At 36.3% G+C, this 117,402-nt stretch overlaps 3 protein-coding genes, 2 long non-coding RNA genes and 7 pseudogenes across 6 annotated transcripts; 3 read left to right on the plus strand and 9 right to left on the minus strand.

Annotated features, from left to right (window-relative positions):
• Nucleotides 1–674: 674 nt before the first annotated feature.
• Nucleotides 675–1,187, minus strand: LOC149387516 (limonoid 21-O-acetyltransferse-like). Its single transcript, XM_089622171.1, has one exon. The coding sequence runs from the start codon at nucleotides 1,185–1,187 to the stop codon at nucleotides 675–677; it is 513 nt and encodes a 170-aa protein (XP_089478297.1).
• Nucleotides 1,188–2,341: 1,154 nt separating this feature from the next.
• On the minus strand, nucleotides 2,342–3,015 carry LOC149387517 (limonoid 21-O-acetyltransferse-like; annotated as a pseudogene).
• Nucleotides 3,016–5,124: 2,109 nt separating this feature from the next.
• On the minus strand, nucleotides 5,125–13,683 carry LOC149387518 (uncharacterized). Its single transcript, XM_089622172.1, has 4 exons — nucleotides 13,085–13,683; nucleotides 12,718–12,989; nucleotides 11,902–12,128; nucleotides 5,125–5,178 (listed from the first exon to the last, which is right to left on the minus strand). The coding sequence occupies exons 1-4, from the start codon at nucleotides 13,681–13,683 to the stop codon at nucleotides 5,125–5,127; spliced, it is 1,152 nt and encodes a 383-aa protein (XP_089478298.1).
• A 9,919-nt stretch (nucleotides 13,684–23,602) lies between these two features.
• LOC149387519 (cytochrome c biogenesis protein CCS1, chloroplastic-like) lies at nucleotides 23,603–26,915 on the minus strand (annotated as a pseudogene). Its single transcript, XR_016300963.1, has 9 exons — nucleotides 26,393–26,915; nucleotides 25,644–25,863; nucleotides 25,453–25,564; nucleotides 25,092–25,362; nucleotides 24,508–24,775; nucleotides 24,261–24,417; nucleotides 24,070–24,153; nucleotides 23,842–23,978; nucleotides 23,603–23,704 (listed from the first exon to the last, which is right to left on the minus strand). The product of XR_016300963.1 is annotated as a cytochrome c biogenesis protein CCS1, chloroplastic-like (transcript).
• Nucleotides 26,916–28,311: 1,396 nt separating this feature from the next.
• LOC149387520 (uncharacterized) lies at nucleotides 28,312–29,993 on the plus strand (annotated as a pseudogene).
• Nucleotides 29,994–40,457: 10,464 nt separating this feature from the next.
• On the plus strand, nucleotides 40,458–41,478 carry LOC149387521 (uncharacterized). Its single transcript, XR_016300787.1, has 2 exons — nucleotides 40,458–40,835; nucleotides 41,074–41,478. It is a non-coding gene; the product is annotated as an uncharacterized LOC149387521 (long non-coding RNA).
• An 18,220-nt stretch (nucleotides 41,479–59,698) lies between these two features.
• LOC149387522 (pentatricopeptide repeat-containing protein At5g50390, chloroplastic pseudogene) lies at nucleotides 59,699–61,196 on the minus strand (annotated as a pseudogene).
• Nucleotides 61,197–65,413: 4,217 nt separating this feature from the next.
• On the plus strand, nucleotides 65,414–95,034 carry LOC149387523 (uncharacterized). Its single transcript, XM_089622174.1, has 8 exons — nucleotides 65,414–65,636; nucleotides 67,622–67,710; nucleotides 68,422–68,514; nucleotides 69,017–69,317; nucleotides 69,524–69,575; nucleotides 70,321–70,490; nucleotides 94,506–94,630; nucleotides 94,903–95,034. Exons 1-8 carry the CDS (start codon nucleotides 65,414–65,416, stop codon nucleotides 95,032–95,034), a joined length of 1,185 nt encoding a protein of 394 aa, XP_089478300.1.
• LOC149387524 (pentatricopeptide repeat-containing protein At5g50390, chloroplastic pseudogene) lies at nucleotides 70,942–73,295 on the minus strand (annotated as a pseudogene).
• A 29-nt stretch (nucleotides 95,035–95,063) lies between the features above and the next one.
• On the minus strand, nucleotides 95,064–97,457 carry LOC149387525 (pentatricopeptide repeat-containing protein At5g50390, chloroplastic pseudogene; annotated as a pseudogene).
• Nucleotides 97,458–105,130: 7,673 nt separating this feature from the next.
• LOC149387526 (uncharacterized) lies at nucleotides 105,131–106,026 on the minus strand. The gene is made up of 3 exons (XR_016300671.1): nucleotides 105,966–106,026; nucleotides 105,704–105,771; nucleotides 105,131–105,547 (listed from the first exon to the last, which is right to left on the minus strand). It is a non-coding gene; the product is annotated as an uncharacterized LOC149387526 (long non-coding RNA).
• A 7,609-nt stretch (nucleotides 106,027–113,635) lies between these two features.
• LOC149387527 (3-ketoacyl-CoA synthase 4 pseudogene) lies at nucleotides 113,636–115,800 on the minus strand (annotated as a pseudogene).
• Between the last annotated feature and the right edge of the window lie 1,602 nt (nucleotides 115,801–117,402).

A 117,402-nucleotide genomic window follows, 5' to 3' on the forward strand; every position in this document is an offset into this window, starting at 1 on the left:
TTTCCTCTTGAAGGGGCTCGGGTGCTTCACCTTCGGGGTATCGGTAGCTTGCTCCGAGTCTTCAATCTCTGGTCCTAACGGGTACTCCGGTGCTTCTTGCTCGTCGAGACGTCTCGATGAGAATGCCTTGTCATGCGAGTCTCGATGAGTGCGGGGAGAGCTTCCTCTCGGATGGCGTCGTTCTCTTGGACTTGACGGCTCGGGCCCGAGCTTTGAATGCGACGTTTTCTGCCGAAGGAAATGAGAATTGTTTTGGACGAAAGGGGCAACGGTGCAGTAAAACGAGAGTTTATAGTTAATTTTGTGGAAAAGTAAAGTTTGAGATGGTTTGTGACTCGAACTAGACTTCAGGGGATTCATGTACTTAATCTTTTAACTAATTAATCACAAAATATCATTAAAAAAATATTTTTAATAACATTTGTTATCATAGTCTTGGATAAAATAACTCGTATTAGATAATACAAAAACATTAACAAATCATTACACGTTTGAAATAATCTGATAAAGAACTAAGAAGTTATAAGAAAAGAAGTCAAAGAGATCCAAATAACGACAAATCATCAACGAAATAAAGAAGAACTCACACAACAAACTTATAATAAAACGGCATTAATCATGAAATACGAGATAGAAGGAAAAAACCATGCGTAAGTTGCATGTTTTTCAAATTTTCAAATAAAATCCTTGGTCTCGTGACAAAAATTTGCATATTTAAGAAACTCCACGTCAGCTTCGAGCCTTGCCATAATCTCGGGTTTCAAGCTCACGTAGGCCTCAATTCCACCGCCGCGTTTGGAGTCAAAAAAGCTAATTTCGTTGTCGTAATTCAACGCCGCCGCGCTGACCCACGCAGGCTCGCCCCACCCAAAGTCGGCGTCGTAAAGAGGAAATCTGCAGAGACTGTTGAAGCTAAACTCGAGAAACTCGCCTCCTTCCATCTCTACCCTCCTCATTTCTTCCACCACACGCTTCAGATTCGGGTCCTCCCCGGATTCCCTCATCTTTTCGAGAAACTCCTTGTCCACTTTCCTTATCTCCTCCCTTATCCTCTTCGCGACTTCTCCGCCGTCGGCGACGACGCTGCCGCGGATGATCGTGAACGCATCGCGGTGGATGTTTCCAAAGGAGCTCATCGTGAGCGGCGGGTCGAGCTTCTGTCGGATATTCACCGGGTGGGCCAACATGATTGTTAGCAATATTACAAATAATATTGATGTAAATAAAAGACAAATTGCATGCAAGGAAATTACACGTAAAGTTATTACAAAATAACCCGGTTAAACCTTTGAACTTTGAACCGGAGAAAACACAAATCGGAAAAAGCCGAGGCCCGTTTGACGGTCTCCTTGAAGCTTTTTATCGCCCTCCCACGGATGCTGGAACACGTGAGCGAAAGCCTCCCAGGATACAACGACTTGCAGAGACAAGTTTAGCACCAATCCACTTGACTCTTTCGGCGAACTAGAACCTGTGTGAACACTATCACCACGACAACCAAAGAAAAGAATTTCTGGGGAAGGGAGAGCTCGGGAACAGTGGGGAAACAAAGAAATTCTTCTGTGTGTTTCTGTATCTCCTGAATGAGAGCTGAAGCCTCTTTATATAGGCCAAGGCTAGGCAAGGTCGGTTTGAAGTTCACAACGTTCAGCCATAAAGGCATTTAATACAGGTTATAACAACCATTTAACACAATGTTATGAATTCAATCATGCGAACAGTCCAACGTTTTTTCCCAGCCTTAATGGCATTAATACACAGCCATAATGCGCATTTAAAGCTCAGAAACCCTTGAGTTAAAGCCCACAAACCGTTGACTTTACTTCTCAAACGTACAGTTTTTCACCTCGTCTGGTCGAGCTCGTCCAGTCGAGCTCGTCCAGTCGAGCTCAAATGACTTCGTCACTTCTAGTACGTTGGCCTCGCCTTGTCGAGCTGGAATGACTTCGCCAGTTCGTTCAGCTCGACCTCGCCTAGTCGAGCTGAATGACTTCGTCGGTTCGTTCAGCTCGACCTCGCCTAGTCGAGCTGAATGACTTCGTTAGTTTGTTCAGCTCGACCTCGCCCAGTCGAGCTGAATGACTTCGTCAGTTCGTTCAGCTCGACCTCGCCCAGTCGAGCTGAATGACTTTGTCAATTCGTTCAGCTCGACCTCGCCTAGTCGAGCTAAATGACTTCGTCAGTTCGTTCAGCTCGACCTCGCCCAGTCGAGCTGAATGACTTCGTCACCAGCTCGACCCAGCTCATCAATTTCTCATTCAACTTAGGTCCGATTTTGACAAACAAAATCAGCCATCCTTTTGTTAATAAATAATATTTATTAACTTTATTCCAACAATGATCACCCTCTCTCTCTCTTCCTCGACCCCGTCCTCGCTCGCCGAGAGAAGGCGAGAGAGTATGAAAACCGACAATGCTCGTCCCGAGGAGGGAATAGCTCCGCCGACGCGAAAACTGGCTTCTCGATGGCGGTTGATGAGCCGCCCCGGGATAAGGCGGCCAAGGACTTGATGAAGCTGATGAGAGAGAGACCATCGCCGAGCTGATGGGAGACGCAGATTCCGACCGCCACGCCTCCGCCAGAGAACATGTTGAGCTGGATTCCGGCGACGAACTCGTTCATCTTGTTGACTTCGAACGGAAGGAACTTCGAGAGCTCGCTAGGGTTAGGGTTTTTTACTACCTCGGAGAGCTCGTGAGGGCTCACGACTCGGGCCTCGGAGAAGAAGATTCCCTCTCATTGCAGTCAACGAACCGGTCTTTTCTGACACGGCTGGCGAGCGGGTAATACAAGGCTAGGGCGTCAGAGAGAGCCTTCTTTATTCGGTTCGATATCTCGCCGATCCGAGGCTCATTGGCACGGTCGTTTTTCAACTCGTAGAAAAATATTAGAGGACTGTACATTTTGGGAGATATTTGGTCGAGATAAGAGAGTGTGTAGCGATGAAGATGGTCAGGTGTTTCCGACGACGGTTTGATGATCTCTTCCGAGGTTACTTCCACTTCAATCTTCATTTCTATCGAAACTCTAATTTTTGTATTCCGTAACTTCGAGGTGGTATGTATATCTTCTGATGTACTTTACGAGGTGGTATGTATATCTTCTGATGTACTTAGGTTTTTCTATAAATATTACGCTACCATGCCCACATATAGATTTGATTGAAGACGGATATTATAGTAAGGGAAAATAACACATTTATACCCTGTGTTTTAGTGAAATGTCGAGTTTAACCCTCGATTTTCAAAAATGTCGAGTTCATACCCTCTGTTTAACTAAAATGACGAAATTATACCCTCTGTTTAACTAAAATGACGAAATTATACCCTGAAATGAATAACAGCGTCACAAATCTCCCTTTCATTGATATTAACTCTTATATAAGAAAAACCAAATCAAATCTAAATCAGTGCCCTAACTTCCAAATTCTCAATTTTGAAATAAAAATAGCCTTAAATTGAAATTAAATAATAAAATTCATACCTCCTAAGAAATGACTTCATTCCGTGTTCGAATTGTAACCCTAAATCCTGGATTCTCTGTTCGAATATGTGATTTTGATGACTATCAACTATCGATGTTTACCCCTTTGCCTCTTTCTGTATTCTTCACGATTAAGAGACTGTTGTTTATTTTTTAGTTTTTAAATAAATTACATATATGGCGCGAATGAATAAAGATAATTAATGTTTATATATACATATTATAGTCAACGTCAATGAAAAGTCAATAAAAAGAATATTCGTGACACTGTTGTCTATTTCAGGGTATAATTTCGTCATTTTAGTTAAACAGATGATATAATTTCGTCATTTTAGTTAAACAGAGGGTATGAACTCGACATTTTTGAAAACCGAGGGTTAAACTCGACATTTCACTAAAACACAGGGTATAAATGTGTTATTTTCTCTTATAATGAATCTTTGAAGTTTTCTAAAAGGAATTATTTAGCAACTTTGTAGAGCAACTCTTTTCTTTTTTTTGTTTTTTTGTTTTTTACGTCTTAAAGTTTGAAATAAGTATTTGTCATCGTTTATCTGATTAAAATATCCAACTTTCACGTGGTATTTATTTCTTGGTGTCAATAGAAATTGTCTATTAATTACTAAATATATGTGTGGGCGGGGTGGGTTTTTTTGGAAAGATTTGTAGGTATGTGGATAGGATTGATTAATACTCTGTGAGTGTGCTCATATGACTGTAAGCAAGCTATCAATTTGAGATAAGGTATCGATTGCCAATATCATCTTTACCCCTCGTCTTCGTCGGTTCCTTTAATTAATATTGGATTTTGGGTTTAATTTGGTCTTTTAGCTTATTATTAATAGTAAATACTGACTGATACATTATTTTCTCAACAAAATATGGATTTCGTATAATAAAATTGGTATTTCAATCTATAAATAAAAAAGGATTATTAAGATAAATAGCCACACGGATATAGTGGATTGAGATATAGCTCACCTTTGGTTAATTTCTTGTAAATAGCCAAGTAATTAAACTTATTATCATATTGATAAAAGATTTATTTAACACAGCCAAACATATATTTTAGATAGTTAATAGGCTGCCACGTATGCAAGTTGGCTATTTACAAAGTATTTACCAAATGTTGGCTAATTTACAATTCATATAGTTTAATGGCTTACGTAGCCAATTTTTTGAATAAAAAACGTAGATTTGCTCATCCATATATCTACATTCTCTACTTAACGGAATACTAAAAAGCTATAAAAATAAAATATGTAAGTTAAGGTATTTACTAATTAGAAATGCTAAACATTAGCGTATAAGTCTATAATGCCAAAAAAATAGATATGTTTCCTCGAGTCCAGGTCGGGCCCACCTGCAAGGAAACTAAAGCAAAAGCTTTAAACCCACTTTCTAAAGAGTGTGCACTTTGAAATGTTTATTCGGTACAAGCTATACTTTAAATGCAGCAGAGAAAAAAGAAAATTAAAACAATCTTCTAAAAATAGGAATTCTCTTTATATGTGTTAAGAAAATGCCTTTTTTTGCACTTTTTCTTTAGGCTTTGAGGTATGTTAAGCCGGTGTTGCTCGAGTCCTTAAAACATATATAATAAATTTTGAAGAAAATGAAGATTAACCAAATAGTGGAGATCAGTAGAGTAATTGATACACGCATGCATATTCTTTCTTTTTCCCCATGTAATCCTATAAATAAAAAAAGAATATTATGATTAATTTATATGCACTACAAGAAAAGTGACTTTTCCCCACACAAAATTGATGACATTTATAATTAAATGTCGCTAATTCATGTGTACAATGACATTTTTATTAAAAATGTCGCCAAATGTAGTTACAATAGAAAATTTGGCGAAGTTTAACAGTAAAATGTCATTGTTTGTAAGTTTGCCGACAATAATTTAATGTCATTAACGCTTGGAAATAATGACATTATAAACATGTTGTTATACTTTTTAGTGACATTTTTTTCCATGTTGTCGTACGTAATTCAATGTCGTTAAATCTTCAGTATAGTGACATTTAAAAATGTCATGAAAAATACTTTTAGTGACACATTTATATTCATGTCGTTGTATGAATATATAGATAAATTCATGTCAGATTTAATTAATAAAAAATAAAATTGAACTATGATACAAACATTTCTTTTGAGGACTAGCTAGTAAAGGTAGTCAACTAATTTATGCATTTTGTGATTTCTTAAAATAATAAGAAAATTATTTGTTCTATAGATATGATTACATTTACGTATATGTACAATATAATATAATACATGTGATTATAATTGCATTGTGAAATAAAACCAAATATAAAATACATCATTCATACGAGAAGAAAACCTAAGCAATATCAATAAGAATAATAAAACATGATATTTGAAATAACAATATGCTCAAATCCAATCATCAATTACAAGAAAATAAATAGAGAATATATTTTTAAAACTGAACATTTTTAACCAAAAATTAGAAATAATAAAAATACTAAACTGCTTTACTTCGTACTAAACAAAAGTACCTGTCACGACCCGCAGGACACCCGTCGCCCTCGGATCGCGACCTTTCTCGTAACATTTTCATAACCATTTATATTTTCAAATGAAATGAACATAAAACATTTTCAAACGTCATTTACAAAACGTTTATTAAATAAACAGCGGAAATAAAATTAATTTACATATAAGGAATAACAAAGGTTTCTAGAGCTAGTCCGCTAAAAACTGGTAAAATTTTTCGCTTTTAAAAGGGTTACAAAAATGCGGACTACCCTAGCTTGCTATCCATAAGCACATGCCCATAATTGTGCTAACCGAGTTTCAAAACGTAAAAAGAGGTTCGGGCCGATTATCTAAACGTTATGATATAATAAAAGTTCTTTCAAAGCTATATAAAACTTTCACGAGCATATAAGCTCGGTTTTCAAAAACCTGATACCCATTTCCCAAAAAGACATTTCCTATGCCACAGGTCGTCATGAGATCTACCTTGACTAGCACTCCTGCTTCGCTTGAGCTTTTCCTTTATCTACAAGGAGAGGGATTTAAGGGGTGAGTCACACCGACTCAGTAAGCAGGATATCTAACCTAGCACTACATGAGATGCATGGTTGCAGATGATAAAATGCAGATGACAGCAGGTGATAGATTCAGAAGAATAAAGAAGTTCCATCATACAATCAGGATAACAAAAATCTCATTCAATCAACATAGACATATTCAGTTTTAGAACCCCGTTCTAAAACAATCAAACACATAATCATATAGGAATCCGGCTAACAACCGTCTTCCTAGAAACTCATCCATCTCGCTCATACCGGCGCCTTACATCAGTGGACTGGCCAATCAACACTTCAGTCCGCAGCCGTTCATGAGAGATGAGTAAACCATTCTGAGAACTTGAGCCTAGTCCTCAAGAGGCCGAAGTTTTAACGTCTGGGATCCACTAGCACATGTAGGAGGGCCTTAGCGCGCGTTTGGTAGAGGGAATCAAACCCTCACCAATCCCTGATCGATCCAGGGTTCATATTTCCTTCAGGACAGGTAAGCCACCCATCGACTTACCTGAAGCCACCCATCGACTTCCCATTATGTTGTCAATGGTGCCCACAAGAAGAGTTGTAGTCTTTATTTTGAACATTTGATGTAATAAAGTCTCATGAAGACTCTTGCTTGTAATTGCCTATTCATTCATTAATAAAGTTGAAACGTTCATTCAATCTTCCTTGTCTGAAGCTTTATGATAAAACCATAGTCTTTTAGTCCATAAACAAACTTAACAACTTACGAAGAGACAAATGTAGATTTGCATGAACAAACTCTTCGTAGTTTGCTTAAAACGATATATTCGCAATCTTAGGGTCAAAGGACTATTGACCTCAGTATGATTGTTAGAAAAATCTATGATGTCTGGTTATGAGGCATTGAGAGTTTGGGACTCTATAGTTCTCCTAGGTATCTTCCGAATATACTGAATTGACCAGTGCACTTCTAGAGACAATATAAGAACAAACCATTTAACCTCTTATGTCTCGAAGTCACTATGTATGAATTGCATCATGCTTACCTTAATCCTGAAATGAGACATGCCATTTCACACCTTAGTATTCTCATTTGAGAAAGTCAAAGTTCGGACTCACTATGTGATTCCGAACAAGGCCTATTGGTGAAGTACTAAGTTGTGAGTCTGTCATGAGTAACTTTGTGAAGTTCTCATAGATATGGAATTCATGTACAAGATTGCTGAAATGCAATGTATGTCACCTCATGCTTTGTTCCTTGGAGTGTGAATAAATGAACTGGCCAGTGTCCAAATTGAGTCCTGACTCTTTTGGATGAAACAATGTGACTTGTTAGCTCCTCGTCAATACATTGTTTCTAACTTATTCACAAGCGACAAAGGAGTTGAGGAAATAACAGCTAGAAGGGTAAAATGGTAATTTAGTAAATCCCGACTAGCTGATGACATTCATGAAGGGTAAACATAGATAATATTCAGTGGATCCGCTCATCATAATTAGGTCGAATTCTTGAGTAGAAAATAAATTCATTTGAACCGAGAGATTTTCAGTGTCAGCTCTTTAGTGGAGTCAGTTGGCATTAAGCTAAACTTGGAAAAGGTTTGTGAACTTTTGAGTCCAAGTGTTTAGCTAAAGCTTTGTTCATTTGGGTCCATGAGGTCACTGTCACGAATCACATCGATAGGAATAGTTAAACTGGAAGCTAAGTCAAAACAAGAACGAAAATAGTGAAAAGGGTATTTTTGTCTTTTGAGACAAACGATGAAATGAATGTCAATAAATTTTTGACAAGGTCATTTTATGACATGTTTCACTCGGCCATGACTTGATCATTGGGCCTTGTGAATTAATTTCATTTCATAAGAATTTTATTGAAAATTCTTATTGGGCCTTTTTCATGTTGTCATGAACAAATGGAAAAGCTTCTAGAAGCCTTTTCTAGAAGGCCTTGGGCGCCCAACATACCCAACCAAGAGAGAATATTTTGTGCATAAATGTATCAAGATACTTGCCAAAAGAAAAAGAGGAAACAAATTTGCATAAGGATGTTATATGGAATTCGGCCAAGAGAGAGACAAGGCAAGACATGGAACAAAATAGGAAACTATTCCAAGACTTAATGAAGTCTATTTTGGCCGAGCTTCTCAAGGAAAAGAAAGAGGAAATTGGCTCATTTTATAGAAGAGGAAACTACCTTATTGAAGGTGAGACCTCTCCTATAAATAGGAGCATCATTCTTCTCATTTCATTCATCCAAGTTTAAGAGATTGAGAGATTCTCTCTCTAGACTTGGCCGCCCCTTCCTCTCTCTCTCTCTAGTTTATATTTTCGTTTTTTCTTGTCTTGGCACCTAGGTCCTCACTCGACCTAGTGTTTAGCTCCGCGACTTCGAGACTCGTTCTTAAGTCGTAGTGTTTAAAAGTGTCCACTCACTGATTCCTTCTTTTCGAGTGATTTAGTGATAGAAACTTTCGTGGTTGCTCGAGGTGCCGAGGAAAGAAAGAGAGACGTGCTGCGAGGGGAGACGAGCGTTGCAAACTTTCCACAAGCTTCTTCAAAGTTCAAGCTTCAAGAAAGGTTAGTAAACTTCTAGCTCATATTGGTTTTTAATTACATGTACTTGCACTTGTCTAGGTTAGTAAAAACTGTTTTACTTGTAAAAGAAAATTTTTAAAATTCCGCCGCTTACCGAAGCGTTAATTATTTTCTCAAACCCTAGATCGATTCCAACACATTAAAGGGCCTTCGGGAATGCCACTCGCTACATTGCCGACAAGAGTTCGTTATGTTTTACAGGAGCTGTCTACAGCCTACCTGTCTATCTTATTACAGGAGGAGATCTTATCGGGATAAAGCCCGTCATTAACATTATTAATTTCACTGTATGGCTCTTTAAGTATTTTAGAAGGAGTTGTCGACAGCTGTGAGGCTGGACCTTCTCCTAGAACAGTTCCTCTCGGGATTGAATCCGGAGGACACCGTCTTTCCTCCTCCTGTTGTCCTCTCATCAGGACGAAGGGGTAAAACCTATAACAGAAGCTCAACATAGTTTTAAAGGCTTCAAGGTTCTTAGCCCGCTAACCGTTTAACCCTATCATTTTATTATCTTATTAGTTAGTGGCCGAAGCCTTATTCGGTCATCTTGTCTAACTGAGGGTTTCTCTTTGTTTTAGGATTAAACGAATAAACATAAACAATTATTCTACTAGGCACCATTCCCCTTTTTGGCGCCTCAAACTTAAATCCCACTTACCCGGAATAGTTCGTCGGAGAACTCAATGAATTCCGGAGGACACTTTGCTTTACACGCTTCCCGAGACCTTTAGCACGTCCTGGAGCGTCGAGAGAACTAGAATCCGAAGTTGAAACTTCATTAGTTATCGAACTACTTGAAAAGATAATGGTCGTTGTCGGGATTAGATTCGAGTCGGTTCGGAATTCGAGAATTTAATTCATTATTCTCCGGTTTTTTCGGAAGTCAAACTTATTCAAGACTCGCGTATTTTCGTATCGAGAACAATACGAAATAAAATCCAATAACATGCTTATGAGTCTCAAATAAATTGATCCGAATAAAAAGTAACCGAGAATTCCAAAGCGAATCAAATCAAACTCTTAAACGTTATTAAATAAATAAACATAAATTATTTATTTAAATACGCGAAATACATCACATAATCAAATCCAAGAGTATTTAAACGCGAGACGCGATTAAAAGACTCACGAGTTAATCGAGCTTTAACTACGATAACTCTTTTCTTGAAAATTCCAAATTCCGGCTTCGTTGCCTTCGACTCTGCCGGTTCCCGCTCGTCCTTCTGAATCTGCGAGCAAGTCATCGAATCCGATAACGAGTCAATTTCACAATTTCAAACTCGTATCAATACCAAACTCCAAATCCCGACCTTAACCCAAAACCCGAATCCGAGTAACTAAACGCTAACACACAAAACATTCACACACAACCAAAACCAAGCACTTGGACAAGAAAAGACTTTCGGCCAAAAACAATTCCACACGGCTATGTTCACATAATCACCAAAATTCGTCCAAAAATTATTTCAATTCCAACAGCGATTCTCAAACAATTCCTGGACACCAAACTGGGTAAAAAACGTCTTAGAATCATTAAACAATACACAGGAACGAGAAGCCCCAAAAAAAAGATCTTCAAACCCTCGTTCATCAAGATTTTCGGCCAAATGAATCCAAAACAAGAAATTCGAAATCAATCCTCAATCTCAAGCTATAATCATCAATAATGAAGCTCAATAAACACTTTAAACCAATCAATTTCTCAGAGTTCCACTCGGAAACCAAAACCCCCAATTTTGGAGTCATGAACCCTAGATTTCGAATTCAAGTTGAGGAAGAGATTATCACCTTATTACCGTGAAATTCAACCTCCTTAGTGTGCTCTCAAACCTTCCCCGGCGTTCCCTCCTGGTCCGGCGTCCCCGTCGCTCGTGGTGTCTTCTTTTTCCTCGGCCAAAGCGCGCACGATGGAGGGGGTTACGGCTGACAGCGCGCGAGGGAGAAGAAAGGAAAAAGAAGGGAGAAAGGAGATGGCGGTCATGGTGGGGCTCGGTGAGCTTGAAGGAGATGACCGAGAGTTTTTTTTTTCTCTGTGTTGCAGGTGGGTCTCGCGCGGGTCAGGGGAAGCAGAGGAAGAAGAAGAAAAGAAAGAAAGAAGGGGAGAGAGAGAGAACGTGAGGTGGCTGTGTAAGAAAGAGGATTAGTGGAATACATAAACCACGTGGCGACTCCTCACTAAGCCACACGTGTACAGGTGGCCCACCCGATTTGTGACACGTCTCTCTTAAAATAACCCCTCTTTACTCTTTTCTTTCAATCTCGTCCTTCATTTTGTTGCACATAAGCCCTTTCAAAATAAAATTTCACAACCTCGTCCTTGATTAATTGAAAATATTCTTGAGGAATAACCGAGAGAATTCTCATTACCTTGAATATATTTAAGGGATTTCGGAATTTATTTTTCACTCTTGAGATTTTTAAATCTCCGAGTACATTTCGAGTAATTTTTATTCGGAAAATAATATTGAGTTTACTCGAATATCCTTATTCTGAAATTTCGTCACCCTCAAATATTATTTCCTTCGTTCTCAAGCACTTAAATTTATTCCAACATTCAAGTGCTTTCAAAAATCCTTTTCCTTATATTCGAATTATCAAAACTCACCATTTCCTTATTGTGAATTCTTATAATTCATTCCACACGGAGAGAGAAGAAAATTTCCTTTATTTATTGATAAGAGGAAATTTTTATAGAAGCTGACGTGTACAAAAGTCGGGTCTCACAGTACCTTCACAATCTTCCCTAACATATGACTCTTCATCATCATCCATGTTGTCTGTGACAAGTTTACTTACATCATTCGGTATAAAACTAGTATAAACATTCTCATCAAAGGCATCTAGCTCGTGAAATCCTCTTGGTGGAGCTCTCATCACGACGTACCAGTTCGAAGACTCGTTTTCTCTAGAATAGAATACTTGTCTTGCTTGAGTAGCTAGAATGAATGTATCTCTATGAAATTGATTCAGCCCATCATGAAGATTCACAACTGTAAAACCTTCATCTTCTTTGACACCTGACACTGTATCAGCCCAATCACATCGAAATACGGGTAATCTAAACGTGTGAAAATCGAGCAAAATTATCTCTCTTATGATGCCAAAATACGAGACATTAGCACGAACATGAGCTGTGTCTCGTGAACTTGATCTACAAATGGTCTCTGCATCCACGGAAACCCCGTAGCCTTGTGTAGTCCTTTCCATGTCAAAAGTATGATAACGTTTACCGTTAATTATGTAACCTTTATGTGACATGTAAACTCGTCGAGGACCATGTACAAACCACTGTAGTGTATCAGATGTTGGTATCGCACCAGGATTACGAGTATTGTTACTAATCTCCAACGTTAAAAAAACATATTTTATGCCGAAACAAAAATATATACAACATTTAATGAGCTGTAGAAACTAACCTTTTCTAATAACCATGAAGGAAATGTATCATAATGTAACTTCTGCAACATGTTACTATCTCGCAACAATCGCTTATTGTTATGTTTCAACTCATCAAGGTGCATTCTACATTGTTGTTAATAAAGAAAATTAATATGTATATTATTGAAATTGAATGAAGCGTACTATGAATAAATTCAAATTTTTTTTACTTACGTTGCAAAGGACTCAGCTTCAGCAATATTAAATAAGACATGTCTGTGAACAGTCTTAAGCATTTGTCTGAGAATTCCTTCGCCTTCCCTTTAAAAAGTGGACGACCTCCAACAACTGTATCATCTTCATTGCAAGATTCTGTATTAAAGGTTGTGTCACAATCTGTGTAAATACGAAAGAATCGCATTGACTCATCAATCAAGTACTTTTCTGCTATGCATCCTTCTGGTCGTGCATAATTTCTTACGTAACCTTTCAAAATCTTCATATACCTGTCCAAGAGACATTAATAGAAGAAAACAAATTAAGATTCTAATTGATATCATATCAAATAACTCAAAATAAATATTTTTTAACAACATATTACCTCTCAAATGGATACATCCACCTATAGTGAACAGGGCCACAAATTCGTACTTCTCGTCCAAGATGCATCATAAGATGAATCATAACATCAAAAAAACTAGGAGGAAAATACATCTCTAGTGTGCACAACGTTTCTACAATCTCGCTTTCTAACTTTTCAATTTTGTTTTTATCAACCACTCGTTGACAAATTTCATTAAAAAATGAACACAATCGAAAGATAGCGAATCGTACTTTTTTCGGCAAAAGTCCTCTCAAGGCAGTAGGGAGCAATTGTTGCATCATCATATGATAGTCATGAGATTTGAAACCAACTATTTTGCATTCTTTGATATGGATACACTTTCGAATATTTGATCCGTAACCATGTGGTAGCTTCAAATTGTGCAATCTCTCACAAAATAATTTTCTCTCACGCTTCGATAACAAATATGGCGCAGGCGGAAGATAAGTACGATTACCTTTCTCTTCAGGATGTAATGTTTTCCTTATGTTCATGTCCTGTAAATCCTTGCGAGATTCAACCCCATCTTTTGACTTTCTTTTAATATTCAATAATGTAGCTATTATGCTCTCACAAACGTTCCTCTCAATATGCATGACATCCAAATTGTGCCGAAGATCTAATACCTATAATGAAACACACAAATAACACATTATAATAAATATAATTAAAAAAAATCAAGTTCGTTAGATCTATAATATTTTTGTAAAACTCACCTCCCAATATGGCAACTCAAAAAATATGGATTTCTTCTTCCACATTTTCATTAATCCTTTGGGTTTTTCAACTTTAATCTTTCTTTTTTTTCACATTTTTCTCCTTTGCAGCTTCCATCGAGATTCTCTCCCGCTCATTAGCTACACTTTGCAGGGTCTCTAGTATCTCAGTACCACTTGACGGTATCGGAGGCCTTCGATCTTCTTTGGTTCCATCAAAAGATGTAGCGTTATTACGCCATTTGTGATTTCGGGGAAGGAATCGTCTATGACCCATGTATGCTGTTTTTCTGCTATGATTTAACCAAACTGAAGATGTATCAATTGCACATACAGGACACGCAAATTCACCTTTTGTAGTACACCCACATACATTTCCATAAGCTGGAAAGTCATGTATTGTCCAGATAAGAACTGCTTTTAAGTTAAACTCTTTATTTGTTTCTGCATCGAACACATCAACACCTGTCACCCAGAGCTCCTTCAAGTCATCAATTAGTGGCTGTAAATAGATATCTATGTTATTTCCAGGTTGATTTGGCCCCCGTATGAGCAATGACAACATCAAGTTTTCGTACGACATGCAAACCTCTGGTGGAAGATTGTATATGCATAATATCACTGGCCAACAACTATAAGTAGTATTAAGACCTTTGAAAGGATTAAATCCATCAGTTGCGAGACCAAACCTTAGATTTCTTGGCTCATAAGCAAACTCGGGCCATTTTTTGTCAATAGTGTTCCAAGCAAGCGAATCAGCTAGATGTCTCATCTTCCCATCGTCGCTCCTGTGAGAGTAATGCCATCTTAATTGCCTTGATGTTTCAGCCAAACTAAACATCCTTCGCAACCTCGGTATAATTGGAAAGTAGCGAAACAAAAAAACTAAAACAAAAGTTTTAAAAAATTATTACCTGTAATGAAATATACGAAGAGATGAAAATATTTACGGCCGCAAGAATGGTGCGTAATGAAATATCAGATGTGCTAAAGAGGTCTAGTTTGATTGTTCAAAACTGCCTGGGTAAAGTGGTCGGATTTGCCAAGCTTGAACGGCTGTGTTGAAACAATTTATTTGCGTTGCTTTTTTTTTCGGATCTGCGGTGCTGTGGTTGTTATATCGTTCTTACTAATGTTGTGTTGTATTTGGGCTTTCAATTTCTTTATGGGCTTTCCGAATTGTATCAATAATGGTCCTCGTTGTGTTCTCTTTTGATCATATTTTGAAATCAGTTTTTATTTATAATTTAATGCCCTAGTTGACATAGAAATATATATGAAATATTCATGAATTGATTATTACCTACACCACTTTTGATAAATATTCAAGGATACATTTTATGGCAATCAAAACTTCTAAAGATTTATGCTCAAGCGGCAAACTGTATATTACATAAATTACAATCCTTCAAAAAAAAATACATAAATATTTGGCAAGAAGATTATCATAAGGAATAAGAGGTCATAAATAAATATTTGAGAGGTTATTGAGAATGAGTATGAATTACACACAATATAAATTTCAAACAATAAATGTACTTCGTTTCACATCATCAAGACTAAGATATAACAAATTTGTGTGGCCACGCAATCGTACTTCCTTTCGCATCATCAAGACTAGTAAATTCATTTGAATGTCGATACAACGGAACATTTGGTACTAGTATACTTGTAACCCATACTTTATAGCAATCAGGTCCAAGGGGCACATGGTGTACCATGATCTTTGGATTGGTAGACGCAATTTCAGCTTCGACAACACATTCGCCAGTTCCTATCCAATGCAACAGTCTACAAGTAGATTTGTTTCTTGGAATCTCCTGACCATTTTCTTGAATTGTCTATATAATACACGCGTGTATATATCAACATAACCAAAATATTATAATTAAAAAAACTTAAATGCACGTTTCAAATTACAGTACCTTTGTAGATGGAGAGTCTTTACTTGCATGATCTTTAGTATCATCTTGATTCTGCTATATAAAAAAATGAGATGTCAACTCACTCTTTAAACATGTAAATAAAATAGATTGAGCTTACTGTTTTAGAGAGTCGGCCAGATGACAGTAGACTTTCAATATCTTTTTTCCATGCTTTAAGGTCCCTCAACTCGTCGTACACTGATTTCTTTAGGCTTTTGATATGACCTTCCACTTCTAGTTTCTTCAATGTGGCTCCAAATCCACGGCCTCTCACATATCCAGGAGGCTCACGACCTAAAACTCTTCCCAAGGCATCATCCTCGAGATGGACGGCATCGGTATCGTCTGACTTTGAATCCTCATCAATTTCTCTCTACTCATAAAGATGTTGAATTATAACAAAAAATATAGTTTTTGATGTTAATTTATAAATTTTTCAGTACTTATACATATATAATGACATACCATTTTTTCTTCCACGGCCTCATTGATTGCTTTTCCATTCTTTCGTTTATGCCCCTCTAACCAAATTTCAACTCTAGGAATGTGGTCTTTGTTTTGTTCTTTTCGCTGCAATATTATAACATCAACTCTCATGTACAATTAAAACATGTAACTATATAAAAATATCAATAGAAAAATTTATGGCAAACGCGTAACCCTTTCTTCCATTTCGAGCTGAAAAATTAAGTCGTCCTATAAACTGCAGCGTAGTTGTAAAACTTACTAATTCCATTTCGAGCCTTGCATAACCTTTTCTTCCAGTTGTGTGAGGATGCTTCTGTTTTGATCTAACTTTACTCATGTTTGCACTTTTCTCCTAATAGCAATCAACACATAAGTTTTCAATCAGGAGAAAAAAATCACTTCAAACATTTGGGCATCTAGTAAAAAATAATGGGTTTAACGAATATGCATAAAAAAATTCTATGCGATTCTCCATTTCCAAATTAATAGAAGATGATCAACTAATAAAAAACCTAGCTAGCTAGCATGATTCATAATGAGTACAATTTATCAAGATAGTATGTGAGATAAATACTTTGAATTCTCGAGATCGCCGCATCCGAATAAATTCATTCCACTCTTCGGAACTAACATCATTCGGCTTCAACAATGTTAGTTCATGCTCTATGTTAGGACAATTAGCAAGGTTTCTTATTTGTATAGAGAGCTCGCTTTTGTATCCACGCCATAACCTTCCCAAAAGCCGTATAATATAGGTCTTGTGTATTTGGTCAATTATGAACTTTTGCTACATAATCATAAGAAAAACTCAAAGGTCAGTTTTGCAACAATTTAATAAATGTTAAAATAAGCTCTTATAAACACATGGTTGCAAGATAGAGCTGATTATAAGGGAAAAAAAATGTGAAATTATACATATAATATAAATCGTACCAGAATTAAACTCCACAAGCGTTCCTTTAATTCCTTATCAACCTTTTTCCAGTTGTTGATGGTTATTGGAAGGTATTGCCTTGCGATTACTCCAAGCGTAGAGCTGAGTGTGATTGAAGACTTGCCAATTGGTTGTCCTAATCTATTCCACCTGACGTTTTTACGTCTTTGCTCGCTCACAGGAAGAATATCAAGCCGTGTTGGACCCCTGACTTTTTTCTTTTCTTTTACTTCACTAAATTCAGCTTCCTCGTGTGATTTTGATGAACCGGAACTTGACTCACATAACTCTACATCTCTATTAATCTTAGACTTCTCAGGTTTATTATTTATTTTTGAATGATTTATTGATTCCTCTTTCCCAAAAGCTCTTTCTTTTGTTCTTTCAGGGAAAAGATCATCAATATCGTCTTCAAACTCTGATTCACTTGAGCTTAAGCTTGCAATTTTTTTAGCTCTCTTGTCACCACCTACTAAATCTTTTTCTTTCCCGTTGGATTTATTACGCATTTCAGCTTTTGAATGATTTTTGTTTCTCATACCTCTATCAATTGAGTTTTCCACCTCATGTACCTCTTGCGCAATATTTGAGGCCTCAATTATTCTCAGCGTTCTGTTCTTGTGTGTTGTGGATACTAAAGCAGCTTGAACTTGTTTCTTCAACCTTTTTTTGGCCTTTTTAGATGACTGAAAGACATATATTTTAAATAGTATTTGTTAACCAATTCAAGCCATAAAAATTAGAATATAAAATGGATATAAAGTACCTCAGCCATAGTCCACAGCAGAGAGAGAGAAAGAGACGACGGTGGATAATCTAATTTCGAGGTAACGAGATATAATGGTGATGTATATTTTAGTATACCATATATATATTAATGGGAACGTGTAAATAAGAACGGTTAACAAATTAATAAAAATATTGATTTATTCTAATTTACCACACAAATAACCACGCCAAAAAAAATAAAAAATAAATAAATAACTGATCCCCGTATTTCTAGTGATCGTGGAATAAATCAGAGAAAGATATTTTGTTTCCATTACTCTTTCACAAAACAAAACATCAGAACGTGGCTACTAACCGCTCAAGAATCATCGACCAGCCCGAATCAACAGCGTCGTGTAGGATTCCACCACCGCATGATTTATTTTTCCACAACAATGGCAACTCTGATATGGGTACTGTCTGCGGCACCGACGAACACCCCAACGGAACCATCTCGTGAAAGGCAAACAGCCAATTCTCAATGTCGAGGAGGGCTTTGGGGAAAAGGGAGTCAACAGAGGTGGCGCTATCTCGAGAGGGAAAGAGAGCTTGGCAAGTGGGTTAGAGGAAGACGATTACGATTACGGCTGCGTACTAAGAAAACAAAAGAGAAATTGGGACCTGACCTATGCTGATAGAGGTGAGGTTTTTTAATGGGAACTTCCCATTTAGTCCCTGGTAAAATTTTCTTATAAGCTTTATTTATATTGATATTAAAGTAAATTGTTTACTCTCTTTTACTAGTGCGTTTTCTTTAATAGATTTGATACACCACCACTTATGAATTAAATTAGTCTGTTATTCCAATTTTTTGTAGGCGAATTTTTTTTTTTAACTATATACAGGTATATATAATTCTTTACTACAACTAATTCTGAATTTCTTATTGAATATAATGATTACAGGAGAAGTTTCAATGCATGTGGTGAAGCCCAAGGATCATCAAGAGTAGAGTGGGACAAAATATTAGATAAATTGATATGAGATCATCCAAGTTATCTCATTGTTTACATGTATTGTGTTAACTATGTGTAACGTGCTTTTGATATTGTACTATACGTTTTTTTGTGCAATGTTCAGAATAGTTTTCTTTCAATCGATGTACATCCAAAATATTTAATGAATAAGTGTACAAGTAAATTTTCCACAGCCTTTCTTACATAAAATAATTTTGAAAAGGAAAAGCTACATGTTTCTCACGTCAACGATATTCATAACAACAACAATTTATACATGTAGGCAATAAATCCAATCTTATAAATCACCACACTTATATAAATGTCATTAAAAGAGTTTTCACAACAATAATTATAACATCTTAAAATTGTCACAAATTAATTTACAACAATAACTGCGACATGTATAAAATGTCATAAAAATAATTTAGAACACCGATTACGACATTAAAAAAAAGTCTTTAAAAATATCCGCAACAAAAACTATGACAATATAAAAATGTCATTAAATTTATTTACAACATTAATTATGACTCTTATAAAATGTCATTAAAAGTAAAATACTTTCCCCAGCACCCCCATTTAACGACAAGTGAAAAAATGTCGGGATATCTCTACCACGACATTATACACATGTCGTTGAAAACCTTTTTTCTTGTAGTGATGGTACCATTAAATTATGGTGCAATTTTTTTTTAATGAAAATCTTATTTGACATTTCTACATACTAAACAATAGAAAATAGGATATAACGTTCATGAATATGACTAGCGATCTAGTTGACGTGGACTTTCTTGCACGTTAATCTTGAGACGTGATGTATTCCTTAATGTATGTAGGAAAAGTAGTCGTTTCACCTTATATCCATGTGGAATTTGCTGTTGAAGTCACAACAACATCACATTATTTTATTTGTATCACAGATGAGTTTAAATTGCATTCGTGTTTTTTTTCTTCATATTATCACTTATATAATGTCTTAATTATCTTTATATTTTATATTCAACAAGAATTCATATCCACACTCAAACCCTAATCTCTCATCAAATTCCCTCCCAAACCTTAATCTCTCTAGCTTAAGTTACGATCACCGCGCCGATCGCCACTCCGACGAGGCCACCGCCGCCGTAACCCTCGCCGAAGCTCTCGCCGGAATCACAGATTCGACCTTCTAGTCTACTTTTGTTTTGTAGATATTTAATTGTGGTTCTACTTTCTTCTTCTAGTCTACTTTTGTTTTGTAAATATTTAACTTTTGTTCTACTTTCTTCTTCTAGTCTACTTTTGTTTTATAAATATTTAACTCTGGTTCTACTTTAAGGGTATTTTGGTCTAATAATAAATAAGAGCGACTTACTTGCAACACGTTTTTTTGTGGTGACATAGATGCAATTTTGTTCATAAGAAGTGACTTTAGTGCAAATCTCTCTATATCCATTAGTTTTCTAGCTCGTAGATTTTTTTTTTTTTTGGCAAAAATAGAAGATAAAAATTAGAAAGGAATAAAACCTGAAAAATTACAAAGTGTAGTCTACGAATGTGTAATGTGTTTGAAGGAGAGAGAAATTAACAAAATTAAGGGATACAAACACACTGATAGCAGGTGCGACTCATTTGTTATGGTGGAGCCTACGATAAATTTCATATAAATTACGTGATTTGATATATCATATATGTAGTAAATCATTAAAACATTTTCTTGAAAAACTAACTCTGAGCGAATTACAGTGACGACCTTGTGGCACATCGTTAGAGAAATCGTTGACTTCTTGTCACATATTATCCAATAAAGCTGGGTAGACTCTAAAATTAGAAAGTGCAGTTTCTTCGAGAAAAAAAAAATGCAATTTCTAAGATTTTAGTGGAATATCTAAAGAATTTAATCAAACAAAAAAAGGAAAATTAAATGTTCGTTTTATTTTTTATTTTTTTATTTTTTTTATTCGTCTCTCTTTTAGTTTGAGTTATTAGGTTCATAGTCACTGAGTATGATTAGAGAGAGATTTTTTAGTAAAAGATCAGGTGCTTTAAAATATGTAAATTATTAGCAAGTCAAAATGAGAATAATTTGTATGCACTATTACAATTTTGGGCCAGTTTAAAGTTGTCATGTAAGCCTTACACAACAATTATTTTGTGTCGTGTAAGCACATGTCGTGCAAGGTTGTACGACATTTTTCAAAACTGTCGTACAATCTGTTTACTCGACAGTTTAAACATGTCGTTCAAGCAGTGTTAGGTTTTTGAACGATAGTTTTGAAATTGTCGTGCAAAGCTCTTGAAAACCATATAAAAATTAATATTAATCATTCTTTATGATTATTCTGCTATAAAAATAATAAAATCATAAAAAATATGAAATTCATTTGAAACCCAATATCATCAAACTAATACACAAACTAAAGAATATTGACCAACATCGAATGTTCATAACCTGTAAGATAATGACCAACATATCAAACAACGTATGTATATGCATGGCTCTGATAAGATTTTGAAGATACTATAACTAGATGAGATCATACAATGTTTCAATTTCAACGTTTCAATTTCGAAAAATGAATTTTGACAAAAATATTTATTAATGATTGAATAGCAATCACTTAAATTAAAAAGGGCTTGAGAGCGCACTTATGATCCCATTTACGAAAAGTAAAAATGAAAACATATCAATTTCGAGTGAATGGATATTCTGAAATAGAACGAAAAAATGTAATTTGATTAATTCAACCTCAAAAACTTTGGAACAATTAAAAAATTATAAGAATGAATGGCGTTTACCATTGGGTCTGATGATGGACGTCAAAAGATAGTGTAATAAGATTTAAATTCGTGTTGTATTTAAATTTTGGTGGGTAAGATATTTTAAAATAGTAATATCTACAAGTTTTATTCAATAAATATATCTTTTATTTAAATACAAAATAGATAGAAGAATGTATTATAATAATCAATATATTTAGATCTGAATTAGTTGGTCTTAAATTAATATACCGTTGTTATTCTGTTTGATTCTATATCTATATTTTGTTACAAATTTTGGATATTTGACTTTAAAGACACATGTTTAAAAAAAAAAAAAATTAACTATATCTATAGGTAGCTAACTAACAATCATATCATTCTCCATCTCTCTCTAAAGACCAATGGGTTTTTAAATAATGGTACGTTCTAGGGCTGTATAAAACCGAACCGAAAATCGGATAAAGCCGATATTCAAACCGTATCGAAACCGAAATTTGGAGCCACGTCAGATAACCGAAATTCGGATTCGGATAACCGATCCGGTTTCAAAAACTGGACCGGATATCGGATTTGATTTTAGACAAATTTGGATATCGGTTATATAACCGAATTTTTTTTATTTAAAAAATTAAATTAAAAATAATTAAACATAGGTCTTTCACAACCACCTAGACCATGATTTTGAAAAAAAAAAAAAAAAACCTTCACTACATTTTTTACCTAACTTTTATTTTTTAGACTATGGATTATTGTTTTAGAGCTTTATATGACTCGTTTTGTCCTCGTATTTAAATCATTGTAATAATTTTAGAACTACATATGTATTTTAAAAATGGATAGCCGGTTTGTTTAAACCGGATATAAAACTGGATTCAAAATTTAAAGAATCGGATAACCAAATTTTGAAAAACGGATATTGGACCGGATATTGGATTTAAGAAACCGGATAACCGAATATTTGGATAACCGAATTTCGGTTTTAGACTAAACTGGACCGGATATTGGACCGAATTTTTAAAAACCGACTATTCGGATTCGGATATAAAAAATGTAAGAAACCGAACCGAACCTATCCAGTTTCAGCCCTAGTACGTTCTACATGAAGCGTTGAAGTTTAGGAAATTCCACATCGATGGTGTATCCTTTGTATTTTTTTTTTTTAAATCATTCATTTTTCACATTATCAACTAGTTTTGTGTTGAAACTCATAACACTATTAACATAAAAACTTTGGTGCCGTTATCATGATATTTTTTATGTAGCGTAACAGTAAGGCTAAAAAGTTAGTGCGTTACATATTGGCGTTATCTTTGATTGATTTTTTTATGTTCATATTATCTCTATATATATAATGTAGACAATTTTTAATGTTCATTCTACAGTAACCGAACGAATAAACCCTTTCAATGTTTTGTAATTACATGTATGCCACTCTAAATGAATACGAAATAACACTGAAAGCTTAATAAATTACAAAAGAACCGTAAACATTAATAAAATTATATTTAAAGCCATTTGCTGTGTGGAATTCTCTAAATGTCTGCTGAAATCATCAGATATTTTAGGAAAGTTTTTTCTCTTTCGAGTCTAGACTCCAGACTGTCTATATATTTTATGCACCACCAAAGAAATCAGCCCCACCTTACCTTCTGCTCTTCGTCTCCAAACTGCGATCAAAATTAGGACCAACATGTAATTACATGACCACACCTTTTTTATTCTATTTTGCTGTGTTGAATTTTGTCTACTTTTGAACATCCACGCATAAGATTATTTATGACGTACTACTACATAAACAACTTAATATCAATAAGTTCAAGTTCAGCTCATCAGATTATTTTCAAGTTATTACTATGTAAGTACTAACTTGCACAATATAAAAAATTTCAAGTTAGCAACAAATTTCGTGTACCAACCCATACGATAGTTCAAAAAAGGATCAGTATCTTAGAAAAATAAAATAAAACAAGGCTCTGGAAAATCGGAAAAATAATTTATGATACCTGATGTTGCTGTTTACATCATTTTCGCCTCCATGATCTATTTCCTATGACTTAAGCCTTAGCCTTAGCGCTTCAAATATTCTTTATTCCTTTCTATACATCCTGAGAAGAAGCATATGGCAAATCTGGATTATATACCAAACTCAAACTGTCCATTGTCGTTAGCAATATTATCTCTTAATAAATTATAAAATAAAATAAAAAGCTATGATATCCGCTGATCAGAATCGAACCTCTACCGAGTCACTTGGGAAGGCGTATCAACCAACTCAGGCAACATATCAAGCAAGCGATCCATCTCATTTGGAAATTCGCCTTTCGCTCGATTAGTCTTTCCTCCTATAACCACCGATGTTCCATCTTGTAAAGCCCATAACTTTTTTTTTGTTCACCCAAAAAGAAAAGAAAAAAAAGTCAGTGAAACCACTATTTCTCCCCAAAAGCTCATACAGAGACAGAAAATTCACCTGTGAGTGAGACAAATAGCTGGTGCAAGTGGTAAGCATCAGAGCACCAAAGCCGGCATATACAACCGGGACACCCGGGTCAGTCTAAAAAACAGAAGAAAGAAAGAAAACCATGTTTAAGTTTCAAGTGAACACAATAAGTCATGTAACATCACATTAATAATAACGAGTTTTTTATTTATTTTTTTTACCTTTAAGTAGAGGCCGGTACTCCCTATAGCATCTTCGATAACAATCTTACTTCCATTAATCTCGATGGGAAGATTGGAATTTGGTCAACGAATCCCGACGAAATTTCTGTCCTGGTCGTACAACACTACTGATTGTAGATCGCGTAAAAGCATTGATCTGAGTGGCACAAAACAAGTACGATTACTTAAAAAAACTTGGTATTTTTCTTAACTTTTTTCTAGCAGCGAGAGAAACATGTAAACGTACATTCCCTTAACATCAGGAGCGTTGAGATCACCGATGGGCAAAATGGTCCCATAGAGCTTCTTGTCTCCGTTTATCTTGAGCGGTGCTACGGCCAAGTTGAACGGTCCTTGATCATCCTTAACTATCTGTAGCGCCGAAATACTCCAATCGGTCTGGTATATGGTGATCCCAGCGTACCTTAGAGGGTTGTTCACGCTGATCGTTTTCCTTAGTACCTCCTTACCGTTGAGATCAAACAGAGAAAGGTCGGTGTAAAACTGCGAAACCTGGTACATGAATGAAAAAGAAAAAGGGTACACAGATCAAAGTCAAATTATTTATTTAGTTATTGACAAAGAGAATCTATGATTAAGTTGTTGGATGATAGCAGTAATTAGCTTAGGATTCAAGTTATCTTATGTGCACTGATGTTATAAATAGCGTACACAAGAATAAGTCTCGCGTTAAATTGTTTATCTTCTTCTTTCTAACTCTCTCTTGGACTAAGTTCGATCCGTGTTTCTTTGCTTGGTTACCAAGAAATCTCTTGTTTCTTAACCCTATTGAAGCAATTTTCGTATACAACATAAATCTATTACCAATCTCTCCAGTGGGGAAGTAATCCATGTAGAATCTGTTGACGTGGACTTCGGTGTTGAAAGCGTCGTTAGGACTGGAGAGAAATCCGGTCGGGCCCAACACGTCTCCCATGACGAAATTGAGTCCCTGAGGCACGTTCACCGAGCCTTTGAAGCTCCCAGAGGCGCTCAGAGTACCACCCGCCATTATGAGCAACATCGCTAAGTGCACTCCGATCGGAGCAAGCCGACCCGAAAGTCCTTTGAACGCGTACAAACACGGCCCCTTCACAAATACCTGTATAGTTTTATAGACTTTCTATTTTATCATCCAGGTCGATTAATGGGATTGGTAAATAAAAAAGGCGAGAATCTATTTGAATAAAACCTCGTATCCGGATCCCATGAGAATGACGCCTAAATCTCGTAAGGAGGCTCTCGGCAAAGTCTCGGAAAATTCCTGCTTACGGATAACCTCGGAAGAATGCTGAAAGTTCCATCTGATTTTATATGAAGGACCGTCGATTATATATCTACCGTTATGGATTGCTAGTTCAAAGGAGAGAGAGAGAGAGAGACCTTCGAGCGACTTTGACGAGGGGTGTTTGGGTGGTGTAAGTGCAGGCCATGAGAGAAGCGCCGAGGAGGACGAGAGTGGCGAGGAAAATGGGGGACGAGAACATGTGGTCGAACCCGAACGGGAGAATCCATCTCCACGTGAAGAATCCGAAAGCCGGATTGTCTTCCGAGTACTTTTTGAAGTAGAAATTCGGCGCCTCTCCTTGTTCAACACCAGTTCCTGTTTCAAGATAAAGTTTTGATTTGAGCCCACATTCTCTGATAAGATTTAATGAAAAAAAAAAAAAAAAAAAAACCCCGAAAGGTTAAGCTTTTAAATGAGCAATAAAAGAAGTAAATTGGTAATTTTTCTCAGCTCAAGTCCTTCAAATTCCCAAATTGAAGAAGAGAATTAGTACATTCTCTCGCCTCAAATTCTTGAATTTCCCCATCTGAAGAAGAGAATCAGTACAATTTCTCAGCTCAAATTCTTGAATTTCCCATATTGAAGAAGAGAATTGGTACATTTTCTCAGCAGACCAAATCCTTAAAATTCCGAAATTGAAGCGTTCAAACGAGCTCCAAAAGAAGAGCATTATAAAATTTCCCAATAATGTTTTATCTAATTTGAACAGATTAAGAAATAAAAGAAAAAGCTCGAAAAATCAGTACCAAGCAAGAAATACGCACGTGCTCTTTCTTAACCTAATCTTAGCTAAGAACTTCCAAAACCTAAATTGAAATGTTGAGTGAGAGGATAAACGACAAACCGAGAGCCATGAGAGCAGCGCCGAAGAACAACTCTCCCATTGCCAGAGGAAGATTAGAAAGAAGAGATAAAATCTTCCTTGGAAGTCTCTTCGCAGCACTCAAAACTCCGTCTTTGTTCGCGCTCTTCTTTCCCTCGCCCGGAGCTTCCCCGTCTCCGTCCAATCCCTCCTCCGACAATGGCGGCGGAGATTCCTCGGACAGCAAGATCTTGTTCCTGTTCGTCGCGCTCGTAATTTGGCTGCTTCTTCGAGAGCTCTTAAGCCCGCAGATGGTGGTGATGGTCGTCGTCGTCTTTCTGATGCGATGAATATTGAACGGCGTGGCTCCGGCGGGGCTGCATAGAGAGACGGCGGTTTTGGGGAACATAAATTTGTGGAGCGGTGGTTTGAGAGTCGCTGAGTGGATTACTGACTCCATTGATGGTGGATTTTTTTTCCCCCCGAAGCTAATGAACTGATGATTATTTCAGACTTTCATGGGGTGTGTAAAGAAAGATGATGTAACGACTTAACGACCATATACGTGTCCATTTAGTTGAGAAATTTCATTTTCTAGACCTCGAAGTTATGAAAATATCTCAGTTAGACTCACTAGTTCATAAATATATAAAATTAGACTTTTGTACTAATTTCGGACAAAAATACCTTTTCAAGGTAATATAACCATCTTCACTTCATTCTATACTTCTTTTCATCTCTCATATCCTCTCTCATTTCCTCTCGTTTCATCATTTTTTAGTATCCACTTCAATCAATCCCGTCGAAATGGGTTAGTATGCTCATTCATTCATTTTTTATAGTTATGTTGATATAGTTTGTGTAGAAAAAAAGAAGTTAGTAGATTTAGGTCAAATATCCGGGAATTTAACGTTATTTTCGATGAAATCCGATAATTTAGGATGAAATTTAAGTACGATTTCCGATGAAATTTAAGCTAAAATTCGGACAGGATCCGACCGAATCTGGCAAGATCCGACCAGATCTGGCATGGTCAGGATCCGACCGGATCTGGCAGGATCCGACCGGATCTGGCAAGCTGCCAGAATCCGACCGGATCTGGCAGGATCTGACCGGATCCGACCGGATCTGGCCGGATCCAATAGTGTATGTAGAAAAAATAAAAAAAGCTTTGTTTTTTTTTATTTAATGTATTTTATGTTATATTTGTTGCAGTTTTGTTGATGGTTAACGGCACATGGGAGAGAAATGGACACTTATACGTGTTCAAAAATGCAAGAACATTTCCGCTTGAAGTTTCGAAAGAGACGACATACACGGGGTTAGTCGACAAGGTGTACAATAGAGTCGATATAGACAGATCAAAGTATGACTTAAAGTAAGAAGTTCCATATGAAGCGGGTAATATGCCGATTGAGCCTGCTTTGTTGAAGGACGATATTGATGTTAAGTATTACACGAAGTGCAAAAGTCGTAGAAAATATGCACTTTGTGTAACTTTGATATCGAAAGAAATCACAGCGTTCAGTGCAAATAAAGTAGATAAAGGAAAAAATGTTATCAATGAAGAGTTGCCTCGTGTTGAACTCAACAAGAGACGAAAGAATTTGATAATCACCGATCGAGATGATGAAGTATACGTGCATGATAGAGATAATTATCACAACAACGAGGAAGAAGATGATGAAGAACAAAATAACAAAGTTGACGAAGATAAAAGTGACAAGGGAGAAGATGGACTCAACAGTGACAAAGAAACAGAATTCGAAGAGTTTGTAAATCATGAAGAATATAAAGATTTTGTTAAACATTTTGCAGTACCATCAGGACACGGTGAACAATCAAAACAAGGTGAACCGTCACGTGACCCTCGTAAAGATGTTTCACAAACGGATTTCGTGCGTTATTCATGGGAAGCCCCTGACTTCACAGCGACTGATGTTGTCAAAGAAGAACGTAATGAAGGTCCAACTCTATTGTCACATTCTTCCACAGGTAATAAAGACAATGATATCTACTTATATATGGAAAATGTTATGTTATATATTTTATAACCATTGATTACATGCAATAGGTAGCACAGAAGATATATACCTTGGGAAAGAGTTTGAGTCAAAGAAACAGATGAAGCAACAGATTCATGTTTTTGCTCTAAAAAATAATTTTGAGTTTAGAGTGAAATCGTCTTCGAAAAAGAGATGGTATGTCATATGCAAAAATGAGATGTGCACTTGGAAGCTGAGGGGTGTTGTGCAGTGGTCTGACATGTGGCAGATAACGTCGTATGAGAGTAGACATTCTTGCGCGCGTGTGGTTCGAACAGAAGGTCATAGAGGAGCTGCACCTTGGGTTATTGGGCACGTCTTCAAAGATAAGTACAACATTAGCTCTATGGCTGAATATTCAGCGCATAACGTAAGAGAGGAAGTCAAGACAAGATGGGGTGTTGGCATATCGTACTTGAAAGCGTGGAGAACAAGGGAGAAAGCAATTTCTTACGTAAGGGGTACGCCAGAAGAATCTTATCAGAAGTTACCATCTTGGTTATACATGTTGGAGCAGAAGAATCCAGGGACTCTTACGGCGTTTGTGAAAGATGGCGATAGATTCAAATACGCGTTCTTTTCTATTGGGGCGTGTCGTAGAGGGTTCAAGTCTTGTCGACCCGTCATATCATTAGACGGTGCATTTTTTAAGACAAAATACGGTGGACAGTTGCTATGCGCAATTGCGATGGATGCTAATTCTCAGTTGTATCCACTTGCATTCGGGGTAGTAGATAGCGAGTGTCACACTTCGTGGATTTGGTTTTTGAGAAAGTTGAGAGAAGCTATCGGTGAAGACGTTGAAGAGTTGGTGTTCATATCCGATCGACATGTTAGCATCATACATGGCGTCGAAGTGGTGTTTCCCGGTATCCCTCATGGAGCATGCTTCCATCATCTCAAACTAAATGTCCAACACAAATTCAAGACTGATCATTGTGGAATTGAACTGTATGATGCCGCTTATGCCTTCAATAAGCGGGCTTTCGAAGCTCATTTTCAGCAGTTGAGGAGAAAAGATGTCGAGATGGCTAAGTATCTCGAGTAAGTCGGTTTTGATCGGTGGGCAAGAGCATTTTTTCCTGGAAAACGGTAAGACTAAAACTTTTCCCTTTATCATTACAAGTGTTTTAACCAGAACGTCGCTAATATGTAACTGTTTCTATAGGTATGATATAATGACAAGCAATAATGCAGAAAGCTTCAACAATAAGACGAGGAATGCTAGAACGTTTCCCATCACCACTTTGCTTGAGTTCATTAGATTCACACTTCAAACATGGTTTTTTAATCGAGAAGAAATTGCTAGAAAATGTGATACAAGACTGTCCCCGAAGTTTCAAGATAATCTCGAACATCTGAACGGCAAAGCACAATACGTGAATACCTACAGACTCGGGATGTTTGAATGTAATGTTAGAGACGAGAGAGGTGACTTTGATGTGCATTTGATGAATAACACATGCACTTGTGGACTACCACAACTACTTGGAATCCCGTGCGAGCATGCCATCGCATCCGCACAACACAGGAGTGTGGATATTTATTCGTTGTGCAGTCCTTTCTATTCGAAAGAGATATGGATTGAGATCCACTGACATAAAAAACATGAAGGTGTTGGCACCAGTTGAAAGAAAACAAGCCGGTCGGCCGAAGAAAAGTAAACAAGGAAGGCGAAGAGTCAATCGATACCCATCTCAAGGAGAAAAAGTTGTTATCCATCGGAAATGTGGTAAATGTGGTGGTATGGGACATAATAGGAAGACATGCACATGGAGAGAGTGAAAACTTGTTTATTTTCATTAAGTTGATCATTATCTTTTTTTTTTTTAAACTTATTTTGTTGAACAATTGACGTTTAAGTTTGAGTTGAACATGTTTGTAGTTTATCTTCTCGAACATGTCAAGCTGTAAGTTGATGACACAAAATACTGAATAAGAAACTAATTTTTTTTTATAGAAATGACTAATTTATTTAAAAAATAAAAAAAACTAACCTGAGATCGCCTCATTCTCTCTAGCCTCCGACCGTTTGTACTTAGAGCCCTCAAGACGGTTGCCTGAGATCGTACCAACTGACTCTGAGATTTTCGAAGTTCATTATGAGATTTTAGAAGTTGATTCTGAGTCTCGATCATATTATTCCACATATCCTCCGTCAAAGACCACATAGGGAGATGATCGGGACGAGCCGGATGATCGGGACGACCGGGAAGATCGGGACGAGCGGGATGATCGGGACGACTGAGAGGTGCGCGAAGTGTGGGCTGAAATGATTGAAACTAATAACTACTTCACATGATTGAAACTAATAACTACTCTAAAACTAGTAATTACTAAATAAAATTTACCTGACGAGGTTCTCGCGGTGTATCTGAAACATGATCATCATCATCGTCTTCATCACTCCACAAGTTCTCCTCTTCGTCCTTTTCCGCTTCTCTGAGTCCGTCGGCTTCTTTCGCGATTGATTGTACTAAATCAATCTCTTCCTCGATATTACGTGGCTCAACCACGTTTTCGCCTTCAATCGGATAGAGCGATTGACTGAGTTGCGTTTCTAGTTGCTGAAAGAACTCGCGCTCACCGGTCCTTGGTCTCAACATCTGAAGAACACCGAGCTACAAGAGGAAAAAAAAATATAAATACTTAACATCTAGATAAGTGTATAAATTATGTATAAAAGATATGAATTATAAATTACCGTTTTTTTAAGGAAAACCTTCTCGACGTCCTTGCGTGTCACCACTCGAACGCTTGACCACGAAAGCATCCTCGGTACTCGAACACCGATATTATTCCCGAACTGCTGACCAATCTCCGGAATAGCCTCGAACGCCCAATATTGCACGGCGTGCAAATTCCCCGGTAAGGAATACTTTGCCTCCTTCTGAAGAATGTTCTCGTTGGCGGATTTGTCCTTTTGTTTTAGACAGTAGCGTTTCATGTCCACAGAGAGGGCGGAGAACGTCTCTGTCCACGTGATGTTCCCCCACGGCAGAGAATAGAAGAATGGCAAGTCCTCAACCATGTAGAGATACTTGTCGTTAATGACTCGGTTGTGTTCTACTCCGAGGAGATACCCAATGACAAACACGCACAATCCGAGCTTGTACGCGTCCTCCGGATCTTGACATGTCTTGAATGCGTTCGTCAAGACTTCGAACTTGGCGTTTCGCACGCCGTTTAAGTGATCGGTCACGAGCCTATTACTTCTTCGCTCGTTCTGCTCCTCTGCCGTCGGACCGTCTTCCATACTGAATCCGGTGATCAACGCGTATTCGAGTTTACCGAATCTCACGCGTTTATTTCTGATACCGAAGTGAATCTCACCCCTTTTCGTGGACTCCACCTTTCGAAGAAGCAGAGAGTGTAAGAGTACTGAAGAGAAATTTAACGTCGTCGCCTCGAAGAATTGAGCGAACGGAGTCTCTGCTATCATTTGAAGTAGATCCAGAGCTGTGAATTTTTCTTTCACAAGCTTCAACATTCCCGAACCACTATACGTGATTCGACCCGGAAAATTACTCTCACATAGCAACGTCAAATTCTCCTAAAACACGAGTTATAACAAGTTTAATCACTAATATATTATAAAAACAAAACAAATATCATTCAAAACACAACAAAAATTAAATATCATTCAAAACATAACTAAAATTAAATATGATTCAAAACACAACTAAAAACACAATTAAATATCATTCAAAACACAACTAATACAACTAAATATCATTCAAAACAATCCAACAAAAAACATAACTAAAATCTGAAAATAAATATCATTCAAAACACAACAAAAATTAAATATTATTCAAAACACAACTAAAATTAAATATGATTCAAAACACAACAAAAAACATAATTAAAATCTGAAAAAAATAAAAACAAACACAAATAAATTTAACTAGATTCTCTAAAGATTTAAAAAAAAAAAAAAAAAACATTTCAAACCGACGGGACCCAATCCCATCGGAGACGGTCGGATCCCGTCGGATCCCATCGGAATTCGGTCGGATCCCGACCGAATCCGATGGGATCCGACGGGATCCATCAAAATTTAAAAAAAAAAAAAAAAATTCCAGCTACCCGATTCGAGAGACCTCCATAGCTTCATTTTCATCGGATCCCGTCGGATCCCATCGGATTCGGTCGGATCCCGACCGATTCCGATGGGATCCATCAAGATTTAAAAAAAAAAAAAAATTTCCAGCATCCCGATTCTCGAGACCTCCCAACCTTCATTTTCATCGGATCCCGACTGATTCCGATGGGATCCGACGGGATTAAAAAAAATAAAAAAAATAACAGCGATTTTACACAAAAAAAACCATTAAAAACCATGAAAAAACACTTCTCTAATCTTATTTATTATCTATGCTACACTAAACAACCATGAAAAAACCATTAAAAACATACCTTTTTTGTCATTTTGGAGAGATATGGAGGTTGTAGGAGGTCGGGGTCGGCGTGGTGGGCGTCGGAGGTGGTGAGGTCGGCGTCGGAGGTGGTGAGGTCGGCGTCGGAAGTGGTGAGGTGGGCGTCGGAGGTGAGAGAAGTGAGAGAACGTGAGAGAAAGTGAGTGAAGTGAGAGAAAGTGGTGAGTGAAGTGAGAAGAGAAAGGAGAGAGATATGAGGTTTATTTTGAATGTGAGAGAAAATGAGAGAAGTGAGAAGATGAAGGAGAAAAAGTGAGAATATGAGGTTTATTTTGAATTGAGGGCATTTTTGTCCAAAATTGGTACAAAAGTCCAATTTTGGATATTTTTTAATTAACGAGTCTAATGAAGATATTTCCATCACTTTTAGGTCTAGAAAATGAAATTTCTCTTTTAGTTTATCCTAAATTCCGGGTTTTTATTTGTTTTTTTATTTTTTATTTTAAGGTTTTGATCTTTATTAAAAAAAAATAAAAAATTTATACGGACGTCGATGTTTCAAGATTTCAATTTAGCTAGTTACATATTAGTATTTATTAATATCGATTAGATATCGAACGAAAATATTGTTGTTGAATATGTTAAATATATATACACAATACATGTATTTTTAAATTTTTAAATTTAAGATTTATACTAATAAATGAAACGTTTTTAGTATAGAATAGCAATGTTTGAAATGCTGGTTGCCGATGGTCCAAAAAAAAACGAAAACTGATGTGGCCGATGAAAATTGCGACGAAAATAATGTGGAAATTTGAAAAAATATGTTGACGTAAATTGCGGTAAAACACGAAAATTACGACGGAAATAATACAATTTCAAATATAAAAAATAAGTTTCATGCACATATAAGAAGTTCTAAACATACATTATAAGTTTCAATTACAAATACACATAATACACAATCATAATAAGTTCAAACTTCAAAGTCAAATACATATAATAAACACACATAATAAGTTTTAAAAAAATATCAAAATCAAGCAGAATATAGAAAACACACATGATAAGTTTAAGCATATCATATATATATATGTGTGTGTGTGTGTGTGTGTGTATAACTACGATTTCCTAACAATTAATTTCCAATTAACATCAATTTAAAATTTGTAACTTCTCAAAAAATATTAAAACAATAATATGTTCACCATGAAACAAGTACAAACAACATCTAATAAAAAAAATTAAAAACATTAAAATTATAAAATATATATATATATATATATATATATATATATATATGCTTAAAAACACAAATAAACACAATTTTAATGCAGTTTGCACACAATTTTCCGAAATATTGTTGAATTTGCACTAGCCTGATTGGATTTTGGGCAACGGGATCGAAATTGCGGAGTGGAATGTGACGGAAATGACACAATTTTTTGTGTTTTATACCATAGGTTAAACGACATTAATGGATCCAATGACATGAAAATTTCGACGCAATATCTTTGACACAAATGGAAAAACGCACAAGTGGTCGTAAACTGTGAAATCCCAATTTTTTTAGCTTAATTAAAAAGCTAAAATTTTTGTGTTCGAGTTACGTTAGTTTTTTTTTTTAATAAAGTAGTAGTGAATAATTTATTTATGTGGTAGTTTTTAAAAGGTTTATTTTTTATGTGTTCTTTAGAGTGTTTTTGAATTTAATATACTCTTTAGATTACAAAATATGGATATAATATTTATAAGTTATATATTATAAATAAGTTATTATACATACTTTTTATATATATATATATATATATATATATATTATAGGAAATTAAAGTTAACGTAATAGTGTATATATATATATATATATATTACTTTATATTATATAACATAATATATATATATATTAGTTTCTTACGTTTATATATATATATATATATATATATATATTTATATAAATTTTACTTATTTATATGTGACCAGCGTGCCTCTTATAATAATAAAAATAATAATAATAATAATAATTAATATATTAATATTAGAAGTATGATTAGGGTTTGGGCTTTTAGGGTTTAATTAAGTCATATTTAAACATCCCCTCATCTTCTTTTAACGCTTCTTCTCTGCTCTCTCTCCCCCATCCCTCTCTTGTTTTGAAAATTCGTAACTCTAATTAGGTATGCTTTCTTTTCTCTCTGGTTCGGATTCCTTGAAAACGGTTTCTTAAAACGCTTGTTCTGGTTTCAAAAACATTATTTTTGCGTTGATTCTTTTTGGAAAAGTTAGTTTTAAGTGTCTTCTATCTAAATCTGCAATCGAAAAATATTTTTATGAAATACATAATATTTTCCGATTATTTTCAAATCAGCGCACAGACCTGAGACCTATTCCCGATTTTCAGACTTTAAACGCTTACTGTGACTCAACAAATTTGGTTTTGCGTTGATTCTTTTTGGAAAATTTAGGTTAAATGTCTTCTATCTAACCCTTTAATCGAAAAATATTTTTATCAAATACAGAATATTTTCTGATTATTTTCAACACAGTGCGCAGAAAGTTTTTGACAAAAATTTAAAGTTAGATTTTAGCACTTCTTTTATTTTTAATAAATAGTTAAAAAAATTATTCTGGCCGTGATGCCTTTACAAAAAGTGATCCAAATTATGTTTTATACCTACTGAAATTTTTACAGAAGTTTTCTCAGAGTTTTAATTTCTCACCGAAACCCTAATAGCCAAGGGTATTTTGGTAATTTCACTTTGAAAGTCGTTTTTGAAAATTTCCAGAACCTGAGTTGTCTTTAGAACTTCTTCAACAGTAGCTTAATAATTTTTTTCCCATCGATTAGGTTTCGAGCCGCGTAGCTTTTCCGACCCGTTTAGTTTTCCCGAGCCGTCTTCGACCAACGGTCGTGATTTCCGAAGCGAAGGTGAGAATAATCTCACTACAACACGGATTAGTTCGAAAATAAAAATTTGTGGCTATGCAATCTGTTTTAGTTGTGTTATGTGATTTTATATGTTGTTTTTGTTGATATGTGTGATATGTTGATATGTTATGTTTCATGTGTTTATTGTGTGTTATGATTCAATTACGCATGTTATCTAAAATATGTTCTTATTCTAAGCATGTTATCAAGTATGTCAATAAATTATGTTGTTCTTGCATTTGACGTAATCGAGTAATAAGTTTAACAAGTAAATAAGAGGGTCGTACCACCTCGATCCAAGGAGGTAACAAGAGGATCTTCTCGAGCCGAATCAAGGGCTCACCAAGAGAAGTTCCTCACAAGTTTATCAGATAGATGAGACGTTCTATGGAAGGTCCCTATAGTTTGTTACCAAAGTGTACACTGAAATTTGTACGACTACTCTAGGGGACCCGGAATTAAAATATGTCAGACTTTACTTTTTGATATCATGTGTCTCTATTTAGCAAGTGAAATACTAATAACTGGCTATGCATATTTATTGCTCTTGTTTTGTGAATATAGTTATTCTCGCTGAGCGTTAGCTCACCTATGTATATCCGTCCGTGTTGTAGGTAAACAACCTATGAGCAAGTGAGGAGGGTAGATCAGCGGCGGCGATAGCGAGAGGGTTGGGTTATGGTTGCCGTTTTCGAAAATAAAAGACTTCCGATTTGCTTTCAGTTTTTCAATAATCCAAACCCAAGGTTTTATTTTTAATGGATTAAGTTATGTTTTTCAATTCCGTTAAAGGCTACGACTTTATTTATGGTATTTATTTCACAATGGTATTTTTTTTTTTTGGGTTTTAATTTCCAATTATGCAACTTGACTTTTTGGTTATTTTCGTTCATCAAGTTTTAAATGAAAATTTATTTTTCGGTGATGAGCTTTCAAACTTTATATTTTAAGTTATGTTTTCTAAAAAAAAAATTACCTCAAATTTTCTCAAGTTTTAAAAAGTAAAATAAGTAAGATGGTCCGAAATGTCAGGTCGTCACAGTTGGTATCAGAGCAACGAACCTACGACCCCCTTCACTATCGATCGCACGGCTGCCCCCTACTCAAGTAAGTTAGTTTTGTTTTATTTTTGTACCTTTAGTTTTTTTTTTACCCCTCTTATTAGATGGATGATAAAGTAATAAAGCACGTGATCGCAGAAACCCGAAGCCGCAATGACGATAGCAACCTCCTGATCAAATTCTTAGAGACGAAACCTCCAGTTCTTAGTAGCGAGGTGACAGATATCATTGGCACGCGGGATTGGTGTAACAACATGGATATTCGTTTTAAAGTGTTGCAAGTTTGAGAACCTCTACAGTTATCTTTTGCGCAACTACAAGTACAAGGGAGAGTATTGGCGTACTAGAAAAGGAAGGTTGAGGATCACCCCCAAATCGTTTGGGAATACATGAAGGATGGGGTCATACGAAACTTCACCGCTCAAGGATGGAAGAAAAAATTGGAGAGAAAAATTTACCAGCAAATCTTGAGTTCATGGAAGATGAAGGACGGGGAGACGGCAAGGGAGTACTACAACCGTTCCTCCGACATGTTCCATTGTTGTCCTTTTCATCTCGATGATGATGAGGCTATTAGTGTTTACTGGAACGGGCTCTCCGAGTTTGAAAAGCAACGAGGGAAGTATCGCACCTACGAACCTGCGCCTGGATTAACCTACGAAGATTTCTTGAGGCACATGAAGCACTACATGGAGTTGGCCGACGATGACGACTTGCCACTAGGGAACGATACTAGTATGGACCCTGTCGAGTTTGAATCAGAAGAAGATCCTAGTGAAGACGATCCAGAAGAAGACTAAGTCTTTGTATTGATTTAAACCATCACTCTTCTTTCCTCTTCTCTTCCCCGAAGTCTAAAGCACTCGTTATTTATTTATTTATTTTTATGAGATTTTGGTTTTGTTTTGTTTTTTTTGTTTTGAGTATCACTTTCGGATTTGGATTATATGTTTAAGTTACTTAATATGGAAAGCACTATTATCTTAATAGTTTCATAAAGTTCCTTGTATGAGGGTGTTTTGCATGTTAAGTCTTTTCTATAATCGATCCTAATAGTCAAAGTAGGCAAAAACCCTAATCGCGAAAATGTCTTCGAAATCTTAGATGGAAAACGTTCAAGCTGCTCGTGGGTAAGGCAGAGGTAGGCCACGAGGCCGAGGTAGGGGAAGAGGCAGAGTTGCCGCTAATGTCCCAATGCAAGATGCTCATCATGCCGCTCCGTTTCCCGCACAACAAGGAGCAGCAGTGAATCCCGACGGTCCAGCCCCCGCACCTCAGTCAGCGGCCCAGCCAGATCTTGCGGTACTCGTTACTGCATTGCTGCAACGTATCGAAACCCAAGAAGTAGAGATACAAGAGTTGAGGAATCATCTTCTCCAAGTCAATGGAAATGTGGAAGAGGATCAACAAGCACCACCAGCACCTCCCCATAATGTACCTCAGATGGGCCAAGTTGTTGTGACTGATGATCTTTTCGAAAGGTTCAGGAGGATGAGAGCTCCAGATTTTGAAGGTTCCACTGATCCTTTAGTGGCTGACGAGTGGATGTCAGAGATGAAGAAGATCTTCAACTTCATGAATATATCAGAAATTGAGAAGGTCATATGCGCGTCTTTTGTTCTGAAGAAGGATGCACGATACTGGTGGGAGACAGTTGCAGCTAGAAGAGACACACGCGCTATGTCTTGGGAAGACTTCATCGAGGAGTTCAACAGTAAGTATTTCAACATGCGAGCGATGAATACTCAGCAGAAGGAATTTACGGAGCTGAAGCAAGGGACGATGATTGTGACTATAGTTGTTAGTAAGTTCAATAAATTAGCTAGACTGTGCCCTCATTTGGTTCCGACAGAGACAGAAAGAGTTCGACGGATGATGGGAATGTTCCGACCGGAATTAGCCTTAGCCATTGATAGTGGAAGTCAGCCACCTACCACAGTCGCAGACTGCCTCGAACGTGCCATGCGAGCCGAGTATCACTTGATCCAAGTAAAGGAGGAACGAGCCCAGTTTTACAAGGCTCGAAAAGAGGAGAAAGGCCAAAACCGAGGACCTGACAACAGGAAACCAAACCAATCAGGAAATCCCCAGCCTAATTACAGTAGCCAAGGCTCCAAGGCACGACCCCAATGGAATGGGAATGGAAAGAAGAGAAGCCATCCTGGAAATGGTGGTAACGCCAACACCAAGGTCAAGACAGAGGTAGCGACATTTCCTATATGCAACATTTGTGGAAAGAGGCATCCTGGAGAGTGCCGGAGGGGAAACATGACCTGCTTCAAGTGTGGTTAGCTGGTCACTATATTAAAGACTGTCCAAAACTGAATTTCGCTCCAAATGCACAGTATCAGCAACACAGTCAGAATGGACGACTCAACTCCATGCAAGCTGCCATTGAAGGGCCACAAATTTTCCAGGATCGACTTGAGGCACCACCCATAACTCAGACGCCACCGCCGACCCAAGGTCGTATTTACGCCTACACCAACGCCGATGCTCTAGCCAGCTCTTCGAATGTTGTAGCAGGTCAGCTTCCTATAGCTCACTTTGATGCTCTAGTTTTGTTTGACTCTGGTGTTACGCATTGCTTTATTTCATTAGAACTGGCTAGAAAATTAGGCGATAGTGTAGTGAAAACTATGAAGGTTTTCAAGACGGCATTACCGTCTGGTGATGTGCTATTATCAGAGTACTGTTTAAAAAGAGTACCGGTAATAATTGGTGGTCAAGAATTAAAGAGTGATTTCATTGTCTTAGAAATGAAAGACTTTGATGCTATCTTGGGTATGGACTTCTTACACGAGAATAATGCAATGATCGATTGTCATCGTAAAAGAGTAATCTTTAAACCGGTAACGGGAAGAGGGTTCACCTTTGAAGGAAGGCCACTCAAGAAATCAAAGATGTTGGTGTCAGCATTACAAGCTAGAAGATTGATGAGTAAATGGTGTTATGGATTCTTAGCGTCGGTAGTGGACAAGACTAAGGATGTAGAAGCGACTCCAAACGAGATGCCAACGGTGAGAGATTTTGTTGATGTTTTCCCCGAAGATTTACCAGGCCTAGCTCCAGAGCGTGAGATTTCTTTTGGGATTGAATTACTACCTGGTACGGGACCGATTTCTAAGTCACCCTATCGAATGGCGCCAGCTGAACTCAAGGAGCTGCAATCACAACTTCAAGAGTTACTGGATAAAGGGTTCGTTCGGCCAAGTCATTCACTGTAAGGACAAGTTTCTGCGTCACTCGTATTTGGAGATTTGAAAATAATAAACGAGTTTCCGCTGTTACAACTGAATTCTCGAGTAAATTATACTTCAATGGATTTATCGAATTAATTTTAAATATGTTAAGGTAATGATAAATCTCGGAATGAATAAAGGAATTATCGAGTTTAACTCGATTAATAAATTAATTCCGAGGAAACATTCTGGAAATTAATTTAAGAAATAAATTCTCAAGGATGAGAATTAATTTCGAGAAACCTTAAATATATTTAAATTAATCGAGAACGAACGAGAAAATTCTCGGTTCAAATCATATAATTATAATCCGTTTGGTTATGGATTTAATTAAATAATTATATGAAGAGGACTTGGTTGTAATGATTTTTAAGGGACCCATTTGAAAGAAAACAAAGAAAATAGGTTGGTTTGTAATTAATGGGATAAGGATGAGCATTGTCATGTCATCAATCAAAGATTTGGATAATATCAAGTGATGTTTATCACGTAGCCGAATAAAATCAAACCCACCAGCCCAAGGAAGAGAAAAGACACGGGAAAAAAAAAAAGAAGAAGGAGAAGAGAACCCGAGCGAGAGAGAGAACCGAGAGAAGGGAGAGCGAGAGAGAGAGAGAGAGCGGTCGAGCGAGCGAGAGAGAGAAAGAGATCGAGGGAGAGCGAGCGACTGGGGAAGGAGAACGCTCGGCCGAGAGCCATCGAGCCCGCGCGCGCATCCCAGCCGAGCAGAGCGCCGACGCCGCGAGTCACCAAGGACCGTCGCCGAGGAAAATCACGCCGGGAAAGAGAGAGAGAACCCCGGAGACTCCAAATCCATGAAAGAATTTGGGTAAGAAATCAAACCCGTTGATTGGTGATTTCTAGGGTTTAAGATTGGGGGTTTTTCATGGTTTGAGGTTTGGAACGAGATTGATGATGATTATTTGTTTTGGGGTGATTTTGGATGAGTTGGATTTGAAATTGTTCCAGCCGTGTGTTTGTTTGTGATATTGTTGCTGACTGTGTACGTGTAAGGTTGTTTTGAAGTTTTGTTATAGAGTTGTTAAGTCGTTTTCTTTTGTTGCGAGTTGTGTCGAGTGTTAGACTCGGTCTAGGTGGGCGGCACAGGTCTCGGGGCAGCGGTTCGGGACGGCAAGGACGCTGTCCAAGAGTGTCGGAGCTGCTGCGCGAGTGACGACGGAGCGGGGCTGGTCAGCGAGGTTCATCGGCTCGGTTGGGACGAGCTGTTGGGCCGGGGACGGCAGCGACGCTGTGGCGGCTCTCGGGGGGGCTGTTTATGGCAGTCTCTGCCCGGTGTTAGCGAGTCGAAATTTCCCGAGTCCCGACTCGAGTCTAAGACGTAGTGAAGTAGTTTTTTTTTAGTTAGTTGCGAAGCTTTGATGGATTGTATGAGTGCTCGGAGTTAGTGCGTTATTATATTTTATGTATAGTGTTGTTATGTTTTATTGTTTGACAATGGTTTTATTTTCCAAGTTAGTTTCGTTTGAACCGTTAAAATTAGTACGTTATTATTATCAAGAATTAATACGTTATAATTAGTATGTTTTATAATCAAGCTCGTTTTATGTAAGTCGTTAAGAAAAAATAAATTAATATGTATTGTTACTAAACTCGTTGATTATTCAATTAATTATTTAATATACTTATCTTAATTATGTATTAAAAATCGAGTTCGACTATAAGCTCGACTCTTTTAATTTGGAAAACGAATATCAACGAGAAATGTTTTATTTACGTTCTCAAACGTTATAACTTGTCAATAAAAAGAGACAAGTCAAAAATATTTCCTAGAACATATTTGAAAAGTATCGTTTTGAGTTATTTTCATATAACTTACGTATTCTATAGATTGTTAGTAAGAGTTTCTTTATACGTTCTTTTCTTTTAGTTTCGACCTTCGGGAACCTATCCTAAGCAATGGGCTTTGTCCCGTCAAAAGAATAGGTGGTCGAATAGTGGGACGTTTCTTAGTTTAGACCAGAGAAGTTATGTCAGGGTCTTGTTTTTAGGCGTCGATTCTTTCCTGTCTCTGTTCTGTCATGTATTCTCTAATGCTCGTTTTTTTAGACGCTTTGAGTAGCGTGACTAGGAGGACGTTTTGAATACGTTCCTTATGAGCTTTCTTTTAGTAGAAGTGTGTACGTTAGTAGATCAATGGACGAGATACTGAGGACGTTTTGAATACGTTCCTTATGAGCTTTCTTTTAGTAGAAGTGTGTACGTTAGTAGATCAATGGACGAGATACTGAGTATACTCGATGTTCGATCTTTCTCTTCCATAGATAAGTCCAGATTGCTATCAGGATTAGCAGGAGAAGCTTACGAGGACTGGGTTATACGTGAAGTTAAGAAGAACCCTTTTATCTGGAAGAGAAGATCTCAGGATTCGAAAGAATCATATCCGGGTAAGTGGATTATAGGCACCTACAATATCAAGAAATATTATATATATCTTTATATATATACATATATTGTACGTGCATTTTCTATATGCTTTCTAGTAAGCAAGAGTAAGATAAGCCAAAAGATAAATCACTATCAAGATTAAGGGCTTTAAGCCACTAACGAATTGAGAAACGGAATTAGTCCGGCTGACAAAAATGGCTAGAGGTAACTAGGAACCCGAGCCTTTGCTATGTGTTTAGTTAGCCACCCTCCAGAGATCCAGTCCTAGTAAACTGGATTATGAGAGACTGAAGTTAAAGCTCGTAATCAAAAGCGAGAATATTATGATAGGATCTTTGGGAGTCGCATCTCAAGATCTTATAAGTCACGAGTTAATAAGCGAAAAGAATATATGTTAAGATCGGGATTAAACCCGAACTAAGCAGTCTCTCATGTTAAGTTAATTAAAGAGAAAACATAGAATGATACCGCCTCCGACATATACCCCTTGTTAGCAGGTACCTATTATGCTTCGTGCTGGTACCACATAGGGATTAGGCAGGAGACTGTGCACCCTCCTGTCTGGCGCCAATAAGACATGTGTCGTGCGGATATCATTAAGGGATCCCGAGCAGGAAATGTATTGTATGATGGGAATTGCCGGGACCTAAGCTGGCATATTCTCAAGAAAGAGGAGTTACCGGGACCTAAGCTGGTAATTCCATATATTATGATTAAAGCAAGTATGTTATGATGTGAATCACCGGGACCTAAGCTGGTGAATTCTTAAGTAAGAGGAATCTCTCGGGACCTAAGCTGAGTGATTCCTAAGCAAGATGAATCTATCGGGACCTAAGCCGATTGATTCTCAAGTAAGGTGGATTTATCGGGACCTAAGCCGATACTTCCGCAAGTTATGAAAAGATATGATCTCATGTTATGTATTGTTTATGTGTTGTGCATTGTGCATTAGATATGTAGATATCCGCTTACTGAGTCTTTCGACTCACAGTTTTTATCTTGATACTGTAGATAAAGGAAAGGCAAAAGAAGACTGAGCAGAGCATCAGCGAAACCGGTAAGTAAGTAGGCGTGTGTATGTACGGCTGCCGACCTGTGGCTAAGTCAAGGGCGAATGAGTCTGTTTTGTTTTTAAAAAAAGACGAGTCTTTTTGTTTGTAAAGTTTTAAATAGTATGTTGTAGGAAAAACGAAGAATTCGCCCATAGTTTTGAGACGTTTATGTAAATATTTTAAAAGTTTTTCTAGAAAATGTTTTCAGGAAGCGCTTCCACCAAAGTTTTTATGAATTTGATTTATGTTAAGTAAGATACGAAGATCTCTGCCGCGGCTCGTGGGCGAGCTAAGGCTCGCGGGTCGTGACATTCACCATGGGAGCACCGGTTTTATTCGTGAAGAAGAAGGATGGATCTTTCCGTATGTGCATCGACTACAGAGAGCTTAACAAGGTCACCGTCAAGAACATGTATCCGCTTCCTATGATTGATGACTTGTTTGACCAACTCAAGGAGCCAAAGTATTTTCGAAGATAGACTTGCGATCTGGGTATCATCAATTGCGAGTCAAGGAAGACGACATTCCAAAGACGGCATTCCGTACCCGCTACGGTCATTACGAGTTCACAGTCATGCCGTTTGGACTTACTAATGCACCTGCGGCATTCATGGACATGATGAATAGGATCTTTAACAACGTCTTGGATAAATTTGTAATTGTCTTCATTGATGACATTCTGATTTACTCTAAGAGTGCCGAAGATCACGAAGAGCACCTGCGAGTTGCACTACAGACGTTGAGACAACATCAGCTATATGCCAAGTTCTCGAAGTGTGAATTTTGGCTAGATAAGGTGCATTTTCTTGGTCATGTGGTTTCCAAGGATGGGATCTCCGTTGATCCTTCCAAGATAGAATATGTGAATGATTGGAAACCCCCGAGAAGCGTGACGGAAATAAGGAGTTTTCTCGGTTTAGCAAGCTTCTACAGAAGATTTGTTGAAGGGTTTTCTACATTAGCCGCTCCACTCACAGCCCTCACGAAGAAAGATAAGAAGTATGAGTGGACCGAGAGATGCGAAGAGAGTTTTCGCGAGTTAAAGAGAAGACTCACCACCGCGCCAATACTTATAGTCCCTAAAAGTTGAGAACCCTTGTCTATTTACAGCGATGCGTCAAAGACAGGTCTTGGTGCTGTGTTAATGCAAAACGGCAAAATAGTGGCTTATGCGTCACGACAACTCAAAAATCACGAGAGGAATTATCCTACTCATGATTTAGAGTTAGCCGCAGTGGTTTTTGCCCTTAAGATTTGGAGACACTACCTGTATGGTGTTCGATGTGAGATATTTACCGATCATAAGAGCTTAAAGTATATTTTCACTCAAAAGGAGTTGAACATGAGGCAAAGAAGGTGGCTAGAATTGGTTAATGATTATGACTGTGGTATCCATTACCACCCCGGGAAGGCAAACGTGGTAGCAGATGCCTTAAGTAGGAAGGATGAGGCTAGGCTATCGATGATGCGAGCATTATCTCCTCAACTCACTGATGAAATCAACAAGTTGGGAGTTGAAATTGTCACACAAGGATTAGCCAATATGACCTTACAGTCAAATATTTTTTAAAGGATCAAGGAAGCGTAAATGCAGGATCCGGAGATGTCAAAGTTGAAAGACGACGCATTGGAAAGCCAAGAGTCAAAATTTTCCATTTCAGAGAATGATGTGCTCTTTTTCGATGGAAGGATTTGTGTACCCAACGAAGATGAGTTACGAAGGAAAATTCTTACTGAAGCACATGAGACACCGTATTCAGTCCACCCAGGTTCCACGAAGATGTATCAAGACCTCCGAGAACACTTTTGGTGGAACGAAATGAAGAGTGACGTTGCAAAGTTTGTCAGTAAATGTCTTACCTGCCAGAAAGTGAAAGCCAAACATCAACGACCAGCTGGAGAATTACAGCCAATCGAAGTTCCTGAATAGAAGTGGGAACAAATCACAATGGATCTTGTGGTTGGATTACCTAAGACGGTTGAGGGTTATGATGCTATCTGGGTAGTGGTGGACCGTTTGACCAAGTCTGCTAGGTTCATCCCGATGAAGGTCACGTACTCCGTGGAGAAGTTGGCTGAGTTATACGTGAATAACGTGGTGAGACTACATGGCGTTCCTCTATCCATCATCTCAGATCGCGATGGTCGTTTCACTTCTAACTTCTGGAGGTGCGTGCAAAAGTCGCTGGGATCGCAACTGAAGTTTAGCACCGCTTTTCACCCCCAAACGGATGGCCAATCCGAGAGGACGATTCAGACCCTAGAGGATATGCTTGTGAAACTCCGAAATTTAGCTTATAAAAAAAAACTTTAGATATTTCATAATAATATATGAAATTTAAAGCTATGTTAGTATAGTATCTGTGATTTTTGTTTGGGTTAATTATTAGTTTTGGTAAATTATTGCGTGCCTTATTAGTGTGCCAACAATTATGTTATGAATTTTAGATATTATATGTGTACGTGTATGCTTATTCCATGTGTGCGTGAATGAATTAAAATGCACATATATATTAGATTTTTTTTTTTTTTTTCATATTCTTATGTATCTGAAGAGATATATATATATATATATATATATATATATATATATATATATATATATATATGAAATCCATATAAAATATATTGGATTTGCATGTACGTGTACTTTTGTGTGTGGTTTATTTACTTAAAAGATATATGAATATTTACATAGATACTATGTTAGTTTGTTATTATAGTAAATTATATATATTTCTATGTATCGGTAAGTTTATAACATAGTTACAAGCTGTTAAAGAAAAAAAAAAAAAAAAAAAAAGGGAGGGAGAAGTTATCACGCGTGAAAAGTTGCGTGTTTAAAAGGAAACAATATTTTCGGTGTGCACAAATCCTATTTTTTTTGTACGCAAGTTCTTTAAAAAAAAAAAAAAAATAGGGCTTTGTTTCAGTTAGGGTTTTATTTTTTGGGATATAAATAGCTTTCAGCCTCCGTTCTTTTTTTTTAATAGTCTGCCCTCTCTCCCTCTTCTTCTCTCTACTGCTCTCTCTATCTCTATCCCTCCTTTTCCAAAATAAAAATAAAAACCCTAATCACCAAATAGCCACCTTAATCTCTAGGTTTTGATTCAAGAAGTGTTAGTGAGTTTTTCAAATCTCTTGTAAGGTATTTTTTTCTTCGTGCTCAGTTCATACTATCCCTTTATATTTTTTTATGCTTTTATTTCGTTTTTCATAAGAAAAATTAGGTTTAATAATTCCTGTTTAGAAATCTGTTTTTATGCAGTGTCAAAATCGCACGTTTTAAAATAGCTAAAAACGGTTTTTGAATCTAATTTTTTTACAGATTATACTTTCACATGTTATTTAATCGTGGTTTAAATTTTAGAATTTTTCGAGTTATCATTATTATTTTATGAATTAATTACGATCAGTGCGCAGACTAGTTTTTAGCCTGATCTTTTTACAACAAAACGTCTTGTTTATATATCTACAAAATTCTTTTTGAACTAATTTTTATACACGGCCTAGTTCTATATGTTTATGATATCTACTCCAAATTTTAGAATTTTTGGATGCCCACAGAATATATTTGGGATAAAATCCAAACGGTGCGCAGAATCGTTCCAAAGCAGTTTTTTGTTTTTAAAAAGACTAAATATTGCTTTCTTATACCTTTTATTTTTTTTTAAATAATCTGAGCATATTTTGTACATACCTCTGAAGTATGAAGTGTTCCAAATATTATTTCGCTCTCAAAGTAATTTTTATAGATTTATTTTTCAAAAAAAATATTTTATCGACCCCAAGGGTATTTTCGTAATTTACACCTTCAGCCGAAATTTTGAAATCTCCAGAAACTAAGTCATGTATTAAATCCTCTTCTTACCTGATAAGTAATAGTCAACCTTTTCCGTTTAGGTTCCGAGTCATTAAGAGCATCATTTTCCTTCGACGGTCTTCGATCGTAATTCCGATATCCAGGTGAGAATAATCTCACTGCAACACGGATTAGTTAAAAAAAAATATATATATATAATACGTATTATGTGATATGAAGTTATGTATCGTGTGAATTTTGGTGTGTGCGTGTTTGTTCGGAATGTGCTTGTTATGATATGATATGACGATATGTGAGTTTATGTTATTATCTTATGTTGTGTTAGAATATCTATAACACGTCTTATGTTTCTAGCTATGTTATCATGTATGCTTTTATCTTATGTCGCTCATGCTTTTAACGTAATAAACACGATTAATAAGTTAAGTAAGCAAGAGAGTCGTACCGCCTCGAATTACGGAGGTACCTAGAGGAATTTCTCGAGCCGAACTACGGGCTCACATAGAGAGTTCCTCATATGTTTATGTATGTGACGGGGCGTACTATGGGAGGTCGCAGCCCCATGGTTCGTTACCAAAGTGTACACTGAAATCGGTACGGCTACTCTAGGGGACCCCCGAACTAAAATACGATAGACTTTTAATAGGGTATCTCATGTCACGGTTAAAATTTAAAGTACTAATAACCGGTTCATGCATTTTTGTTTGATTGCTTATGTTTTGTGAGTTATAGTTATTCTCGCTGAGCGTTAGCTCACTCTATGTATATACGTCCGTGTTGTAGGTAAACAACATATGAACAAGTGAGGAGGGTGGATCAGCGGCGGCGATAGCGAGAGGGTTGGGTTATGGTTGCCGTTTTCGAAAATAAAAGACTTCCGCTTTGGTTTCAGTTTTTCAATAATCCAAACCCAAGGTTTATTTGTTCATGGTTTAAGTTATGTTTTTCAATTTCGTTAAAGGTTACGACTTTATTTATGGTATTTATTTTACGATGGTATTGTGTTGGTTTTATATTTTCTTTATGCAACTTCGACTTTTTGGTTGTTTTCGTTCATCAAGTTTTAAATGAAAATTTATTTGTTTTTGTTATGAGTTTTCAAACTTGATATTTTAAGTATGTTTTAAAAAAAAATTTACCCCAAATTTTCTTAAGTTTTAAAAAGTAAGATAAGTAAGACGGTCCGAAAAGTCGGGTCGTCACAATGCTAATGGCATGTGTCATGGATTTTGGTGGGAGTTGGAGTAAGAGGATGCCACTTATTGAATTCTCATATAACAACATCTACCAAGCCTCAATCGACGTTGCACCGTATGAAGCTCTCTATGGGAGAAAGTGCCGATCTCCAATTCACTGGTTTGAAGCGGGAGAAAATAATCTCGAGAAAACAGATTTTATCCGAGACACAACGAAGGCTATCAAGAAAATTCGTGATCGAATGAGAACTTCCCAAAGCCGACAGAAAAGTTACGCCGATAAGAGAAGGCGGCCACTGGAATTTCAAGTAGGAGATTTGGTGTTCTTGAAGGTAGCACCTCTCAAGGGTGTGATGCGGTTCGGCAAGAAGGGAAAGTTGAGCCCGAGGTACATTGGTCCTTTCGAGATCATAGAAAGAATCGGAAAGGTAGCCTACCGTCTAGCCGTGAATCCCGAGTTAGCATTGGTGCACAATGTGTTTCATGTCTCGATGCTCAAGAAGTACCTACCTGACCCAACGCACGACTTAATCCAAGAGCCCATCGAAGTTCACGAAGACTTGACATATGAAGAGAAACCTGTCCAGATTCTCGATCGCGAAGAGAAAGTTTTGAGGAACAAGGTGATTCCTTTGGTAAAGGTGATATGGCGGGATCACAAGATAGAAGAAGCTACTTGGGAACGGGAAGAAGACATGAAAACACGATATCCCGATCTTTTTAAAGGATTTTAGTATGTCCAAGTAAGAATTCTTATGTTTTTCTCGACTTTTGTTAATTTTCGGGACGAAAATTCTAATAAGTAGGGGAGATTGTGAAATCCCAATTTTTTTAGCTTAAATTAAAAAGCTAAATTTTTTGTGTTCGAGCTACGTTAGTTTTTTTTTTAATAAAGTAGTAGTGAATGATTTATTTATGTGGTAGTTTTTAAAGTTTTATTTTTTTTTATGTGTTCTTTAGAGTGTTTTTGAATTTAATATATTCTTTAGATTACAAAATATGGATATAATATTTATAAGTTATATATTATAAATAAGTTATTATACATACTTTATATATATATATATATATATATATATATATATATATTATAGAAAATTACAGTTAACGTAATAGCATATATATATATATATATTACTTTATATTATATAACATAATATATATTAGTTTCTTACGTTTATATATATAAATATATATATATATATTTATATATATTTTACTTATTTATATGTGACCAGCGTGCCTCTTATAATAATAATAATAATTAATATATTAATATTAGAAGTAGGATTAGGGTTTAGGTTTTTTTAGGGTTTGGGTTTTTAGGGTTTAATTAAGTCATATTCAAACATCCCCTCCTCTTCTTTTAACGTTTCTTCTCTGCTCTCCCTCCCTCATCTCTCTCTTGGTTTGAAAATTCGTAGCTCTAATTAGGTATGCTTTCTTTTCTCTCTGGTTCGGATTCCTTGAAAACGGTTTCTTAAAACGCTTGTTCTGGTTTCAAAAAAATTATTTTTGCGTTGATTCTTTTTGAAAAAGTTAGTTTTAAGTGTCTTCTATCTAAATCTGCAATCAAAACATATTTGTATAAAATACAGAATATTTTCCGATTATTTTCAAATCAGCGCACAGACCGGAGACCTATTCCCGATTTTCAGACTATAAACGCTTACTGTGCATTCAACAAATTTGGTTTTGCGTTGATTCTTTTTGGAAAATTTATATTTAAATGTCTTCTATCTAACGATTTAATCGAAAAATAATTTTATCAAATACATAATATTTTCTGATTATTTTCAAAACGGTGCGCAGACAGTTTTTGACAAAAATTTTAAAGTTAGATTTTAGCACTTCTTTTAGTTTTAATAAATAGTTAAAAAATTATTCTGGCCGTGATGCCTTTACAAAAAGTGATCCAAATTATGTTTTATACCTACTGGAATTTTTACAGAAGTTTTCTTAGAGTTTTAATTTTTCACCGAAACCCTAATAGCCAATGGTATTTTGGTAATTTCACTTTGAAAGTCGTTTTTGAAAATTTCTAGAACCTGAGTTGTCTTTAGAACTTCTTCAACAGTAGCTTAATAATTTTTTTCCTATCGATTAGGTTCCGAGCCGCGTAGCTTTTCCAACCCGTTTAGTTTTCCCGAGCCGTGCTCGACCAACGGTCGTGATTTCCGAAGCGAAGGTGAGAATAATCTCACTACAACACGGATTTGTTCGAAAATAAAAATTTGTGACTATGCAATCTGTTTTAGTTGTGTTATGTGACTTTATATGTTGTTTTTGTTGATATGTTATGTTTCATGTGTTTATGGTGTGTTATTCAATTATGCATGTTATCTACAATATGTTCTTATTCTAAGCATGTTATCAAGTATGTCAATAAATTATGTTGTTCTTGCATTTGACGTAATCGAGTAATAAGTTTAACAAGTAAATAAGAGGGTCGTACCACCTCGATCCAAGGAGGTAACAAGAGGATCTTCTCGAGCCGAATCAAGGGCTCACCAAGAGAAGTTCCTCACAAGTTTATCAGATAGATGAGACGTTCTATGGAAGGTCCCTATAGTTTGTTACCAAAGTGTACACTGAAATTTGTACGACTACTCTAGGGGACCCGGAATTAAAATATGTCAGACTTTACTTTTTGATATCATGTGTCTCTATTTAGCAAGTGAAATACTAATAACTGGCTATGCATATTTATTGCTCTTGTTTTGTGAATATAGTTATTCTCGCTGAGCGTTAGCTCACCTATGTATATCCGTCCGTGTTGTAGGTAAACAACCTATGAGCAAGTGAGGAGGGTGGATCAGCGGCGGCGATAGCGAGAGGGTTGGGTTATGGTTGCCGTTTTCGAAAATAAAAGACTTCCGCTTTGCTTTCAGTTTTTCAATAATCCAAACCCAAGGTTTTATTTTTAATGGATTAAGTTATGTTTTTCAATTCCGTTAAAGGTTACGAATTTATTTATGGTATTTATTTCACAATGGTATTTTTTTTTTGGGTTTCAATTTCCGATTATGCAACTTCGACTTTTTGGTTGTTTTCGTTCATCAAGTTTTAAATGAAAATTTATTTTTAGGTTATGAGCTTTCAAACTTTATATTTTAAGTTATGTTTTCTAAAAAAAAAAATTACCTCAAATTTTCTTAAGTTTTAAAAAGTAAAATAAGTAAAATGGTCCGAAATGTCGGGTCGTCACATAAACTTGCCGGACTTCTCAAGTTACTGCAATTTCTATGCAATTTTCATTCAATTTCTCAAACTTTTAAACCTTGCAAAATAGAGCGTCTGGAACCTAAAACTTTACGAAGGGAAAAGATTAGGTATAAAAAATAAAAAAATCAAAACATCAAAACAATACTCTAAAATATTTTCATTGTGCTACTCTTCATCGTTAGTACTTTGCTGCTGTCATCGCCATGAAAGATCGACAATCGCAACAAATAGTTTGAGTGTCATCTTCATCATGGAGCTCAAAGCCTCAATTGACAACGAGCACTTTGGAAAATAAATTTTGAATCTTAGTAGTGTATTAGATCAAAAAAGAATTTTATAAGAATGTTTATTGACTAAGATTTGAGTGGTCACGAACGACACTCAAACAAGCTTTGTCGTCGAGAAGTGCGAAATTCTCTGGTTTAAGTCATTAAAGCTTCAAACCTGTGCCTTTGAAGAATAAGTACAATGTCATCACAACTTTATAAGGGATATGTATCATAGGTTTATGATGAGCCCAACAATCTATAATTGGCAACTACTTTCTTATGCATAAACTCTTTCAAACTGAATGATAACAAACAAGGTTTTATAAGGGTTATGATTTACTGCTTCGTAGGATTCTGCATTGAAACTTAATGATAACTAACAAGATGTTATAAAAGTCACGGGTTACTCTGCAAATTAGTTTTAAGATGGTTATTCCTACTACTTTGTCGAATGGGAACCGTTTACTATTACCTATATCCAAAAATAACGAAGCAACTTTGCCGCATTTTTCTAGTATCGTATCATACATTATTTAGTACCCTTATTTGGATTATTCGTATTCTAATATTTAAATTCAACGTGTAATAGATAATAATAAAAGAAAGGGTTATTAAGTTATATAGCCACACGGATATAGTGGATTGAGATATAGCCCACATTTGGTTAATTTCTTGTAAATAGCCAAGTAAACTTATTAACAAATTAATAGAAGCCTTATTTAACACAACCAAACATATATTTTAGGTAGTTAATTGGCTGCCACGTATGCAAGTTGGCTATTTACAAATTATTTACCAAAGGTTGGCTAATTTACAATTCCTATAGTTTAGGTGGCTTACGTAGCCAATTTTTTGTAAAAGAAATATATAATGAATTTTTGTAATATTTATTCCTAATATATTTTCAAAACAATTCTTATAATATCTTAATGAAATGACAAATAATTTATTGTAACTAGTCAATTCTCTAATTTTGTTTAAGATTTTAGCAAAAATGTCATTTTATGAAGAAAATAGTCCACCAGGTCGAAGTAAATTAATGAACTGGTTAGGTCAATTTAATTTACATTGATTTGGTGGACTATTTTCCTAAATAAATTAAATTAACGTATTTAGTTAATGAATTAATTTCGACCTGGTGAACTATTTTTTTAATAAAATAAAATTTTGATTATTTTCTAAAATATAATTGACTATTGGGTTACTGAACTGATTCTCCTATGAAATGATTGTTTCGGTGCGAATTTCAAATACATTATTCACTTCAGTATCTCATATAGCAATACGTGATTAAGCTGGTTATCAATAATTATCTGTTATAGAGTTCGCCATATTATTTTTAAATTTGATAAAGATAAAGATAAGTAAGATTTAAATTTATTCTATAATGTATAGGTATAGGTTAAAGTAAATTAATCACCCAAGATATACTGAGGCTTCTTAATAAATGTATAATTTATAAACTATTCCATTAATAGGACGGTTAATATTTATATCGTATTGTCTTATTTTGTATTTGGTTAAAATATTATTTTATTATCATATCATGTATTGTTACTTTGAAGAAAGAAGTAATACTTTGATTTTCATATATACACTTACATACCATGTGGCGAGAAATGAGCAACGAGAAGTTGTATTCGGATATATGGTTAGCTAATTATTTGTTGGTGTTGTTTGTTTCCATTCCATTGGATATTTGGTTGTAATTGTAAATACAAACTGAATGTTAAATGTTGAGAGTTAAGTGGGTGTCAACCTAGTTGGGATGTGCTCAACCTCTCATATACCATTCCTTTCTTGATCAATATTAATGAAGTATTATTTTTATTCCATTTTTACATTCATGTTTTTACTACCTGATTATTTATCATTTTAATTTTCATTTTAATTTTTTTTGTTTGCATCAACAGATAATCATATACAATTAATATGCCAAAACGTAGTTTTGTTTCTTTAGATAGAAATAAACTGGTATAGTTCACAATGAAAGAAGAGTCCAAATAACAGTAAAAAAAAAATAGAAAGAAAAAAAAAATGGAAGCATGCTAAAACGTGAACATGCTTATACTATTTCCTATTTTATTTTGCAAGTATGGAAAAATGATCAAGACGGTGTTTCTTAGTCCTTCACTATATGTACGTGCTTTCATGCTAATAATAAAAAATAAAATAAAGAGATAAAATATCACTCTTCCCCCTTTCAACTCATAAACACCCAAGGGAAATGTGGTTCCTAAGGAGACAAATAACTAATAATAGTGACAAAAATATTAAATTTTTAGACAAAACAGTAATCAACTCAAAAAGAGTTTTTGACTTTTCAAGAAGTGAAATAGGAAACAAAACTGAAAAATGTGTTTGGTAAGGTGTTTTCGGAAATTTTTTTAAAAAAATTTTGAAGTTGTTTTGTAAAAAAGTAAAGAAAACTGAAAAACAAATAAAATGTGTTTTTGGAAAAAAAATTTCTCCTATTCTCTCTTCCTTCTCCTCACCCGCGCGCAAGACTTGAAAAAAAAAATCCGGCCATCTTCTTCAATCACCACCGAGCCTCATCATCGCCGCCAAATAGTTTTCATTTTTTTCATTTTTTCAAAAGGTGTACCAAATAGTTTTTATTTTTTCATTTTTTCAAAAACAAAAAGGAAAACTGTACCAAATAGTTTTTTCAGTTTTTTCAATTTCTCAAAAACAAAAATGAAAACTGTACTAAACATCTTTTTGAAAACAACTGCAAAATAATTTTTCAGTACAACTACAAAAATTAGAAAATAAAAAATAAAAACTTTTTGAGTTAACTACCAAACAGGCCCTTATATACTCATTTTTTTTTTTGCAAAAATACCACATGTTACTATTTAGTAACGCCGTAACTATTTGCACCGTTAAGTTCAAACATAAATTTTAACGGCGAAACTATTAATACATAACTAAATTTGTAACATGAGATATTTTTGCCCAAGAAAAAAATGAGTATAAATATCGATTAGAGTAAATTTGAGCAGTTTTGCCGCCATTTTATTTTTTCAAATGTCATAAAAATTTAACAAGGCACATCCGTGACAACTAGCCACATCCCACCTCACTCTTTTCCCCTTATAAAAAGCAAGCCTTGCATTCTTTTATTTTTCATTCAAACCATCACTCACACTTCGACAAAGTTCTAATATCCTCTTTGAAGCTCTTTTTTCAATTACACTATTCCCGTTCTTATATATATATCTTCCCATCTCTCTCAAGCTCAAAACACAAATGGCTTCCTCCACAATGCCGTCATGGACCGACAAGCAAAACAAGGCCTTCGAGCGTGCTCTTGTCTTGTTCGACAAGGAAACCCCTGACCGTTGGGTCAAGGTTGCAAGCGCCGTTGGCGGGAAAACTGCCGTTGAGGTTAAGGTGCACTGTGAGCTCCTCGTCGAAGATATTAAGTTTATCGAGTCCAACCAAATTCCGCTCCCAAAGTACAAGACCACCGGTGGGTGGTAAAAAGAGGTATACCATGCATGGTTGTCAAATATAAGAGTTCTCTTTTTTTTTCTTTTTTTTTTTTTGCCGGCTAAACAACTAGCCAAAACAACACCCCTACTTTAAAATTATAGCCCAACTATTAACATATTTAGAAAAATAGCCAATTTATCATGACAACATTCTAATATTCCAATAGTACCCTTAGGTTAATATTATTAACTATCATAGTAAATAATATCGTCCATAACAAAAAAATTAGTAAATCTATTTAACAATACCAAAAACTACAGTAAATCATATTTGTTGTAACAAGAACGACAGTAAATCTTATTTACCGCAACAAGAATAATAGTAAATATTATTTACCATAACAAGAACAAAAGTAAATCTTTTTTACCGTAACAAGAATAAAAGTAAATCTTATTTACCATAACAAAAACGACAATAAATCTTATTTACCATAACATGAAAAGTATCAGAGTTGAGAATTAGTTAATCTAACAGTAAATACGATTTACTTATTATTTCTGTGAACAATTGAGGACAATAAATCTAACAGTAAAAGTATTAGAAATGAGGATTAGTTAATCTAACAGTAAATACGATTTACTTATTAGTTAATCTAACAGTAAATACGACAGTAAATCTTATTTCCAAAATCAGTTCATCCAACCAGGCTTAGTACAAACCAAGTACGAATCTCCAACCATTCTTTCCCTTGTTTTTTTTTTTTAACTAAATAGCAACACAGCCATCAATAGAAGATATAGAATAGTCGTTTGATTTGTTCTCTTCAGGTTCATCCCAAAGACGCGTCTATTTCAAGGATTTTATTAATTATCATAATAATTAGTAATAACCAAGAGACAACGAAACTTGATTTCTCTTCTACCTCTTTGACGCCTGATTAGCTTTTTTTACCTACCACTGCACATGACTTGTTTTGTGTTGACTTGGAGAGCAACATTACTTTATGCTCGTTGACTAAGACATAGTCCCAAATGTTCAGTAAAATCTAAGCGCCTGTTTGGTAACATTTTTGTTTTTTGTCACTAGGACAATATGGAGCTTTAGACGCGACAAAAGTCGTGTCTAAAGCTCACAAAGTCGCGTCTAAACATGTTTTTTGTTTTTAAAAATAAAAAATTGACCGTTAGGCAAAAAAAGTGTTTGGTAAAATTGTTTTTGTTTTTTGTTTTTTAAAATAGGGGAGAGAATAAAATAAAAACTGGAGAATAAAAAAAAATTGTTTTCAAAATTTTTAAAAATAAAAACTCTCGATCGTCTCTTTATTTTCTTAAACGAAAACAAAAACGAAGAGGTCTCAGATCTGGGGTGCTCGGAATCGGACGACCCAGACCTTGGGTGGTGCTCGGAGATCCTCGGTTCCGTCGCGGGCGGAGCTCTCAGTTTGAGGTGGTTGCTGCGACCCACCTTCTCGCGGCGGTCACGACCCGCCTCCGAATCTCCGGCCCGGTTCGGAACCGGGTCGAGATCTGGACCAAAAAGGCCGACCCGAGCGAGGGCTCTCGGTCCGGGCTGGCCTGGAAGAAGAAGGCGATGCAGGTCTTGTCGGTGAGGGACCCGAGCCGCCACGCGTGGGTCCCGCCCTCGCCAGTCTCGCCATCGTCGACGAGGCCGTGGCTCTTCCGGAGAGAGACGCAGGGGCCGAGGGCGCCGGAGATTTTGACGTCCGTGGTGGTGACGATCTCGGCGGTGGCATCGAGGAACATCGCGAGCTTTTTTGGGTCATTTTCGTCGAGCGCGAAGACGTGGGAGAGGCAGCCGCGGAGCTGTGCGGAGTCGGACAAGAGCATGAATCCGCCGGAGCGCTCCACGGCGGGCTTCATCTCCGCCGCTCCGGTCTGGTCCAGCGAGCAAGCGAACACATAAAAAAATAAAAATGTGATTACCAAACATGTTTTTGTTTTTTCGTTTTAAAAACAAAAAACAAAAACGCAATTACCAAACATGTTTTTATTTTTTAGAAATTAGAAAACAAAACAAAACAGAATTTGTATTTTGAAAAACAAAAAACAAAAATGTTACCAAACAGCCCCTAATTGTTGAAAAAACAAATGCAAAGCATATTTTTTTGATTATGTTGTACTTGGTGAGCAAGAGGTCAAGCAAAATCTAATTGTTTAACATGTTTTGAAAGAACGCAAAACAACAAAAAACACAACATCAAAAAATGTCGGGGAAAAAAAAAAAAAAAAAGGGGAAGCACTAGTCTTAAACCTTGAAATATTTTCTGAAATGTCTCTCTTTTTAAGGTAAGTTATTCGGGAATGAAACAAACCAAACCGAACCGAAACGGGGACAGCGTGACGATGATGGCGGCGAAGAACGCCGGCGTGACGATGTCGGCCACGGGGACGCCGTGGGTGCTGGGCCCCAGCGGCGGCGAGCCGAGTTCGGGAGGAGCCTCAGGAGCTGCGCGATCCTAGGGTTTCGCGCGATCCGTGACGACGGCGGAGAGCCTCTCGCGGGATCCGATCCCGCCGGAGACTAGGAGTTCGCGCGGGGGCTGAAGAGCCGCATGGTGTGGACGATCAGTGCGCTGATCGCGGCCTCGGCGAGGCACTTCTTGCTGATCCTCTGCCATTGAGCGTCGCCGATCTCTCCGGCACCGCCGAGGCTGAGCACCAAGACTCTCCCGCAAGGCTCTATCTCGTCGGAGTCACGACGGAGAACAGCTACGCGAAGCATGATACCACACGACCACAAGATTCGGATGTGAGCGATCGGCGACCTTGCGAGGGAAGAAGAATGAAGAGGAATCGTAAGGATTTTGGTTATGGTGGTTTAGGGTTAGGCTAGAGTTTGTTGCAGGGAGAATAAGCATTTGGGGATTTGATGCGTAGAAGACGAAGAAGAAGAAGAGGTGGGTCCGGAGAAAATGAACGTACGAATTGTAAATAAACTTGGGGGTAAAGGACAATTTTGGAAACTCAAAATAATTTGGGATATTTCCCTAATAAACTAATAGTTGGGCTATTATTTTAAAACTTCTCTCCTCAAATAGCTAGTTGTTTACAAATTTATTTTTTCCAGTCAAACCATTTACAACTACTTTTTCTCATCTAAATACAAGCTCAGATTTTTGTCCCACGATAGTGCTTCCCAAATCCAAATCTTACTAATGGCTCAGTCAGCACCAACTCCTATAGTTGGTTGATTCCATAACTTATTTATCATAATATGCCCATTCATTTAATGATATTTATTAACCGTTTGGATTTTCCGATGTTATTTAATTATGTTACAAGCATCGTATAGAATTTATCCAAAAATGCTCATCCTTTGAATATTCTATTTAAAAATAATAATTACCGATGCATTTATTTACTTGTTCAATTATTAAAGAAATTTCGCGTATTAATCTTTATTTATATTTATTTTTATAGGAAATAGCTTCGTCAAAATTTGTGGCTCCTAATAAGGAGACAATTAACTAATAATAGCGGCAAAAATATTAAATGTTTAGACCAAACACTACTTATATACTAATTTTTTTTTTGCAAAAATACCAAATGTTACTATTTAGTAGCGCCGTAACTACTTGCACCGTTAAGTTCAAACATAAATTTTAATGGCAAAAGTATTTATACGTAACTAAATTTGTAACAATATCGGATATTTTTGCCCAAGAAAAAAATGAGTATAAATATCGATTATAGCAAACTTTGAGCATTTTTGCCGTCATCTTTTTTTCAAATGTCATAAAAATTTAACAAGGCACATCCGTGACAACTAGCCACATCCCACCTCACCCCTCACTCTTTTCCCCTTATAAAAAGCAAGCCTTGCATTCTTTTATTTTTCATTCAAACCATCACTCACACTTAGACAAAGTTCTAATATCCTCTTTGAAACTCTTTTTTCCTTTACACTATTCCCGTTCTTATTATCTTCTTCCCATCTCTCACAAGCTCAAAACACATATGGATTCCTCCACAATGCCGTCATGGACCGACAAGCAAAACAAGGCCTACAAGCGTGCTCTTGCCTTATTCGACAAGGAAACCCTTGACCGTTGGGTCAAGGTTGCAAGAGCCGTTGGCGGGAAAACTGCCGATGAGGTTAAGGTGCACTATGAGCTCGTCGTCGAAGATATTAAGCTTATCGAGTCCAACCAAATTCCGCTCCCAAAGTACAAGACCACCGGTGGGTGGTAAAAGGAGGTATACCATGCATGGTAGTCAAATATAAGAGTTCTCTTTTTTTTTTTCTAGTCAAACCATTTACAACTACTTTTTCCCATCTACATAACAAGCCCAGATTTTTGTCCCATGGTAGTGCTTCCCAAATCTAAAGCTTACTAATGGCTCAATCAGCTCTAGCTTCTCACTTTTATACCGATAAGAATCTGTTAACAAAAAGAAAGAGCCTTCCTAAAAATAAATTTAAAAAATCTAAGTCAAAAAACACATTCGTGTTTACTCTTATTAGTTCCTAGAAAACACATCCTTCGATATATACAATAACTAACTGAAGCGAGCTTTTTTTTTCGTTTCATGTATTTAATTAATTACTGGAATTTATTCACAAACCACTAATTTCGTGGCTTCACGTACTTATTATTTTGTTGTTTTCCATTGCTTGATTAGAAACCTCAAGCTCAACCACGTATCGGATTAAATATGATCGAAGAATAATCTAATTTTTCGTTTTATTTCGTAATTTCTAGCTATGCATGTTTAGTTCGTTTCGTAAGTGTTGTTTCTATTTGTTTCTTTATTATCTCTGTCTCCCTAGCTTTTTTTTTTCTGCAATCTCGTATTTACCAATGTAAGATTTCATTATGAGATCATTCTGTTATAATCAGTTGTCTCTCGCCTTCTCTCTCTCTCTCTCTCTCTCTCTCTCTCTCATATCAGCGTGTCACATTTCTGATCCAAATACTGAATCAGCAATGTAAAATCTTCGAAAAATATATCATACGAAACATCCAAACAGAAACCGCAGCTCAAAAAGCAGAAGAAGAAAAAAGATATATGAAGTGAAACCGAGAGATCTCTGACCTAACCGAAAGGATGTATTTGAGTTACTAAATAACTATTTTTAGGGAGACTTAAGTAATAAACAGTATGCTCAAAAGACACACAAATAGATGCACAACTTAGAAGATAAATAGGATTTTTTTCCCCTAAACATAAAGTAATAATGTTCTTTTAATAGAAAGGTCCGATAAATTTTACATTCGATGTCCCTCAACCTCATATTTTGCAATCTGCATTCACCTTAGAAAAACAATTTACTATGTATAAGCCAATTTTCGGTGTGTCCGTGGAGCGCGTTCGCTGCGATGATCAAGTTCCAAGCCACCGTTGTCTTCTCCGCCATCCTGGAGAACACGAGCCGAGCTTCTTTAATGGAGTTACACTTGCTGTACATGTCGATCAGAGCATTGGCCACGAAGTCGTTGGCCACCACGTTGGACTTGACCGCGCAGGAGTGAATCTGCCGTCCGATCGTCACGATTCCGAGGCCCGAGCAGGCTCGGATCACGGGGGTGAATGTGTGGGCTCCGATCTCGGAGAATTTCTCGTGGATCTCGACGAACAGACTGATCGCCTCGGCAAACTGCCTCGAATCCACGAGGCCCGTGATCATCATGGTGGATGAGACCAAGTCCCTCTTGGGCAATTCGTCGAATAGTTTGCGTGCCTCTTTCATCATCCCGCACCTCACGTGCATATGAAGAAACCTCTTCCTCATGTGCAAATTCAATTCAAGGCCAGTCATGGAAACGAATTCAGAGAGATTTTTCACTCCTCTAACGGAGTTCAATTCGATGCAAGCCCTTACCAGTGAATCGAGAGTACTGGTCCGGATTCCATTACAGCCTGCGCGAGTGCTTCTTCGTATCTCTTCCCCGAAACAAGCATCTCTATCTCATTACAAATCCCACTCATCGACCTCGTAGCCACCTTCGGCTCCTCGATCGATGCCGTTTTTTCCTCTCGCCAACGTCCACCGCGAAACGTTTCGCCTCCGGGCGTGGCTGGAGAGAGCACTTTGCGCGGGGAGCCACAGCCTTCGGCGGCGATATCAGAGATCTCCGGCGCTCGAAGGACCGAGTATCGGAGGAATAAAAACCCAAGACGCAAGAAATTGTGGCGGTTCGAGATCCGAGCGAGATTTCCATGGCTATAGAGATGAGATCGTAGCTTTGGAAACACACGCAGAGAGAAGAAAGAGATTTGCTTCGGAGAGTACGAAGTCTGAGACCAACTCCATCCACCCGATTACACCATTTTCAACTCTTATCACCAATTTCAACCCTTATTTTATTTTACGGTACATGTCACATAAAACACTACCTCATCTCCACATCTCTACCTCATCTCCACATCTCCAATCAACCACCGAACTCTATTTTTTACACTAAATTGAAATATTAATTTTATATTCAACTTTCTCTTTTTATTTCCATACCTTTATATTTATTTCATATCTTCCAATTATACCACTTATTCATTATTTAATAATAAAATATTACTCTATAAAATAATTCAAAATACAAATTAACATAAACTAAACTTAATATTTATTAATGTCATTTTAGTTTTTCTCAAACTCTAAATGTCAATGTTGTATTTGAAAATAAATTATAAAATATAAAATATAAAATAATTTAAGGATAAATATGATATAATTTTATAAATAAGTGCAAATGTATAAATTATAAACTTTACAAGGGATAAAAAAAAAATTAGTGTAGTGAATAGTGTTGCGCCATATTTGGCGCAACACTAAAATCAATTAAACACCCACGCCATTTTGGCGTGGGATATAGGGTATGGTTGGACTCCACCCTGACGCCATTCAGTGGGAATGACGTTCGGGTGGAGTTGGTCTGAAGCCTGAAAGAAACGGTTTCTTGCATTGTTAACTCCGCCTATGTTGTTTTGACTGTTTGTCTGAAGACTGAACATAAAATACTTTTTAAATCACTGACATAAAATACAAAAAAAAAAAAAAAAAGTAGTTGGCTGAGTGACCCAAGAAACCACATTTGTAGATAGCGAGATCCGACCTTTGTTAAAATTAATAATAGTTCATTGAAAAATTAGTAGTTCTCGGCAAGGAAAAAAAATTGTCATTTTCGTTACCGTTTCGAGCTTTCTGATTTACGGAAAATCGACAAGTCGATGGAAAACCAAACGGAAAAAATGTGGAAAAGGGTATTCGATTTGAAGTTTTCAAATACCGTTTTCCATGGAAAAACGACAACCCGATGAAAAACCGAACGAAAAAAATGTGGCAAAATATATTTAAAATATATACATGTAATACATAAATATATTTTTCAATTTTTAAACATATATAAATAAAATACATTATGTATATAATCTTTTTTTAATAGAAAGTTGTATATATATATATATATAATATTTTATAAATTTGTGCTATTAATGTATAATATTTTATAAATTTGAGCTATTTTGTAAGTAATATTTTTTATATAATATTTTGTATGTAATATTTTCAAATGAAATAGAATCTTCACAAAATATTTGAAGACTAAATTTTTTTTTTAATATTTTGTTGTAATGCTTGATACATTGTATATATTTTAAAAAAAAACGATAGCAGCAAAAACGACAGTAAAAACGACAAACGAAGAAAATCAGCGAAAAACGACGAAATCGAAAAACGACGACGAAACGACATATTACCCTTTCGACGGCCGTTGACTCGCCGGAAACGAATTTTCGCACGAAATTCTTGGAAATTCGTCTGCTTTTAAATCCTTGGTTCTAGATACATAAATTTAATAAAAATTCAAAAGTGTCGATACAAATTAAATTTTTCATGAATAATTTAAATATAAATATGCAATCAATTTATAACGATTATTTTGTCTAATATTTTTTTTAAAAGAAATACGATTTAAGGAAAGAAATATCTATTCCTTTACACCATAAAAAAATGAGTTTAGTTTTATTTTGTTGGATGTATCGAGTTCGTTGTGTATATTTTTAAGAGTTGAAATCTAGAATAAAGCGAATATAGAGGCTCATAATTTTATAATTTACTTTTTTTTTATAAAAATAAACTCATTTGTTTTGAATATATCTCGATGAAGTCTATGAATAACTTTGAGTTACATGATTAAAAATGAATTTTATTTTTCAAAATAAAACAATTTATTTTAAAAAAATAATCATATAAAACTAATTATTTAACAAAATAACAATTGTTTTAAGTTTACATCAAAATAATCAAAATTCTTATCGATTTAGCAATTTTTTTATACAGTTATACTACATATAAATTGCATACATCAATATGTAAATCTATTCACATCTAATATTTGCCTTTTTTATTTTATTTTTTTTATTTGGATTATCTCTAATTTTTAGATAAACCTAACTAGCTAATAATATACCAATGATTTAAAAATCAAAATGAATGATTTTTAGTAGGGCTGTACAAAACCGAACCGAAAATCGGATAAAACCGATATCCAAACCGAACCGAAACCGAAATTTGGAGCCACGTCAGCTAACCGAAATCCAGATTCGGATAACCGATCCGGTTTACAAAACTGGACCGGATATCGGATTTGATTTTGGGAAAATCTGGATATCGGTTATTTAACCGATTTTTTTGAATTAAAAATAAATATATATTAAAAAAAAACTTCTCATATATCAACTCCTACTGCTACTACAACTTGATTTGATTATGTGATTTATAAAGGTATAATTTATATTCCATTAATAGGACGGTTAATTTTATCGTATTGTCTTATTATGTATTCGGTTCAAAATATTATTATATATCATATCATATATTGTTACTTTGAAGAAGGAAGTAATATTTTGATATATGGTTCAAAAGACTTTTTGGTGTTGTTTGTTTCCATTCCATTGGATATATGGTTGTAATTGTAAATACAAACTGAATGTTAAATGTTGAGAGTTGAGTGGGTGACAACCTAGTTGGGATGTGCTCAACCTCTCATATATCATTCCTTTCTTGATCAATATCAATGAAGTATTATTTTTATTCCATTTTTACATTCATGTTTTTACTACCTGATTATTTATCATTTTAAATTTTAATTTTTTTGTTTGCATCAACAGATAATCATATACAATTAATATGCCAAAACGTAGTTTTGTTTCTTTAGATAGAAATAAACTGGTATAGTTCACAATGAAAGAAGAGTCCAAATAACAGTAAAAAAAAATAGAAAGAAAAAAAAAATGGAAGCATGCTAAAACGTGAACATGCATACACTATTTCCGATTTTATTTTGCAATTATGGAAAAATGATCAAGACATCGTTTCTTAGTCCTCAACTATACGTACGTGCTTCCATGCTAATAATAAAAAATAAAATAAAGAGATAAAATATCCCTCTTCCCCCTTTCAACTCATAAACACCCAAGTGAAATGTGGTTCATAAGGAGACAAATAACTAATAATAGTGGCAAAAATATTAAATGTTTAGACAAAACACTACTTATATGTTCATTTTTTTTTTGCAAAAATACCACATGTTACTGTTTAGTAATGCCGTAACTACTTGCACCGTTAAGTTCAAACATAAATTTTAACGGCGAAAGTATTAATACGTAACATGAGATATTTTTGCCCAAGGAAAAAATGAGTATAAATATCGATTAGAGTAAATTTGAGCAGTTTTGCCGCCATTTTATTTTTCAAATGTCATAAAAACTTAACAAGGCACATCCGTGACAACTAGCCACATCCCACCTCACCCCTCACTCTTTTCCCCTTGTAAAAAGCAAGCCTTGCATTCTTTTATTTTTCATTCAAACCATCACTCACACTTAGACAAAGTTCTAATATCCTCTTTGAAGCTCTTTTTTCAATTATACTATTCCCGTTCTTATATATATATATATATATATATATATATATATATATATATATATATATATATATATATATATCTTCCCATCTCTCTCAAGCTCAAAACACAAATGGCTTCCTCCACAATGCCGTCATGGACCGACAAGCAAAACAAGGCCTTCGAGCGTGCTCTTGCCTTGTTCGACAAGGAAAGCCCTGACCGTTGGGTCAAGGTTGCAAGAGCCGTTGGCGGGAAAACTGCCGATGAGGTTAAGGTGCACTATGAGCTCGTCGTCGAAGATATTAAGCTTATCGAGTCCAACCAAATTCCGCTCTCAAAGTACAAGACCACCGGTGGGTGGTAAAAAGAGGTATACCATGCATGGTAGTCAAATATAAGAGTTCTCTTTTTTTTTTTTTTTTCTAGTCAAACCATTTACAACTACTTTTTCCCATCTACATAACAAGCCCAGATTTTTGTCCCACGATAGTGCTTCCCAAATCTAAAGCTTACTAATGGCTCAATCAGCACTGGCTTCTCACTTATATACCGATAAGAATCTGTTAACAAAAAGAAAGAGCCTTCCTAAAAATAAATTTAAAAATCTATTCAAAAACACATTCATGTTTACTCTTATTAGTTCCTGGAAAACACATCCTTATTTGATATATACAATAACTAACTGAAGCTAGCGTTTTTATTTTATTTTTTATATTTTTTTTTCGTTTCATGTATTTAATTAATTACTGGAATCTATTTACAAACCACTAATTTCGTGGCTTCACATACTTATTATTTTATTGTTTTCCATTACAGGATTAGAAACCTCAAGCTCAACCACGTATCAGATTAAATATGATCGAAGAATAATCTAATTTTTCGTTTTATTTCGTAATTTCTAGCTATGCATGTTTAGTTCGTTTCGTAATTGTTGTTTCTGTTTCTTTCTTGATTATCTCTGTCTCCATAGCTTTTTGTTCTGCAATCTCGTATTTTCCAACGTAAGATTTCATTATGAGATCATTCTGTTATAATCAGTAGTCTCTCGCCTTCTCTCTCTCTCTCTCTCTCTCTCTCTCTCTCTCTCTCTCTCTCTCTCTCTCGCATATCATCGTGTCACATTTCAGATCCAAATACTGAATCAGCAATGTAAAATCTTCGAAAAATATATCATACGAAACAGCCAAACATAAAGCGCAGCTCAAAAAGTAGAAGAAGAAAAAAGATATATGAAGCGAAACCGAGAGATCTCTGACCTAATCGAAAGGATGTATTTGAGTTACTAAATAACTATTTTTAGGGAGACTTAAGTAATAAACAGTATGCTCAAAAGACACACAAATAGATGCACAACTTAGAGGATAAATAGGATTTTTTTTCCCCTAAACATAAAGTAATAATGTTCTTTTAATAGAAAGGTCCGATAAATCTTACATTCGATGTCCATCAACCTCATATTTTGCAATCTGCATTCACCTTAGAAAAACCATTTACTATGTATAAGCCAATTTTAAAAAGTTATCCGTATAAATATTACTCAAATTATTAGGATACGTTCCCCCTCAAAATTCCACCATTTATATAAATCTTCAATAAGTCAAAAATATTTATTACAGAATGTGCAATTTTTTTTTATATATATCCAATTTTAGATTAGATTTTATACGCACTCCCCAAATATCGACATTAATATTAATTAGGTCACTCTTCAAATATCCAAAAAGAGGTGTACCATTAGTGATAATTTATTAGTTTTATTTTTTGTTTTACATAGCACACTGTTTTTTTATAAGGTCAATGATCAATCTATTTTGTTTAACATGGTCAAAAAGTTCTCATAAATAGCACAAAACGAAAAAAAAAAAAAAAAATTGAACTACCAACTTGTTCAAAGCATCTCTTGGTACAATGAAACGATACAAGGCATATCTGTAAATGCAATTCCCTTTTTTTGTTTTGTTACGAGAACTAAGTACTAATTCTTCAAGTCAATTAGTATTTGAGAAAAAAATTATATTTTTCCATACATGCTAGTTGATAAATTTTGTGACATGTCAATATGGCAACGTAGTAGAATAATGCTTTATTAAACTCCTTTAGTTGGTTGATGCCATAACTTATTTATCATAATATGCCCATTCATTTAATGATATTTATTAACCGTTTGGATTTTCCAATGTTATTTAATTATATTATAAGCATCGTATAAAATTTATCCAAAAATGCTCATCCTTTGAATATTCTAATTTAGAAATAAAAATTACCGATGCATTTATTTACTTGTTCAATTATGAAAGAAATTTCGCTTATTAATCTTTATTTATATTTATTTTTATAGGAAATAGCTTCATCATAGATTCTTTGACGGATAATGAGATCGTAGCGGATACAGATTCTTTGACAGAGAATGAAGTATTGAAAGAAAAGGTAAACCCATCATATATCGTACATTATCTTCGCTTATCTCACTGCGTCATTTCGATACCTCGTACTTTCCTACGAGTATCTTCGCTTTTCTCACTTCGTTATCTCACTGCGTCATTTAATTTATGTCCGGTATCTCACTCCGGTATCCCTATTCTCACTCCGGTATCCCTATCAAACATTACAGATATCATTGAAAAACGAGTATTGGAGTTCTTGCTGCATGAATCTTCCTCGTATGAAAATTATAGCTGCTTGAATCTTCCCATGCTTTGACATGAATTCGATTCTTGATACGAGTTATCTCCGCAGAAGAACCAGTGTCAATGCTTCTCACTAATTAATACTTTCCGCCTCAACCAGATAGAATTAGAAATCTCGTGTCACCAAACCTTGTTCGAATCAACGAGCTAACCAACTTTAATAAGATTGTGGATAGCTTCTTGAATAGTACTAGAGCCATGAGAAATTTAGACTCTGCATAAGTTATTACAAGCAACAAAATATCATTAAAAATCAACTCTATCGGAGTCGTATTATACCCATCGTTGAAGTTTGTAGATCATATACCTTGAGAATCAGACTCCGAAAAGGGTGTCTAACTAACCTTGTGACATGTGTGAATGTCGTGGAGAATCGCACGAGTTTAAATTACCTCGAGGTTATACTGTTGTACAAAGTACGAATTCGTACAACAGTTTTTGAACACTACAGTCAATCAAAGTTCTCGTCGCCGCGACCTATCTAGTTCTAGCCCCAACGGGAATGTACGACAGCTACATTAAACTATCGTACAGAGACAACTATGTGAGACAGATAAAAAAACGGCCATGCAATATATTCGTCTCCGCGGTGAGAGTGATTCCCGCCCTAGTCAAATTACAAAAGCTTTGACATTTTAAATAAATTGTTGTACAACATGCTCCTAGCCGCAATGAGCGTAATTTGCGCCGTGGCGAGGAGGCTTGGACGACATTTTTTAAGAACTGTCATCCAAAGTGTGTCGTCCAAACCATAGTTCGCAGTAGTGTCATGTGTTACTTCTTGTTAGCATCATTTATTGAAACTGAATGATAACTTACAGATTTTATAAAGGTCAAGGGTTTTTGAGATGAAAGCTCATAATACTTCAGACTTCTTTGTCAAATAGGATTATTAGATGCCAACCAATGATAACCTGATGAGTCTAACACCTATATGTTCCTCACAATTGATCACAATACAAAAAAATTGAACTTGATTCTGCCACTCTCCTTTGTGGGCACGTTGTAACGCTGTAAATGTTGATATACATATATGTCTTGTGCAGATACAAAGAAACCTGCAATTGAGAATACAAGAACAAGGGAGATACCTGCAAATGATGTTCGAGAAGCAATGCAAATCAGGTATGGACAAGATAAAGGCTTCATCCTCAGCTTTTGAGAACCCTTCTGCCGCGCCTTCCGACCCAATTCGAGATTCCCCTGAAAAGGGTGACCCAGAGACCTCCAAAACCGACCACGGGAAAAGTGAAAACGATGCCAAAACTACACCGCGAGAAGGTTCTGATAAGATCAACGGGCATCAAGAGGAAGCTGAGAAACACGAGCTAGACTCGTGCGAAGCCGGTTCTCAACCAACAAAGCGTCCGAGAACAACCGAATAAGCCGACTCGCAAGTCAACTTAGCATTAGAATTGAAACTGACAATACATCAATAGTAATATCGAGTAGCCGTAGCTTGGAAGAAGAGCTTTTTAAACTTGTCAATTATTGCAGTTGGAACTATCATTAAACAAGTTTTGCCACACTCTATTCTTAATACTCGTATCTAGGGCTCTGGGAATTATCTGGCTCCATTGCCGTGTTATCTGCAAGGAATCGACTGTTCTCGGGTCTAAATTATAATAATACAGTGCCGTCGACTACATAACCTTGAGATTGATACTGTTGTGTTCTCTCTATTATCCCTTGGATGTTTACTCGTAATATCTTACCGGCTAATTCCTTTACGGATTGTATTGCGTGTTGTGTTGTGATTGTCGAAGAAAATTCGGCAGGATTGTGTGTGATTGAGACTGGGTAATCTTTAAAAATCTAAAATTTCCCATCTTACCAAAAAAAACACAACGCGATTGATGACCAAACGCGAAGCTTAAATCATACACGGCCAGAGGCAATAAAATGAAGTGACAACCAAACTTCAAGCTTAGGTTAATCAGAAAATATAATCTAGCATGCTTCCTTTGAACCTAAGCAACACCAAAAAATATATATTAAAATAGAAAACAAACCCATTTTTGATCTCGTACCAAATCACTAACGTCTCTTAGAATCAAACTCACGACTACCAAACTCACAGTAGGTAGATTCTAACTCTCTTGTCCATTCTCTCTTCTCCTTTTTCACTCTCAATCCCCACAATATAACCACACTCTCATCATTCCTCCACAGCAAAAACCAACTCTCTCTTCATCCCCGATCTACTCTGATCATATCACCACGCCATGGCCTCGAACCCCATGGCCGGCTCTACCTCGTTCCCTGAAACCGAGGTATAACTTTCCTAAACCCCCACACACACAGACACACAATACTCGATTCAACAACACGACATAATTTTTTTTTGCAGAATCGGCCTCCGTGTGTGTGGGGACGAGATCGGGTGCAACGAGAACGGAGAGGTGTTCTCAGCGTGCCACGTGTGCAAGTTTCCGGTGTGCCGGCCGTGCTACGACTACGAGCGCAGCGACGGAAACCAGTGCTGTCCTCAGTGCAACACTCGTTATAAGCGCCACAGAGGTGTGCGATACTACGTACATTTCCGTATCTATTTGAAGACATTTTCAGGGCAATTATAAATAATTATTTATTTTACAGGACGGTGGAGACAACCATAGCAATAATAACAGTAATCAGCAATGGCAGCCCAATGTTCACGCTTTCTCTGTTGGAGGAAGTGGTAATTGGATTTCCTAATCGATATCAGAAATATATATAGACATTCAATTAATTAAGTTGCTGTGATTGGAATGTGTAGTTGCTGGTAAGGAATTTGATGGAGAGAGAGAAGGTTATGGCAATGAGTCCAATGAGGAATGGAAAGACAGTGTAAAAGTGGGAAGGGAGGCAAGAAAAGAGAGGAAATGTGCTCAGCAAAGACGATGTAAACAACGTCGAAGCTGATGAGGATGATTACATGCAATTCTCAAATCACCTCTCAATAAAAGAATAAATAAAAATTACTCACAACTGAATAACAAGAGTAGGCCAATTTTTATTTATTATTGAGCTATGATTAAATGGACAATCTTAACATTAAAGTTGTGTGCTTGAAAAAGAAAGACAAGAAAGTCACCAATAATCTCCACAAGAGCAATTCCCATCTTTATGATACTAACTGAAGAATAGAAGTAAAATGAAACAAGGTGTAGTATAATTGTTGAAAGAAATTACCAATAATCTCCACAAGAACAACCTCCATCTTTGAAATGGTGAAACCTACTAGCGTCCCTGAGAACGATTTCTCTCCTGGCGACCAAAGCGATCAACTTGATCGCGGAGTGGCAATCGCCGCTGACCCGATGGCCCTGCACGATCTGCAGCGGCGTCCCGTCGGAAGTACTGATGATCCCGAACGAGATCGCGAGTTTCTCGCTCTGATGCGACGACCGTTCTTCGCGTTCGTCGAGCACAGAGCCTCGCTCGGGGACGTACCCGAGGTCTGTGATCTCGGCCGTCAGTTCCTCGAGTTTCCGGTAGATTTTTTCGGTTTCCGCATGGGTCTTGTCTCCAGACCGAAACACGTGGGCCTGTTTCTTCACCTCTATCCAAGTGCACGCCGGGAAAATCCTCAGACCCTTCCTTTTCAGGGTCCGAAGCACGGAAGAAGCTTCCTTTGCCTTTCCTGTGGCCTTGTATATGTTCAAGAGGACTAGATAGCCGTTGAGCAATTCCGGCTCCATTCCGTAGATCTTCTCGGCGGCGATTCTCCCGAGCTCCAAATCCCCGTGGACCCGGCAAGCGGTGAGAAGCGCGGCCCACATCTTGACCGTGGGCTCGAACGGGGCTTTCAGTATCATCTCGTGGGCTTCTTCCAACCAGCCTTCTCTCCCGAGCAGCTCGATCATGCACGCGTAGTGCATCGCCTGAGGCTTGACCTTGTGGTCTCTGCTCATCGACTCGAAGATCGCCCAGCCTTGATTGGAGAGGCCCGAGTAGGAACAAGCCGAGAGGACCGCAAGGAACGTGATGAGGTCGGGGATGATCTTCCGTTTGTTCTCCCTCGTCATCCTCTCGAAGAGCTTGATGGCCTCGCTCCCGAGCCCGTGGTTGCCGTACGCGGCGATCATCGCGTTCCACGTGATCACGTTCTTGAGCGGCATTTTGTCGAACACGTTGCGGGCGTCCTCGGCTCTGCCCCACTTTCCGTAGAGGTCGACGAGCGCGGTGTTGGCGACGAGGTCGAATCCGTAGCTGTGGCTCACGAGGTCGGCGTGGGCTTGCTTGCCGTGCGCCAGCGAGGCGAGCCTCGAGCAGATCTTGATGACTATGGAGAAGGTGAAATGGTCGGTTTTAACGCCCGAGTCTCTCATCGCGTAGTACGAACTCAGGGCTTCCTCGGTGTGTTCGTGGAGCGCGTTCGCTGCGATGATCGAGTTCCAAGCCACCGTTGTCTTCTTCGCCAGCCTGGAGAACACGAGCCGAGCTTCTTTAATGGAGTTGCACTTGCTGTACATGTCGATCAGAGTGCAGGCCACGAAGTCGTTGGCCACCACGTTGGACTTGACTGCGCAGGAGTGAATCTGCCGTCCGATCGTCACGATTCCGAGGCCCGAGCAGGCTCGGATCACGGTGGCGAATGTGTGGGCTCCGATCTCGGAGAATTTCTCGTGGATCACGAGGAAGAGACTGATCGCCTCGGCGAAGTGCCTCGACTCCACGAGGCCCGCGATCATCATGGTGGATGAGTCCAAGTCCCTCTCGGGCAATTCCTCGAACAGTTTGCGTGCTTTGATCATCATCCCGCACCTCACGTGCATATAAAGAAACCTCTTCCTCATGTGCAAATCCAATTCAAGGCCACTCCTGGAAACGAATTCAGAGAGTTTTTTCACTCCTCTAACGGAGTTCAATCCGATGCAAGCATATACCAGTGAATCGAGAGTACTGGTCCGGATTCCATTACAGCCAGCGATCTTCAAAACCCCGAAAAGCTCGAGTGCATCTTCGTATCTCTTCCCCGAAACAAGCTTCTCTATCTCATCGCAAATCCCACTCATCGACCTCGTAGCCACCTTCGGCTCCTCGATCGATGCCGTTTTTTTCCTCTCGCCAACGTCCACCGCGAAACGTTTCGCCTCCGGGCGTGGCTGGAGAGAGCACTTTGCGCGGGGAGCCACAGCCTTCGGCGGCGATATCAGAGATCTCCGGCGCTCGAAGGACCGAGTATCGGAGGAAGAAAAACCCAAGACGCAAGAAATTGTGGCGGTTCGAGATCCGAGCGAGATTTCCATGGCTATAGAGATGAGATCGTAGCTTTGGAAACACACGCAGAGTATTGGAGATGAGGGACTTTGGCTGGTTGTGTTTCTTCGTTGGTTTTATTTAGCGTGTTTCTGTTTTTAATTTCTCCTTTATTGGCATCTTTTGGCATAGCTTTGTTTTAAAAAAAAACGCTTTTAATTCAGTTTTTGGAAAAAACTGTTTTTTTTTAAAACTGATAGGTGTTTGATAAGCTGTTTATAAAATAGTTGTTGCTAGTAACAAAAGCTCATTTTACGTTTGGTAAAATAAATATATTATAGTAAAAAGACTAAAATAGACATAAAATAATTTAACAGTGATATGGATAATCACGTGAGGATATTAAAGTAATTTTATATCAAATACAAAAACACTTTCTAAAAGCTAAGATTCGTAGCTTTTGTGACTCATGTACAATTTTTAAAATCGTTTTTGAAATTTTTTCTAAAAACTGTTTTACCAAACACTAAGATTGCAGTTTGGTTTTTGCTAACAGCAAAAACAGGCTTAAAAAAGCTGTGCCAAACACGACCATTGTTGTCATTTTAGTTTGAGGCTTTAATGAATTGCAATACGACCTGTCGTGTGGACATAGTCGATTGACGTTTGTTAAAGCTGATAGTTTTTGTATTTAAATATCTTTGTACTCTGGTTATTTTGAATCAATGAAATAGTATTTTTTCTTTCATTCTTGGATCGGATTCTCAAATCCAATATGGTATCGGCACGATCTTGAAGCCTTCGCCTGAAGATCCAGATCTTCTTCGCTTGTGGAGTCGAAACAATAGCACTATTATCGCTTGGATCATGAATTCTGTGAACAAGGAAATCGCTTCGAGCATTCTTTTTGGAGGAACTGCCAGAGACATTTGGAACGATCTGAAGGATCGATTTCAACAAAGCAACGGGCCAAGAATCTTCCAATTAAGGCGTGAATTCATCAACCTATCACAAGATCAACAATCCATCGGTGTTTACTTCACAAGACTCAAGGCTATTCATCAAGATCTTTGTGATTTCAAACCAGACTGTACGTGTCCGTGCACTTGTGGAGGAAAGGCCAAATTTAGTGAATTCGCTTAATCGGAATATGTTATGCAATTCCTCATGGGATTGAATGAGAACTACACTCATGCTCGGGGTCAAGTCCTTCTCATGGAGCCGATTCCACCAATAAGCAAAGTCTACGCCACCAATAAGCCGATTACTCTATTGCCGTCGCAGAACACGTCGGAGGGCTCAACAGTGAACTCCCAGACTTATGCTCACCTTCCTGTTATTCTCCGGGATAAAGCTAGCCATCGTCTTCTTTGGAGAATCGGAATCCCTCACCTTTATTTTTCTTCCATTAAATAATTTATTAATTGATATATTCGCTTGTAGAATTAATAATATATTAGAATCAACTACTTTATTAAATCACGTATTTGTCATCAAAAGTACATATACACAAGTGTAAAATTGCTTAGATCAATTATTTTCACCAAGGCTTTGGATGCTAACCGGTTTGAAAATCTCAGATCCTCTCTTGGTTTATGCGTTATTGATCAATAGCAATTACTGTTTATCGGAGGATTCTTTGGTCTTAACTTCTGTGCTAATCCTTCGCTGATTCTTGTTCGCATTACTGTTGTGAGTTTTCTCTCATGGGCCCTTGTATCTGGTTGGCCCATTCGACTGGTTTGCTGGGCTAAAATGCCAATTATTGTCTCTCTGGGCCTAAGAACGATCAAGGCCCACTTCAAGTCACGACGTCGTTTTACTCTCTGTCATGCTCTTATTCATGCAGACGGTTACATTCTCGAGAAAGAAGGGGAAGTTACTTCTTGTTTGAACTTTGAAATTTCCCGTTTTTCTTCGGTGTTCTTAAGCTTTGTTTCCCATATTTGCTCGCTTACCCTCTTTGACAATTACCTGTGTGGCAGTTTCCTTAAAATCCTTTTCAAAATGGTTGGCACAAGAAGCGGGATCAGTACCACCACTCCCTCTGAAAAGGTGAAAGCCACAATGAAGAAGAAAATTGTCGCGACAAGAAAGCCTGGCGCTGAAAGCAACATGCACGGAGTTAGGGTTCGAGGTCTTCGACCCAGTGTGCACGCCGATGGTCAGGCCGGAGGTGTGATCGCTGGGTCATCGGTTCCTCCTGAGAATCCATCTCTTTCCGCCACCAGAAGCGCAATCCTCAAGAAAGCTGCTCTTTCCATCACTGACATCACAGGAGAAGCAAGTTCCAGCAGTTCGTCTGAGGAAGAAAGAAAAGGTGACGATGCTCCAGAAGAAGAAACCATCACCGGTGAATCCCCCATCGAAAGCCCTCACAAGGTTGTGCTAGGTAATCCTGTTGCCTCTATCTCTCCTATTGTCAATCCTAGGGATAGGGATTCGATGCCCCATACTCAAGAGCCTACTCCTGAGGATGCCATTGGAGGCATGTTGGGCCTGAGTAAAGAAGTCGCGAAAGATGTGCCTACATCTTCTCAGGGGCAAGAAAGAACGTCTGACCCTGTCTAGGATGCTAGAGAGGATATCCTTGCTTCTCTGAAAGATAAGGTTCAGAAAGATGACGACGTGTGTCTAGCCACTCTTCTATCTGAGAAGAGAAAGAAGAAAAGAAAGCATGTGGAAGAAGCTGCTCCCACTCCCATCCCTGTCAAGAAAAAGAAGAAAGAGAAGGTGGGCTTGATTAAGAAGCGTTTAAAGAAGTCGGCTCAGACTCCTTTGTCTCCTGTTGCTGAAGACCAGGTGGCTTAAGAAGAAGAACCTGTAATCTCTCTTGGTTTGGGTAACAAGAGATCGGTGGGAGGTCAAAAGCTCCCGAAGAATGTCTCTGCTGCTCCCATGGACAATGTCTCATTCCATAGAGAAGATGGTGTTCTCAAGTGGAGGTACGTGTATCATCGAGCCATTTTTCCTGAAAAGGAATTGTCTGCTGAGGCGCTCAAGATTGATGCCATCATGGAGCTCCTTCACGACGCCGGGATGCTCAGGACTGTCACTGATATTGGAGTGTTCTATCCGGCTCTGGTGAAGGAATTTATTGTGAATCTCTCCCCATCCTTCGATTCTCCAGAAGACCCAGAGTTCAGGAAGGTCTTTGTCAGAGGTCATTGCTTTGAGTTTTCACCCGAAGTGATCAACAAGTTCATGGGTCGAGGGAAGATCATCACAGTCGATCGTGTTCCCTCTCTGGACATCATCGCGCAAGAGATCACAGGCAACGAAACCAAGGTCTGGCCTTCAAAGGGGACTTTGCCTTCTGCCGAGCTTACTGCCAAATACTCCGTCCTTTATCGCATCGGCATCGCCAATTGGGCTCCCTCCTCTCATGGGTCGAGTATCACGGCTGATCTGGCACGTCTCATCTTCCAGATAGGTACCCGCTCCTCTTTTGATTTTGGTGATTTTGTGTTTGATCACTTGGCAAAGCATGCCAAGTCTTTTGCAGTAAAGCTTCCCATAGGCTTTCCCTCTCTTATCACTGGGATCCTGCTTGATCAAAACAAGAACATCTTGAGGAGTTCAGATGTGGTGGGTAAACGTCCTGGTGCTCTCACCTTCAGCCCCAAATTATTTGAAGGGAAACATGTTCAGGATCTTGTCAAACCTTCTGTCGAGACATCTGACGCCCCTGCGAGCAAACTTCTCTTGGGGACTATGACTGAAGATGTTCAGAGAAAAGTGGTGAAGGAACTTCTTGAAGAGATTGAGACTCTTAAAAAGACCATCGAGACTCTCTCATCCAGGAAGACCAAGTGTGAAGCTCTTATCAAGGATCTTACTGCCCCCAGCTCTGCTACCTCATCTCAGCCAGGTCAAGCCTCTGTCTCTAAAGCTCCTGAAGAATCTGAGAGTACTGACAGGGCTGACGACGATGAAGATGTCTCTGGAAGTGACCAGGATACTGTTGGTGATTCTGCTTAATTCTTTTTTCTCTCAAGATCTGGTCTGTAATATTCTCCTTTTAAGACATATTTTGCTACTGCTTCTACTGTGTTTCAGACTGATGTTTTCTCTCTGGATGGTTTGTAAGACAGCTTTCTCGTACCTTTTCTGATGATGTTTTTAGTTCTCATTCCTTTACAGGCTGTTGTTCCTCCCTCTGTGTTGGTCGATCCTTGCCTTTGGTATTATTTTGAGGCAATCAGGGGGAGAGGCGTCATGAGGTCATTTATTTTGACTCTCTTCTCTGGTCATGACGCTTGTATGAGAACTGGTCCTGGAAGTGCTTGCCTAAAAAATAGCCAAAGGGGGAGATTATTGATACGTTGTTTTGTTGGCTTTATTTTTAAGTGCAAGTTGTGTGGAAAGATGTCGGCTGTTATGTTTTTGCTTCTGGTATGACATTTTTCCTCCTGTGTGCAGACAGTTTTTCTGGCAAGTTTCCAGTTTTGACAGATTGTTTCGCTGATGACTTATTGCTGAGTTATTGCCTCGCTGCTGTCTTCATTACAAGATATCTGCCTCGCTGGAGCCTTCATTGCAAGATATCTTTCGTTGCTGTCTTCATTGCACGATATTCACCTTGATGGAGTCTTTACTTTGTGATATTCGCTTGAGGCCGGGTAAGGAAACCCGAGATATCTTCCAGGATTGTACAGCTGCTATAAAAGCCATGCGCTCCCCCTTAGCAGCCTCGACACTTTTGATCAAACACTCAGAGCTCTTAGACGTGCAAGACCGGCGGACTGGGAGGCTGTGTGTTTTGGTTATAAGTGGTGTATTCTCTCAAACACTATTCCACAAAGATTGAGTGTATGTGAGAGTTGGGTTTTGTGTTCTCGTGATTGAAGGTTCACGTACTGCTGAAGACTAAAGGTCATCCGAGCCAGGAGGTTGCTCGAAGAGTGGAATTGAGACGGAGCTCAAATTCAAGGGGAGTCCCTGTCTAGGTGATCACTGGTAGTAATAGTCTCTAGGTTTTATTGATTTGCTGATTGTAATCAGATATAAACCTTGTGTGTACTATTGACTACAAGATAGTGAAAATCCTTTCCACTGGCAGCGTGCCCCCAGATGTAGGTGTGTTTCACCGAACTGGGTAACCATATCGTGTGTACTTTGTTTTCTGCACTGTTTTGTTGTTTATCCATATCTGTGTTCAAGCAAGTTGTCGGACACATTGTCAACACATTGTGTGCGACATCTTGTCTTTGCGACTAATCAGAATTTCAGCTGTGAAATCAATTCTCCGGTGCTCTCTGCGTCGTTTTCCGGTGTCTCCTCTCGGTCTGGCATCCATGGCGGCTCGTGGCTGTCCTCGTTTTCTCGGCTGGAACACGCGCGGGTGGTGCTCGGTCTCGGCCATTGATGGCGCGCAAGGAATGAAAAAGAAGATAGGAGAAGGAGATGAAGGAGACGATTTTTTAACCATGCAAAGAAAATTAAAAAAGAAGAACAATACGATTCTAGGTTTTCGATTTATTTACTAATCTGGGTTCGTCCAATTTCTTCGTCGCTGTTTTTGATGCTTTCTTGTCTAGGTTTCGATTTTGTTTGTAAATAAAGGGGTTGGATTTTAATTTCGGTTCAAATTTGGGCAGCTGCGTTCTCGTGTTTTTTTTTTGTTCTTCTTCTTTTTTTTTATGGAAATTAATGTGGGCGGTTGTGTGTGAACGCATCTACACGGTTTTAATTACTTCCTAGATTTTCGCGAGCATTAATAACGAAATATTTGAGCTGATTAATAACGAAACTGGGCGGAAAAAAGAAAAGGGTAGTCTAGTCAAATTTTGGCTGTTAATAAATCATCCGGGCTATTTACCATTTATTAACAGAATGTGGGCTAAAAATAAATTGCCTATTTTCAGGAGGCTATATAGCTTAATTACCCAATATTTTTTGTCAATATTTTACAAATTGGCCCACAACTACAAAAGCTTTTCAAAGGAACTTCTGATATCACATTTAAAATATATATTTTTAAAATACGAATGTATGGATTTTCAGATCCATCTAGATTAACCCATACAAATTTGGAATGGATTTTCAGCTTTTTGCGTTTTAAAATTTTTACTGTAAAAATAGAGTTTTTTTTTTTAATTTATAAACAGTCATTTTCAAACAGTAAACAATAATTGTTTACTGCTTTAGGTTTTATTTAATTTTTTTTACTGTTTACAATTTCATTTATAATAAGAAAAATAACTGTTTATTTTTTTAAAGGATTTAAAATAATTGCTACTTTAACAAATGTGACCTTAAAACCGTTATTTTCGTAGCTTTTTCATAGAATTTTTCATTACATATTATTAATGGATCTACAATTTATAGAATATAGAAGTAAAATTAATGTTTGACACTTGGTTCAGAACAAGGGTTGGGACTTCCTTTAGCCAACAAAATCCCGAAGTTTCGGATAACAACACCCATTTACAAATTTCAACTCCTGTGAATCCAATTAAACTGAAGAGAACTAAAAATCTTACGAAGTTCCAAATAAGAAGAAAATTAACATGGACAACACCTATAAAATATCTTGAACGTACGTCTTGTTACGATCAAAAGTATGGCGTTGAGGGACAACAATTGTAAAATTTATCGCACTAGTCTATTAAAAGCACAATATTACTTTATAATCTATTGGATATTAAAATCATATTTATCCTCTGAGTTTTGTCAAATACTGTATCTATACATTGAGTTTTCAATTATACTATTTATATCCTGTGAGCGTACTGTTCATTACTTAAGTTTCCCTAACAAGTATTTAATGACACAAATGTATCCTTTCATCTATTTTTCGTTTATTTTTTCTTTACTAAATTTTCAAAAATGACAAAATTACCCTCATACACAAAGTACTTTCACATTTTCACTTTCTTTTGGTCGAAAATAAAGAAACAAAGAATAATTATGGAATTAAGGTGATTTAAACCCATAATAGTGCTATTTTGAAACAATGAATTTAGGAATTAAAATAAAAAGAAAAGAATAGAACTAAGGTGATTTTGTGGAAAATAATGAATAATTATGTCTGTGTAGTAACTAAGGTGATTTCGTGGACTAAGGTGATCAAAGTTAGGTATAAAATGATGTTCCACAGCATTTTCGTACCTCACATATACAAAGGTATGGTGAGATTCATGAGGTCCAAATATAGGCTGGGGCAACACCTAAGCGGCCATTGAATCGCGTCACCGACCTTCCTGAGATATCCAATGCTTGGTTTGATTCTGCAGAATGTTTATGTCACACGGATATTTAGCTTAGCCTTGACCAAGAGCAAGTAATGCAAAAAGACTAATGAATTATAGTAATTTATGTAGTGTTCAATTCATAGATGATCAGTTCTTAACAAAATTGTACTGAATAATGGTCGCGGAAGATCCTGTAAACTATCCTATGCCTTCTTTAAATTCTTCCAATACATTATCTGCCAGGCTGTAGTATAATAGTTTTTCTTTGTACCAAGGCTTCTCATAAAGAAGTTCACAGCATTAAAATATTGCAGTTTTCACAAAATGGCAGAAGGAAAAGAATAGATAACTTTCAATCAGCATCATGTAGTACACATGTGATTCAATCAGCTTCTGATAATAGAAAAAATGTGAGATTATAATTTTTGAAAATTTGGATTTCCTTGACAGAAATCAACGCAAAAGTAGTGTTTTCGGTTTGGAAACGGCATAAAAAAATGGACCCAGTGCTAAGCACTGGGGTCGGGTGATTTAAGCCAAATTCAAACATTTTGTACTTCAAAATGACGTTTTATGTTTTCGGCCATTTGTATACAATTTCAATTTCTCTTTTCTTGACTTTTAAGTTTGAGTTTATTGGTTTTCGATTCCAGATTGTAAGACCTTTCATATTTTGTTGGTTTTGATCTGTGAAAAGTCTCAAGGTCTCCTATACAATATTACATCCTTCTTCAATGCAATAGATTATGATGAAAAAAAAAAAAAAAAAAAAAAAAACAAACCTTTTTGAGAGTGTTCTCTTTTTATTCTCAAATTTTCTATTCATTTCAATCGACGAATTTTAGATGCTTAACTCCTAGTATTCTTTGAATCAATAGGTCTTAAAAACTATAATCTGACATTTGCGAGCGAATCAGCATATCTATAAATTTATCCCATTTATTTTATGTTCGTTTTTTTTTTCAACCCCACTACATCAGACACAATCAGCTTTTTTTTTTTTTTTTTATGTCAATACTTCAGACACATAAGTCACATGGCATATAAGAAAGCCCTTGGAATGTTGTTAAGGACAATAGTACATTTTGAAAAGAAAACACAAGGTAGCATGGCATGGAAGGTGTATTTATTACAGCAGAAAGCTTTTAAAATAAAAGTTAACTAAAGAGAGAAAACACCCGTGAAAGGCTCTGTACTGTTTTGATTTTGTGGCCAAATTCTATATCCTTGTAAGGATTAATATCAAACAGAGCAGGTTTAATAGTTTTGGTTTTCCTTCCTACTTTGTTTGAATTAGTTTATTAAGGGTCCGAGTTAAATTACAATTCTACCCAAAAGGCACACCACGTGAGTTTTTGCCAAGTTCAAGCTAGTTTGTTAAACAAGCAAGAAGCTTTCTTAGTACATTGGGTTAATATATACGGACATACCTATGACCTTCTAATCCTGTAATGTTAATCCACGTGGTATAATTAGTTAATACTCCCATGTAATGAGTGATACTCTTTTACTTGTTAAGTACATGAATTCATTTAGAGATACTGATTCTCCAATATTGTTGTTCCAATATAACAGAGATCGATGGTCGAGAAATTGAGAGGAAGAAAATCAGAGAAAGCGATTATCGCTCTAATACCATATTGAATCTGAGATATCGATTGATACGAAGAGAAAGAGAAGAGAGAAGAGTTCGAGAGAAACGAACAATTCAGAGAAAGAAAGAAAAAGAACTCATTTGAATTATTGATTGAGAGCACCCAAAATACTTGGGTTTCTCAGAATATATACAAGATAAAAGAGATAAACGACTTATCGTTTCCACTTATCGTTTCCAGTCAACAAATAAACGACATAAAAGGAAAAACGACATAAAAGACCAAACTCCAAAATCTTCTTTGGAGAATCGGAATCCCTCGCCTTTATTTTTCTTCCATTAAATAACTTATTAATTGATATATTCGCTTGTAGAATTAATAATATATTAGAATCAACTAAATTTATTAAATCACATATTTGTCATCAAAAGTACATATACACAGTAACACGTGTAAAATTGCTTAGATCAATTATTTTACAACCCACAACTACAAAAACAAATTTTAAAATGTTTTAATATCACATTTAGTTTTTTTTTTATATAAAAAATATGAATTTCAAGATCCATCTATAGATTAATGCATAAATATTTGGAATGAAAATTTTCATCCTATAATTTATGGTTCCACATTTTATAGAATATGGAAGTAAATTTTCATCCCAATGGCTTAGGATTTCATGATTTCTTCATTATTATCAGTACTTTTGTCCATTAATAAAAGATACATAAATTCAATTTTTGACACTTTCATATTACATATTTAACTAAATTTCTCTTTTCAGGTTTTAAATTTGAACTAATAAACAAAGAATAATAAACGCCATGTTTTAAAAGATCAAGCAATGTTATATCAATAGAATAAAGCAATGCACCTACAAAGAATAGAATAGCTAAAGCAATATGAGTCTAAGCATGTATATTTTCAAGAATCTCAACAAACCATAAGTGTGTCCCTTAAAAGAATTTTATTTTATTTTTCTCTTTCTCTCTCTTTAAAAAAAATCTCTAGCCTTTATACTCCATCCTACAAAGTCTTTAGATATAATGTGATCATAAGTGTGTCCCTTAAAAGAATTTTATTTTATTTTTCTCTTTCTCTCTCTTCAAAAAAAATCTCTAGCCTTTATTCTCCATCCTACAAAGTCTTTAGATATAATGTGACCATAAGTGTGTCCCTTGAAAGAATTTTATTTTATTTTTCTCTTTCTCTCTCTCTTTTAAAAAAAATCTCTAGCTATTCTCCATCCTACAAAGCCTTTAGCATATAATGTGACCATAAGTGTGTCCCTTAAAAGAATTTTATTTTCTTTTTCTTTTTCTCTCTCTTAAAAAAAATAAACAAAATAATAAAATAAATAAACAATAAAGAAAAGATAAGGTTGAATACCATTTTATCGTTTAATTGTTTAACACCGTCAAAAATATTTAACAGAAGGACTACATATTCCCCGATGTCGGATTTTGAGGGCACGGATGCTATTTTTCGAATTTGAGAGGACTATCGTTACATGAGTAAGAGTTGAGGGACAAAATATGTAAGTAGTCCATATATTAATGGAAGATTGGAGATCATTACAAAATATGAATTTACAAGAGAGATTTTGTAAAATGTATGTGTGATAAAGCACAAGATTAAATTTATAAGATGAAGGTCATAAAATTGAGTTTATATATTTTCTGCTATGTGATCACGTGCGTTCTTCGAAATATATTTCTCCAAAAATTAAAAATGCAAATATAAATTAAATTTTTATCTTTCACGTATTTTATTAGAATAAATTATCTATTTGGCCCTTGTACTTTGGCACATAATTAAATACAGTCGCTATACTTTTATTTCTGCAAATTTCCCCTTTAGACTCGGACTTTGGGCCTTTGATATCCTTCTGTCAACTTATGAGTCACGGTTTCTGTTAGTGGTGCACATGTATTGCACGTGACCTGTGTAAAAAGGGCATTTATGTAATGTTGTATAAAAAATGTAAATAAAAATCTGATGAATATGTAAATAATTAGAAGAAGAAATCGTTAAAACAAAACTTAAATCCACATTGCACAGTATCAGATCGACATTGCACAATATCAGAAGTTGAAAAAAATCGATTTCAAAAAAACCCTAGAATGGTACTCGACTGAACAAGCTTGGAAGAAAATGGTAAGGGCGAAGGGCAAATCTCCGGTGAAGAAAACACCGCCGAGCTCTGGTCGCGGCAGGAAAAAAAGCACTCCATCTCCGTCGACGTCTCGTCAAACCTCAAATCGTCGACGGAGAGATGAATCCACCTCATCACCAGGGTTGCGAAAACCTTATGGGAGTAGAAATAGAACCCCGATTCAGTGTGGAGCTTATGGTAAGTACAAAATATATATTTTCTTGTATTTATATCTTCATTTTTTTTAGGACCACTTTCAGGTCGACTTAATTTGTCGAATAGTGTGAGAAAACTCTTTTTGTCGACATATTGGTTCTGTATGGGGTCCATTTTTTGTGGGTTTGTCTCGTATATTGATAAAGTATGGGGTATGTGGTTAGAATAAACAATTTAAAGTACATTTGTGGTGCTGGTGGGTGTTATAACGATATGGACATGTGGTTGGTGTGTTATTTAATGATTTTTTTTTTTTGCTGTGTATCTGCTTCTTAGAGGAACTCCTAAACTGCTTCACTATAAATGTATACCATGGAGGTGTAATGTCATTGTCAGATACTGAAGCCAAGTACGTAGGTGGTTCTGTTGCACACTATGACAACGCTGATTGGGATAGGATTTCTATTATTCAATTGGATAAGATGATAAGAAGGGATTTAGGTTATGCTGATCATTGTATCTACTACATGAGGTACCCGGGGTGTAGGAAGATGGAGATTGTGTATGATGACGCTATTTTGCTTGAAAACTTATCGGACGCACTGAAAACCAGCTGGGAAGTTGACGTGTATTGTGATCACCCAGTTAATGTCCCCACTGTCATTGACGAAGGTGAAGAGCAGATTCGTATGATCACATTTGGTGATGATGTTCAAGAAGAGATTGATGTTGACGATCACGGCGTGTTTTGTGACGATGAACTTGTACAGCAGGACCAAGATGAGATAGTGCAACAAGAAGAAAATAAGGCTGTTGAGACTGAGCCACCGCAAGAAGCTGATGAGACTGATGCACCACAACCACAACCAGAAGCTGATGAGACTGAGGCACCACAACCACAGCCAGAAGCTGATGAGACTGAGGCACCACAACCACAGCCAGAAGCTGATGAGACTGAGGCATCACAACCACAGCCAGAAGCCGATGAGACTGAGGCACCACAACCACAGCCACAATACGATGCAGATGAGGATGACGACGACGATGTAGAATTGGCAACAGACACGGCGATACCAATTCAATAGGATTTTGGGTTTGAGTTGAGGTGAAGACGAAGTTATTGTGGACGGTGAAGCTGTAGACAATGGTTTGGCAGGGTTAAAAGATAAAGGCAAGAGACCTATGCGTGAAGATGAAGACTTTACTCACGAGGGCAGTGAGACGACATTGATGCCCACTTGCCATTGAATGAGTCTTCATCAGAAGAAGAAGCGGCTGATAACGTCAGGAATAGAAGTGTCAAGAAGAAATTGCCGAAGTTCCAAGAGTTCAGGAATGGAACAGATTTCAGGAATGTAACACTGAAGTTGGGGTTAACTTTCCCAAGTGCAAGTATTTTCAAGAATGTGATAAGAGAGTACTCAATTCAAGTTGGGAAAGATATATGGTTCAAGAAAAATGATCGCGACCGTGTCAGAGCAACGTGCAAGGATCCGAAATGCAAATGGGTTTGCTATGCATCACTGCTTGGAGATACTGGTACGTTCATTATCAAGACATATAACTCTCGCCATACTTGTCCTAGAGTCCCTCGGAACAGGTTTGCAACGCCAATGTGGTTAGCTAAAAAGTATCTCCGGGATTTCAAAGACCGTGAGTCATTGACAGCTGGAGACTTCATGAACCGTGTGCTAAAGGATCACATTCTCGAAGTGAGCAGACTGAAGGCGTATCGAGCCAAAAAGTATGCAACCAAAATCATTGAAGGCTCTTACAAAGAGCAGTATGCTGCATTATGGGATTACGCTGCAGAACTACGACGTTCTAATCCAGGGTCTACAGTTGAGATCCAAACTGAGTTTGGGAGTGATGGCAAACTTGTATTTAAACGGATATATATCTGTTTCCAAGGTTGCAAGGCGGGTTTTGCTCATTGTCGTCCTGTTATTGGTCTTGATGGTTGCCACATAAAAGGGCACCATAATGATCAACTTTTAGCAGTAAATGGAATTGATGCCAACAATGGGATTTTCCCTATTGCGTATGCTGTAGTTGAATCAGAATGTAAAGACTCTTGGACATGGTTCTTAGAGTTCTTGAGAGAAGATTTGAGCATCAGAAATGGCCACCATTGGACTTTTATTACAGACAAACAAAAAGGCCTAAAAGAAGCATTAAGTGGATTATGGGATGAGGGTTCTGTTGAAGCTGAACACAAGCATTGCACGAGACATCTACAGGGTAACTTTACAAAGGTAACGTAAATCTCATTTACGTATTTATTTATTCAGCCCTATTAATTCAGATGGTTTAAAATGCTCATGCATGTATGCTTATATGTACAAGTTTTCAGGGGTCAATTTCTGAAGGACATGATGATGTATGCAGCTATGGCTTACTCAATTCCAAAATATGAATCCGAAATGAATATCATTAAGACTGAAATACCAGAAGCATCTGAGTGGTTAATAGAGAAGCACCCTCAACATTGGGCTAGGAGCCATTTCCGAACGACACCAACGTGTGATATTCTACTGAATAATCTTTGTGATAGTTTGAACGGAACTAGAGCAATTTTAATGGCCAGGTATGTAATTTCAGTGTATGTTCAAGTAAACCTTATGTTTAAGTTAGCTTCAACTGAACTTAAGTTAATCTTTTGAATAACAGACAGAAACCAATACTATCATTGTTGGAGCGTCTCAGACTTTACCTTCTTCAACGATTTACTAAACAAAGAATAGCAGGTGAAAAATGGGACTGTGACTTAGGCCCGCGAATTTACAAGATATTAGAAAAGAACAAAGAACTAAGTGCAGAGAACATACCCTACTGGGCTGGGGACTCTGATTACCAAGTGTCAAATATGTACGATACAATGTACGCTGTGAATCTGATGAGACGGACTTGCTCTTGTAAAAGATGGGACCCATCAGGTAATACTCTGGTACATTATCATTAAAATTTCCTGGAATTGTTATTGACGTTCTATCAACGTACCAGGTATTCCATGCTCTCATGCCATAAGTTGCATATGGCAAAAGCATGAGGATCCATTGAACTACGTGGCTGACTGATATAAGAAGGAGACGTACACAAACATTTACGTCCACAAAATCAAACCAATCAATCCAATTGAGCAGTGGCCAAAGACTGGATTGGAACCCATGGCTATGCCTCCAGATAGAGCAAAGCCAGGTAGACCTAAGAAGCTAAGAAGACTACAACATGATGAGGTGGTTCCAAGGAATGGAACAAGAATGACAAGGAAGTATGTCGAGGTAAAATGCTCACAGTGCGGAGAGAAGGGACATAACATCAAAACATGCTTTAGAAGAAAACAACAAACCGAGGTAATACTGGTTTTCATTATTCTTAAAAGTTGTTAACTTGGTTGAGAATTCATATATTAATGCATGCTGTTGTGATTCAGAGAGAGAATAGATCAAATCCACAGCGACGTGGTTCATCAACACAACAAGCCACTGACCATGATGCACCGGCAGCAACACAGTGTCAGTCGCAGTCTCAGCCAGTTCCAGCGTCACAACCATCTCAGATTAGGGTACATCATAACATTACTATATTCAGTCTTTAGATTATTGTGGTGGATATATATATTCTGTAACACTATCTATTTCAATTGCAGACAAACCCAAGATTCAGGACTCATAACACCAGAAATCTCAGTCCTATGCGTCGTCGAGAATTATTCCGAGAGTGATCGAGATGGGTTGATCAAGGACAAAGATAATTCAGCCTGTCTGATGTCCCTTGTTTTGTTAATATTTTGTGTAAATGTAATCTGTATTAGGGGTTTATAAACCTACAAACATGTCACGTGTAAAAAGCTTGTAAAGCTTGTTTTGGTCTAACTACAAGAAGTTAAAAGGCTGTGTCACAAACTAAAGTTGTTTTGTGAATGAAGAATATTCACGAATGAATCATTGTTTTGTGTTTACTCTATTTATTCCTATTAATAACTTGAATATGCAACTATTTATAACTCATGCAACTGAGACATTATACTGATTCTTTCAACTTCTTTATAGTATAAATAGGCAAATACTTCAAATATGCAAATACTAGTACAATGTCGGTATATATAGCCAGTTATTTGAAGACTCCTCTTATTTGAAATACAACACAACAACAAAAACAACCAAAACAATAACTAGCATTTTAATCTTCTTCAATTCACAAACAATAAGCTTCTTCAGTTCAATTCCCTCACTAAAGTCATCTTTGACGTCCATAGCTCGTTCTTCGTCTTCAAGTTCTTCATCAACAATAGTCGACATTCTTGATTCGTACCACTTCATTTTCTTCAGCAACATCGGAATGTCTTGAGCGGCTGTTGGGCACTTAGTCGGGTCCAGCCACATAAAGAAATCACATCCCGGTGACTCCTTACTCTAACCCAATCAACAACAATACACAAATCACCAAAAAAAAATAAAAGCTTAACAAAACAAATATATAAAATCATCAGAAGCCATATTTTGCAGTACAACTAATCGATTAATTTGAAAAGAATCACCTTATACGCTCGACGCAGTTCTCTCGACGACGCTCAAACCACATGTACAAGTCGGAACACGTCGGCGTTCTGCTCCATTGTCGCTTCTTGTCAATCGCGACTTTTGTTGACTTGACGAACTAGAGAAACTCGAATCCATAGCAAGACAGGATTGAGAAGAAGAACCCTAGATCGATTAGAACAACAAATTGAGAAGAAGACCTTGGTTTTAGATTTGGGATTTCTGTCGATTAGTTACCTAGGGCTTACAAATTTGGGATTTTGTAAACTCAATTCCTTATTCAATCTAATAATCGACGAATATAAATTGAATAAGGAATAGATCCAATAACGTTAAGGGTAATAACGTTATTTACTATTTTTTACGTTATCATGTGCAATACATGTGCACCACTAACAGAAACCGTGACTCATAAGTTGACAGAAGGATATCAAAGGCCCAAAGCCCGAGTCCAAAGGGGAAATTTGCAGAAATAAAAGTATAGCGACTATATTTAATTATGTGCCAAAGTACAAGGGGCAAATAGATAATTTATTCATTTTATTAACATAAAGAAGTATCATAAAACTCATGATCTAAATTTTCATAGACGAAACAATGCTCCTAAAAAATTTGAGGAAGCAGGGGATCTGAGTATATTTTGATCAGTCTACATGTGTCTGTAAAAGGATTTTTATTTATTTTTACTCTTCTTTCTCATATTTTTTTTTTTTATTATCTAAAAAAATATTATCATCCCTACAAAGCTTATAGTATATGGTAGCTAGAAAAGAGTCAATCAAATATGAAAAAAGATAGCAAATGGTCTTAAAAAAATATTGTGACAAAAGATGCTTAAAGAACTTTATTTCCTACGATGTTCCGTACACAAATAGAAATTTTATGTTTTTAACTAGTTGCTAGTACTAGGTATATCATGTTACAACTTGCAACAACAGCAAAAAATACAAAAACATAAGGCATTCATTGATTTGGACCAACATTTACTCACTTTCTTCACTAATTGTTTACAAAAGTAGCTCAAAATTATTATTTTTTTTTAAATTGAAAACAATTATTTTTCCGATAAATGAAATTATATAGACAATGCACAATATTGAATTAATCTCAAAATAGTATAAAAATAATTAAAAATTGTTTTACCATCAAGAAAAATAATCATCTACAATTTGAAAAAAAATTGTTTTTGTGAGAAAACATTTAGACATATTATTTCTATAGTTAGGTTTTTTACTGACAGGAAGTACTCGAAACACGGAGAATACAATATCAAAAGTGGCTGCAACATAAAGTGGGAGCCATATGGTGACCAGATGGGACGAATGCACTACTAAATTTTTGAAAATTGTAGAGGCCGTTTGGTTTAGTATTCTAAATTTGTTTTTTGTTTTTAAATTTTGTTTTCTGATTCTAATTTTAAATTTAAAAAACAGATTTAGAGTTACGTTTCAGAATATTTTAAAATGTTGTTTGGTTATGTTTTACATTCAATTGTTTTAGAGTTTAATTAAAAATATAAAAGAGATAAAATAGAAAACACATTTTCATTGTTTTGTGCTTTCTAAACAAATTTCAAAGAAAAAGAAACATGATTCTAAATTTGTTTTCTAAGTGCTATAACAAAACATGTTTTCTAAAAGTGTTTTATAGAATTTAGAATTAGAAAACAGAAAACAAATTTGGAATCATAAACCAAACAGCCCCAGTTTTTCCTTAAAATTTTGTTAATTTTTATATTTTTAGCGCAAATTTATATTTTTTTCTCAAATTTGTTATCCTGACTTCAATTTCTGGCTCCACCACTGACCACATCGTCTTTACCCATACCTATCTTACCGCCTCTTCTACCTCCGCCTCGTTGAGAGATAGGTGGAAACAGTTTAGGAAACTCAAACTCACTTAAAAAATAGAAAAATTAGTCACCTGAAACGTTGAAATTGTAATCTAACCAACATTTCGTCCAAATTTTCACTCTAGCCAAAAATGATGACGTGTCTTAATTATGTAAGATGTTAATTACTATAATATCCTCTACTAGAATTTGCTTACAAAACTTGTAGCCCATGTTTGATCAACCAAAATTTTCGAAGCTAATACACATGTATATATTTAGAATTTTTTAAAAAAAAATCTATATTTGAAAATGTTTGTTATTGAGCGTTTTCTTATTTCTTTCTATTTTTTTGTTAATCTCCGCTGCTTTGTTAATTTCTGTTAATTATGGTAAATTTATATGTGTGCAGGTAGAGGTCGATGATGTTATCCATTGATATTTCTTTCCTTTTTGTTAATCTCCGCTGTTTTGTTAATTTATGTTAATTAACGTAAATTTACATATGTGCAGGTAGAGGTCGATGGTGTTATCAATTGATATTTCTTTCATTTCTTTTAATACGGTGTTATTCACAAGCCGATCAAATTTTCAATACGAATTTTCGAAGTTAATACACGTGTATATATTTAGAATTTAGAAAAAAAATTCTATATTTGGCAAAGTTGGTTATTGAGCGTTTATTTCTTTCTAATTTTTTGTTAATCTCCGCTGCTTTGTTACTTTCAGTTAATTTCCGTTTATTTTACGCACGATAAACTTCGGCTGGCTGAAACGTTGGCTAGTATTTGGTTTCTATGATTTATGTTACATAAGGGTATTTTCGATATTTTCTAACCGTTTATTTCTGTAAATTGCTAGATTACGAAATTTACCAAACGTTGGCTACATCCTTAAAACTATGTTTGAAATTGGCTACGTTGCTAGATTACCCTAAAAAATATAAACCATCTTTTGAAAACTTAGTCATGAATATATAGTTCCCTACAAACGATGTCCTCGCAAGGAGAAAAAATCTTTTGCATCTCTGCCGAAACGGCTGTGTGATATCTCGTTTTTTTTTAGTCCAATAAGAAAAGTTATTTCTTTTTAGCTAGTTTTAGTTCTAAAAAAAAACGGGAGTGCATGATATATCTAATAACCATATATATAATAATATAATATAATATATTATGTATGGTTATATTTCCCTATATATTGTTATTATGAGTCTGACGTATGTTTTAACTTTTATGTTATATAATATATATATATATATATATATATATATATATAAGTTGGATACTCTTTATACTTTATAATAATATATTATTTTATTGGTTACGTATTATAGTGGGGAAGAAATAACAACAATTTTTATTTTTAAAAAAATATCTTTATATATGATATATGTACTTTATTTTTATTACGTAGAGTTTGTTAATAAGAAAGTAATTGGTTGACGCCGTAATTCTTGACTAAGTCTTTTGCTAGGGTTTTATGCCAAAACTCTTATAAATACACCAGACCCCATAATTCCTTTTCTCTTCTTTTCACGCCATTCTATCCCTCAGCCTTCTCTCCCCTTTTCCTCTCTATCCCTCTCTCCATTTCCAAAAAAAAAAAAAAAAAAAAAAAAAAAACCTAGCCACCAAATACTAATTAGATCATCTAGTGTAAAGCTTTGAAGAAGTGTTTTTTTTCTTTCTTCATCCCTAATCAAGGTAAATTCATGTAGCTCTTTGGTTTATATGAAAATTTATGGTTTTCTTTAACATTTATATGAACAACAATTTTTTTTTTTAAAAAAAGGGTTTCTGGTTCGGATTTAATCAATCACTGATTTTCATACGCTTACCGTGGCTTCAAAAATTCATCGATTCTTTTAGGAAAAGTTAGATTTAAGTGTCTTCTATCTAAATTTTTAATCGAAAAATATTTTTATAAAATACAGAATATTTTCCAATTATTTTCAAATCAGTGCACAGACCTGAGACCTATTCCCGATTTTCAAACTTTAAACGTTTACTGTGGATTCAACAAATTTGGTTTTGCGTTGATTCTTTTTGAAAAAGTTAGGTTTAGATGTCTTCTATCTAAACCTTTAATCGAATTTTTTTTTTTATCAAATACAGAATATGTTCTGATTATTTTAAAAATGGTGCGCAGACAGTTTTGGCGAAAATTTAAAAGTTAGATTTTAGCACTTCATTTATTTTTAATAAATAGTTAAAACTTAATTTGGCCGTGGTGCCTTTACAAAAAGTGATCAAAATTATGTTTTATACGTATTGGAATTTTTACAGAAGTTTTTTTAGAGTTTTAGTTTTTCACCGAAACCCTAATAGCCAAGGGTATTTTGGTAATTTCACTTTGAAAGTCGTTTTTGAAAATTTCCAGAACCTGAGTTGTCTTTAGAACTTCTTCAACAGTAGCTTAATAATTTTTTTTCCATCGATTAGGTTCCGAGCCGCGTAGTTTTTCCGACCCGTCTAGTTTTCCCGAGCCGTTCTCGACCAACGGTCGTAATTTCCGAAACGAAGGTGAGAATAATCTCACTGCAACACGGATTAGTTCAAAAATATACTAAGTATTATGTGATATGAAGTATTTAGGTATTGTGTGTGTGTTTGTTCGGAATGTGCTTGGTATGATATGGTATGACGATATGTGAGTTTATGTTATCTTATGCTGTGTATTGGAATATCTATAACACGTCTTATCTTTCTAGCTATGTTATCATGTATGTTTTTATCTTATGTCGCTCATGCTTTTAACGTAATAAACACGATTAATAAGTTAAGTAAGCAAGAGAGTCGTACCGCCTCTAACTACGGAGGTAACTAGAGGAATTTCTCGAGCCGAACTATGGGCTCACATTGATAGTTCCTCATATGTTTATGTATGTGACGGGGCGTTCTATGGGAGGTCGCAGCCCCATGGTTCGTTTCCAAAGTGTACACTGAAATCGGTACGGCTACTCTAGGGGACCCCCGAACTAAAATACGATAGACTTTCAATAGGGTATCTCATGTCACGGTTAATTTTAAAGTGCTAATAACCGGTTCATGCATTTTATTTTATTGATTATGTTTTGTGAGTTATAGTTATTCTCGCTGAGCGTTAGCTCACTCTATGTATATACGTCCGTGTTGTAATGGGTATTAATACACTTGGGCCGTAATTGTTTCACACATACAAACCCACGTTGTGGGCTTCAGAAATAATGGGTCACAAACATTCACGATATTTTTAATCAGTCCTAATTCTTAGTGCATAAGGACTATTTTTCTAATTTGTTATGATCATACATTATTTAGTATCCTTTTGTATAGTTTGGATTATTCATATTGTAAATTTTAAATTCAACGTGCAATATAAAAGCAATGTATAACGAGTTTGTCTTTTAAATTATTCCTAATATATTTTTAAGCAATTCTTATAATATCTTAATGAAATCATTGTTACGATGAGAATTACAAATACATTATTCACTTCCTATAATAGTTATCTGTTACAGAGTTCGACATATTCTTTTTAAATATGATAATGATAAATATAAGTAAGATTTAAATTTATTCTATAATGTATATGTATAGGATAAAGTAAATTAATCACCCAAGACATACTGAGGCTTCTTAACAAATGTAAAATTTATAAACTAGTCTATTAGTAGGACAATTAATTTTTATCGTATTGTCGAAGAGCACTTGCCGTGTGTGTGGGGACGAGATCGGGTGCAACAAGAACGGAGAGGTGTTCTCGGCGTGCCACGTGTGCAAGTTTCCGGTGTGCCGGCCGTGCTACGACTACGAGCGATACTACGTACATTTCCGTATCTATGCGCTGAGAAAGTTTCGTGAAAACTTGTGGCCTAAGTTATTATTATCCTGTTCAGGTTGTCCCAGGGTCGCTGGGGATAATGAAGACGAATTCGATGGAGAAGATTTTGACGACGAGTTTCCAGTTAAGAATCATCTTCAGCTTGATCACTCAGATCAGAATCCTCTTGCCAACGACTCGGTAAAAAAAAAAAAATATATATATATATATATATATATATATATATATATATATTATTTTCCGGAAGATCTATTTGAAGACATTTTCAGGGCAATTATAAATAATTATTTATTTTACAGGACGGTGGAGACAACCATAACAGTAATCAGCAATGGCAGCCCAATGTTCACGCTTTCTCTGTTGGAGGAAGTGGTAATTGGATTTCCTAATCGATATCAGAAATATATATATAGACATTCAATTAATTGCGTTGCTGTGATTGGAATGTGTAGTTGCTGGTAAGGAATTTGAGGGAGAGAGAGAAGGTTATGGCAATGAGTCCAATGAGGAATGGAAAGACAGAGTGGAAAAGTGGAAAGCGAGGCAAGAAAAGAGAGGAAATGTGCTCAGCAAAGACGGTGTAAACAACGTTGAAGCCGATGAGGATGATTACATGCAAGTCTCAAATCACCTCTCAATAAAAGAATAAATAAAAATTACTCACAACTGAATAACAAGAGTAGGCCAATTTTTATTTATTATTGAGCTATGATTAAATGGACAATCTTAACATTAAAGTTGTGTACTTGAAAAAGAAAGTCACCAATAATCTCCACAAGAGCAATTCCTATCTTTATGATACTAACTGAAGAATAGAAGTAAAATGAAACAAGGTGTAGTATAATTGTTGAAAGAAATTACCAATAATCTCCACAAGAACAATCTCCCTCTTTGAAATGGTGATACCTACTAGCGTCCCTGAGAACGATTTCTCTCCTGGCGACCAAAGCGATCAACTTGATCGCGGAGTGGCAATCGCCGCTGACCCGATGGCCCTGCACGATCTGCAGCGGCGTCCCGTCGGAAGTACTGATGATCCCGAACGAGATCGCGAGTTTCTCGCTCTGATGCGACGACCGTTCTTCGCGTTCGTCGAGCACAGAGCCTCGCTCAGGGACGTACCCGAGCTCTGTGATCTCGGCCGTCAGTTCCTCGAGTTTCCGGTAGATTTTTTCGGTTTCCGCATGGGTCTTGTCTCCAGACCGAAACACGTGGGCCTGTTTCTTCACCTCTATCCAAGTGCACGCCGGGAAAATCCTCAGACCCTTCCTTTTCAGGGTCCGAAGCACGGAAGAAGCTTCCTTTGCCTTTCCTGTGGCCTTGTATATGTTCAAGAGGACTAGATAGCCGTTGAGCAATTCCGGCTCCATTCCGTAGATCTTCTCGGCTGCGATTCTCCCGAGCTCCAAATCCCCGTGGACCCGGCAAGCGGTGAGAAGCGCGGTCCACATGATGACCGTGGGCTCGAACGGGGCTTTCAGTATCATCTTGTGGGCTTCTTCCAACCAGCCTTCTCTCCCGAGCAGCTCGATCATGCACCCGTAGTGCATCGCCAGAGGCTTGACCTTGTGGTCTCTGCTCATCGACTCGAAGATCGCCCAGCCTTGATTGGAGAGGCCCGAGTAGGAACAAGCCGAGAGGACCGCGAGGAACGTGACGACGTCAGGGATAGTCTTCCGGTTGTTCTCCCTCGTCATCCTCTCGAAGAGCTTGATGGCCTCGCTCCCGAGCCCGTGGTTGCCGTACGCGGCGATCATCACGTTCCACGTGATCACGTCCTTGAACGGCATTTTGTCGAACACGTTGCGGGCGTCCTCGGCGCTGCCCCACTTTCCGTAGAAGTCGATGAGCGCGGTGTTGGCGACGACGTTGAATCCGTAGCCGTGGCTCACGAGGTCGGCGTGGGCTTGCTTGGCGTGCGCTATCGAGGCGAGCCTCGCGCAGATCTTGAGGACTATGGAGAACGTGAATGGGTTGAGTTTAACGCCCGAGTCTCTCATCTCGTAGTACAAACTCAGGGCTTCCTCGGTGTGTTCGTGGCGCGCGTTCGCTGCGATGATCGAGTTCCAAGCCACCGTTGTCTTCTCCGCCATCCTGGAGAACACGAGCCGAGCTTCTTTAATGGAGTTGCACTTGCTGTACATGTTGATCAGAGCGCAGGCCACGAAGGCGTCGGCCACCACGTTGGACTTGACCGCGCAGGAGTGAATCTGCCGTCCGATCGTCACGATTCCGAGGCCCGAGCAGGCTCGGATCACGGGGGTGAATGTTTTGGCATCGATCTCGGAGAATTTCTCGTGGATCACGACAAACAGACTGATCGCCTCGGCGAAATCCCTCGAATCCACGAGGCCCGCGATCATCATGGTGGATGAGACCAAGTCCCACTCGGGCAATTCGTCGAACAGTTTGCTTGCGTCGATCATCATCCCGCACCTCACGTGCATATAAAGAAACCTCTTCCTCATGTGCAAATCTAATTCAAGGCCAGTCCTGGAAACGAATTTAGAGAGATTTTTCACTCCTCTAACGGAGTTCAATTCGATGCAAGCCCTTACCAGTGAATCGAGAGTACGGGTCCGGATTCCATTACAGCAAGCGATCTCCAAAACCCCGAAAAGCTCGAGTGCTTCTTCGTATCTCTTCCCCGAAACAAGCATCTCTATCTCATTACAAATCCCACTCATCGACCTCGTAGCCACCTTCGGCTCCTCGATCGATGCCGTTTTTTCCCTCTCTCCAACGTCCACCGCGAAACGTTTCGCCTCCGGGCGTGGCTGGAGAGAGCACTTTGCGCGGGGAGCCACAGCCTTCGGCGGCGATATCAGAGATCTCCGGCGCTCGAAGGACCGAGTATCGGAGGAAGAAAAACCGAAGACGCAAGAAATTGTGGCGGTTCGAGATCCGAGCGAGATATCCATGGCTATAGAGATGAGATCGTAGCTTTGGAAACACACGCAGAGAGAAGAAAGAGATTTGCTTCGGAGAGTACGAAGTCTGAGACCAACTCTCCACCCGTTTACACCATTTTCGACTCTTATCACCAATTTCAACTCTTATTTTATTTTAGGTACATGTCACATAAAACAATACCTATCTCCACATCTCTACCTCATCTCCACATCTCCAACCAATCACCGAACTCTATTTTTTCCATCAAATTGAAATATTAATTTTATATTCAACTTTCTCTTTTTATTTCCATACCTTTATATTTAGAGAAAATGGCGGCATAAATACTTGATGTTTGCGGGTTGTTGCACTAATATACCTATTGTCTAAAAGTCACGGGATAAATACTTAATGTTGACTTTTTGTATCTCCGTCACTACCAAGCCGTTAATTTTGGATGTCAATGCCACATGTCAAAATCTGGTAATTTTGATAATTAAAAAATGGATCCTTAAAAAATACATAATTCATCTATATTATTATTTTAATATATTAAAAAATTCAAAAAATTTATTCTCTATGACACACAAACAGATTAATTTTTTACTCAAGCGAAAGACATTACTAAATTAAAGTTTTCTTTTAAAATATTATTTTGGTTTTTAGTTCGGAATGATTAGCATTAATTGACTGTCAAATATCTTTAACATAATTTTCAAATTTTGTAATTAACTATACATATATTGACTTAAATTTGTGCCCAAATCTCTGGATCCGTCACTGCTCATGGACCAATAGAAATTTTTTGAAAATAATGTATTTTAAAGAAAATTAGATTAATTCTAAAATATTTAGTAATGTCTTTCGTTTGAGTAAAAAATTAAACAGTTTGTGTGTGTAGAGAGAGAATGGATTTTTTTTATTTTTTAATATATTAAAATAATAATATAGATTAGTTATTTATTTTTTAATTATCAAAATTACCAGATTTTGACATGTGGCATTGACATCCAAAGTTAACGGCTTGGTAGTGATGGAGATACAAAAAGTCAACATTAAGTATTTATCCCGCGACTTTTAGACAATAGGTATATAAGTGCAACAACCCGCAAACATCAAGTATTTATGCCGCCATTTTCTCTTATATTTATTTCATATCTTCCAATTATACCACTTATTCATTATTTAATAATAAAATATTACTCTATAAAATAATTCAAAATACAAATTAACATAAACTAAACTTAATATTTATTAATGTCATTTTAGTTTTTCTCAAACTCTAAATGTCAATGTTGTATTTGAAAATAAATGATAAAATATAAAATATAAAATATGAATAATTTAAGGATAAATATGATATAATTTTATAAATAAGTGCAAATGTATAAATTATAAACTTTACAAGGGCTAAAAAAATTAGTGTAGTGAATAGTGTTGCGCCATATTTGGCGCAACACTAAAATCAATTAAACACCCACGTCATTTTGGCGTGGGATATAGGGTATGGTTGGACTCCACCCTGACGCCATTAAGTGGGAATGACGTTCGGGTGGAGTTGGTCTGAAGCCTGAAAGAAACGGTTTCTTGCATTGTTAACTCCGCCTATGTTGTTTTGACTGTTTGTCTGAAGACTTAACATAAAATACTTTTTAAATCACTGACATAAAATACAAAAAAAAAAAAAAAAAAAAAAAAAAAAAAAAAAATTGGCTGAGTGACCCAAGAAACCACATTTCTAGATAGCGAGATCCGACCTTTGTTAAAATTAATAATAGTTCATTGAAAAATTAGTAGTTCTAGGCAAGGAAAAAAATGTCATTTTCGTTACCGTTTCGAGCTTCCTGATTTACGGAAAACCGACAAGTCGATGGAAAACCGAACGGAAAAAATGAGTAAAAGGGTATTCGATTTGCAGTTTTCTAATGCCGTTTTCCATGTAAAAACGACAACCCGATGAAAAACCGAACGGAAAAAATGTGCCAAAATATATTTAAAATATATACATGTAATACATACATATATTTTTAATTTTTAAACACATATAAATAAAATACATTATGTATATAATCTTTTTTAATAGAAAATTGTATATATATATATATATATATATATAATATTTTATAAATTTGTGCTATTAATGTATAATATTTTATAAATTTGAGCTATTTTGTATGTAATATTTTTTATATAATATTTTGTTGTAATACTTGATACATTGTATATAATACTTAAAAAAAAAACGACAGCAGAAAAAAACGACAGTAAAAACGACAAACGACGAAAATCGGCGAAAAACGACGACGAAACGACATATTACCCTTTCGACGGCCGTTGATTCGTCGGAAACGAATTTCCGGACGAAATTCTTGGAAATTCGTCGGCTTTTAAATCCTTGGTTCTAGGTACATAAATTTAATAAAAATTCAAAAGTGTCGATACAAATTAAATTTTTTATGAATAATTTAAATATAAATATGCAATCAATTTATAACGATTATTTTGTCTAATATTTTTTTTTTAAAGAAATACGATTTAAGGAAATAAATATATATTCCTTTACACCATAAAAAAATGAGTTTAGTTTTATTTTGTTGGATGTATCGAGTTCGTTGTGTATATTTTTAAGAGTTGAAACCTAGAATAAAGTCAATATAGCGGCTCATAATTTTATAATTTACTTTTTTTTATAAAAATAAACTCATTTGTTTTGAATATATCTCGACGAAGTCTATGATTAACTTTGAGTTACATGATTAAAAATGAATTTTATTTTTCAAAATAAAACAATTTATTTAAAAAAAATCATATAAAACTAATTATTTAACAAAATAACAATTGTTTTAAGTTTGCATCAAAATAATCAAAATTCTTATCTATTTAGAAATAAAACAATTTATTTAAAAAAAATCATATAAAACTAATTATTTAACAAAATAACAATTGTTTTAAGTTTGCATCAAAATAATCAAAATTCTTATCTATTTAGCAATTTTTTTATACAGCTATACTACATATAAATTGCATACCTCAATATGTAAATCTATTCACATCTAATATTTGCCTTTTTATTTTATTTTTTTTATTTGGACTATCTCTAATTTTTAGATAAACCTAACTAGCTAATAATATACCAATAAAAAAATCAAAATGAATGATTTTTTGTAGGGCTGTATAAAACCGAACCGAAAATCGGATAAAATCGATATCCAAACCGAACCGAAACCGAAATTTGGAGCCACGTCAGCTAACCGAAATTCGGATTCGGATAACCGATCCGGTTTAAAAAACTGGACCGGATATCGGATTTGATTTTGGGAAAATCTGGATATCGGTTATTTAACCGATTTTTTTAATTAAAAATAAATATATATTAGAAAAAACTTCTCATATATCAACTCCTACTGCTACTATAACTTGATTTGATTATGTGATTTATAAAGGTATAATTTATATTTCATTAATAGGACGGTTAATTTTATCGCATTGTCTTATTATGTATTTGGTTCAAAATATTATTATATTACCATATCATGTATTGTTAGTTTGAAGAAGGAAGTAATATTTTGATATATGGTTCAAAATATTTTTTTGGTGTTGTTTGTTTCCATTCCATTGGATATATGGTTGTAATTGTAAATACAAACTGAATGTTAAATGTTGAGAGTTGAGTGGGTGCCAAACTAATTTGGATGTGCTCAACCTCTCATATATCATTCCTTTCTTTATCAATATCAATGAAGTATTATTTTTATTCCATTTTTACATTCATGTTTTTACTACCTGATTATTTATCATTTTAAATTTTAATTTTTTTGTTTGCATCAACAGATAATCATATACAATTAATATGCCAAAACGTAGTTTTGTTTCTTTAGATAGAAATAAACTGGTATAGTTCACAATGAAAGAAGATCAGTCCAAATAACAGTAAAAAAAAAATAGAAAGAAAAAAAAAATGGAAGCATGCTAAAACGTGAACATGCTTATACTATTTCCGATTTTATTTTGAAGTGTGGAAAAATGATCAAGACAACGTTTCTTAGTCCTTAACTATACGTACGTGCTTCCATGCTAATAATAAAAAATAAAATAAAGAGATAAAATATCCCACTTCCCCCTTTCAACTCATAAACATCCAAGTGAAATGTGGTTCCTAAGGAGACAAATAACTAATAATAGTGGCAAAAATATTAAATGTTTAGACAAAACACTACTTATATACTCATTTTTTTTTTGCAAAAATACCACATGTTACTATTTAGTAACGCCGTAACTACTTGCACCGTTAAGTTCAAACATAAATTTTAATGACGAAAGTATTAATACGTAACTAAATTTGTAACATGAGATATTTTTGCGTTAGGCAATTTATTGCCCCGTTAGGCTTAATGGAAATTAGCATTTCTATTCATTTCCAGTAAGTAATTAAAAAAAAATCAAATTTAAATGGTAAATGAAATTGACTAAACTGTTAAAGTTTTTTTTAAAAGGTATTAATATGTAAAATAAATTTCATCTTTATTAATAACTTAGAAAAAAAGTAAAAACATTACAACAAGATTATGAGTAAAATATTACAATAAGACAACATTTCTTTAGTAGTAATGTTTTGAAAGTTTATATCAAAATTATCAACTGTTTTTTTAGATAATAACTATAGACCAATTTGTGGACAATATTGTACATATATATTTGTAGAGAATATTGTAGAGTAATGTTATAGAATTGAAATGTGAGTTGTGAGATGAGTTGTGAAAAATGAATTAAAAGGATGTCTATTTATAGTGAATGTTTGGAAACGGGCTGGAAGTGTAAATAAAAAAATTATCAGTTGACGTCCCAAATTTTGTAACGGCCTAATGGAAACAAATGCCCTGCTACTGCCACCTTTCGTCACTGTCACTTCCGCAAGTGTGTCGGAATTTTTTTTCCGTTTCCAAGGCATACGAAAATTATTCATTCTGTGAGATATGTAACAGTGTTTGGAAGGCATTCCTTCCCATATGTGCTATACAATTGTTAGGTTTAGTCAAACTCAATTGCTTAAGTTGTAAATAGTCTCATTTACATCAGTTCTAAGTTTTGGGTTCCGGTCCTTATTAGAACAACGTCCCCTACAAAATTGATAGATTTTTCCATCAAAAGAAGGCTAATTGGTCTTAGACATTTTAATCAGAAAAGGTACGTTTGGATTGTAGTCTTTTAGTCCGAATTATTTTAGGGAGAATTGACCATATTACCACTTTAGAATTTAGACCATGGAAAATTTTAGCTTAATTAAGAGAATACTTCAAACTAAACTAAGACACATACGCATATTTAAAAGTTGAGATGCCTCAGGCTTAGGGGGTCCAGTGTCCCCTTCAAATTTTGAAAATTACAATCTTCACCCTAAAATTTGAATCAATGTTTATAATTTTAGCTCAAATTTATATATTTTTATAAATTTGCTTCCCTGATTTTTAATTTTCAAATTTTCCCCTCTCATTGGAATTTTTAGCTCCGCCATTAATGCGCATATTATGTGAGACATAGGCATAAATTGATCTATATTCTTAATATTTGAATAATTATTCTATGATTTAATCGACTAATTTATATAGTTTATTCTTATTTTTATCAATCTAATAAATTTTCCTTATTTTGAAAATTATGATTTAATAATGTCAAGAATGAGGGTCAATTCTTTTAATAAGAAAATTGAGGTCAAACTCTTTTATTACTATAATTATATATAAAATTTAGTTTTGACATTTGGCTCCCCAGTGTAGGGACATACGTAGCATTGACATGGCGTAGTTTGTGAGGGTGTTCGCGGTCAATGTGGAAGGTGTCTTCCTGGGGATGAAACACGCGGCGCGGGTGATGATCCTGACGAAGAAGGGAAGCATAGTGTCGATCTCGAGCGTGGCAGGTGTGGCCGGGGGCTATTGTTAAAGTTATGATTGAGTTCTCGTGCGTATTTCTGATCAACACTTACCACGATAAACTCACTTGATCAAATAGCTTGAATTACGCGGAACTAATAATAATGTGAATTAGGGAGGGCTAATATGAAAAAAAAAAAAGTTCAAAGGGCTAATTCATTAATTTTTAGGGTAAATAAAAGGCAAAAAAAAAAAAAAAACTAAACTAAATCCGTACAAAAAGTGTAATGTATAGATACATGAAGTGATGGTGCAATATTGCTATCGTTTTCTGTAGGGGAGGGTGTCGTTTTTAGAGCATGGAAGTGCACGGTTGAAATTCATAATGAAGTTTAGACATCTCAATGATATGGTCATTTAGAGCTTTACTCACTGGTTTCATATCTACCGTAACGTACGTATAGGAGTTATTTTCAGCGACTAAAACATGAATGCGTGTCTAACTGCTATCTACTTTTATTTATGTCTACACACTGGTTAACTAAACACATTTAATTAGCATACGCCTTTTGACCTTTGACTTTGAGGAGAAACAAAGTCAACGTAGCAACTAACTCGCAGTAGTATCAAGTATCAACTATCGATTCATGACTAAATTACTTCAAAGCTTTAAAAGTGTTTTTTTTTTTGGATTTGGATACGGTTGTACAATTTATTTTTTTTAGCTGTACATATTTATGTCTCATTTCATCTTTATTTTCAAATCAATTCTCTTTTTAATGGAAAAATATGTTTATATACTAAATATATAGCATTTCTAAGAAAAATAATGTGAAAGAGGCATAAAAAGCTACTATTCTCAAAATAAGGCAATTCATATAATTTATATAAATTTTTATTGTCAAGGCCCGTCACCGGACAAATTAAATGCCGTCAGTTATTGAACTTTTTTTTTTATATAATAAATCATCACTTATACATGAAAAATATGTTAATATAAATGGACGTCGTCATGTCTACTAAAAAAAATGGACGTCATATTTTCTTTTCATAACATAGTTATAACTTATAACTAGGTTTATTAAACATCAAACTTTATAATTCTTCGAAGAAACAAAATTATAACGCAAAACATCACACCAACGATACAACAAGATTCTCTTTTTTTTTTCTCCTTTCAGTTTCAAGCTTCAGACTTTACCCTTAGTGAGTTAGTGCATTACAAGCAGTTATGGAGTTAGCTCAAGCTTTACCCCTCTCAAACATCATTAGTTTTAAAACGAATTTCATTGACAAAATTCATATTGATCCCCCAAAAAAATGAAATATCACCTAGCCCCATAACTGATAACGAAAAAGAAAAAGAGGGAGTCAGCTAGGAGACAAGATTCCGCAATATATATAATTTCAAAGTGTTAGACGAAATAATGAGACGGAGAGAAGCAGCGCGGGGAATCTTCGCAATTAAGGGCGTTTCTCCTAATTTTCTAACATTTAAGTCCTTGCCATCAAGGACTTCCAATTTTTTTTTCCTCGATTAAACCCTCTGATCTTTTTTTTTTTTTTTTGAAAGCAGCTTTGCTGCAGTGGGGATTGAACCCACGACCTCCACACAGGAGGTGGTGTGGAATTAACACTAGGCTATCCTAGGTACCACATTAAACCCTTTGATCTTAACTCCGAAAGTTATGACAATTGATAATAAAAAAAATATAAATCAATACCTATTAAAATAAATGAGAATAACTTTGATAAAATATGACTAATTCTACATAAAGTGTAAAAAAAAAAATTAAGCTAGGACGATCAAAATACCCTTGAAGACTAACAAAATCACTGCGCCAAAGTTGGACAAAAAGAATATAGTTACTACCGCGACAAACATAGAATCATAACTTTCTCAATTATTTTGGTCTTCATTGGTATTTTAGTCAAAAGAGTCATATCATCCAAATCAATCATATTTTTATCAAAATTCTCAAATAAAGTAAATACTTTATACTGATTTTTATCGATTGAAACTTAATCACATTGCCCAATTTTTTCATCGAGCATCACTATAATTTGTACATTAATCCGACTTTAACCGTCGATATTTGTTATAAATCATACATACTATTTTCAGGCTGAGGCTGTCACAGTTTTTGGGCTAAATGAGGGATTAATAATTACAAACAAATTACAACTTATATATAATACCATATAGTCTTAATTATTTTTAGGAGAGTCCTGAAGAATCTTCTTGAGGAGGCGATTGTAAAGGAATGGTCGCTCTATTTGAACAAGATGGCCTGCGTTCTTGATAGGGTAAAGAGTTGCTTTATGACCTAATTTCCTGATGGATCAATATATAAAAATAAAAAAAATACTTTTCGTCACATAAAAAAACGATATACGTACATACTTATATATGTATATGAAATTGTATCACGAGAGGAATAAATAAATATATATACACTCAAGAGAAGGGAAGCATAAGAAAGATTCTTACTCCTTTGTTTGCTTGACTGTTTCTATGTTGAAAATCTGATCCTCTTCACCGGAAATAATGTATACTTTCTACAAATATTCAGTAGAAGATTTCAATCATAATTTATAACGGTCTATAGATAATTATTACCATGTTTTCCCACTAAGTAATTTATAACGGTCGTATGTTCAAAAAACTTGACGGTAAATATAAATGTTAATTAAGTAATTCAAAAGTCAATACAGCTAAAAGTCGTATGTAAATTCACTTTAATTTATAGTACCTGTGAGAAGTTGGGGATAACGAACTCCTCGTCTTTGATAATAACAGCATTTAGAAGCTCGGTTCTCTCTTCTCTACACTCAAACATGACCTGTGATATATATACCCTTTCTACACGTGAATAACATTTACATACCCTTTTTTTATTTTTTTATTTTTATTTTTTTGGTAAGGTTTTGTCATCTTTTAATGTGATAAAAAAAGGATTATTTATTCTTTTGGTAAGACTTTGTCATCTTTTATTGTGATTGGAAATTAAGGGGCGGTTTGGTTATGTTTTCTGTTCCCGTTTTCTGTTTTCTGATTCTAAATTCTAGAAAACAGTTTTAGAAAAACTGTTTGGTTATGAATTTAAAAAACAGATTTAGAATCATGTTTCTGTTTTCTTTGAAATTTGTTTAGAAAACAGAAAACAATAAAAAGTTGTTTTCTATTTTATCTCTATACAATTGAATGAAAAACATAACCAAACAACATTTAAAATATTTTGAAACGTAATTTTAAATCTGTTTTTTAAATTTAAAAATTAGAATAAGAAAACAGAATTTAAAAACAGAAAACGAGTTTAGAAATCTAAACCAAACGGTCCCTAATGTTCTGGTTGTTGGCGCAATTACATATATATCTTCTTTCTTGAACTGGACTTATATTCTTTCTTGTAGGCAGGCCCGGCCCAACCATGAGGGAGCTAAAGCAATTGCTTTAGGCCTCATGTTGAGGAAGGCCCCAAAATTTCGAAAAACTTATTACCTCAAATATCGTATTTTATAACTAATTTCTAATAATACTTAGATAGTTGTTTTTATTCCGAGAATAGCTTATTTAATTCTAAGAATATCTCATTTATTGTTTTTCTCTTGTTTAAATTTGCTTCAAATGTGATAATTACAGTAGGTATCTTATTTTTAAAATACAATATATCAATTTTCATTCTTTTTCTAATAATATATTTTTCTATTATAACAACATCTTAGTTTCCAATTTTTTTGTTTCTCTTATTAATGTGTTTTAAATAATTTTACCATATTCAAACTAAAAAAATTGTGATTTGAAATTAATAAGATAAAAAAAGGCCAAAAGACAAAAAAAAAATGACTTTCATGTTAATTATTTTTTTTGGGATGATTGAAAGAAAAAAAAAATTAGGCCCCTTTTTTTTCTTCGCCCAGGGCCTTCGATTTAGTTGAGCCGGCTCTGCTTATATAAAAATCATATATGTAGTCCATTAATTCTTCTATATATATATTCTCCAAATTAGGCTCTCTTATGTGCAAATGAATATAAAAAAGTAATTATCATTTATATTTCTCTGTTTATTATTGTTTTTTTTTTCTTTATTATTTATGTTGTTTGCGTTATAAATATCAATTAGACATTTTTTTTTCCTGATTGTTATATATTGTCAATAATTTTTTGTTTGGGCTACTTTGCAAATATAAATAAAGAATAATTGCGCATACTACCAGTAAAAATTAGTAATTGGAGTACAATAAAATTAAGAAAAAAAAAAGAATAAAATTTGCATGTTTAAAAAAAATTTAAAGGCCCTATTTCGAACTTTCGCTTTAGGCCCCATAATCTATTAAGCCGGCCCTGCTTGTAGGGGAAAAATGGAAATAGCTTGTCCAGAAAAGAAAAAAAAAAATATATATATATATATATATATATATATATATTTGCTAGAAAAGATGTAGAAAAATCAATTAATCGTCAACGCTCAAAGGACTTGGGCATTGATTTGAGCATTGATAGCGTGTGACAGCCGTGTGTCATTAATGACATGTTTTTGTTGCTCAATCAAAACTACGAGAAAATAAATTGTAAAACTCTTATTACATTTCTCCGGTACAAGTATTCATATGAACCAATTAGAATTGGTAGTTTTGACATTTAAATATTTTAATATTAGGGTGTTGCATAAAGAGTACTATTTATCAAATTTTCAAATTATAAGTGCGACTTAGATGTCATGTGGTGATACATATGTGAAACACTTCTCTTAATTTTTTATAGGTACAATGATCGTCTCATTTTACAATAAAGCACACATATGTTATTTTCACTTGGGAAAATGATTACTTATGATATGTTTTAAAGGTTTTTTTTAAGGGAAAAGGTTTTTCATAATTTAAACAAGTAAAATAACAACGTCCTAGCAAAAAAAGAAAAAAAAATTAATAATTAAAGTAGACTAAAATACTTACTACTTCTAATATTTGGTAGAAAAGTATAACGTCCATAATTTAAAATATTAGGATACTTAAAACTGACCTAATATATATATATATATATATATATATATATATATATATATATATATTATATTTATACACACACACACACATTGAAAAACAAAAATAACTTGTAGTAAAGTATTTTCCATGCCAAATGCTTATTGAACTCCTGATTCATCTCAGTTACATTTAAACTCAGATATATATGAAATATTTTTATCGAACAAAGGTGGGTTAGTTTTATGGCCTAGAGCAAATTAACACAACTATCTATGAAACACAATAATTATATATGTAGCCTATCTACTCCATCTATCTATCTATCAACTCTCGTCCAACTAGAAGCATTTTTCAGATTGTTTGACTTTGACCCAGAAAAGGGGCGTCTGTGAACTCTCTCTCTACAGAACCTTTTCTCTCTCGAAAAAACCCTAAGTTCTTTATCTCCGCCGCCCCCCTCGGGATTCGGACGCCGGTCTCTCGACTCCGACCCGGGGGGGAAGGCGAGGTCGCGATTCTTCGCGAGTTTGGTTTCTCCGGTGCTTCTTCGGATTTGTGCGACTTCCAAGTCGAGCTCTGTTTGCTCTTCTCCTCCGCTTCGTCGGCCGGCGCTGCTCCCGTCTCCATTCCTTGCCCAGGTCCGAGATGACTTGGATCTTGGAAGGGTTCGTGTCCGGCGGGAAGGTAGGTTCTGTTTTGCCTTCCGGAGATGCCGTCCTGTCCGGCGCCGGCCCCGTCGTCCCGGTGTTTCAGATCCTTCTCGGCGAGGATGCCTCCGTTGCGGATCTTGAGGGGTGGCCTCGGTGGCTTCGGTGGGTCTGTGGTTCGCAGGTGGCCTCGGTGGCTTCGGTGGGTCTGGTCTCGGATCCTTCGGTGGGTCTGTGGTACGCAGGTGGCTTCGGTGGCTTCGGTGGGTCAGGTCTCGGTGGCTTCGGTGGGTCAGGTGGCTCCGGTGGGTCTGGTCTCGGATCTGAGAACGGTTTGGCGGCTTCGGTGGCTTCCTCTGTTTTTCTCTCCGACTGGAGTGACACGGAAGAGTATGTGGTGAGACTCCGAGCTAAGGATGGGAGGGACGTGGCTGAAGAGTTTTTCGGGTGCAGAAGTGGTCAGATCTGCCATTTTGGTTGTGTTGTGGTTTTTGTTTTGTGTTTTTACTTAGTTATGCTTTATGTTTTTATGCTAGTTAGCCCAGGTTGCGTTGTGTTTGACTTGGTTTATCTTGGACACGGATTAGCCGTTGTCCACTATCCCGTTGTGGATTTTCTGTTAGGTTTTGTTCTATACAGGTTGAAGATGCATCTTCTTCGTGGTCATCAAACCGAGATTGAGTGGATCTTTTCATCTACCAATTTTGGTTTTGTTGAAAGAGCCCTATGTGTGCTCAATTACTGTGCTCGTCGCTCTTCCACTTGTCGGAAGCATGCACAAAACGTGCGATTACCGGAACTTAGTGTTAGTTTCACTTCGACTTAGGTTTGAGGTGTTCCATGTACTAAGGTGTTTTTCTCCTGTATTGATGGGTTTTTACCCAATTTTAATGGAAAATCCGTGACTTTAAAAAAAAAAAAAAAAAAAATCTATCCCTTTCCAAAGAGTGTCCTTCAAAATTACACTGCAATTTCTTTCAATATATATCACGTTCGTACACTAATTACAAGGTCATTATAGTAATTAAGTTTAAGATACTTCGTGTCGGTCTCGTTTTTAGCTAATAACAGGCACTCGCTTTCTTGCCACAATTTCTAACTGAACTGAATGCACACACGGATATATTTATACGATATACATAAAATATATATATATATATTATTAATAGATTTAATAGAGTAACTACTAACTATGTTAAGGATAGGTTAACAAGCTCCCAGATCTAAGCTACGACACTAATTTTTCATTAGGACGTACGTATATGATACTATATCTATCAACCACTATAATAACAAATAAATAAAATTCGGCAGTTTAATATACCACAACAAAACACATGCAAACTTTATGTTTCAGACTGATACCATATGGTGATGTGTATATAAAATCAATGTATAGTCCATACATCACACGTGTACATATTCGTCGGTATCTACATCGGTAGCGGTACTTTTAATATCTATAAAATATTCGTCGAGATACCGGTTATCGACGGAGATACCGACGAATATTCTATAAAATGATATATATATATATATATATATATATATTTCAAAATAAAAATCTTAACTTATATTAGTTCTATTTTATTTTTCAAATGATCTTAATGTTCTTCATATTTGGGTTCCTTTCGTTTCTTTACGAGGACACAAGACTTGATATGAAATTATTATGCATAATAACATGTGTACTATAAATGCTCTCTGTCAACAATAATTCAAAAATTAAAAATAAAATTAGTAAACATATTTTACAATAATCTAATTTTTTTATTTAAAAATTAAAATTAATAAAATTGAACATAATTCTACCGAATTTTAACTATTTGACTAACGAATTTTGTAAAAAAAAATTGGACGATATTTTAAAACTATAAATTATATTACACATATCATGCCGAAACTCATCAAAAACTTAGATATCGGCTAAATATAGTTAGATATCGCCTATATTTAAAACTTTGGTCCCACCATATATATACAAAGGACGGTAGATATCTCTGAATTTTGAAAATGAAAAATTTTATATTAATTAAATTTTTATAATTTTCGCCCTAACTTATATATATGTTTTTTTAAATTTCCCCTTGAAATTTATTTTTTCAAATTGGCCCCAATCGAGCTCCCGCAACTATATACATATATATTTATTAGACTAAATATATATATATATATATATATATATATGTATATACCTGTAGGAAGTGTTTATAGGCCCAATCCGGGAACCACCACCGCTTGTGAACAACAGACCGAAGAAGCCTCCTCAATCCTGGGACAGTCTCCGGCAGCATCAACTCCGGCACCGACCCGGCCCCAACACGCCGGAGAGCCTCCACGCAGTCCGACTCCGTGACCGCCACGTTCGAGTTCGACAGCACGAGCCGCTCCACGACCAGCCCGGCCCCGCCGCCATCGCAGGCCATGTGGGCCCCGACGATCCCGCCGTAGCTGCAGCCCACGAGCGCGGTGACCCGGCCCCCAAATAATTGATCCCAAGCAACACACAAAACCAACAAATTTTACTGATTTCAACCCGGAACCAAAAACCCTCAAATATGGAACCAAGAACCCTAGCTTCGAATTTCAATCCAAGGAGAAGAATTCTGACCTCAATCCACAAATTCAAGCTTCTTTGGAGGGATCTCACTTCTTTCCCGGTGGTTTCTCTTGCTCCGGCGTCACCGTGGCTCGCAGCGGCGTTGTTCTTCCTCAGCTGGAGCGCGCGGCGATGGAGACTCGGGCGGGACAGCGCGCGACAAGAAGAAAGGAAGAAGAAGAGAGGCTAGGTCGAGTGGTGATGATGAGGCTCCGGCGTCCTCGCGACTCCCGGCGACGTCTCTTTTCCTCGGCCTGAAGCGCGCGGTGGAGGATGGGTCACGGCGGCCACGGCGAGCTCGCGGCAGTGGCGCTCTGCTCGGCTGGGACGCGCGCACGGTGGAGCTGCTCGATGGTCGCTCTTGCTCCGGCATTCTTTCTCGGCTCCCTCTCTCTCTTTCCCTTTCTCTCTTCTTTCTTTTCTTTCTTTCTTCTCTTTCTCTTTCCCGAGCAGTTTCTTTTCTTTTAAATTCTTTCCCATTTTAAAACTGAATGAAAAAATGAGGGGGAGAATTGGCCCGCTTAAAATTTTAAACAATCAGGTGCGACAAAGTCGCACCTGATACTCAAAAGAAAAAAAAAATTTAGCGAAATTTTTTGGACTTCTGGTTGACAATCTGATGCGACTAGTCGCACCAGAAAGTCATTTAGATGCGACTTTTAGGTGCGACTAGTCGCACCTGATAGTCATGCGCATCAGAAAACTATATTTGTAGTAGTGAATGTTATGGACAATGATGTAAAATGCTATATAATTAATGATGTCACATCATTAAATGTAGCTAGATTTTAAATATGCTTGAAGCTAGCGTTGATTAGATCACAAATCCAACGTTTCAAGTGACTTAGTCTGTAAGAATTTTTTTAAAATTTGTATTAAATAGACTGACTAATCCAGTCATCATCCAATACACTGCCCTAAAATTAATTCAAGTCATCGTATTCTATAGATAGTGGCTTATCCATACAACATTTTTTCTCGGTAAATAATTTCATTAGAATATTCCAATTTTATTGGTTTTAATTTCTTATACACAAAGCCTTCATATATATGTTCATATATATAGTTCATATATATACATATATACATATATATATATATATATAGCTCATTCATTCCAATTTGAAGGAAAACACAGAACAAAGATGGCTCTGTAAGAAAATAGCACAAGTTTTGGGGATATGCCTTATTTTTTCATCCTTTCTCCCAAACCAGGATTTTAATTGCGTCACGCGAATAGAACACTAGTGACCGTACGTTATATATAGAGTTTCGCAATTTTTATATGTTTGACTGGTTTACTGTTCGGATTGACATATTATATGACCAAAAAGTAGAGCTCTCACTTAATTTCTAAACGCATGACGCAAATAAAAAATATGACCAAAAGTAGAATTGAAGCGTAAAGTGTTCTGTTGATGACATATTTTGTATTTTAATTATTATAAGGATCTGTCACGCTAACTGTTTCAATGCATGTACCTAGGATTTGTATGGAAGCTGCCAATATAAAGTTATTTATGGAGCTTTGATTGTCTCTAGGTTACTTAGTACTGTATGTTTAATATACATTTGAACTTTCAGAAGTTCTATTAGGTAGAATAATAAAGATATTCATAACTTGCAAACATTAACAAAAATTCACGTTTGTTCACGCGTTTTTAAGTAGTAAATACAACCACGATTTGTCATATTTGATACAAATACCAACCACTTATATATATAGCATGAAAAAAAAAAGTCATCAGCAAAATTTTTCAAAATTCGATTATAGTACCATAGAATATATATTTGTATCACTAACATGTTATATTTAAGATTATGTCATTTATGTATGCTTCTAAACCGTTAAATATGTAGAGAATTTTTTTGAACTAGACATATAACATGTTATCATGCGAAAATACTCTCATTCCCATGTTATCAAATACCAAGTTGGAATATTTCTATTCCTTCCCACGTTTGCATTAAATTTCACAACTATTAGAAGTTAGAGCACGAACACAAAAAAACACACAATACTTATCAAATCAAACCAAACCAACCAAACAAGAGAAACCGTACGTGCATGTGTCATACCACTCACAACTCAAACAAACCACCCTCACTCTCCTCCGTACGTAAACACACAAAGTACACACGCATATATATATATATATATATATATATATATATATTATATACATACATATCATCGTTGAACAACAGTGACCGGATAATCATGAATACAGTCATCCCAAGGGTTCTCACTCGACGGTTCAACGTCCCTGATCGCCTCCCAAACAGCGCTGTTGCACTTAAAGCCGCTCCCGAACGCGATCTGCCAAACCCTATCCCCTCTCTTCACCCTCCTTTTCGCCTCCACGTAGGCGAGCTCGTACCATATCGAGCTCGACGACGTGTTCCCGAACCGGTGCAGAGTCATCCTCGACGCCTCGGTCTGGTCCGGCGAGAGCCTGAGGCTCCGCTCGAGCTCCTTGATCACCGCCCGCCCGCCCGCGTGGATGCAGATGTGCCCGAACGCCCGGCCAAACTCCGGCACGTACGGCCGGAGCTTGTTCCCGGAGGGGAAGACCCGCGCGAAGGCGAACCGGAGCTGCTCGGAGACCGGGAGGACGAGGGGGCCGAGCTCGGTGATGTTCCGGCGAAGGGCCCGAGCCGCGACGGACATGAGGTCCTTGGAGAGCGAGACTCCGGTCTCGCCGGCGACGTCTTGGCGCTGGACGACGCACGAGAAGGCCGAGGTGTCGTCGTCGGAGCCGCCGCGGTGGGTCCGGACGGCGTGGAGGAGCTTGTACTTGGCGCTCCGGCGGGATGAGGAGAGGAGGAGGGCGGCGCCGCCGACGCGGAAGAGGCAGTTCGGGAGGAGCATGGACTTGTCGTTTCCGAAGTACCAGTTCTGGGTGATGTTCTCGGTGCTGACGACTAGGGCTAGGGTTTCGCGGCGGAGGAGGTCCTTTGCCAGGTCAACGGCGATCACTCCGGCGCTGCAACCCATGCCGCCCAGGTTGAATGTCCGGACATCGCTCCTCAGCCGGTACCTATAGGGCATGTAGATATAGACCATATAGTATGCTTATGGAAAGAAAAATGATGTAGATGGAAGATTTAATGTTACTATATGTAAAGTAAATCCTATAAGGTGAATTGGGAACCCTAGCTGCTAGCTATATATTAAGTTATATTAGTGATTATATTAGCTAGGTCCTTTGAACTTTAGCTATGGTTTTATTATTTATTATTCCAACTACTTGTTGTGGCAATTACATGCATGTTTTATTTAATTTGTCATCATTTAATTATGTTTTATATTATTAACTGTAAAAAAATTACTGATAATTAATAACATGATAATCATTTTTTTCCAAAATAATTAATTACTTGAAGATCAGTTTATCAATTGAATTATAATTTAGATATATCTAAAAATATGACCAATAACCCTTAAATATGACTTGTTATACCAAATATTGTTGACCAAACTAATTGAAAAATTATGATTATATAGTCTCTTTTTTTTTCTTCCTCTTCTTCTTTGGGCAGTGAGGTGCAGACGTGCAGTATACTATTAGCTACTAAATATATAATTTCGGTCAAACTTGTAATGTTTTCTGAATTTTTGACATTTTGACAAACAAATAAAAAAAGTTTGTTATCCATATATTTCAAAATCTATCATTCAATAATTCCAATGTCACAGCTGTTTGCCTAAACTAACTAAACATACTTTGAAAAAAATAAATGGAGGCCTCTCAGGCCGTACCTGTTGACTATAGCGGCGGAGAGGGACGGGGTCAGAGCGAAGAGGCTACAATTGACGACGACGATCCCGACATCCCTGGCAGCGACGACGCCAGGGTTTCCGGCGAAAAGGGCATCGACGGCGCCGAAGACGACGGACTCGGCCTCGGCTCGGGCGTTGGCCATAGAGAGGTCGGCGGGGACGCGGTGGACTCCCTCGGGGAGGTAAGTCTCGTCCCCGAGCCCCGAACGAGACAGGATCTTCGCCTGAAACTCCATCGAGGCCTCGTCGAAGCGGCCGGCGAGCCGCGAGTGGTTCAGGAACTTGGCCGTGGACGCCTTCAGGTGCGGCGGCGCCTTGAAGCATGCGAAGTTGACGAGGTACACCGGCCGCGGACGCCTCGCCAGGTATATCACCGGCGAGATCGCCGCCGCGGCGAAACTGGCGGCGGCGAGGTAGTCGCCGGAGCTTCTCCTCCGCCTCGAGAGCTCGGCGAGGATGGTTACCGTTAAGGGGACGAGGATTAGGGTTATGAAGTTTGTGGTTAGGTAGTCACGGACGAGTCTGATGTGTTTTGTGATTTGGCTCTGATGAACAGCTGAGTGATCGTTCATGTTTGTTTTTTTTAGTGAGTGAGTAGTGAGAGATTACTGTAGTTTATTTTTATAGAAATGGAATGAATCTATATGCGTATATATATATATATTAAAATCATGGTGTGTATTAGGGTAAGAAGTGTGAGCGTTGATGTTGGGAAAGAGGTTTTGGAGGGAAGTTGAAAGTTGATACAACTACTACAACCACGACTCGTACCATACACCGTACATGTAGATATTGAGGGAATAATTCATTATAATTTCTTAGGTATTGTTATACAGCTTAAGGCAATGATTTTCACATAATCGTACACATCACAATCCATATCTGCATGCCTGGTAATTTTGTTACATATATAATACATGTATTATGAAAATAATCATATGATTTGAGTTGAGACCACTGAATATATATATATATATAATATATACCCCTATATATATTCCTTAACACCCACATATTCTAAGAGTTAAATTCTCGGTATTTTACATAATCATGTTTCCTAGGACACAAAAAGTTCAATTCTAATTATTATTTATATATGGTATTTTTGGAAGCGTTAGTAAGCTTGAGTAAGAGAATTGAAATTGAATGTACGTCCGTACAGTTTGGTCTCAACGGCTATATTCATGTTGATTATCTTTGATGCCCAAATTTAATCGATATAGACATGAATATCGAATTTTGATTTCAGCAAACTTCACAAATTTTAGACAGTCTTAGAATTTTATTTTGGTTCAAGTTTGAGTGGTGACATAGAAACAATCGGAAAAAAAAAAAAAAAGAAAAAAAAAAGAGTGGGCTTCTGTTACCTCATTGTTACATGTTAGTTTCCTTTTTATATAATCTGCTGTAATCTCATGATAGTAGCGATGCAAGAGGACACAATCCTCATAATCAAGATATTTGTGTCAAATTTTAGAGGACTCCATTATGACAAATTTGTGGATTTGATATCTGGGATTTTCATGATAAGCTTGCCTTGCCTTGACATTATTGAAGTGCTAGCTAGCTATTCTCTCAAGCAGGACCGGCTATAGTTTTTAGGCCCTTTCATTTTAGTACTTCTTTATATTTATTAACTTATTTAGATTATCAAGTCTATAATTGATTTATTAACGGGTCTAGTTTTACATAGGTAGACTTAATTTATTAATGGGTCTAATTTGTGTAACTTGCCATTTTTTCCGTACAAGAGGTTATATATATGTTTAACTTAAGCTAATTGATCTTTTATAGTAAGGAAACGTGTAAACATGAGGGATGTGTAAGTGATGCCACTTTACTTCTCTTGTGAAAATTACAAAACATACGCAAAAGTTGAAAGGTGGGACTGTTTAATCTTTCTCAACTGCACATAATACTCTAGAAAGAAAGAAAAAATAGAGCAAGTATCAAACAATTATTTAATCTTTACAAACAGGCAGGCTGTCTTTTTTTGGGCAACAACCTAAACATTCACAATAATACTAAATAAATTTTACCATTAATAGAGCCCATGCTGTTCATAAAAAATAAAAGTAAAAATTAGAGTCCATGGTGGTATAAATTTAAAGTATTGGCTCTTTGTGTATATGCTTTGAATAAATGAGCTACATAGAACTGACACAGCTAATGAA

This window comes from Urtica dioica, chromosome 8 (assembly GCF_054948205.1).
Source record: "Urtica dioica subsp. dioica isolate 48M chromosome 8, U.dioica_male_clone48M_v1_H2, whole genome shotgun sequence".
Classification (NCBI taxonomy): domain Eukaryota; kingdom Viridiplantae; phylum Streptophyta; class Magnoliopsida; order Rosales; family Urticaceae; genus Urtica; species Urtica dioica.

Bases quoted from the DNA above. Each gene is read 5' to 3' on its own strand.
- LOC149387516 (XM_089622171.1), bottom strand. From the start codon at position 1,187: ATGTTGGCCCACCCGGTGAATATCCGACAGAAGCTCGACCCGCCGCTC.
- LOC149387518 (XM_089622172.1), bottom strand. From the start codon at position 13,683: ATGCATATTGAGAGGAACGTTTGTGAGAGCATAATAGCTACATTATTG. The intron at 12,129-12,717 runs GTAAGTAAAAAA...GGGCTGATACAG, and splicing joins GAAGCTGAGTCCTTTGCAAC to TGTCAGGTGTCAAAGAAGAT. The intron at 5,179-11,901 runs GTAAGTAAACTT...TTTTATTTATAG, and splicing joins CTAGTTTTATACCGAATGAT to GATTACATGGGGAAAAAGAA.
- LOC149387523 (XM_089622174.1), top strand. From the start codon at position 65,414: ATGGCTTCCTCCACAATGCCGTCATGGACCGACAAGCAAAACAAGGCC. The intron at 68,515-69,016 runs GTGAGACAGATA...TGTCTTGTGCAG, and splicing joins TATCGTACAGAGACAACTAT to ATACAAAGAAACCTGCAATT. The intron at 69,576-70,320 runs GTTCTCGGGTCT...TTTTTTTTGCAG, and splicing joins TTATCTGCAAGGAATCGACT to AATCGGCCTCCGTGTGTGTG.